At 40.9% G+C, this 144,179-nt stretch overlaps 5 protein-coding genes across 12 annotated transcripts in view; 4 read left to right on the top strand and 1 right to left on the bottom strand.

The window, feature by feature from the left end:
• Positions 1–8,021, top strand: part of LOC115379263 (treacle protein) — an 8,650-nt gene extending 629 nt beyond the window's left edge. Inside the window, exons 2-17 of one of the 2 annotated variants that reach the window (XM_030079993.1) lie at positions 325–368; positions 823–887; positions 991–1,139; positions 1,621–1,681; positions 1,792–1,996; positions 2,149–2,229; positions 2,339–2,431; positions 2,645–2,824; positions 3,000–3,823; positions 4,349–4,852; positions 5,071–5,746; positions 5,842–5,912; positions 6,093–6,236; positions 7,017–7,177; positions 7,340–7,430; positions 7,645–8,021. In XM_030079993.1, coding sequence (XP_029935853.1) covers positions 325–368; positions 823–887; positions 991–1,139; positions 1,621–1,681; positions 1,792–1,996; positions 2,149–2,229; positions 2,339–2,431; positions 2,645–2,824; positions 3,000–3,823; positions 4,349–4,852; positions 5,071–5,746; positions 5,842–5,912; positions 6,093–6,236; positions 7,017–7,177; positions 7,340–7,430; positions 7,645–7,727 — 3,432 coding nt within the window. In that variant the 3' untranslated portion in view covers positions 7,728–8,021. Of the gene's footprint in view, positions 1–324; positions 369–822; positions 888–990; positions 1,140–1,620; positions 1,682–1,791; positions 1,997–2,148; positions 2,230–2,338; positions 2,432–2,644; positions 2,825–2,999; positions 3,824–4,348; positions 4,853–5,070; positions 5,747–5,838; positions 5,913–6,092; positions 6,237–7,016; positions 7,178–7,339; positions 7,431–7,644 lie in introns of both variants that reach the window. The other variant, XM_030079992.1, reaches the window with a different exon arrangement.
• A 29,471-nt stretch (positions 8,022–37,492) lies between these two features.
• On the top strand, positions 37,493–82,658 carry vipr1b (vasoactive intestinal peptide receptor 1b). Its single transcript, XM_030079280.1, has 13 exons — positions 37,493–37,580; positions 43,885–43,975; positions 47,673–47,783; positions 65,842–65,942; positions 67,540–67,637; positions 71,045–71,177; positions 77,120–77,273; positions 77,434–77,494; positions 77,615–77,687; positions 79,333–79,424; positions 80,071–80,200; positions 80,832–80,873; positions 82,464–82,658. Exons 1-13 carry the CDS (start codon positions 37,527–37,529, stop codon positions 82,656–82,658), a joined length of 1,335 nt encoding a protein of 444 aa, XP_029935140.1. The 5' UTR covers positions 37,493–37,526.
• Positions 82,659–97,957: 15,299 nt separating this feature from the next.
• Positions 97,958–104,797, bottom strand: sec22c (SEC22 homolog C, vesicle trafficking protein). Its single transcript, XM_030078745.1, has 7 exons — positions 104,518–104,797; positions 104,076–104,287; positions 103,025–103,188; positions 102,633–102,812; positions 102,367–102,485; positions 101,784–101,849; positions 97,958–101,623 (listed from the first exon to the last, which is right to left on the bottom strand). The coding sequence occupies exons 2-7, from the start codon at positions 104,255–104,257 to the stop codon at positions 101,423–101,425; spliced, it is 912 nt and encodes a 303-aa protein (XP_029934605.1). The 5' UTR covers positions 104,258–104,287; positions 104,518–104,797; the 3' UTR covers positions 97,958–101,422.
• Positions 104,798–104,805: 8 nt separating this feature from the next.
• On the top strand, positions 104,806–122,149 carry nktr (natural killer cell triggering receptor). 7 transcript variants are annotated; one of them, XM_030078740.1, is made up of 17 exons: positions 104,806–104,931; positions 108,076–108,154; positions 108,861–108,935; positions 110,199–110,306; positions 110,837–110,881; positions 112,030–112,117; positions 113,083–113,112; positions 113,332–113,477; positions 114,447–114,672; positions 114,956–115,123; positions 115,306–115,393; positions 115,866–116,014; positions 116,127–118,973; positions 119,213–119,296; positions 120,153–120,212; positions 120,658–120,765; positions 121,170–122,149. In XM_030078740.1, the coding sequence occupies exons 2-17, from the start codon at positions 108,097–108,099 to the stop codon at positions 121,237–121,239; spliced, it is 4,350 nt and encodes a 1,449-aa protein (XP_029934600.1). In that variant the 5' UTR covers positions 104,806–104,931; positions 108,076–108,096; the 3' UTR covers positions 121,240–122,149. The 7 variants fall into 7 exon arrangements, with proteins under 7 accessions (XP_029934600.1, XP_029934599.1, XP_029934598.1 ...); XM_030078739.1 differs by having other exon boundaries at positions 116,124–118,973; XM_030078738.1 differs by having other exon boundaries at positions 116,103–118,973.
• A 2,373-nt stretch (positions 122,150–124,522) lies between these two features.
• zbtb47b (zinc finger and BTB domain containing 47b) lies at positions 124,523–142,183 on the top strand. Its single transcript, XM_030079510.1, has 6 exons — positions 124,523–124,654; positions 137,215–138,600; positions 139,295–139,442; positions 140,022–140,137; positions 141,474–141,618; positions 141,738–142,183. Exons 1-6 carry the CDS (start codon positions 124,652–124,654, stop codon positions 142,181–142,183), a joined length of 2,244 nt encoding a protein of 747 aa, XP_029935370.1. The 5' UTR covers positions 124,523–124,651.
• The last annotated feature ends 1,996 nt before the right edge of the window (positions 142,184–144,179 follow it).

Here is a 144,179-nt window from a genome sequence, read left to right as displayed (position 1 = left end):
ATCTCTGTCAGTGTGTCTGTACTGCAGCAGTATAATCCAGAACTTAATCCCGGAATCCGCGCGTCTTTTTAATAATATTGAACGGAATATATGTCACATGCATGTGACTTTTCAGGATCAGGATTTCAGATTTTGTACTATCTACTTAGGTTAACTACGATTTCCTTATTTTTTCACCTTTGGTCTTCTTGATCAGGGAGGATTGAGGGACCATGAAGCTAAGTATGTTGCCAGAAAAGACAGTTGTCAACTTTGCACAGTAGCTCTGGTAAATAGATGCTGTTCAAAACAACAGGACTAACTCCTGTTATTGCCTGTTCACAGAGGAGACCACAGAAGAGGCTCCACTACTTCCTAGACAAGGAAAGGTATGTTTAAGTTGTCAAATATTCCAAAATTATTTACTTATCAAATGCTTTTCCTGTGTTATGTTTTAATTCCAGTCATTTGTGAATGTGAACAATTTCCTAAAGCCAGAGAGCAGAGAATTTGGATGCAAACATGGCTGTCAGCAGGTGCAGAGTCTGAGCTTTCTGCTCTGGAGTCTGACACTGAGGATGTGCTGTGCTTGTTTTTATACATAAATGAACCTTGATCTGTTCTGATGACATGTATCCTTCTCCACAGTAAATTGCAGAGATGCTCTACCAGACATCTTTACCATTTCTCACGATTAAATGTTGTTGACTATCACAGTGGCTTAAATGGAGTGGTATTACCCTTTTTAACAAAAAATGTTTTCCATTTACTGAAGTTGCCTTTGAATCTCAAAATTTTTGTCTGGTAATAATAAAATTTGTCAATCATCATTTTGGTTTTCAGTTCATCTACACAATGGGCAGGAAAAGTGACTCTGCAAGACATTGACAGGCTGTTCGATGACTTGGGTAAATTTGTGATTAAGTTCTGTTGTAATAATTTACGCAATTTATTTTACATATTCTGTAATAATAACATTATCTGCTAACCAATACTTTGGAATTCATGCAGATTCAGCCTCGGATGGTGTTGATGAGCTTCTTCCTGTTTCTCCACTGCTTAAGACTTCCTCTAAGCCAGAGAAAGCAGAGATGGAGAGTGAAGCTTCACCAGTGCCATGGAAAGGCCATCATAATGAAAAACATCAAGTTTGTCAAATGGTAATGTACAATCTGTCGGGAGATTTTTGCCTCTTATAAGTAAATTGTCAAAAATGCGTTGATGCTTCTCTCTTGACATAAAAATCAAAGCAAACTTGCCATCAAGTGGTCAAAATGTTGGGAGCAGTTTGTGGTAGTGGCCGCACATGGAGTGAAAAGGTCTTCAATGGTTGATTTGTGTTGGCAGAGCAAGCCTATCTTTAGTGTTGTAGGGCTACTAAAACCAAAGATATTTAACGTTTAAAATGGATGATGCCTTTCCACTTCAGCTGGTATTGAGCCAGAAGTGTTACTGCCTTGTAAATTAAATTTGCTTGGCTTTATTGTTGTGATTCACGGCTGTTCAGTGCTGTTGTATCCTCACTTATTGACCAGTTAGCTCTGCTTCTTGCTTTTTACATCTGTGGATTTTTATGTAGATTCTGCAGTTGTACATCATTTGGTTGGCCTGCCATCCAGTAAGAGTTTCTTTACTCTTTAGATTCCTGAAGGAGATGTCCTGCAAACACCAGTGAAGTCAGTGGGTGAAAAACTTGACATGGGTAAGAAACTTGCACTTACATGGTGCTGAGAAGATGATTGGGCTCTTAATTGTTTTATGAGGGATTCATTTAAATATTTAAACAATAAATGCTCATGTTTCTTGTGGTAGATATGTTCAGCCCATTTAAAGGGCATGGACCAATGAAAACGTCTAGCCCCATTGAGTGGAATAAAGATGTGGAGGAGCCAGATGATGAAAAAGACAGAACCGTGTCCCCAATTCTCTTTGCCTGTGAGGATGATGTACAGGAAGAGCTGAAGATGATACCTCTCCCCATCCAGAAACCCCCTCAAAGTGGGCAAATCACAGAGAAGTAAGGAGTGTTATGTAGTAATGCCTTTCAGTTGCTGACTTTCTGTGGGTAATGCTGTTTTTATAAAGTGTACTGCAAAATGTACTGCAAGTCATAATGTTTTAACTAGTTAATTTACACCATGTGTCCCTTTTAATGTCCCTTCATTCTAGGAGTGGTGATGCTGATTTGGAGTCTCCTCCAAACAAGTTTGCTTTAAGTTCTGCTCACACTAAGAAGATGGAGTCGTCACGGTGAGGCTTGTTAAAACTTTATCAACACAATGGTTTCTTCATGCTCAAGAATGTATAATGTTTATGCCCCAGGTGTGTTAATTTGCTGTACACTGACTGTCTTCTGCAGCAAGGAAAGCAGCAAAGAGATTGACCCGGTTACAGATAAAACAGTCAAGAAATGTCCAGCACCAGCCTCTGAGGATCCCAAGACAACAACAATGTAAGAACTGATGTTTTTGTTTTTATCTTGTAAGACATTGTTTTGTCCTATTTAATCAGCCAGACAAGGCGGTCAGTCATTATGAAAATATGATATTGCGAACACCTTTTCAGTCTAAACATTTCATGCAGCAATACATTGATTCATTTTCTGTGCTGTTGTAGAGCTTTTAGTCAGTAACTTGGGTTGTTTTTGCATGTTCCTGATTACCAGGCAGGGCAGTGCAGACCCACCAGTGTCAGGAGTGAGGCAGGAGCCTCAACACTCCACTCATGAGAAGAAGTCAGAAAGTGTGTGCAGGCAGCTGCCGGTGGAGCTGTGCAGCCGTGTGGGAAAAGATGTGTCTACTTTTCTCCAGAGGGTTAGAGACGCTGGGCAGACCAAACCTGCATGGTGAGCTCATATGTCACTGCCACTTCTTTTTTTGATGCCTTTTTATCTTCTTGACAGAAAAATGGTAATAATCGAAATAGCTTTATATAATAGAGGCTTCTGTATTAACCCTTGTGCCCTCACCTGTTCACCCTCGTGGAAGAATGAATAATCCATTTATCATTTCTCTTTTAAGTCCCAAGAGGCCACTGTCTCAGAAAGTACCCGCTCCTCCTCCTGAGCCAGAGGATGACTTCTGCATCCTGGAAGATGACACACCTCTTTTGTTCTCCATCCCAAGTAAAACAGCCCACAGCAAGAGTGTGTCTAAGCAGAAGAAGCAGAGCAAAACTTCCAGCACTGATGAAGAAAAATCAGCTAACAAGGGGACAAAGGACAGCCAACCAGAGAAGGTGGAAAAACAGCAGGAATCAGTGCAGACAAAGAGCCAAGAGGAGAGTCAGGCAGATCATCAGAAAACAAAGAAGAAAAAAGGGAAAGGCAGTGATTCAGACATTACTTCAGTATCCACAGCACAAATGAATCCTGTTGGTATGAAGGCAACGGAGCCTGCAGATGAGAGTAGTGAAGATGCATTCAGCAGTCAAGAAGACTTTCCTGCCGGTGACCTGATGGAAGAAGCTAAACAGAATAAAAAGAAGCATAGCAGGATCCCATCTAAAGAAAGAAAAGCTGCTGACAAGGCAGACGACCAACTTAGAGTTGGTGCCACCAGTGATTCTGTGAAAGGAAAATCTACTCTCAAAAGAGAAAAACCTCTGAAGGTTTCGGAGGTGAGGACGTCAAAGCCCATAAAAGATGGTAAAGAAAATGCCAGAAAGACTAAAGTCAAGTCGTCACAGCAGACCAGAGAAAAGCCTCAGGCCAATAATTCAGTACAGGAGCCTGTCTCTGTAGAAGCTCTGATGAAGCGAAACCACGAGCAGAGCGACGAAGAGCACCAAGAATCTGTAGACCTGCATTCTCCACAGCAGGAGGACGAGCAACATTTCAGTCCAGGTAACGTCCTCCTGCCATTTAAATCTTATATATATATATATATATATATCTAAATATATATTATGGTTTGTTATGAAATAGCAACTGTTAAAAACTAATACGCTAGTTTTGTGGCCTATAGCAGCTAGTAAAGTGTCATTTGTTAATGATTGGTGGAATAAGCAATCATTTTGAAATTATAAACCAAATGTTACACAGCTTTAATGAACTGAATTGGAGAGGGAATTTATGCAATCATCAAATATTAAAGCTTTTCATACTCAGCTGAATTTTATGTTATTGTAGTGCTAACAGTTCTGAGCAAAATGAAGTGGTCATATCCACCAAAAAATCTCCTGGAAATATGAGATGCCACCCATCTTTTACTCCTTATTGTCACTGCAGATTTAGCCATGGAGGAAGACAATGATAAAAGTGCAACTGTCTCACAACAAACTTAGTAAAACCAGTGTTTTTTTGCTTATATTTCTATAAAATTAAATGCTCTTTCTTAAAAATGCTCTGTTTTTGGCTTTTGTGCCCTAGCTGAAGAAATCATGAAACCTGAAGTGCAAAGAGAAGTGGCATCAGCAGATCCAGCAAATGGAAAGGCCAAGCAGATCAAACCCTTGATAGATGGAGAAGAGAGCTCACCTGAAAACAGCCAGATGCTTGGCAAACGGAAAAGGAGGAAGCCTGGAGAGTGGTGGCTGAGCTGCCCTCAGATCGCAGAGGAAACAAAGGTTAATGATGTCCCACCTGTGCTCAAGAAGTCAAAACAGAAGCTCAGAGCAGAAGTATTTTCACCTATCAAGCCAAGGAAGGCTGAAGATTTAGGTGAGAGGATTCAGTCTGTGCTGTCACCCAGTCAGACTACAAAGCAGAAAGCTGAGAAAAAGAAGACCAAGCTGAATAAAAAGAAAACAAGGACAGTAGAAACTTCAACAGACCAAGAATCTAATGTGGCAGAAGAGCTTCAAGACCAGGAGCAGCAGGTTCTGGATCAGGACTCTTATGACTTCCCACAACGAGAGCACACCCACGCCGCAGGTAAGATAAGGGGTTTTTCCCACAGATGAGCTCACGGTTAATTCTTCATTAAAACAACATAGTTCTTTCCCAAGCATTTCAGTTGATGTTTTTAATGTGTAATCGTTTTATTTAGGTAGATAGTCTTGATGTGTTGTAAAAATTCACAGATGGATTTCTAAAAATTAGATTTATGAGATTTTGACATACTAACATGCTTCATATGTGATATTTTACAGGGGATAAGATTTTTCACAGAACATACCATCGTACCCCTGATGCAAAAGGGCCCAGAACACCAGCCCCTCCCCCTCCCAGAAGATCGCAAATTGAGTGTGTCGAAACGCCATTACTCGGGAAACAGAGGAGAAAACGCATCAGTAAGAGGTTGGAGGTTAATGAAATCTCTGAGAATGTGGAGAGACTCGCCTCACAACCCCAAAAACTGAATCCAAAAAATCCCAAAACTCAAAAGCTGAGAGGAAAGCAGTCTAAACAACTGAAATCCCCTGCACTTGGAATCCCCAAAAACGGCAACGTGGCGGTCTCTCCAAAGCCACTGGGTGGTGCTCCTGAACCCCTGCTGAAACAGAGACCGCTTTCGGCTCCAAAGTCTGTTAAACGATCTTTGGCCACATTTAAAGACATCTTCAGCTCACCAACGGGGAACCCTACTGTGACCAGCAGTAGAGGCACATGTCAGAGAAGGAGACAGGAGGAGCGGCCTGTTCAGAACAGCCATGTCATGGGACATCCTGCTGAGGACCCTGCGCAGGTTTCTGTCTCTGACTCTGTCAGACTCGACAAGACTGACAGTGTCGTGGTCACTATGGACGCCTCAGAGCCTAAAAAGAAACGTGACAGGCCTTTGAACCCCGAGATCCTAAGGGACAGCAAATGTTACACAGAGAGCATGTAAGGCACAGTCTAAATATTGACACTATTAATCTTTGCTTTTATTAAAATTAAAAATAGGCATGTTTTGATGATTTTCCTTGGTTTTTTAGCAGGTTAAAACACCTCAGCAGTGGGCCGTCCTCCATGATTGAGTTGGAACAGTATGAGGAAAATGAAGACTGCAGTATGTCCTATACATTTGTTCATATACATAACCATAAACTAAAAGTATCAAAGGATTGCTGAGAGTAAAGTTTGTTCAATTTGTAGACATGGTCTGTTTTCTGACCTCACTAAGCCAACCTAACACTTTTTCATGTGTAATTAAACTTTTCCTTCTGTCCTTACTATTCGTTTGTTGTAGCTCTGCCGTCATCCAAAGATGTCCATCTTCTCCTGTCTGAATCTGAGTTCTGCGCTCCTCCTCTCAGGCCGCTGGTCCTACAGGTTAAGGATAAGGCCAACCTCGCTGAGTGGCTCAGGAATCTGTGGCCAGTCACTGTCGGCAGTAAGAAAACATAAAATCTGATAAAATATCAATGAAAGCACACTATATATGGCCTCTTGAATAATGTGTTAATGCAGTTTATTGCCAAAGCTGTGAATTCATACAAACTTTTATTTAACTCAGGGAGGGCCAGTTGAGAGCAAGATCTCATTTTCAACAATATCCTGTTTAAAAATATATATAAATTAAGGTATTCAGTGTAGTGTAGGCTTCATAAACACACTGGGTTATGTTTACATTTGTAATTTCACACCAAAACATATTGTATGTCCTAATAAATATGCTGAATACACAAAGCCATAGTTTGAATATTTTGAAAGTTGCATTGTTTATAAATGTACTCTTAAAAATGCAAGGAAGCTGATTAAAATCTGGCAGTTGTTAAAGTAGTCATTAAGTCATTAAATGTAGTCATTAAATGTGTCTGGGTGATATGTACAAAATAAGCATGATGATAGGAAATTATTTTTATGTTTTAGTGATAACTGCTATCATATGCAAAATCCCATGTTCTATAATTAACACTGAATTGCATGGTAATATAAAGTGCAAAACAGACGTCTTCTGATCTGAGACATTTTAATTGTTTGCTTTTTGACATTCATTAAGACAACAGAATTGTTGATAACAGTATCACTTCATCATCTTTTTACTCTACTGAAAGATAAACAGTACTGAATTGTTTCCCAGCCCTGCCACAATGTGTTTTTTTTTTTTTTTTTTACTATACCTGGAATAAACTATGCTATACAAATAAAGTTTTGTTTGCTTGCTGTGCAGATGAAGGCGAGGTAACTCCAGACCACTTTAATTGGTACTTCTACCAAGGCAGAGCGATGGGCCTTCATGTAGATCTGCATTGTGGGTCCTTCTGTAACGGAAAGATGTTGCTGGGCTCCTACATGAAGAAACCACTTTGGGTGGATCACAGTGCAACAACTGTGAGTAAACTGTGCACACTCAGTGCTTCTCATATATGGCTCTGCTGTGCTCTCTCTTTATTGGGCATCCAAAACTCCAGTGATGAGCAATGAGGCAAAGGAAGAGAAGGATAAACTCACTAAATTGAGCTGCCTTTAACCAAGCTTCTTCTGTTTTTAAAGGTTTTTAACATCTTGACAAGCTGTGTGAGTGTGACCATCAATGGCCAGGTGTCCCATTTTAACCCAGGACAGTCCTTCATGGTGCCACATGGTGAGCATATGATTTATCAGTATTAAATTGTGTATTTCTAGTTTAGTTTGCAAATTGTATCTTAATCTGCCTCTTGTTAAATGTAATAGTGACCAGTGATGAGTGATGACAAGAGAAAAGGCTTTTCAGTAATGCATTAAAAATTATAATCTTGGTCTTTGTTATATTCAAATGTTTATTTTGTTGTTCCTTACTTTGTTGTTGTGTCACACAGAACATGCGTACAGCATCCAAAACCTCACTGAAGAGCCTGCAGTGCTGTACTTCAACCGGATGCTGGCAGGAAGTCTAGACTGAGTCTGTCAGCGGCAGATCCCAGCACCCCCCGTCTCTGCATTTTAAAAATGTCGGTTTAAAAAAGATATTTAATTTTTTTTTTCTATACTTGGAACAGAGAAAAGCATTTTTGGTGGCTGATCTATTAAAATATCAAGGATTTGTAAATAGAAAAAAAGTTTGACTGTAATTTTGTTTTTCAGTAAATGCCTGTCATTATTTATGATCATAAACTGCATTTATAATGACGGCCTAGATACAGCCAACAGCATTGCTAAGGAATTGTAAATAATAAAGGTTTGTGGTTTTTCACTATTTGAGTTCAGTTTGACCTTTTTCTATGACAGTGTGTAGGCGTTGGTTGTGTCCTCTGAGGGGCAGTGGACCACTGTACTGTAATGACCGCTTGTTTGAAACACATGCAGAGAGCACTCATCACACACAAACACACACACACACACAGGGCTGCAACATGACAGGAGCACCACAGCACACTGTAGCTTTGTGTAAACCTGGTTTTCATCATACATTCTCATCCACTTAAAAGGGTGCACACTTTAAAGAGTATGTATGTATGCAGTCAGCTTTCCTCACCTATTTTTGGTTATATAAACCCAACTGGTTGTATGTAAAGGGGAACAGGATAGGATGAGCCAGTGTTTACAATTTATGCATGTACTGCATAATCAATATATGAAACAACAATTGCTATATATACAAGATGTGTATAATTAATGTCGTTATTACATCTAAACAATTTATGCACCTATTTCCTCTGAGCACCCCCACCTAAATGCAAATACATAGTTTTATATGGTCTTGAAATGCATGAAATAACTCCCCTGCAAACAGTCTTGCCAGAAGATGTTTAAAATCGCACAATACATCACTCCTAGTATCGTGTGTTCTGGTCAGATTGGCACCACTACACATTGCATGTCATAAAAATGTAAGCATAATATTTCCCTCTGTGCATTATAGCTTGTCCATATGATTGGATTGGTCTCTCTTTTCATTTGGGGTAGCTGTGTGTAGACTCTAAACTCTACCACTTTGTTAGACCAGCAGCCATTCTATTTTATTTTCAATGTGTAATGTAGTTTAATGTACATTCAATCAGGGAGACTGCCTGTGTGCACTTATCATCCTCTCCCTCTACTTCAGTCACCTCTAAGAGGAGCTGCTCTCTCCCAGTGTCCTACAAACCTTCACGGTGCAAAGCTTCTCCCGCTCTGTGCAGTCAAACTCTCCTGACTTCACATATTCCTGTAGCAGAGTGCCCATATAAAGAACCAATACTAAAAATCCAAATGAGTTATGATATGTAGGTCAATTCCTCTGATTTGGATGAGTTTAAGGAAATCATGCTGGTAGTGTATTGGGCTTTAATCAGTATGAACCTCAGTAACACTTCACAACAGGGGTATAAATCATATGCTTATGCGATGGATGACTCATGATGCATCAATTAATGCAGGATGTATCGTTAATTGATATGTGACCAATATTGCTGGATTCCTCTTACATAAAAGTTTATTCCAGGACCATGCATTTGCTCAGCCTCTGATATAAATAAATGAAAGAATAAAAAAATTATCATCATATTCCATGAGAATAGACCCAATGACTTTTTTGACACATCTACCACATCATGATTAGAGGATGGGTGGTTTATTTTTTTTAATTAGGGCCCAAGCGCTGAAACAGCGCAAAGCCCTATTGTTATTGTAGTGTTTTTTTTCTTTTTCTTTTTCTTTGTATTTGTGTTGCTGGAAGCGGTGGAGTGTAGCATATGTATAGGGAAATATGCACGTGGCGTTCTCCACAGAGTCCTAGAGATCATGTACGTACTCTTCTAAAATCTATGATCCCAAGTTACTTTTCTGCATGGTTGCCAAAAGATGCATCTGATCTTGTTTTTATGTTCCAGATTTTACTTTTGTTTTATGCCTTTACATTTATTTTATGGGTTGGGTTATTTTATGGGTGTTTGACTAATTTTAAGCTTTGACCAATGCATTATGCGCTTATAAGTGAGTGTTTTTATTTATTTATTTATTTGTAGGGACACTGTATTGACTTACATTCATTCTCTACAGCCTTTCCCTAATCTTAGCTTACCCTAACCCTACCCTAACCCTAATTCTAACCTTAACCCTAAACTTGAGCAGTAAGCCAGAATTAGCACACACACACACACACACACACACACACATATCAGGGAAAGTGGCACTCCCACGCCCACAAAACACACATCTCTTTGTGGGCACTAACCATACCAAATGTTCCATCGTGAAACATTTACTGACCCACTTTATGGAGCCTGACTTTGGTGTCTGTAAGAGTGAATCTGGTCTTTTCCTTGCCACAACACAACTGAAGACTTTATAATGAACTGACACCAACACACTTCCTTAATAGGATCCCTGGGACTGTTATCACTTTTATATATTTTGACACCTCACACAGGAGTGTTTCTTTAGTTTGTAATTATTTGTGTAATAAATTAAATTCTTTATAGCTCCCTATGTGGGGATTCTCTTCACTATATAATGATGGTGTTACCATTATAATTGTCCATTTTATGTCTGCAGGATAAATCATGTCTGTCACTGATGGAAACATCCTGGAGGAGCCTCTGGTGCCAAGGCAGAGTAAACAAATCAAAATCCCAAACTTTGATATCAATAATGGAATAGAATAGATGTTTCAACAGAGTGACTTCAAAGCCTGATGCTCTGATGATTTATAGTTTTTGAATTTGTAGTTCTAGCTGTGCACAAGCTGTGCGACAGACGTGTCCTGTGCATGGTGCACTGGCAGTCTAACTTGCCTCTTGGCAGGATCTCTTCCAGAGAGGAGGATGCTCCAACCACCAGAGCATACACGAGAATGGCCTCCCAGGTCTTTAATTATAAACCAAGTCTATGACCAAATATGCTGCCTGTAACACAAACATCTGTGCATGAGGATAGTGAAATGACTGCATGTGCTACTTGCATATTTACTTTTCCTTGCTGTCTGCTCTTGTATGAAGAACTGAATAAAACAAGTTCCCAAAGGAGTTAGTATTTGACAGAAGGAAAATTGTCTTGACCTCAAAAGAGTCAATAGCTCATAAACCCGAGCATCCTTGAGCAAATATTCCCAAGTTGCTGACTTAACGGCAACTTAACCGTCATAAGTCAAAGTGACACAACGCCAGGCCGAGAGTAGTGAACTGTCTGAGCAAAACTTTCTACCATTTGGGGATGAGGTGGTGGATTCATGTCGGCCCTGCTGTGTGTTTGCTGTCATTGTTGCGACGCCACATGGAGAGTGAGTAATCTGTGTCCTTTGACTGGAGCTGGATTGTTAAAGGTTACACAGCATCTTGCTTTGGGAGGCCCTTTGGTTCACATAGACTGAGTTAACATTTAAAACCGTATTGATATTGTGGAGACAGGTCATTCTGGATATCACATGTGTGACGGCGGGGGAGGGTGGAGGGCAACCTGTTGTCACGAATGGATTTGCTTATCCATCGATTTCTCTGATACTTTTTGCTGCACATGCCGTATGCTCACTCCGTGTCTACCTGCTGGGTGAATCCTGTGCTGCCCCAAATGGAAGAGTTCAAAATGTATTCTTATTGATTCGTTTTTGGTTTCATCCATCAAAGCGAAGTAAGAGATATTATTTGATACCATCATAAAGCTTATAAAGGTAAATGGCGAGAGAAACGGGCGAGAGAAACGGGCAATGCATCTGGCATAAGTGTATTTGAAGCAGACATGACTTGCTATTTAACTGGCATCATCATCCTACATACCACTATGGCTTGCTGTTTTTATTTCTCATGTTGAGTTTTGATGAGGCCAACTGTGTTTTTGTTAACTGCAAACTCCAGAAATCTGCTGTGTATAATGCACTGAGGACAGTGCGCAGCCACTAGAGGTGAAAAATTAATAAGACAGAGGTAAATAAACAGCTGGGTAGATAAATAAATTGACTGAGAGAGGGAGGGAGTGACTGTCTTACCTCCCGCCAAACAAACTGCAGAGTGAATAGTGGATGGGCGCTGCTTTAAGCCTGCTGGAGAGATTTCAGTGACCTTTGTTGTTGACTTCGCTTCAGTAAATCATGTTTTTGGTGCAGTGTTTGTGCTTATGTTGTCTGATTAGATGTGCTTCTTTTTTTATCCAAAGGAGCTGTGACTGAAATGCTTATCAGTAAAGAATTATTGCTCTGTGAAAATGAACCTCCAGACACTTTGTTTACTCTTTGTTGGCAAAATGGAGTGGTGGGGATTTTGTCATTTAATTCAATGACAGCTTTTCCGAAGCAGTGTGAGGTGATACAAGCCCACTGAACTATAGCGTGGGACAGCTGTGTTTACATTTTCAAAGAACTGAGCGAGCCTGTAGTAGCTGTATTCAAACATGAGGAGGAAACAATGCTGACCTAAATCCTGGCTTCCAGTGAACCATATCAATAATTAGAGTATATTAATTAGAGCCTACAATAACATGTGCTGTAACTCAACTTTGCGTCGCCAGGAAATGATTTGCTCCACACAAAGGCCATACAAGTTTTCAGTGATTAGTCTCTGTTTCAGGTCTAGGAACAGACTGTCAGCATTGAGAATAATTTCCTGCTATTGTTGAAGTTGGCTGTAAACAATTTATTTGGGGCTACACTGGGGCAAACAGGCACAAGACCATAAAATAAATACCTTACGTGAAGGTGCTGTGCATGCTGTTGTGTGTTGCTCTTATGAATCATGCTCTGACAGTCAAGCAAATAACAGGAAAATAGCCTCTCTTGATAATCGCTTATAGTCAATATAAAAAAAGTGTTACCATTGAATCAAAAAATAACATTTTTCTTCAGCAGGTACAGTAAAAGAAAGGACTTTGGACTTGCTGACAATAGCGCAGGGACATATTGATAAATAACTCAACCTTGGTGCATGCTGGCACACGGTGCAAGGGTAAAAGGATTTCAAATCAACTTCCCCACATTGTGCGCTGGCAACGCAAACTGAAAATGGATCGACATTTTGGTGTCAAAACCTTCATCTGAACATAACACATGTGCAAACAGAGGAAACAATATATAGCCTGTTGGTCCAATTGTCGGCAAGAGAAAGTTCAAGTCATATCAGGACATGCATGATATACACAATCACGCGGTGTAGAAATAGAGAAAAAATATTTATATTATACTTTTCCAAAGGCAATTTAGGTAATCAACAACACAGGATGTTTGAGGGAGAGACTGTATGCCTGTGATATTCCTTTCAACGTATATTAACTTGTTCTGATGAAGGTTTTAACACTGAAACATTTTTCATGAGCACAAGCACAGTCTGCGGGAGCTCATCTAAAATTTTGTGCTAGGCTTCGTCTTCGTTGTCTCCCACTGACAACGGCACACTTTGAAGAATAAGGACTTGTCCTGTATACGGGGCCAACAGTAAACAGCACACATATATGCTGCTCTAACTATGCATACTGCAAAAAAAACAAACAAAAACAAAAACATCTCCATCATAACAATTCATTTACTCTCATATTCAGAGTTAAATTCTTGGTTTCCTTCAAACAAGTGAAAAAAATCTGACAGCGGAATGAGATTATCCTGAGATAATCCCACTTGACCGGGCAACCATATTATCTTGTATAGTTGTGTATTTATATATTATTTGATGATTTCACCAGCCATTCAAGCTGCTGTAGTGAGATGTGGGGTTTGTTTGTGTTTTCTTCTTTGGAGAGGGCTTGTCAGCTGTGATGGACATGTGTCTGCAGGGCAGTCACATACTGTTAAGGGCTGCCGGTGGCAAAGACAGTTGGGACACAGGGAGACATCCTGTGGCAGGCATAGTTAGGTAGCAGGAGTGCCTTTCTGCTCCCCAGCTTGGTGTGGGAGCGCCCTTTGTGTGCCCGGGTGCCTCCATTCAGGACCAGGCCAGTTGTCTCCCACAGACCCCTGCACCTCAGAAGCTGGGTGGACAGTTCACAAAGCTTAGCCCCCCTCGATTCCTCCAGTAAAAAAAAGGGTGCTGGCAGGTTCATACATCCTGATGTTCCGGTAGACTTACTCCAAGTTAAGGTAGATTTGGTTTGCAGCGAGTGAGTCGGCCTCTTTTTCCACGCACAAGCAACAGCTCCCGTTATAGAAGTTAGGAGGACTAGTTCAAAGCGTGCCTGTTTGGAGCGGGCTGTGTGCTCGGCCCCTGATATTGCTGCTTGCAGCTTTGCGGAGAACCAATGATCCAAACAAGTTTTCACTCAGCAATGGGTCTCAGCAATGCGCATACCAACTGTGAAGCTGATAGGATGAAGGGTTGCAGAGAAAATTGAAAGAAAGACAGACATACAGAGATCACCCCATTTATAATTAGATATTTACACTATCATTCACCCTGGTGCAGGCATTTCTCATTCCCAGGTCGTCAGATACCATCAGGGGGCGTAGAGGGGGAAGCCATGAGAATAGTAAAACATGTTTATGGTTTTACACACAGTGTTGCAGCATAGCCTAATGTGTCATAATATTCGTAACACACCCATTCATGATGATGCCAGTGAAAAGATAATGTGATGTAGCTACCCGTCCTGGAATAGTTGCAATGCAAAACAATGTGAACGTCTCAACAAACGACCTCTGCCCATATCAGTGCTTCGCTGCCAGCATGAGCCCCCATCGCGCCCCCATCCTCACATCGCAGAGTCCTGCTGGTTGTCATTCGGGCCGTCTAATCAGGGACTGCAGGTGACTGTAATTAACTACCTGGCAGGACAGAAAAAAAATCATCAGCTGCTGTGTCTCCAGGACTGAAGACCACCGTCCCACCATCTCCCTCATTAACTGCTCGCTCCTCAGATCGTCTGCTGCACTTGTTACATGGCAGCGAGACAAAAGGCCACAGATCTGATTCATGTTGGACCCAAGTCTCACTTGAAGATGAAATAACTTGAATTATACAAGATGAAACCCATGTTCACAATTCTAATAAGGCTTCTGAGAGCACATGCCCTTTTAATCTGCAATTCTGTTTTCCTTTAGATAACTCAGGTTTGGTAGCTTCAAGCAGGCACATGCCTTTGCATGAAATGAGCCGGGTAATAAGCCTGATATGAATTATTATTCCGAAAGGAAATGCATGAATGAACCAAAAATTACTGTGGCCCGTGCTTTGGTCTCCTTGTCATGAGGGAAGGGCTTTATTTAGTGAGACGTCATTTTTCATCATGTTATGTACACCTCGAGTGTCCTCACTGAATGGCTTGCTCAATCTCAGGTTTCTCTCTTATCAAGAATTCAATCTGTTCCCGTTTTGACACTTTGCCGTCAAACTCCAAATAGAAACTGACAGTGGCAGCTCCACACAGCGCCCTTTATAGCCGTCTTCAAATGCACCCAGCCGCCTGGGGGCCCCGGCTCTGAGGTGCAGCCACAGTGCCTTTCATATGGGACGCTGCATATCTTCGTTTAAAGTCAAAACTTTAGTAAAAAATGATGCTGATTGTTTTGCAAGGAGATATTTAATGTGTTTTTCTTCAAATGTTCAAGCCCCTATGAAACATAAATACATGGTATTATGTATGAAAATACAGGAACATTGATTAAATGATATATTTTCATTTTTGTGAAGCTATGTGGCTGCTTTTTTTTTTTTTTTTTACAATATATAATTGCAAGGTGAATTGTGGTGAATTGTGACATACAATACTTTTAATGAGATGCTCATTTCATTTGATAAAATTCCTCTCACTTTCACTCAATCAAATTTTTCAGCATATTGTCATATATTACCACAATATATTATTCAAATATTTAAGATATTTTTGCATAATGTATGTTTTTCCTTTTAATGTTAGGTTGTGCTGACTACAAGTTTGTTTTCTTAAGTGTTTGTGGCAAGTAAACAGCAAAAAAAAAAAAAAAAAAAAAAAAAAAATCAAAATGCTAAACAGTGAATATATAGGAAAATACATTTTGTTCCATAAGGGACAGCTGTTTTCTCACGCTGATGTCAACATGCTGAAGTGGATTATAAGTTTCTGATGGGTTGTGAGGCAGAGAGAGGGAAGAAAATGTGTAATAGCAAATCAGGAACTCAATCTGTTCCCATCTGGGAGGATCTATTTTTCTAACACTTTCTAATAATTTCAATCTGTCATAATTTCCCCCACTAGCCTACATACTTCCACTGCTTGACAGTCTGTTCAATGCAATGCAATAACGTTTGCCCTCTTGCACATCTAATCCAGTTTATTGATTTTGCTTTTGCTGTGCCAAAATATCATGGGAGAAAAATCATTTTTAAAACAATTATATATATTTGAGGAGCAATCCATTTCACTTGAGTTTGCAGGCATTTCCACTCAGATCCACGGAAGCTGCAACACAGAGCTTGAACTCCTCTCCTTCTGTGTCAGATAAATAAAAAACTGCAGATGATTTCCAACACTTGTCCGTCAGTAATGGCAGCAATTTACAATATTTATTTTCCAACTCCTCTTCTAACCTTGTTACCAGAATCTTTTTCTTTCTGGTTCCTGTTTCACCCTGGCTGATCACCAGAACATATTCCCTTCCTGTGTGAGCAGAGGCCACTGTTGCTTTGGGTTTGCCGGAGTAAAAATGCCAGGATCTGTTTTGTGACAGAATCTCAGTTTGGCCACTTTGCAGGAAGGTTTACCCGGGGGTAAAAAGAGAGTGAGGGAGAGAGAGAGAGAGAAAGAGAGAGAGCTAGGAGTTATTTCGTGACTCCTCCATCTGTCTTTTTCCTCAGTGGCTCTCAGCCGTGTGTCACTGAGAGTATTGCAGTCCAGTCAAACACGACACCAACTGGCCCAATGAAGCAGAAATACCTTAAAATAACATTAATCCTCTGAAACCTGAGGGAAACTCCCCTTATTTATTTCCAAATAAACGAACAAAAAAAATCTACCTATATCCATACATATCCATATATATGTGCCATACATATGGGGGTATATATACTAATATGAATGCTTTAACCCATCTATTCATCACTTTACATACGGTATTTGCACATTTCTTGATTGAGTCATTAATTGATTATTCATTTGTCAATTAAAAAAAGGGCCCCCTTACAGATTGGGTCTGTTGGGTTTTTAGTTTGATGACCGCTGTTGAAAGCTGCATCCTTCAAGATTCAAGATTCAGGCGTTTTATTTGTCGCATCCTGTAAAGAGCTTGTGTTGCTCCTTGTGCAACATGCAGTGAAATGCTTTTTTCACTGCATGTGTATTTTCACTGCGCTGCACTCCTTTCAGAGTTCTTTGCGATTATGGCTTTGCATGCATGTTGTTGTCGAAATATTGTATGATATCGCTGACATGAATGCTGTTTTTGCTTTTTACCCCTAACTCATCCCCTGCCAGTCTCAGTGACTTCCTTCAGTTTTTATCAGACGCTGCTGGGCCAATTTAGACCTCTTCCTCTGGCAGAAATGACATCCTTTGTCTGATTCAAAACACATGGTGACTTGAAATTTCTCATATTTGTGGCAGAGTTAGAACACTTTAGAGGAAATAATCATGTTAGCGATGTGTGGGATCTCCATATCTTGGAGCAGCATGGTCCTTTTCATGTCCTCCCCCTGCATCACACTGTGTGGCTTGAATCCATGTAGTCTTGAATAATACAGGCAGTGAGTTCACAGAAACAAACCTCACCAGGACAAGATACTGCAGTGGACAAGTTCTGCTTTAAATTCAGATTAACAATCGTTTTTTTGTGTTGGAAAGTACTACATTTTCAAAACTGAAGTCTGGTTAACATGAAAGAAATGCCTCTGGGGAATTTGACAATAATACCACCTTAATTCTCAGCAGTGGCACATGAAGGTCAATGGCTTTAAAAGGACAGATTTAGTGGCACAGAGATGTCAGCCGTGGGACTTCCTGCTTATTAGCCTCCATAGAGACTTCACTCGAGGACAAAAATGAAGAGAGAACATCTATGAATCAACACCTATTTTCAGGTGTCCCTGAAAAAAAAAAATCAATAAATAAGTAATTAAAATGTTTGACTACAAAGCAGTGCTTGGTTTGCACAGATGCCAGTTATCAATGGTTATTTGTTGTTATTTTGGGGGAAGAATTCAGCTCAAGCTTGTGCATGAACATCTTCAAAGCAAAATTGTTTACGTTCTTCTGAGTGATGGTGTAGTATATTTCTTATATTGCCTCCAGTTCAACTTTGATTTCAAAATAAAAGAAAAAGAAAAAGAAAATGTATTTGTTATGTGACTTTTACGCCACTTTAGTGTCTATCCTTGACCAGCTCACCTGTGCTGCTGGATGAGACGGTCGAAATCAGGTTTATTTCTGACCACAATCAAAGTTCCCAGCTGGCGCCCTGTGGCGGGATGTTCTTTCAGGAAGCTCTTTAGAGGCTGTTAAAGGGGACTGCCCACTCTGTCTGTCTCAATCACAAAGGAAACCAATTAGTGTAAAAGCTCCAGGGATCCTCTCTCTCTCACCTTGTGTGTGTGAGACACTTAGAGCGAAATATAATGGCGTTGAACAGCAGCCAATGGACTGAGAACTCCATCTGTGGTCCGAACGGGTATAACCTCACTCACAGCATCTGACTCAGCCCTCTCAGCTCGCTCAGCCATCCTATATATTACACCAAATAATACATAGAGCAGCTTGAGATAACCGTCTCAAGACCTGCGTGCTGTGAGCAACCGAGAAAACCGGATTTATTAATTATTTGTTTTCAAGAGAGACGATTTCTAAGAAGAGACAAGAAGAATTTAAGGGACAAAATCTTCCCTCTGATGCTTTTACACAGTTACATATCTTTAATCTGTGATGTTCAGTGCCTTTCAGAAGTGATTTTGGGGTGAAGTCTTACATTTACTCCTCTTACCCATTTCACAAATTTCCCTGCAACAATTTTCAACAACTCCCACAGACCAGAAAGCAAGGGGTTTTTCCAGGGAGTTTCCTCTAGTCAAGAATAAGTGAAAATCCTGCCCTCTTTCAAAATGTAACAAGTCTTTTGGCTGACTTGTATTCTGGTCAGTACCACTTAACAATAAGACTAGCCTTATAAGGGGTTTATTATTCATTTATAATTAGGTTATATTTAGGTTATAATATAGTTTTCATGCATAGATGCAGATACCAAGGATGGCTGACTGATGGGATGGGACAGGTTGAACTTTATTAATCCCCACAGGAGACACTTGTTTGCCACCACAGACAAAAAACAGAAGACAACAACACAGGCATAGACTTTATATACACAATACAATAAAAGGACAAGATAAAGCAAGCCAAGCAAACAGCAAGATCTGACATTTAACAGAATAGATGCAGTGCAGCAGGAACTTGATCTTACCAAATAGTGAACCGGCATCAGTGTACAAAAACAACGTTATAACGATTTATTAATGATTTACAACCTAATTAATAACCCTTTATAAAGGTAGTTTTAATGTTAAGTGGTACCTTCAGGTCTATAAAGGAATCTGTTGCCAGACAAACTCTCCAAAGACATGTTTCTCACTTTTTCAGTGTTGAACATCAGTTTAATAAATATGAAAACCTAAGGAGGTGATGCAGGAAGTTGCATACACATCAAACAGTTCCTTTGCATCCATGCATTTCCTTGATGGAGTGTGTTTGAGTTTTCCCAAGAAAGGATACATGTGCAGAGCAACTTTTACTAAGATTTGTTGGTCTTCCTCATCAGCATCCATGTTCCAGCATTATGCAGGCAAGAACCAAATACTAGGGTAAGTTTTATTTTCTGCTACTAAAAGTTATTTTGAACAAGTCATGCTGCATTGCCCACATTGTACAATGACTCATAAATATTCTGTATCTGTTGGATTCAAATCTTTATTGAAGCTACAACTTCAATTTCAAACATTTATACCTAATGAAACATCTGAACTCGAGATACCATTGTTTCATTGCTGTAGAATCAGGCAGAAAATATCTAGATGTCTTGTTATCCTTTTATACATATACATTTCCCTGTAATTCAAGCAGCACATATTTGGTGTTGTAAACTCTGGGATCTCCACTAGAATTTAAAACAAGGTAATATGGGTTTGAATCAAGCGCATTGCAGCTGTGATGAACCCATTTATGAGAATGGAGGGACTGAAGAGGCTTTAAGTGAAATGACTGGACCACATGTGATCGATGGCTCCTGCTAATGATGCTGACCACTGAGCCTGTGCTGTGTAAAAGGAAAATGACACGGTTAGCAGGAACTATAGGGCAGTTTTCTCCTCGCAGTGTAACAGCAGCAGTCTGTAGCCTCTGATACGGACCTTATTGTTAGTGTGCTCTGTCAGGTATAGCCTGAGGTAAATGTACACTTTTATTATTTAATTTGCTGTGTTATTGGAAATCATTGCTGCAGCTAAAGCTGCCGGCTGGTGTTTTACACATGTCGATGATCAATTGTAACTAGGTTGCTGCAATAACATCGTTTTTCTTTATGAATTCCCTCCTCAGATTTCCCTCTTGGTTGCGGGCCCACCAGAAGCTGGCAATCACCACAACTTAACCAATTCCATGGATCACTGGAGTGAAAATTGTTTTGCTGTGCACACCAACTCTGTTTACTGGCCACTCCACAAGTGTGGCTGCAGCAGAGCACATAACACTGCTGAGCCTCCTGCTCCTCATCCCATCCCATTTTATGTGGTGAATCAGAAAATAAACATAAAATAATAGCCCTTTTCTACTTAAGAATATGTCTTGAGTGAGTGTTTGAGGTGGCGGATTGACCTCATATTCCTCACATGGTTCTTCCTGCAAGGTTAGATGATCAGGATATCTTTGGGAAATACTGTGTTTATTTACAACAGATGTGATGAAGGTGTGGGGACTCTTTGTGATCCCACAGGAGGAGAGGAGGAGAGCTGCCCCTGTGACCCTTAAGGATTAGCAGCTTGACAATGGATGAGGATATAAGCTACCAAAAACCACTAAAGTAAATTTGAATGCTATATTTAAGATGGTGCATTTGAGTCAATATCATCAAATTTATCTAATATGGGTGGACGTGTTTCTGACTGAAATGGACAAAGTGTGAGATAGAAACAGGCAGCGGCTTTGCAAGATGTTATGAAATTAAGAGACTTTTTTGACAGTTAAATCAACACTTTTAGTTTAAGGCAGGATTAATTGATATGGCAACAGGAAAATAGTGGCTGAAAAGATAAAGTGGTCTTTACAAGATTATTACCAAGCCCTTATAGGAGATGAAATCATGATGGCAACGATGATGATGTGACAATGACCCTTGAAATGATGGCACGGTAATTATTTCCATGATTGATTTTTTTTTTCTTTCGGCTCCACAGAATATAAACAGTCCAGTACTTCAGAGAAATGATAGGAATTGGATATTTCACTGTGGGCACTTTCATCCAATCACTGTCTCTTTACAAACAAATGGAAATTATCATTACATGCTCACCAGCGTGGGGAACAATACAGCAACAACAACAACAACAACAACAACAACAATAATAATAATAATAATAATAATAATAAATCACTAATGATTTCGCAACAACAACAACAACAACAACAACAACTTAACAACTGGGGAGATTTATCAATGAAACTCCACAACACATGTTTCTATCATTTAGATTTCAAAGCCTGATTAAAAAAACTATATTCAGGAAAACAAAACCCTGTTTCATACATGACATATTACTGAGCAGGGCACTAAAATAACTGATTCACACTGCATTGTGGGAAACCACTAAAGAAACTTGCACAACTTGCAACTTTTTTATAATTTTTATATTTTATTTTTTTCTGTTGTTCTTTGTTAATGTTACAATTTTCAGCTGATTTGTTTTATCAGAGGTGTGACATGGAAATCATCTCAGCTGACTTCCAGCTTATCAGCGTGATTTAGCTCCTACTTGTGTGCTTCAAATTGACATATAAAGAAAAAAAAAAAAACAGGTTTCTAGTAGAGGTATTTTAGTAACATTGAGTTCAGCAAAGACCCTGAACTTCCTCCTAGTCATATCAATCAGCATTGCACTGTATGTTGTATCAAACCCTGTAAATATTCTCCATAAAAGTGGGATCATACATGTAACACAGAGAGAAAGGAGTCATTGCCACAGTCCAGGAGCAAAGGGAGTCACGGGTGTAGCTGCAGCAATCCTCCAGCCTTTGTTAAGCTAGCTAAGGGGGTTGGTCACTGATGATGATGATGGCTGAAGGATGGCAGGCATTCAGTTGTGGCACAGCAGCCATTCAACACCCACCCAGATGATAGCTTTATTGATTTGTCTTTGCTTCTTTTTACTGGGACAATAACATTCAATACGTAAATTGTGCTCAGTTCCTCAGTGGAGGGCACGGTGCTTGAAGCAGCGTGTTTATATTTCACATGCAAGAGAAAACTGCATATAAAAAGACAACTATGTATTACCTTAATCAGTGTGTATATGAAAGACAGGCACTGCAAGAAGTATACCATTATACTGAGCTAAAATATTTCAACAGCAAATGTTCAAAAATCAATACATTGTGTTTCTTTATGATTTCACATTCGTGTTAGATCATTTTTTGTTCAGAGCCTTTAGTGTCTGTTTCTGAAAAGATTGCATAGTTGCAGAGCTCGCCTGAGACGGGAGATGGGAGAGTATAATTGAGTGCATATCAGCTTTTGTGGCATCGCTGTGCTTATTTGATTCCTCATAAATATTTGCATCTGATAATCCCTTAAATGTTTTAATATGTGTTTTAAATGTAAGGCTGTGATCAATAATAGCACCTAAATATTTGAAATGTTGGACCATTATCTCCACTCTCCTTTCACTGTAATCTCAGGTGGAGGGGTGCCATTCTTCCTGATAGAAAAAAAAATATATATACTGACTTTTTGATGATATTCTAACACTGAGCTAATCCTCCATTTCTCCTTTACTTTGTTAAGTAAAGACACAGTGTGATGTTTCTCTTTGTGTACATACATCACTGTGCCATCTCTCTTTTGTTCATGGCTGTGTGTCTATCTACAAGTTCTTATCTGGCGAACGGCTGGTGCATGTCAGTGTGTATGTATGTATGTATTTGCATATGTATGTCTAAATGAATGAATCATTCTCCTTGGTGCATTTGCTTGTAGATACTGCTAAATCAAACCAGAATCATTTGATATTCAGATCCTGCTTAATACCTGTTGGCTTGGCAGGAGACTGAGAAAAGACACAGCAGCTGGGATTCATCTCAGGGTCTTCGTGTTGAGAATGGGTAGATTGTCTGATAGATGCACTGTTGTTGGTGTTGATGAACCTCAGTTTTGTACAGTTTCAACATCACAGGCTGTGCAAGTTGGTATTCTGTCCTACTGCCAGGTAGTCTGCCATGCAAGGGAGACTGACATTATAAATTAAATGAAGGATGAAGGGGGTAGAATTACGCTGTAAAAGATAGATTATTTATGGCAACAACATTCATTGCCCCGGTATTTCATTGTCATGGCATGATAAATTTGAAAAGTTACTCTATCTGTGGGCTGTGTACTCATCCGTTCAGACAGATAACAGCAGAAGACACTTCTCACAGTGACAGCATCTTTGTGGCTGCTGCTCTGTTGACATCTGACTTTGTGGAATCACAGATTAAAAAAAAACAAAACAAAACATCACAGAGTGCTTTGGAGCTTTTGTGAGGTAGTGAGGTTCATCATAGTCGAGTATTATCTGCACCTAATGATGGATCCACATCAGTAGAAATTCATCCTGATGACTGTCCCCCAGCCGGTTTTGGTTAGGGTTAGGTACACATAATGTCGCAGATCACAGGGTGGGGATCACTCCTCTTGATTACTGTGAATGTTGAGAATGGCATTTTGTCAGATCTGCTTCTTCTGTTTGTTTGATCAGGAAAACATTGTATTGTTGATTTATTGCACTCAGTTTAGAGAGGAAGAATTACTACCTGCAAAAAGTTTGTCTGTCACTTTACGCCTTTTGACTTGAGCTCCAAGTCATTTTTACATCAACAACAACAACAAAAAGGATATAAAATTGCAAAAATACATACATTTTCTAGTAAGGATGTATGGATAAGGTTCAAGACCGATCCACTGGTTATGAATTAAAAAACATCTTGGAATGAAGAGAAGTGTCAAGGAAGCCATCGCTGCACAATCACAGGTAAGCCAAAAATCTGGGATCAGTGACTGAATGCATCAAACTCAAGTTTCTAATGTTCTGCTCTTCATATTGAACCGTGCTGCTATTCTCAGCATCTGATGAACAATTCATGGTGCGCAAAGGCATAAAGTAGCTATATTAGGCATGGAGAGGGTATTGTAAAGGGTATTGTGGGGTAACTCCAGTTGGATTTACACACTGTATGTACACAATGAACAAGTTTCCTACAATCTTTTGGTTCTGAGTTATATTTGAGAAATTTTGATCCCAGACTGGGTTGTGACCTGTAAATGTCCATGGTTGAACTCATGTGCAATATGATGGACTACTCGGCTTCAACAGCGACAGACGAGAGTGACAGGGACTGAGCCGCTGATTGCTTGAAACATGAGTTCAGCAGCCTCTCAAATCAAGCTTTAGAGTTGGATATTACTAAGCTTCTCCATCCCACTGGACGCCTTTCGAATTTCAATGAGCATGTGGGAAACCGAAAGGTGTGCTGGATTAAAACCAAGCACGAGATCTTCCACAGCGGCATTGTGGCAGTTTTGTGTTGAGGAACAGAGTTGCACTGAGGAAAAGAGACAAACTAACAAAGCTAGCAGACTCTGTGTGTGTGGCCTCAGACAGAAGGATGTTTAAATCAATTCAAGCAGTAATCAGGATAATCCAGTTGGTGTGAAGATCAAAGAGCAGAAGGTTTGATCATTGGGGTAAGAAGCAAAATACAGAAGGACAGCCATAAACAAAATATCCACAGAAGTAGCGTAATGAGATTGTGAGTACTGCTAGTTGAAAGCCACTGTGTCCTTTACATGTGACAGTACACATTCACATTACTTCAGCAGCTACACTTCTTCTGTGGCCACCTGTGAATGCATTTATATGCTTGTGCTGTTTCATAGTGAGTCACAGCACTTTCATTTTTTTTTTGTTTACAAGCCTCATCTTTCACTCTGGACTGCGCGCAACTCTGCTGCATTTGAAAATCTCATAAAAAAAGATGCCCAGTGTCCCATTACTGACGTGGATAATTTTGTAACATTGATTTTCAGAGCTGGGGTTAGTGAGGCATACTGTTCTTAAGGCTGTGGTGGAACAATTTAGTGGTTTATTTATGCACTGCTCCACATGAACTCATTCAATACTGTCTCCCTAATTAAGCACTTACATACTGTTGATGCGGTCAGTCGCAGGACTTTGCAGACACTAAGTCAATACACGTGACTGAGATGGACATCGAGAACGGCTGACATCATGAATTTGTTCTGTAAACCAAATTAACCCTCCTATTCTGTTCATTTTGGGCTAACACTCATGGGGTTCCCGGTCACATGTGACCGGTAACATTGTATTTGATTATAAATCCACTATGATACATATTATCACCTAATGTTGTGTTAGATCTTTTTATCAACTTCTGCTCTTGTGAAAATGACAAGTTTTGAACTTCTATTTGCTATGTATGTGCTGTAGGCCTAATTTACCTGAGATCATACCATTCGTTTTTTAGGGAAAAAAACATTATATAGATATTATTTTGACTATAACAAATACTCAGATGAAACATATTGTAGTATTTATCACAGAGTACTTCATTTCAATGTTTTCCAAGGACACTGTTTTGAAACCATTTCAATTTTCTAAATAGTGGCAAAAAAATAGCATCTTTTGTGTTCCCGTCAGCATTGACCACTATGATTTAGCTAGTCATCCTCATGACATTTTCACATGGAAGGTGACCTGTAAAGCCTCTGCCTCCTGTAAAGCCTGTACTGGCTCCTCCCCTGCTGGTCACTGTTAGGTCAAAGATGTAATCCAGAGCCTCACAGTATTTATCCTATAGCGCCACCTGACAGGTGTTGGCAGTTCCCGTGGTAGGTTCCCGTGGGGGTTGCCATGGAAGCCAAAAAGGGGCAAAGTTGTGAGTATCTGTGTGTGTCTGTGTCCATGTGTGTGTGTGTGTCTGTGTGTGTGTGTCTGTGTGTGTGTGTGCCTGCGCAAAGACACCTACATGTTGGGGTGTGGGAAAGAAGTGTGAGAGATACTTTCCCCTGGGTGTTGCCATGGAAGCCAGAAAGGGGTATAAGGTGTGTGTGTGTGTGTGTGTGTGTGTGTGTGTGTGTGCCTGCTCAAAGACACCTACATGTTGGGGTGTGGGAAAGAAGTGTGAGAGATACTTTCCCCTGGGTGTTGCCATGGAAGCCAGAAAGGGGTATAAGGTGTGTGCGTGTGTGTGTGTGTGTGTGTGTGTGTGTGTGTGTGTGTTGCTGCTCAAAGACACCTACATGTTGGGGTGTGGGAAAGAAGTGTGAGAGATACTTTCCCCTGGGGGTTGCCATGGAAGCCAGAAAGGGGTATAAGGTGTGTGTGCATGTGTGTGTGTGTGTGTGTGTGTGTGTGTGTGTGTGTGTGTGTGTGTGCCTGCTCAAAGACACCTACATGTTGGGGTGTGGGAAAGAAGTGTGAGAGATACTTTCCCCTGGGTGTTGCCATGGAAGCCAGAAAGGGGTATAAGGTGTGTGTGCGTGTGTGTGTGTGCGTGTGTGTGTGTGTGTGTGTGTGTTCACACACATCTGTGTCTGCTCAAAGACACCTGCATGTTGGGGTGTGGGAAAGGAGTGTGGGAATGTGTTTAACTCTATTTTATACACTAATTGTAGTCTTACCCATTCATTTCTAATGACCGGTCATTTGTGACCGGGAACATGATGGGTGTTTCCAAGTTAAATAAAACATTCAAAAATTTATAAAAATTCTCCAAATTTATTTTATGTGTTCAGATGGCATGTGTGAACAAAGTCATGGAACCTCATGACAAACAGATGAAATTAACTGCATTTTTCGGAGAGAAAACTTGTCCTCTGGTCAGATTTGACCGCGAACACGACAGGAGGGTTAAGGAACTTTTGCTTTTTGGTGCAGAATAACAAAAGGGGTTGAATCCAAATTAGCACTCTAAGCTCACTTCTTCGATACAGCTGAATACCAAAGTATGATCAAAATAAAACAAACAGTTACTTAAAGATCAGCACACACTGAGGGGCCAAATCCAGCTAACACATAACCATGACCAAAACTTCCAGACTCCACAGCCATTTGACAAAATTACTTGCTTAACTCTCTTTATTTGAGCTTTGCTGCACTTTTATTTATCTTGTTCTGCCTGTCCATTGCCCAGTAGTTATTAACCTGCTTACTTGTGTTGTAATAAAGAAAAGACAGAAAAAAAAAATCCTTCAACTTTCCAAGGGTCAACTGAAGTTTAGACTTAACTGAGTCTGACTCAACTAGTTCCCATCATCAGACCGACTTACTAATGGATTATATGCTTATGCCAAGTTTTTTTAAAATTGAATCTAAAATAGGGATGTCAGACTCATATTAGGTAGTGGGCTGCATTCATTCCCCATGAGGTCGTCACATCACGTCAATATGACTCGACATATGCATTTTTTTAGCCTACTCTCTGAGTTATTATTTTAAATCAGTCGATTTGTAGCGTACAAATCAATGAGAAATTGAATGTTGGTGCATGAAAATAACACATAATGTAGAATTACATACAGCAGAGGCGAGAAATGCAACAAATGTATAGCATATAGGTTTGCCATTTACTTCTACATTCCATGTCAACCTTTTGCTTTTTTGAAAACATGTGTGCTAAACTACCATAATGCAGTCACCTGTGGGTGTTTGCTCAAAATCATTCGAGGCTACGATTCATTCATTCAACCATTTGTTTTCTATACCTATTCAAAGTCACAAGGACGCTGGAGGCTATCCCAGCATGCACTGGGTAGAGGGCATGCATGACATACACTGAATGTCTTGGACCCGTGGGGTGAAACCAGAGACAGGATTATTAATAATAAGAAAAATCCTCATGATAGTGTCTTGGTTATTTCCATCTCTCTCTCTGTATACTTGTTTGACCTATAAGTTATTGGGCTGTGAAGAGTTTTTTAATTAAACAGACACTTGCCTGGGAGCTGCATTGGTTCTCCCTATCAAAAGTACAGCAGACAACACTGCAGCTATGGGCACAGGCAGATCCGGAGTTCACATTCAGTTCAGAAAGTACAAATGTCTCTCTGCAAGTATATCTTTTTATGGAGCCTTTGGCCTGCACCAGCTGTGATTCCAACTGCTGTCGGTGGCTGGGGCTGAAACATGCCTGCAGTCAAAATTGTAAATGCGTTTTTTTTTTTTTTTTTTTTTTTTTCATTTCCTCAGATAGGCAGCTCTGACCTACTACTCCCAGCAGTGATGTAATTATACCTGACAATCCCATAAGCATATTGTGTCATCTCTGTGCAAAACAGCAAAGCACTTGGATGCTGAAAGTTGTGGAATATCATTTGATCCTATAACGTAGCTGCTCTTCTCCAGCTGCAAGTATCAGTGTAGACTGCTTATGTACAGTAAGTGGTAATTTTATGTGTTGCTTTGACAGTGAAGTGCTATGCTTCATATCCCATATACTTGCATAGACTCACCCACAGTATAAACCTTTTTCCATTACTGATTGAACACTATCCCTCCATGAGAAAGCCACTATTTATGGAGATGAGCCTCCTGACTGGGTGAAAGAAAGGAAGAAAGACTGTGGCAATTGATGATGCAACGGTTCCACTCCAAAAACTGGTCGAAACGCAAGCCAGTTCCTTGGTTTGCACCTTGGTTCAAATAATTTTTAATCGAATCAATGTGAGAACCAGCACTTTTTTGGTGGAAAGGGCATGCATGTGTCCCAGCCAAGCTTATTTCCCTTCACACCTGCCCCGAGTTAGACTTATCAGCCCTGATTGTTCTGATCCCTCCCAGAGTTTTCTCCTGTCTTGTGTTGCAGCCACTTCCCCAGGTGTGTCTTGTTTCCTTGTTAGTCTAAACTGTATTTAAGTCCTGTTTTCAGTTCTTTATTTGTCAGGCCATTGTGTTGGTTCTACCTGTATCTTTCTCTGTGACTCAGTTCCTAATGCTTTTATTTGCTGTTCCTGCATTTACCCTCCTTTCACTTAGAATAAATCCTCTAATCTGCAGTCCTGCTTGCATGTCTAATAAATTTGGGTCCTCCTGTTCTGCTACTCGGAACATTTTAGCGAGTCATTCAGCAAAAATCACATATCAGACAATTTATATCATCCAAAGAAGAAAGACCAAAGTGTACAAAACTTCAGAAGGGAGTCCCTGGCACACTGAAAGTCAAATATAAACTCAATAAATGTCTATTACTTATTGTACCAATGATTCCCAACTGTGCATGTAGCTCCTGAAGTGCAATTTTGATATGGAAATGTGCAATAGTCTGCTATATTGCTCTAACAGCTGGCAGTTATATGTATGCCACATAGGCTCAGAGAAGCCACAAAGCTGATGCATACATAATACGACAGTTTAAGTATGTGGTTCTGTTTTAAATATATTACTTTATTAGCTAACTGCTGTGTATGAAATATGGCGTAGCAGGTGTTTATGGTGATCAAACATTTTTATCAGCATTGATGTAATTCACTTGGGAAGGGGACCATTTCTGATTTCAGTGGCCTATCATTTCTGTGCAAAGCTGACACAGCATTCAATTTACAACCGTCACCTCGATGCAAAGTAGAGCGAGGCAGAGCCGCTTTCTGACTAGACTAAAATAGACCGACACTGATTGATTGAGACCGTCTCAAAACACCAATACCAGTGTCTCACAGCTGTGTCTGAGTCGGCAGTCCATCTTCAAGTGTTGTACGTGTCAGCCCAAAGGTTCAGTGTGTGGGCCGTCTCAGATTTATTGTTTAAGTTCAGAAAACCTTTTACTTTATATTTTATGTCTCCCCTTAAGCCATTTCTCATCCCCTCTCAGGTCTCCACTGTTGCTCTGCTGCTCTTGGACAACTTTGTTGACTCCTTGGAAAACAGCAAGTTTATTTCACTGGACTTGGCAAACTGTTACTGTGCTTCAAAGTGGACTAAAGTCTACTGACAATGTCAATGCCCAACTTTGTTGAATAGAGAAGGATTACAGGGTTTTGTCTTTCAGCAAGTGGCTGGGAGATGAAAATGACAAAAAACGGACACTGCAGTAATGTCACCATTTTATCTGTCACATACAGGACTTGATTACTGGTCTGTCATATGAAGCTCTGAGGACAGGGACTTTCGGCAAAATGACTCTTATTTGTTCGTCAAGATTTAGAAAAGTGCCAATTACAGTTTGATTCCCTTTGCAACTGTCCACATAACTTTGCAGGGCACCTTCAAAGTACAGTTTCTTTTGCTGACAAAAAGACACAATACTGTATCTGAATAACAAATTATCAAGATATTGAAAAAGATAGGCCATGTGGCGCACAGGAAATTTATAAAATCCATGAGCCTGGGTAACCGTGGGGGGTAATTTTCATTAATCTTGGAGGTATGATACAGTTTGGCTTTTGATTGCCGCATGGATGCATTATAACTATCAAGGGCAAATTTTGTCCCTTTGAAAAGCTATGACAACAGCTTCTCACTACACAAATCCAGTTATGCTCACAACTTGTAATGACTGGCCAAACGGGGACGCTACAAATAAAAGTCAAAACTCATGACTTAACTGCATTTCAGATATCTGTCCTCTGATTTCAAAAACTCAGACGGGAGATGTATTTTGGTTCTGGTGTTTAAAAATATGGCTCTCATTAACCTGATAGAGAACCTAAACTAACTTTCAAAAGCCTTAACTTGTGCACACGCACGCACGCACACACACACACACACACACACACACACACACACACACACAGAGTTGCAAGCATGTACAAGGACAACAATATTTGTAACTGTAAGAATAAATTCCTTATCGCTGGAGTGAAATCAAAAGCCTCTGAAATTGAAGTTTCAGGGCTTTTTTGCGCTTAATCCTTCTCCCCTGCGGTTCCATCTTTACCTCTTTTACTCCCTGCTTTGATAAATCAAAGACAGACCGTGTGACAAGCACTAACAAACATTAGTAACATCAACAGTTTACATTTTTACAGAATATAAAGTGGTAAAAAGAAAAAAAAAACCTTCAGAACTGGCAAGAAATCACAAGCTATGCCACTGAAATTGAAGTTTCAAAGGTCTTTTTCCCCACATGACCTCCGTGCCGGTCAATGTGAAACCCGAAGCACTTAGATTATGCTTGAAGGCACAGCCATTTTGCACTCTAAAAACTTAATCATTATCCTGAGTCTAAAGGTGAGGTCTCGCTGTGAAATAGCATTCTGCCGAACCAATTTCCCTCTGGGAGGTGCGAGTGAGGACCAGCACTCTGTCAGAGTCTGACACAGCTTTTCTCTGAAATAGGACTGTGACACTAATCCACATACCTGGAGGCACTGATGAATTTGCTGGAAGAGGATACTGTGACACTGACTTTGCTACCAACACTTTGCTCTCCCACAGGATTCGGTCACCATTTTCGTTTGGATCTCCGGTCCCGTATTGTTCCTCGGTCCACTCAGCTTGCAGAGACAATTATGATGAGACAATTTAACCTCCTGTGTTGATTGCATAGACATCGAATGGTTGGTTTCTGCCACAAATGCCTCCAGCGTCTCTCTCCAACGTCAACACTACCTGAGTATTGGAGACACAATTTTGCAGCTCCCTCTTGTTCTGCGTCAGCTTTCACAACAAGTAAATAAGCACACCTTGCTGTGGTTTCATGATTGCTGAGTGCAAAATTGTGTGCTCTTAAGAGTAAATGAAACGAGGCTAAACCACACATGCTCTTTGCTCTTAGGGGCAGATGCTTGAAAGCCCTGCAGTCGTTCCAACATCTTGGAATCAGCAGTTTCTGATTGCATTTGTGTGCATTTATTTATTTACCAGTCAAACATAAGACCAGTCTGTGAAGAAGAGAGGGGCTTTGACGATCTGCTGAACCAGCCTGGTGAGGGAGAGAAGAGGATGCAGAGAGGATGTGGTTGCAAGATATCAACAGAAGGGAAGAGAGGCTGCATCTCAGCTGCACTGCAAAAAATCTCCATCTTAGCAAGTCATTCAGTCTCATATTCTGTCTAGAAATCCTGTTTTCCTTAAATAAATGATAAAAAATCTGCCAGTTGGATGAGATAATCCCACTTGTTTCCAGTGTTTCACTTGTATCAGGAATTACAGTAAAATATGCATCAATATATGGAAGCAAGGCGGCATAAGAAATGTGATACTAGTGGGCAGATCAGCCCACTAGTATGAAGAAAATGACAATCAGCTCATCCCACTGGCAAAATTTTTCACTTGTTTAAGAAAAACAAGATTTTAACACTGAACAAGTCTAAACGGCTTGTTAAAGACGAAGATTTTTTGCAGTATGGTAGACTGACCTTCCATCTCACCACAGTGAAAATACAGTTTCCCGTCTACGAGATTGTTGCACCAGCACTGTACTATCGCTGATTTTCTATATCGGCGTGACCGGGCTGTGTATGCCATATGTTTGCACTTCGCACTCTTTCTTAAAGCCTGTGGCAGTTTGCAGCACATCACCATTTGCACAGCAGCCAACCCAAACTACAGAATATCATTTAAGACATGAAGGGGTGGGGTGGGGGGTGGGGGGTGGTTTTAGAGCAAACAGGGCTTATGCTAAGCTGCCAGACCATGCTGAACATTGAAGATTGAGGTTTGGCACTTGCACATAAACACATACAGCCATTACTGACTTTTTAGAAGGCCTCATGTACTAAATAATTTCTACCAGTCAGTTCGCCAACAACACCAGCTATGTGCGGGCACCCACCTCCATGTTATGAACTCAACAAAAGTAGTAAAAAAAAGATACAAAAGGATTCATTGTTTCATTTATTTTTGTGGTTCAAACATTCCTCTCCTTGAACAGCCATAAAAAAAAAAAAAAAAAAAAAAAAATCAGTGTTATATCTACAGCAGAGTATAGGCTTTTATTTATTTGTTTCCTGGAAAGGCTGGGATCCAGTTAGAACTGGTCATGGAGAAGAAACAGCCTGGTTCTAGTGGCCATTTGAGTTAACCCGAGGGCAAAACCATTCTCATCACTGTTCCTTTCTCTAATACTGCTGGTATAAGTTGCTTCATTTGTGTAACTGTGTAAATGCACCAGAAGCGCCTCTTTGGGTTACTCGCTGATTAGAGAGCTTCAGACAATACTGTATTGATTTTACAATTTGCTGTAAAAAAAAAAAAAAAAAAAAAAAAAAAATACAGAATATGTCCCTGACTAATGGATTGATAACACGAAGAAGCCTGAGGGCTGAGTGCGCCGCATGATTCTTCTTCCTCCTTTTCTCAGCCTCATAAGCCAGCCAGCAAAAACGCCTGTGGTTCAAATTAGCAAAACAAGAGAGAGTCCAAGAGGAATGGAGACGTGACTGACAGCGACAGTCATTGTATAATTTTTGCAATTTGTCACGACGTGGAGAAGCATCAAGCTCGATCCACATCAAGGATGGAGAACTTGAGAGGCAGAGCTTGGTGTTGCCTAGTGTGCATGCCGTTTGCTTCAAACTGCATTGATTTGAGTCTTGCCTCATGGTGCGCTACCACTCCCATCAGTCTGCTTTCATTTCATTCCACAGTGCTGCTGAACAACTAATATAAAAAAGCACACTGTGGATTGTCCGTTCATTTGTTTTTAATTTGCCCTCAATTCACTGCCAGACTCGTGAATCATGCACTTGATCTGAATTCACAATGTGATATTCATTATATTCAATTTTTCACGGATAACAAAGGGATGCTACTAATGTAAAAGATCTTTGTGTTGAATTTGAAAAAAAAAATGCAGGTGTAAATCCTCACTTCCAATTTCCTCTTGCTCCATCCACTCGGGCTCAACTCGGTAACATCCTGGCCAAATGTTTGAATTACAAGGCGACAATGCGATGAACAATACTAATCCTCTGACCTTTTCCTGCTCCCCAAGGTTAAGGTCTTCTGTGGATGCAGGAGAAAGATGCCACTTGGTCAACAAGGGTGGCAGCAGTGAGAGAGCTACTGAAAAAATACTGTGCAGGCATAACAGAGACTATGATGATGATCATCATAGTGCAACCCTAGTTTCACACTGTTAAATGTCCAGTGCTATTGTTTGAAATTTGCAAACATATGAAATGGGTGCAGAAAGGCATATACACACCATTGTCTGTATTATATAATTAAATATACATTCTGTTTACATTCTCAGTGAGTGGCACACCGTGCTGATCCATCTTCAAATCACAGCCACACGATAACATGACTGACTTGCTGAGAGACTGGAAGATGTTGAGTGGTGAAATGCGAAGATGAAGTAGGTGGATTAGTAATGACTGAAGAATACACTGATGATCATGACTGGAGCAGATGAACATCAAGATTAACATTAATGCAGAGGATTTTGTTAAACCAAATCAAAGGTTTATTTCTCCCTCTTTTTCCCTCCTCTCTTATTCCGCCTTTCTCGAAGAGTTGGAATGATAACATCTGTTACACTGGTTGTAAACAATTCTGCTGTTTAATTTTTTAGCATTTAGTGTTTCTCCAGTGTGCACACAGCCTCACACAATGTGTCTTCATATGCGTCTTCTCACCCTCAGCTTAATTCAGTGGAGAAACACCCCCGACCTTATCCAGATAGAAATCCTTTGTGAGGGTCCATTAGTTTCCCATGGTCTATTATACCATTCCTAAAGGTCACATCGTTTTAAAATGCATCTAGATAGGAGAAACTGTAGACTTCCTCTGATCTAATAACTTACAAAATCACCTCTTAAAGGCAAAGGCTGCTATTTGATATAAATCTGACAGGCCTGTAATGAGACTTCAAACAGGTTTTGTCAGTTTGTGTAATCACGTGGATGATATCTAGATTTCTAACAGCACGGGCTCTTAAGAATGAGCTTGCCAGAGCGAGATTTATATTAAGATCAAGATTATACAATAGCAAGAGTGTAGCATGGAGGAATTTGATCTTTTCCTTAAATCACATTTGATCCAGTTAGGACTGGCGCTTCTGAAAACTGAATTTCATGGTGGCTGAACAGACGAGCTGAAGAGCGAATCAAGATCAACTCTCTCTAGTAATAAGATCTGAATCCAATCCCTCATATGCTCAGTTTAAAAATGTAAACATGGCACTGATGGCCTAGGACCACCCATTCAGTATTTATAAACATCTATAACTTTGTGGTGATGACAGAAACCAGGAAAATGAAACTACAGTTGTGCCACTATTGACATCCAGATTGTAGCAAATAATACACACATGCAACCTCAAAGTCTGATTATAAACAATGAAAAAACAAACAAACAAACAAACAAAAAACAACCCAAACCAAGGAGACAGAGCTATTAGCAAACATAGGGACTTCTAATGTAATAACCTTTCCAAATATAATAAAATGTCTCTATAAATGGGTTGAAAATGTGATAAGTTGCTGCATAATATAATTAACTAACATCATTATGTTGAATATTATTTTCAGCTGAAGATATAATAATGACTAATAACATGGTATCATGTATCACTTAATCACTTAAATGTCGGATTATGTGACATCTCTTATGAAATACCTGACAGTTAATGTAATTATGGTTTGTTATGGCCGTTTATAATGTTTTAATATATTTCTGAGCTGCAAACATACTGTCTAATTTGCAGCGATACATTAATTTTGTGACGTTTTTTGTGGGTCTAGCACCTAAGCGTAGTAAATAAATATAATGAAGAAGGATTGCAAGTGAGACGATGTGCAGGAGTTTGTCTGCAACCTTTGACCCACTCGTCCCTGTCCTGAGCTCCCATCTCATGAAAGTGTGCCAAGTGTTCTTCTTAAAATATTGCTGACCCATTTATTGCAACAGTTCTCATTAAATTTCAACAATTTATTGCATTTTATTTATTATTCAGCATCATCAGTTGCAGGTTGCTGCTGCTGACCAAGCAGCCAGTTCTATGTAGCGGCCCACCACACAGACACAAAACATGATGGATCAAGGCATTATTAGCTTCGCCCCCTTACTTTTCAAACTGTCCTTATAGGAAGAGAAAAGACAATGAAAAGAAATAAGAAAAGAAACAGTGGAATAAGATGAACCCACATCTTATGCTCTTCTAAGATGGTTTGATAAAACTGTGAGAACCTCAATATCTATCAAAAACCTTATTTGCCTGTTATTTAATGGGTGTGTATAGAAAACGCAATGAGGAGCCTTGAGGGATGAACCTGGCCCGTCACAGAAAGTGAACTTGGAGGTGTGCTGTGCTCTCCAGGCAGCTGTATCTGGCAGCGGGCTGGCTGCTGTGCATGGGAGCGTGGGCGCAGAAGATGGACAAGATGAATGCTTGAAGTTCCAGCCAGCAGAGATAGACGGTGTGAACATAGAAAGTGTGTGACTGCAGGACTGTGACGCAGCGGACTGCTGATGGTGCTGCAAGGCCGTACATGTTCACTTTCATTATATCACCTCCTTTCACCAGCAAAAAAGTAATAATATCAGTAATAATAAAAAAAAAAGTTGTCCCTATCCTTGAACAGAGATGGTGGATCTCTTTGGTGATGTCTCGTTTTGTGTGAAAGCCTCAGAAACATGGGATTGGGATTTTTCGACTCATAGTTGAACACCGAGCTCTTTATTTCAGTCTTTCCTTCTCTGCTTGGGCACTTGGAGTAGCCAAATCCATTGATTCAATTCATTGATTCATTGAATACATTTTTGGTGTTTCAGTGATATTTGATAGTTATTTTTACCTTTCCAATCAGCTTTCTTCATGCATTAGTGATTGTGTAACAATACACTAGTATAGTTGGAGAAATGGACTTACTCTATGGCAAGTAAGAGACAAGAAAGTGGTATTTGCTGGTTTAGTTTCTCTATTAAAGTATGCACCCATACTCCAATTATCATGCCGCCTTAGAGGCAAGCAAAATTCTGATTGAATTTAACCGTATTGATCCTCGCAGACCTTCAGGACAACTGTTGGCAAGGACCACGGGGGAACCCAAGCAAAATACTGAACAGTTACATTTCATTATTATTTCATTGACCTGATGCTGAGAGGACAGAGTTTGCACAAAGGACTATTGTGACATCCACCCACAACTTCAAAGTAAATAATTTCTAACAATAAAAACCTCGGGATTCCCTGGGACAAACTTTCACCACACACAGCTGGCAGTTCTATTTAAGGGTCATTGACATAAAAAAGTACACAGACCCCCGGGCCACACAACAGCACGGAGCCATGGCTGCTGCTCCACTAACACACTCTGCTCCTGTATTAATGTGACGGCCTTTTACTTAGCAGATCCTTCTCCAGCCACATGAGCCAGAGCGCCAGCAGCCCCTCACAGACACAGACCGTGCAGTGTGAACAAACCGTCTCCCGGGACAAGCCATCCAGACTTGTGAATGGCTAATGGGCGGGTACATTTAAACAGATGCAGCTTGCGTGCCGGGGAGGCGCACACAGCCACTCCGCTCCGATGGAGCAGCAGCAGCCGCAGCGTTTGGCTTCACACATCTGAACGCGTGCGCGCACACACACACGCACACAAACACAAACACACACGCACACTCTCACTGCACACGCCTTCACATTTTGCAAACGAGTTTGGGAAGATCAAGGAGAGCTGAGGAAACAACTTAAACTAAAGAGGATGGATGCTTCAAACATGTTCTTTCTTCTGCTGTTCTACCGTTTTCTACCCAATGTGAGTACTTCTGTTTTTTTTCTTGCTTTCAACAAATTAGGACAAATACTTGAGCTTTAAGTTTCCGACTTGACAGTCAAACCAAATGTCCCTGCTGCAGTCATAACAAAGGCATAACCAAAGGATAGACCCTGTGTTTCATAATAAAATTCATCATTCAGCTCGTTGGTCGCGCTCATGGAGGTTTCTGACACCCAGTCTGTGGCTTCTGACAGCAAAATGACCGCACTTAGTTTGACTAGGCTGCATGTCAGAGAAAAGTTAATATATATATTTTCTATTTATTTCTGTCTTTTTGATCTCCTACATATGAACTGAGATATGAAGATCTGTCTGTCTATCTAATTATGTATTTATCCATCTATATGCACGTAAACCAATTCAAAGTCCTTGAAAGATTTTGACATAAATTCTGAATTTTGTCTCAAGTTGCTTTTACGTGGCAAAGTCAATCAAATAAAAAGATTACACATTTATTTCCCCTTATTCAGATACATGTTAGACTATCTGATTATTGAGTGGAAAGTGTCTGGATAAAAGATTGTCTTGTAATTAGATATTTACTAGTAAATTTGACTAAACTGATCATTTTATCCCAGGTCTTATAAGGCATATGTTGGCAAATGTGCCACAAACCCCAAATGCACATCCTGGGATAAAGAATTCTTCAAGACAGCTATTTTATATGAAGTTGTGCTCAAATTCAAACATACCACTCCTTTTTAAAAGAAAACACTGTTTTTTTGTGTCTACAGCTTATATGTGAAGCTGAACTTTCTCCAGCAACTTGAAATGTAAAGCTCGCCCTGTGAAGTTGCTCAGATGGAAAGCCTAAAATATTTCAAACAGCTCAGGTAGTTGAGTAGTTGTAACCAGAAGCGAGCTGGCTTATGATCAGAAGGTTGCTGATCCTGAAACCTCAGGAAAGCTCTCAGGGTAAAGGTTTCGAATGAGTAATGCTTCCCTCTAACTCTGCAGCTATTGTGGTAATGCCCTGGGGTGAGATATCCCCATTAACTGACTGTGGCTGCAGAGGGCAGCTCCCAGGTATGAACGTGTGTAATTGTGTCATGAATCAAGGAAATGCAGGAAGGCAACATGAACACTTAGGAAAGGTTTTTTTCTGATCAACACAGGAGAAGAAAAGGCTAAAAACAAAACTGTAAATATTCACATATCCTGGTGTGCCTCCCCTGTCTGTTCCATCTCTTTTTGGTGTGATCTCATAGATACTTTCTCACACTAAAAATAAACTTCCTGTGCAATAAAAGCACAAGAGACACACAGAGATCACTGAAATTTGCCGGTATTACCCTTTAAAGAAAGTGCAACACTGAAATTCTGGACCACAGGGAAAATAATCTTAATCTCTCTGCCTGCTTTTTAGAGCTCCATTTCCACTTTGCACATAATAAGCCATATAGCAGTGCTATGGTGCCTTGCTCAAGGGAATTTCAGTACTGTTAAGTGGGACCTGGGCAGTCTAGATGTGCACTGACTCTTCTTTTAGTAAGTCATAAATACACTCAACACACATCCTGCTGCTGCCACTGGGGACCTGAACCAACAACCTTCAGGGTGCTTCATGTTTGGGCCAACCTGCGCCTGAAGCTGAGATCATCCACCAGATTTAACATTGCTCATGAGAGGAAAATCAGTTAGTCTGTCCTAGTTTGCCTCAGGTTTTTATTCTTGTCATTAGGCTTGTTGACTCATGCACAGGACCAAACTTTCAGTTTCATCTGCACTTCCGTCGTATGTAGCAGAATGGTTTTCAGCTCTGTTTATAAATGTCAAAAGTGTTAGTCCAGCTCCTCTTATACCACAACTGCTGACAGCAATTTTGTATGCACAAGCTATCTCAAGCTGTCAGGTACCAATGTATTTTGTGTACTAACTAATAGAGTTGTATTTTGTTACAATTACATAAACATGTGTGTCAGCCTTTTGCAGGGCGTTGCTCTGCTCTCTGAGCAGTGCATGCTGAGATGAGCTACAGTCTGGTTGTTACCCTGACTGGGAATAAGCAAGTACATAAAATGAATGAATCACTGGGAAAAAAGCCAAGGCAAAGTACGCTCAAAGTTTTAAACAGGGAGCTGATTGCAGCAGCCCCGTGCAGGTTTCTGATTATAATAATATTTGCAGGTTAGGTGAATTCCAGTCATCTGACACTCAGCGTGGTTTCTCCTGCTGCCTGTCAGGCGAGCTCTTTGCGGCTGCTCCGGCAGAATGGACTGTGAACATCTTAGTGGCTGTGTGAAAATGTCTGCTCACTCCTGACAACTCTCACGTCTGGCCCACCATGAGGCTGCAACAGGTCAACCTGAGGCGTCCATTTGTTGACATATTTTAGTGGCTCTTACAGGCACTACAGTGGAAAACTTTTAAATGTTTGCCATTGTGCTCTCAGTACATTTGTATCCATCCCACAATCTCGGGCAGCCGCTTCACAATAACACAGTGTGCTTCTTGTCAGGATATGTAGTGTTGAGGAGTGTGAAGAAAATCCCATAAGTGGTTGAAAAGTGCACGGCTGTGGCTGGATGTGTGTTGTGTTTTTGTGTCATAATGCAGATGGGACAGGAGGAAGAGGAGGAGATGGGGAACTGCATCAAGTGTGGGCGATAATGACTTCTCCTCCCTGACTCGTTCTAAACATGAGAGCAATTTTTTGACAAATTATCATAGACACTTTCAATGCATAGAATGGTGCCATCCCTGACATTTTTTCAGCATGATCCAGACACATTTCCTGTGCTTTGATAAGATGGAAAGTGTCCTAGCTCTAAATCAACCCTGACTGTGACAGTCAAAAGTGATTTCTTATAGGAGGTACACATGATTTACAACTTGCTACCCACTGAAGTGTGGGATGGGAATAAACACACTGCTTTGTCTGGCCACACACAGACATCAGCTTGTCTTTTCATTTGCCTGTCAGCTCGCCCGGTGTTTTATTTGATCGTTATCTTGCACTGAAGCACGGCTAGACCAGCAGCCATTCAAATGACAACAATCGCTAAAAACTTGAAGCAACAGCCTGGTAGCCCTCATGATCAGATCCACACCAGCAAACGATCAAAGCTGGCAGGTATTTATATGTTGCATTAGCCTCAGAGACAGTGTGTGTGTGTGTGTGTGTGTGTGTGTGTGTGAGTCTACCCCAGGGGCCACTTATCATCTGCATAGTGTGAGACTGTCATTTTGATGCACTGCACAATATAACCGCCTCTGTGGCTGAGTCGAGGCCACAGTGCTGATATTAAAAGTATCTGTAATTGCCTCTCACTTAGTATTTGTTTTCAGAGTTTGTGCTGTGGTTGTACGCCGGTGTCCCTTCTTTCTCCTGTATCTGCAGGGATCAGGGCATGCACCCCCATTTCAGCCACCCCAAAAATCACACACTGTTACTCATCCTCTGAACTCTGGCAGTATGTTGTTATGACTGGTCTCCCTCTGTGTATCCTGGCTCTTTTCACAATATACAGCATAGCACATGAACTAATAAACTGCCTCCATGCAAAGAAGAGTGCTTGATCCCACCAGCCTACAGTCCAAGTTCATCCACTCATTCTGCTATCATGTCCCCCCGGACCTCCCCCACGAGGGACTTTTTTTTTTTAATGTTTATGCAGTCTTAGCGCTGTTCTGGAGACTTTTGTTAAGGTTTGTTGCCACGAGGTTGCTTTTCTCAGCAGAGATAAGACCTCAAACTCAAGTTTTAAGTTTGCATTTTGCTTCTTTAGACTAGAAAGTGGTGGAAAAGTACAAGTTTTCTTCCTCTGCTTTAATATTGTGGCCCATGTAGCTGTTCATTTATGTTGCATGATTTCGTTAGTAAAACTTTTTATTGCTTAGTGGAGCAGATAGAGCAGTTTTTACAGTCTACCCACCAGCCCCCCAACCCTCCATCCGTCCTCTGGGATCTTTGGAGTTAAATCCTCTTAAGTGCTCCATCCTTTCATTGCTCAGCAATCAATTTCATACTCATCAAATATAAAGTTTCCAAAGGATTGGAATGGCCTCCAAGAGTCTTCCACCTGTCCATCTTGCCCTGCACACACAAAGGCAGCAGATTAATCTCTTGCCTCCCAGCCTCTTGCCTTGCTATTACAGTAAGGTATGGGGGATTCTCTGCTGTAATGGGCTGCAAACTGTAGTTTCCTGTGAGCAGAGTTCTGGGGATTATGATAGTGTCAAGACGACCTCAACCACAGGGGGGGAAAGTGAGCGAGTTGGGCGATGACTCAGGCCCAGATAAGGAAGTGTGTTGGAGATGTGCAGGTAAACACAGGTCCAATTTAGGCTCTCAGGGCTGTATTGCGGTATGGCTTGTGTAAATTGCAGTTTTCTGCCACACGTTCCATAAACACTGTCCACCGTAAAGGTCATAAAGTCTCATAATGCACATAATTGCTCTTATTGCTCTTAACCCAGTGTTATGGTGATGTTCCCAAGAGAACATTAGCTACCTTGGCTGCTAAAACAAAGCTATAGTTGCAGGGCTACCTGTAATATTTGAGCAATTCTGTAGTACTTCTCGAAGTACTTTGAAAACAACTTAAAACATCTAGCTCTCAAAATAGAAGTTGCGGATACTGTAGGTTGTTTTTTATGTTTTTTTTCCCCACCCAAACCATTAAAGGTGCACAATGAAAAATTGCTGTGGGTCAATTGAAGTGAGGACCCTATAGATTTGACTGAAAAAAATGTGAAATAAGCACATGATTTGATGGCTTTGTCAGATGAATCCTCACTTCAGTCGCTGGCTATTTTGCATAGCATGCCTTTGACTGGAGTATGAGAATACATTCCTGTTGAAAATATTTTCCTTTATCTTTACATTTCTATTTAATGCTTCACTTTTGTGCTTTGCTCCAGGGTGCAGCGTGATAGCACAGACAGTACAGACTTGCAGGATGCTGAAAAGGACTGACAGACGGAATCTGCTCTTTGGAGAAATCCAGATTTGTGTTGGTCCTTTTGTGTGCTATTATGAGCCTCTCTAAATATGCGTCTATTTTACAAAATTAATAGTGTCTTTCCATTCACTGCCGCCTTCAAATAGATGGTTGTGCACATCGGCTTTTGAAATGCAGCCGGAACTGTAACATTTTTCTTCATCTCATCTAAATATCACAAAGCACAGTGGGAACGCCGGATTCCATGTGCCCGCTGCCTGTTAAAGCGAAGAGTACAGCTTACCTCTGAGCTTCATTCTGTCTCAGTACATTGAGTCATTACACTACAATGATCTTGCCTTACAAGCTGTTGAGCTGTGAAACACATTAAGAAGTGTTGCTGTTATCTTGGGAGGCATCCTTTTCCTCACTGCGATTTGTTATTTTCCTTGTCTGAGGTGTGCTACTGTAGTCTAGTAAGGAGCTGCTGTTTATCACACAGGGTCAGATCCACTGGGAGCAGCCCGGGCCGCATTTTAGATTAATGAGGATCACTTCGAATGGGGGCTGCAGGCGCATAAAAGAGCGCTATAGGGAAGGTATACTGAGCGTATCTGCAGGGACCTCTAATTGGACTACATTAGATGCACCATTGTAAATACATTATGTGTTTTGTGCTGCACGAGTCCCTGCACTCTCTTCTTGCCGTGCCCTTGGCTGGCTTATGTGTCTTCAGCATTTCAGCTTTGGAGGGTAAATCCATTTCTATTCCACACCATCTTCCCTGACAGTCCATGGATATGGTTTGCTACATGCAGGCTGGTCACATCTCTCTCTCTCTCTTGCTCTCTTTCACTCTCTCTATCTCGCTCGCTTGCTCCTTCGCTCTATCTCCACTGACCTTCTCAAGCTGCTCACTGCTCGTCTTACACATTTTCATTGACCCACCGGCTCCTTGCCAGCGGCTGTCAGCCTGAGTTTGTCAGCTATAGTTGACACAGATGAACAATTGCTCCAGATTACTCACTGACCCACTCCCCACTTCCTAACCCATTCGTATGATAGCATCTATATGCTATGCAAGGAAAAGATAGGGCACAGAGAAGTGTGTTGTCTGTATGTACTGTGTTATTAGTGGTGGATTCATATTGAAAATGAAAAGTGTAAAATGTCATGGTAGCAAAAACATGAAAGAGGATTGTGAAGGAAAATGTGGAGCAAAATGTTTACTGGAATGCCCACATTCATTAGCATATATCAGTGGCATGAAACCAAGGTGGGCAAACCAACTGCGTCAGCGCCACTGATGTGAGATGAATTCTTACTGCTCTTCACTGCAGTGAGATGACATTTTATGCCACTCCCAACAACCAGATTTGTTTTTGTGCCTTTTTCTGCAGGTGTTCTCCATGCAGATGTGTGACGTGGTGAATGAAATTGAACTGGAGAAAGAGCGCTGCGAGAACAGCACCTCTGGGAACGTCACTTCAGGTCATTCTCCAAACACATTTTCCTATGCAATTCTGTTTTGGGGTTTGGAGGGAGGAAACAGTGTGAGTAAATAAACAGACAGGTATACTGTGTGTGGGAGTCATAGTTAGATATAACATAGTCATAGGAAAAACAGAAGTACTGAACGTTTATCTTAGTAATATGGCAACATTGAGGCATTAAAGTACATAGTAATTTAAAATTGGGCTGTAAATAAAATTATTGTTATACATATAATTCTACTCCTTTGGTTGTAGTTTATAATAATAACATAGAAATCAAATCCTAAAACTGAAGGGATGCAAAATTTCACAGAAAACATGACAGCATGATTATAATTTAAGAAAACAGCTTGTCTCCATTCAAAACTCCCATTCATCTTAAAACAATAAATGTTCACTTTAAGAGGAATGTAACAGACATTAGGTGTAAAAATGATCATGCTTTCAAAGAACCTGAATGCACTGAACTTGATGAATCCGTGCACCACAAAAGAAATGACAAGCGGTAGTCAGGGTTGTTTTTTATTTTTTGTCCCTCCTTTGCAAATAATTGGAGTGTCGCAATTCAGAATATGATTTGCATAAGTGGCAAACTAAACTGGTCGTGGAAAGCATCGTGATTTGTCCTGGTGTAAAAAAAAAATGCCACACACGCTTGATGGCTTGTGGCCAGCCACATCCCTGCTGCACAGCTGGAAATGATTCATATCCAAAACAAAAATTACTTTGAACATGAGGTGCGAGAGGTGCCTCAAGCCATTTCTTTAACTAGTCAGCAAACAATCCGCACCATCCAACTTTAGCCTCAGCCTAAGTTTGAGTAAGCACCTCAGCGAGCGTCAATGAAATGAGTTAAAAGTCATAAAACACTTTTGCACTTTGAAGTAGCTCAAGGTACTTTTCTCTGTATCAATAAATTAAGCTGAACTAAATTTACTCTGTCTCAGATCCTCCGTGTGGGAAAGGGGCTGCCATTAGTCTTTTACGATGCAAAGCCAGCCAGAATACAAAGAAGGGTCAGATTTATTCAAAATGCAAGCATGCACCGTATGAAACATATATAAAACATGAAGATCTAACAAAAATTATAGCATAAATGGTGTGTAAAAATGTGTTAACGTTCAAACAAATGGATCTACAGAGGACTGTAAATGTGCAAAAAGTGTCTGGGCATGTGTAAGTGCATTGTGGAAAAACTATGCATGCATACAAATAGTTTATATTTACAGATGTAGATAACATGGACAAGGCATGCAGATTTGGATTTCGTGCATTCCTAGCTATCCACATCAGAATCTGTTTATGGATGGACGCAGCATACAGTCAGGAAAATTTTCCAATACTGCAGGTAATAGAAATCTTTATCGAAAGATGGAAAGTTTGCAAGCAAATAGTATATAGATTAGTCCAGAGCATACGAATGTGAAAGTATTGGATAGTTTGTATGGATGGTGCGGGCGAGCTGCTCCAGTACCCTCCTCGTTGGCTGAGGCTTTGACTGTTTAGACAGGAAAGCTTTGTACAGTCTGATGGCTGCTGGCACCCAGACGCAGCCAAAGCGCTCTGTGTCAGACCTGTGAGGGATGAGCCAGAGTCTGAAGACGCTCCTTTAGCGCATTGGCTGACTTTAGATGGAGTGAGACGTGTTGTGTAGGTGTTTTTCTTTTTTTTTTTTTCCAAGATTTTGTTTTGATTTATCAATACATATATGCCCAAAACAAAGAGGTGTTGTTTTATGTGCATGAATATCCAATTATACAGTATTTAGATGTTTTTCCCATAGAAATTGAATTTTCACTTCAATTCAATTCAGTTTCTATGGTTTTGTCCCCTGTTCTTGTGTTTCAAATGAAGGCCACATACTTTGCATATTACCGGCATGTTCCTTCTAGACAATATAGGTCAGCACCCTGCAGAGACCTGGGAACCCTCAGAGAAGCCTGAGAAAAGTTTGCACAAGCAGCAGAAAGGATTTCAAAGCACACAGAGCTGAGAGAGAGATTTCCCTGTAAAAACCGTGGGATCAAAAAGTTTAGGCACCGTTGAAAACTTCAGTCTCTGTCAGATCACCAGCTTCTTCAGAACATCCACTCTAAGCCTGTACATTAGGCGGGCAAGGGCCTCAGCAGACGTTTTCGCAACAATATGTATATAACACGGCCATCATGAACACACTGCGTGCTTGAATATACAAACTGTCAAGACATATCCTTCAGTTTTATAGCCAGGCTGTGTTTGTTTCTAGGAGGCTGTGGAACACCAGGGCAATCTGTATGTATGTCTCACAGCTGTAAGCTGTCAATGTACAATATCGGTTCACACAAACACACTTGTACTATGCTACATTACTAATCCATTTATTACAGCTATGACCTTTGCAAGCAGCGTACAGTATCTTCCTGTTGAGGAAGCAGATAGGAAACTGCAGAGATGAGGGGGATAGAAGAGATAAGGAGGACAGCAGCATCCACGAAGGCGGTTCATATGTTCACTCCATGCGCTGTGCAGTTTTCAGGCAGAACGAGGAGGATTTGTTGGTTGCAATTTGTAAACACAATGTTCAAAGTTGGTCCCCCCAGCAAGTTTTCGTTTTTCAAGGATGGCGATGGAATGAAATGACCATCCAAAGTATAAAAACTTCAGTCACCATCCTTGGAAAATTTGACCTGCCAGCACCTCCCTGTCCAACAGAAAACAAGCCAGCACCATGCCGCTCTTCATCCTCATCCTCTCCTTCAGCACTGGCCAGAAATCCAATCCTAGATTCACGCTCATGGTGGAACGAGCTTTGTCCACTTGGCCTTTCACCTGTATTCACCTCGCTATATTTTCTTTTTCTCAGCAGTGCATATCCACGATTTTTATAGCTTCCTATTGACTTTTTTTTTTTTTTTAGGAAAAACCTACTCATTCTACCTTCATGTAATGCATGTCTGTTTTTATTGAAATATGATATCTCAGTCAGTCTTTGTGTACATTATTAGTATAATTGTGAGTAAAAACAATGGGTTTATGCTTGGTTTGAGCTTTGGAGAGGACTCTTGGAGAGAACATTGATATGAATGATTTCTCATCATGTCCCACATGTGTTGAAGGGCATCGGTGTATACATTCCAGCTTCATATTTATGCATGTCCCATCTCATACTGTTGAGCTTGCCACTGTGCACGTTCATTTGCGAGCAGCATGATCAGTCATGTTCCAGCCTCTTGTACACCAGAGGACACACTGTTTGCATGTGTTCACGCCTACTCAGACACACTGGACGAATCCATTAATGTGGATGATTGAGGAACGAAAAAAAATTCTCACAAAATTCAAATTATTTCAGAGTCTTTTGTGGTTTTTAGCAATAGGGTTCATACACAAGCCAAATAACCCTGACTGAATATTGATTCTTATACATAAATGCATCAGACCTTTCTGTGCCTTTGCACAATGCACCCACATGTTATACGAAATGTATGTGTTACAATTTCAGTATTTAACAATTGCTATATATATTCTCAGCAAGTCAATTATCAATCATTAACGCTTGAAATTGAATGAAAATTTTGTCATTGCTAAGGGCAGCATTTAATGTGTCATAATAATCTGTGGTTGTATGTGTGTGTGTGTGCATGTGTGTATCTTTGTGTGTGTGTGTGTGCCTGTGTGACTGATGCTATGTTAATGGTAATGTTGTCTCCTGGCAGGTTGCCAAGGGATGTGGGATATTATCGCCTGCTGGCCCTCAGCCAAAGTTGGAGAGGTGGTTACAATCAGCTGCCCCAGTTACTTCAGCTATTTCAGTGACCAGCAGAAAGGTAAATAGCCTTTTTTTTCACTGACCTTAGAAACAAGCTGCATGACAAATCTCTGCAAAATGTATTTTTTCTGCTTATTTCATTGCAAATTGATTAGTTTCCGGATTATATCTAATAACATGGAAATATGCACTGTTATTTATGGCCAAATCTGGGTGAACTTACACCTCTATTTAAGTTACTGTTTAGTTGCTATAGATATTCAGTTTGGAAGCTGTTGAAAGTTGATAGCCCACAGGAACTAAAACAAACAAACAAACAAACAAACAAACAAACAAAGTCATCCGTCCATTACCTTAGGGCTGACTGGCAGAATTGTATTTATTTGTGTAATGTATGCAGGCAATATTGTGGTCAACCAAACACAAAGATTTCCCCGTAGCCAAGTGAATATTTCGATATTTTAAGATATATTTTGCATAATACAAAGCCTGTGGTGCACAAAAATGTGTGTCGTTTGTGTGCAAATGGACAGCGAGATTCATACAACTGGCAGTTTCACCATCTCCTAAGCACATAAGAAAATGGAATTAGAAAACACTGCAGAAAGCCCAAGGCAAACAGCTCTCACAGGATCTTATGTGCTAAACAAACAGTGTATCCTGATTCACTGAACTCATAAACAGAATCACTGCTGTTAACACAGATGTATTTAAGATGAAAAAACTTCTCCAAGTCCTGCAAACTTATGCACATCATGATCGTCAAAGAGCTGGGCTCTGGATAATCTTCATGTGCACTATTTAATGACTCAAGAGTGAAATATGCTGACACTGAGGAGTATTTGCGATACAGTATTACTCCTGCAGACCCAAACGAGCGAGCGATATAGAGCAGTGATCTGGGTTGTGAAATAGGGTCACTGTGCCGTGCAAACAAAAACTATGGCTTTTGAGGAGGGGGGTGAGGGGTGGGGGTGATGGGGGAGCCAAGTACACAGAATCTGGTGGAACAACACATGTTATGGTATCCAACAAAAAGTTTTTAGACTTCACTGTCTAACTGTGTAGTGTGGAATGGTTGGGACACTGGATTTAATTGAACTGAGCTGAGCTGAGCTGAATGGGATGGGGCTGCATCAAACTGGATTGAAATGAAGTAGGGGGGACAGAACAGAACTGAATTGAAAGGAATGGGATTGGATGGGACTGGCTTGAACTGAATGGAAATGGATCGAACTAAATGGCACTGAATCAAATCAAAGCGATATGAGGTGAGCACCCTGTAGACCGGGATACCCTCTTGACAGGTTCCCCCCTTGCAGGTGAACAGGTGTTTGTAGATCTGTGCGTCTCCAGACATGCACATCTGCATTGTTAGCTGTCCACTATTTATTAAATTTATGGGGGGTCACAGAAATGCCTCCAAAAATATGTACAAGTTGTGTGTAAACACAGAAAATATAGTGCCAGGCATGGCAGATGTAGAGGGCAGTCCAGGGCACAGGGTGAGAGACAGCAGTCCAAGGCTGTGTGTGGGCTGGAGACAGTAGCGGTGCCCGGGTCGCAGCACCTTCTGATCCGAGTGAGCAGACAACAACACAGGACGGGGCAGCGACCACTACAGACCGGTGTTGATGCCGTGTTGTCTGTTGCACTCGCTGAATGGCTCAGACAGTTTACTGCATCCTCTCTGGGAGAAAGTGTCTGTGCTGTCAGAAGAAATCTTATTTGTTGTTGATATGAGCCTTCGAGATCTTGCAGGACTGCACCACCTCCATGGCTTACTGTCTTTTTTTGGTTTCTTTTTTTTTTTTTTTTTTACTTTACCTGGTATGCACTCTCTATTTCTGGTCATGGTGTAATGCCTAAATCTGCTCTTTTTCCTTAGAGCTAGTACATTTCTTTGCCATCCCGACTGCTGGTGGAGTCTCAGATATGTCTAAAGTTGCCTCTTCAACTATAAAGAATCTTTGACAGCTCCCTTTAGAAATACTTCATAATTTACTTGCCTTTACTTCTATCCCGACCGATTTTGAATGTTTAGGTCAGGATCCTTTGATCATGCTCAACTTAACATTCCTGCAAGCTTGGCGTTCACTTGAGCTTATTTCAGTTTTTTTCTTGTTTGCACTCTGAGAATGTATACTTGCCTGTCAGATCATAAGACCATTGTGTTTGAGGTCTCTCTGCACTTTCCAACTTTTAAACTTGTGTCTCTTCTTTGCTCTCACTGCATTAACTCTTCCACTGCCAGGAAGTTCTCTGAGACTTTCAAAGCTGCTCCCAAAGCCTGCATTATTAAGGCTTCTCCTCCCCAAATCAGCTCAGAGGAACTTACTTATGCATTCAGATAACACAAGCTGCCGCGTTCTTGACTCTGTTGGCCCTCTTACATTTAACAAACCTAAGATTAAAGCTCAGCCTTGGTTAAATGTCTACTCTAGACGATGGAATGGAGAAAAGCAGGGCATAAATGGAGATGTAGGAAGCTCAGGGCTCTACACTTACTTTTCACTCTTAGTTATTTATGTGTTTTGAAGGGCACTTGGGCCTGCAAGTTGAAAAATTTAGGGCCACTGATTTTGAAATACTGTGATATTAATGGTTCACGGTGACTTTAAATATACATACTTACAACCACTCAATTAGGTACACAATTAGATAGATAAAATTATACTTGAGAATTTAATTTATGAATGGAAAACAAAGGTTAGGTAAAGAGAAAATTAGCCTCTTTGCCAAAGTTGCACACATTCATCACTCCATAAGACCTTGGAGGATACGTCACTTTACCTGTAGCCACAAATTCGACCCTTTGCTGTTATTTTCGCTGCAACTTCATTTGATTATTTGCAGACTTTCCGTGTTTCTACGGTGGCCATCCAGTTTTTGCTGTAAACATCCAAGAGTTGCGGTGTTTAGCTGTTTCATATCAATGTCCGTAATTCACACGGTGGCATGTAGTCACTTACTGAAGAGATGCGGTTGAAAACAACTGTGTGTGTGACATTTCATCAAACTGTGACATCCCATGGTAAAAATAGCTGAATATAAAATGCAACAGTCTGATGCCCTATTTTTCTTTTAAAATTTTGAGATATTTCTCTTAACCCACTTCTAGAACCTTATATAATCCCAACATCATGTTCACACTGCACTGATGTGCTCACTTCTAAGTATGATGATTTTTTTTTTTTTTTTTTTTTTTTTTTTTTTAACAGAAAATCAGCAACAAACAAAAAGCACTCTCCAAAACTTCCTCAAACTGTTCTGGTGGGTGTAAGGGCGCCTTAGTTATCGTTAAGAAGAACTCCCACACACGTACACTCTGGATCTTGACTTTGTCTGTGTAGTCAAAGTTTCAGTCCTCTGACCTTTCTCAAGACATTTAAAATACTCAGTGAAGCCACAGTCTTATATCACCTCTCCACATTCAGGTACTGACCCAGACCTTGGATTAATTACTCTCACCCCTGGAGAGTACGGCCAGAGGAGGTGTGGCACCCAGTATGCAGATCTAGAAAATGAATTGTTAAAATTAGTCAGTGAAGTTGAGGAGATTCAGCTGTGTTCACTGTGTGCTCCAGCTGCATACAGTCATTCAGAAGTGTGATATCTGGTTCCTTTTATTATACAGATGATACACAAATTGATCGTCCTATAAAACCAAATAAACTAAATAAAATAAACAACTCTATGGATCGTCTTGCACGTACCAACTGATGGATGGCACAAAAATGTCTCTGTAGCTGAATGAGAGCAAAGCTGAAGTTGTCCTCTATGGCCCTCTTGACTGCGCTGTGAGTTTGGGCCAGCTGTCCACCCATGTTAGTGCATGCATTATTCAAGAGCCTCAGTGTGACCCTTAAGTACACTTAAGTTTGACAAACAATTGGCTGCAGAAGTAAAATCCAGTTTTCACGTCCTTCCCTGTGTGCCAAGAGCTTTACGTGCCTCCATGTCCTTGTGCTTTGATTATTGTAGTTGTCAGTCTGCGGGTGTCGGCCGATTGTCTTTGTCCTGCCTGCAGCTTCCATATAGGTTATATTATTTGCTTTTACATAAAGCCTTGGTTGGCTCCCACTTAAACACTGGACATCTTAAGCATCTATACTGCCTGCATATATGTCATGAGGCTGTTTTCAGGGCTTTGCTGATGGTCTCTGTTTAGCCGCTTCAATTAAAATTGTCCATTCTAAACAGGAAATTCCTTGTCGTGCTCATGCAGATACGGCTGCGGTGTTGATTGTGGTGCAGACCAGCATCTCGACCAGTTGGAATAGTTTCTATGTTGTTTCGGGACACTTCCTCAGAGTCATAGATAATATCTGTCATTTTCTGTACCTTATTCCGCACCATTCCTCTTGGTCTGTTGAGTTCCATTTTCAAATCTGTGTTGATGGATTCCCATTCCTTCCTTTCAGTCCCCCTGGGCTTTTTCATTCTAGCTTTTTACCTGCTCATTTTTTCTCCTGCCCTCATGACCGAACAATTCAATGCTCATACCAGCCCTCTGAGTGACTGGCGTACTAAAATCCATCCACTGCTCTCTGTTGTGGACATTACCAATGGATACGTGATGATGGGGCTGTTACTCCGATGATGTATCAGCAGAGCTATTCAGCCAGGATCCTGAAGGTGTTACCTTCTCTACTGTGAAGTACACATCTATCCTGACTGATTAAATGAATGAGGGGCTCTAATTGTGAGTGGGCGGTGTGTTTGCTGTGGAAAGGGATTTTGGCAGGGAGTTACAGACAAAAAGATACATTTGCCAAAAAAAGAGGACAAGGCAATGCCTGAGCTGGCTTCTGCAAATGGTACACAATATTATGTTCGTTTCAAGTTCAGGGTAAAGTTTATTTAGAGCCCCAAATCACTCACAGTCTCGAGGGGCTTTTCAGGCCCCAAAGTTTACAACAGACAAAACAGGACAACACCCATGGACTTAATCTTTATAATGGGCAAGGAAAAAAACTCATTGTGGGACAGGGGAAAATGGTAGAAATCTTGAGAAGGACCACAGAGAGAGGAGACCCCTTCAAGGCTGGACAGGTATGAAATAGGTGCTGACCCAGTGTGCAAATTACCAAAGCGGTGCAGTCATATTACAGATGAAAACACAGCACACAAAATAGAGAAAACAAAAACAGCAGGGGACCTAGAACGAGGCAGAAGAGAGTGAAGAGGATGAGGGGGACGAGGAGGACAGGATGAGAGAATATGGTAAATAAAGGCATTACTGAAGCAAAGCTAATGGCTGTGGAAAGTGCAGGAGGAGCAGGGCCGTGCAGGGGGAGCAGGACCAGGCCAGCAGGGCATGGTCAGTCAGGCCGTTGACCTAAAACACAGACACCAGCCACTCACACAGACAGAGGAGAAAGGGTTTGCAACACAGGAAAATAAGAGAGGAAGGTGAAGAACAGAGAAACTGAGTTAGAAACCAGCAAAGGCTTTCTTTCCAGCACAAGATATAAGTAAATGATTCTGTGCTTTCACTTCTACATTGTTGTTTTTTTAATTAAATTTGGTCACTGCGATTTGCATTTACTTGTTATAGGCCTACCTCTTTTAATCTTCCTGCGCCCCCACTGGAATATAAATTAAATAAAACACACAAATAACATGCATTTCTTTATTTGTTCATTTTCTATTTCTTTCAAGTTCAGTACTTTGCATTGCCATCATTTGCTTTAATATTTATTACAGAGGATGAATGTGTAATCACACTCATCTAAAACATCTCTTGTATATTGACTTCTTGGTTTTCATTTGCATAAACAATGCCATCATGACTATCACTGTATGTTATGTACTGTATGTATTGACAACTTGACTGCAGAGGACTAATACTTGAATGACTGGGAAGGAAAAAAAAAACATTTAATACCATTGCTTTGTTTTCATTTCATATGCATGTTGGTTCATTTTCATGTTAAATATGTTGCAATTACTTGAAACTTTCCAAAGTATTAAACACGCCGACCTCACAGCCGTTCCACCTCACCACTTAAACAGCCAGTGAAATTATATATGCGGTCAATCTGTGCTGAGCCCCCTGCACGCTGTCACATGTCAACTCTTTTCCCTGCACAGCCGCTGGGAAAGGTGCACTCGTACAGACATTAGCACCTCAGAGAGTCAAAAGGCAAATTACAGGTTCACAGAGAAATATGGCACTTAAAAGATGGAGCATGTACTTCAAACCCAACATGTACTGATGACAGCATGAAATGGATTTGGTTAAAGTTGAAGGCAAAAAAAACGAGCAGTGCTCTGAGCAGATGTGTTAGGTAAGGCCATGCCATCACAGGTAATATTTTATTTTGGACCATGGATGTGCAACACTCCAACAACATTTTTTTTTTTTTTTTTCATTTCTAACTGAAATATTTTGCAGTATATGATTTCTCCATGCTCAACTTTGACTTGAGTGTCCCCATGCTGTACAGACTGCTTCAATTAATTATATAGATTATTGATTTACATAAGATATGCATCATTATGAGCTTACAGCATTGAATCAGATGCACCAATCTCCGGTCTATTTTAGCATAATCAGCTCTTTGGATTTCAACAAGAGCCAGGTCTCATTTTCATGTGAATCATGGCAGCGATTCACATGAAAACAATCATTGTGCTGCTGATTGAAGTAAACATCCTTATTTTTTTTGTTACCGGAGCAATTTATTTTCTATCACCCTTTCCCTTGAGAATGAATACTTCAATTAGTGCTCAGCGTCTCAGACATGGCTGTTTATTTCACTGTGACTGAATGTTCCAGTCAGGCAGAATCTAAATGTGACAGGCGGAGTAAATATGCACCCAAATTCAGACACTCAGAGGCAAATATGATGTTAAATACTTGATCGAATGTAAAGCAAAAGGCACGAGCAAACAATCCAGAATGGGGTCAGGCAAGGCGGACCAGTATAACTACTGGGTCAGACAAACAAACCAGGCAGAGATCAGGCTAGGCAGAGTTTAAGTAACTAACAGGCTGATAAGGAACCGAGAACACGAGATAGTTTTGGGAACACACTTTGGCAAAGATAAATGACAGATATATATACTACTGAAGATTAATGAAGTACAGCTGGTGCAAGGAAGAACAGGGCTGGGTTGACTGTAGACAGGAAACAGGTGTAGGAAACACTGGGAAACCTGGTGGACAGGACTGGGACGGTGCGACCTTGAAGACAAACAAACTCACCACCCCGAGAAAACAGAGACAGACCGGGGAGATGAGGTGAGAGATGACGATGGAGAGGACGATGATGAAGGTGACGAAGAACAACAGATTCTGTGACACCGTGCGTGAAATATTACACCTCCCCTCCTGCCAGTGGACGGTGGAAGAAACCACAACACTGTGTTTACTTAAATCTTTGGTGTAATTTTCTGTTCTGACCGCGGATGAGGAAATTTCTCGGAACTTTTCCCCCCCGTCATTATCCTTTAAAGCCTTTATCAATAGAAAACAAGTCTGGGCAATTACAGGAAATATTATTTTTCTCAAGGACCCTGCCAAACTATTCAAAACATCAATCATTGCAAACAAATCTTCATCACTGTTATCTGTCTGAGTAATCCTGCTTCAAGGGTCAGCCGCTCTTCTTGCAGTCTTTAATACTTACGCTTGCGTCGTTGCTTTGGCCACAGCCTTAACAGTTTTTTACTTGCTGACTGTGTTTTCCCGGAGAAAGAATTGGGCCATTTAATAACGTGGACAAGAGAGACTGAGGTTGGAAAAGATGGGGTTGAGATGGCACTGTGAATGGGCAGATCCTGTTCAGTAATGGCAACAAAAATACATTAAACCACCCACCATTCCCATAAAACTAGGTCTAAACATACTGCTATGCATTTCTCCGGAAAGCACTTAGCGGTGCATTTTGTATTTATGAAAGGTGCTTTAAAAATAACATTTGACTGACTGAATGAAAGCATATTGTGGCTTCTTTCTCTACATGTACAACAAGAATACATTTAATCTAATGCATTTTAGTCGCAGCAGTGGGTCGTGCACTGCAGAAAAATAAAGATATATTTTGCTGTGCACAGAATAGCTCAAATTTGTTTCCACGAGCACATCAGAGTGTTTGACCTGTAGTGAGAGAATTAATCTAGTAAGTAGCACTGTGTTTGTGCCAGCAAGATGGAATTGATCATATCACTCCAGTAGGTCTTGCTCAGCGTATTGCAAGTACTGTTATTTGATTTTTACCTTGAGGAAGAGTATCACACGTCCTGGCTAATTGGCTGGCACTGTCCAGCATTAGTTAAGCCAGTATGGTATGCACTGGCATAATAAACACGAAGTTGGTGCAGCTGCCCCAGGGTTCACAGCAGGCTAAGCCCCCTGATGGCACTCCGACTGGTTAGAATAGTTACTGGTGTGTGTGTGTGTGTGTGTGCGCTCCAGTCCTGAGGTGGTCATGTCACGTCCAGGTCATGGGTGTAGAGCATGGATGCAGTAAATTAGTGACAGCTGGATTATAGTTTTGTGAAGTGTTCCCTCATCCCACTGCCACATGAGATGCTTTTACATATTGTAATATGTCTTTTGGCACTCACATTTCCATTTCAGTCAGTGGCTTCAATCAGGAAGCTGAACACTTGGCACAGTAAGGAGGTTCCTTCATATATTCATTCGCAAGCACGGAGCCGACAGGACAGAATACAAACTTGGCTACAGGGTGACATGAGCAACAAAAGGACGGCAGCATTCAATTCATTGGTTTCAGAAGGCAAATGGAATATTTCACAAATGCAAGCGGGCGGTGTGTGCAAGTGGAGACGAGTCCAGCAAAAAAAAAAAAAAAAAAAAAAAAAAAAAAAAAATCATCTCTGTCATCTTACACCGCTGGCTGTACTGCACCATAAGCAGCGGCCATGTGCACCTGTGTTTCTGAACGGACCTTGTTTGCTTCGCTTTACTTTTCTAGCTGCTTTCTGCCATCATTATTGTTGCTGCATGGTGGCTGCCAGCCTCACCTTGAAAGCCACAACCCAGCTCACAGCTGGCTGTGCCAATTCAACACACACAAACACCCATGGCAGACGATATACACCCCAAAACATCCTGAACATCACTGAAAAATCCATTTCATACAAATGGGGCAGATTTAGACACAGAGACACAGGGTAACAAACAGACAGTGATAATGTATTATAAATCCTAGGTATTTATAGTTATTTTAATGTGAAAGCACTGCATGTTTCAGCTTTAAGTAGCAATAGTGAGTTTTTAATTTGAAGTGAGATATTAATTGGGGATTTGTCTTTATTTTGTTACTCGCCAAGGCGCTCACAGCTGGTTAGCGTCTTAATAGTCACTCAGCTGTATGGCAGCAGTTGATTCCTGTAATCTGACTGTGGGAGAACAAACATCACAGCTTGTTGTGTGCTCTGCCTCGGTCATTAAACTTCTATTGCCATTTAGCTTGTTGATTTAATGAGAGGTTTGAGGTCTCATGCTATGGAAACCAGACATTTGCTTATCCACAGAGATAAGGCTGTTCATATAATGTGCAACAGAGAACTAAATTATTTTATTCTGTCTTTTCTATCAGGGTTTCATGTGGAATGAAAGTCAGGGTCTACTTGAAAACTACCACGTCAGAGGCTTTGAAGATGAGGGTTTTGTATACAGAGTAATAATTTGAATTTCCTTGAATTTCAGCTATACTTCCTTCTATTCAATTCAAACTCAACTTCCACTTCCTGTTTGATTTGATTTAGATCAAATTCCAGTCCTGTGCTTATCCAGTTTACGTCGCCCTTTGTGACTTCACATGACGTCAGTCATTTCTGACATGTCATTTATACATAATTTGTCCTCGGTCCGAAATAGAAAATCAAATACAAGGTCTGACTTGGGACACTTGTGCTGTAGCTCGTATATGCAGCCTGAAGGTTTGCACTTCATCCCCAGCAGAATTCATATAAGCCAGAAATGAAAAGAGCAGTAAGTAATACCCCCCCGGCTCCATGCGTCCTGCCAAAGGTATGAGGCATGAGTTAGCTGAGGCCGTCCTTCAGCCCGGCAGTCAGTGTGACGCTGCCTCAGATACACCAGCATGCTGTACCACCCGGAAACACCTCCAGCCCGTCTCTTTTTTGCAGTTCACAGCATCATGGACAGATCGACCGGTAAGAGTGGCCACATAGTCGCCTTACCGCCTGCCTCCGCCCCCGAGGGATTAGGGCCAGACTGCCGCCCGGCGGCCTCCCTGCCCACCCAGAATACCACAGCCGCTACAGTTCAGGAGTCCTGTTCCACACCACTGACTCACTTAGCCAGCCACATGTCCACTGCCCACACACACACACACACACACACACACACACAGAGCAGCACAGGGGATGGGGGTGTGTATCAGCAGAGCATGCAACTTTGTCAAACATGTAGTGACGTATTTTTTTTTTTTATTGTTGCCAGACCGAATTGACTTATGCATTTAGTTACATTGTTTTTATTTAATTATTTTTTCTTGTTATGACTGTAACCACATTGAGTTTGACATGCTGGCAGTAAAATCATAAAAAAATTTAAAAATCTTCATGCTATATAAGTTTGTCTGAATATTGTGGTATTATAGATTTCATATTAAGGAACTGAAACACTATCAAGCTGATTTATTACACACTAAAATATTTAGGCAGTTGCTCAGTAAACTCAAGGCAGGTTCTACTGTTCTACCCAGTGAAAGTGGAAGCTGTGAAACACTGATGTCAGTGTGCAAATAATCAACCTGTTTCCACTTATTATTTCTGTGCCATGCTCCAACTCGAGTAGAGATCCTACTTTTGTTTTAGACCATTAAGCACGGGCACCACAGCAATTAATCTTTCATTTTGCGAGATGACTGGCTCCTCCTCTGAGAGCTGATACATTTTAGCCCCAAACGATTCAGTGCCAAAGCCTGAGCTGCCATCCATCAGTGTTGGAACAAAGAATAAAGATACAAATGATCAAACATTTGCGGGTACTTTGTTCCCTAAGTACATCTCTTTCTTTTTTTTTTTACGTCATTGTTGCAGATGCTGTGTATTAGTTTTTGTTACCTCTCCAAAGATAGTTTTGGAAAAATCATGTTTGGCAAACAGCTCCACAAAGTGTAGAGGTAGGAGGGTGTTGCCTGATCCTGTTCTGCTGTGGCAGCAAGCTCGCTGGCTTCAGTGGTCAAATAAAGTAACAGCGTTGAAATCAAACCACTGTGGAAAGCTCTTTCACTCTCTAAGTTGCGGAGAGTACAGGTGGGTGGTTTTGCAGTGGAGCACAGTGCTGGATTGATGGCTGGCTTAGTGCAAGTCTGGAGGCCAGCTCACACCCACCTGTGCTGTCAGAGTCACGCAGTGTGCTCCGTAATTGTGGCAGACGTCGTAGCAGTGACCTCTGAAGTGACTTTGTCAAAACTGATTTTGGAAGTTGTGGGATACTCATTTGGCATCAAGAGAATCCAGACAAACAGAGGAGTGGAGTTGTAGTCCTGAGCGGCTTTGACAGTAGACCTATTCCTTTGACTTAAAGGAGGGACTCCATCTCTCTGGCAAATTACCTAAATAAATGCAACAAATTGAATGAAAACATCTTTGCCTCCGCATTCACATTTGAAGGAGGAGTAAGCATCAGGTGCCGACTTAGAAAAGTGGACAAAACCCATCGACTATTAAGTAAAAGTCAGACTTGAGTCCCCCTGGAAACAGAGAAATCATTTGCTTGACAGTAAAATAAAGCAATTCTTGAGGTAAATTTGACTGGTAGCTGTTACAAAATGACACCAATCTGTCATTCTTGTTTACTCACTTAGTAATGAGCAAACTTTTTAGCTTCTTATTATCTAGCTGTAATGTAAGAGTAGGGACTGGACAAGAAAGGGTGGGACAGAGGAATGTAACCAGTCGCTTTTAAGTGCAGTTCTTGATGAAAAATACATTGATAATTATACCACAACACTAGTCTGCTGTGAAACATTGAAATAGAAAGGGTGAAAGATGTCAATCCCCATGTTCAAATTTCAGTTAACTTCCCTCATCTTTATTTATATAGCACTTAAAAAAAAAAAAAAAGTTAGAACATGCTAACATGCTTTACAAAAACATAAAAACAAGAGAGATTACCAGCTAAATAATACAGTGGTCCCTCGTTAATCGCGGGAGTTACGTTCTAAAAATAACCCGCAATAGGCGAAATCCACGAAGTAGTCAGCTTTATTTTTTAGAATTATTATAGATGTTTTAAGGCTGTAAAACCCCTCACTACACACTTTATACACTTTTCTCAGACAGGCATTAACATTTTCTCACTTTTCTCTCTTGTTTAAACACTTTCAGAGTTCAAACCTACATAGAAAAATAAGTCCAGTAAAAAAAAAAAAAAAAAAAAAAAAAAAACATGCAAAATTGCACAAAAAAAAAAAAAATCCGCTAAACTGCGAGGCCGCGAAAGGTGAACCGCGTTATAGCGAGGGATAACTGTACATGAAAGTAGAACTGATACAGTGATAATGTCGATCGAGGTATGAATTATGAAAACACAGTAAAAACAAGTAGAATAAAAAATGGAAGAATAACTGATACAAGAGAAAGTAACTCTGAACAAGTATATTTTTAAGAGAGAGCTAAAAGCCTGATTTCTGATCCGGCCGCTCTCTCCAGAGTCACGGGGCCCTGACTCCAAAGCCTCTGTCTCCTCTGCTTTTTAGCCTCGACCCATCAGAGCTCTGCGGCAGGATCTCGGCCTGCACTCAGACTCGTGAGGGTTTAGTAAGTCGGTGATTTAATCAGGAGACAGCTCCGAATGTGCTCGAAAAGTTCAACGGCCAAGGTTCAGTGGGAATGTCTCAGGTGACAGAGCAGCCTTGATGGGCGTGCTCATGGTTGCTCTCTTGCTTTTTTCCATTTTATTTCGTTATTTGTCTGTTTTTTTTTTTTTTCTCATTGCTTCTTTGGTTTCTCTCTGAGCCCCACTGGCAGACACACGGGCCATGCTGACAGGCTGACGTCTCCTGCTGTTGTGTCAGCTTTAAAATGACCTTGTGTCATTTTCAGGTCAAAGGAGGACACTGGTGAACTGAGTAATATAAGCTTGAGAAGCAGGTAGCAGTTGGATATACATGGGATGTCTGTCTATTTATCTATCCGTCTGTCTGTCCATCTGTTTGTCTGTCATGGCCTCAGCTGCTGTGCATTCCTCTCTCATAGTGACAGCTCTTTGTTTTCTCACCAAGGACAGCTTTTAGAGAAAAAAAATATGCTTTTTTTTAATGTAGAGACAAGCAGACCCAAACATGCTTAAGACGGAAGTTATAGAGGCTGCATCTAAAGTTCATCAAAGTTTTCCCATTCACATATGCCATTCTTCAGTTTTTAACCTTTATTCATCACATGTATTATGATTTAATGCTACTTCTGTTCCCTATCATTGCACACCAGATTGTTGAAAAGAGAGAACAGAACACACATTTGTAGAAAAACTTAACGATGAGTATTGACAAAATAGTTTTTATTTCCCCGGCACCTGTTTTGTGCAAATACCAGATGAGATTTAGACACTCAATCTGAAATCCTCCTTCAAGCTGCAGTATGCACGTCCACATGTCTCTTCTGTACTGCACCTCCTCTGAATCACAACAGCCTTTGGGGAAGTGTGTATGTGTGTGTGTCTGTGGGTAGCAATGGATATGCCTCACTCTATTTATCCACAGAGAATGACACAAAAACATAAAACTGGAACGTTTGTTGTCAAAGATTAGGGATATTCTCTTCTTCACTTCAGCTTCCTTTTCCAGTTATCCATACATCACACATCATCGGTGACTTTTGAATGAACAAACAAATCTAACACTGCCTCCACTGCAAATCCACAGTAAATCCATCTTCCCTTGTTTTCTTCCCTGCCTCTTCTTGGAGGAAACAACATACTAGTTTCATTTAACCGGAGCTTTGGTTCATTTAAAGGCAGACAAAAAAAGGCTGACCATGACCTCTTGTCGTCTTTCTCTGCACATTTCTTGACGGTGTGACTGACAGCGTTGGCTTTGTTCTGTAACACACAAGAAAAGGCTCTGACAGGTCACGTCAGAGCCTTCATATGTTGTCGGGATGAAACGTCCTCACTGAATGAGAAATGACAGATTACACTACTAGAAGTGGTAATAGGTGGCTCAGCGCTGACGACTGCTGCCGTTCTAGCATTCGAGTGAAAATATGGCCCTGTGGATCCAAAGTAACGTGAGCCTTTTCTGCGTGTGAGCGGTGCTTTAGAGAAGAATTATGTCAACAGTATGTGGGCAAAAACAAACAAACAAACAAAAACAATCAGCATCTGTCAATGACAAATCTGTGCAGAATGGTCTCAATTAGGATTTATCTCTCCATTACTGTTTATAACAGTCACCTTGCTTTTGCACAGAAAATTGAACAAGAGAAAAAGTGGAAGATGGGAGTGAGTTCTCCTTAAAGGCCATGCTGGACAACAAGATAAAGATGCTGCTGGACAACATGATAAACAACTCTGTTATTAAGTCAGATCTGTGAGGGAAAAAAACTTTTTTTCTCATAATTATGAGAAAAAAATTGCAATTTACAGTGAAAGAGAAAAAGTCACAGTTCTGAGAGTTGCATGTAGTAGGTTTTCTTTGATCGACAGACACTGTTTTCAGGGGGTGCAGAATAATACATGATGTGATTGCTATCTGATATTGCATCTTATTTCGCACTATGCTATGATAATGACCGCAAATATCTAATATTCACGAGAAGCCTCCAGCAACACGGAATAATTAGCCAACTCGCTGTTACACACACTCAGACATCATGCCTCCCAATTAGATTAAACATTAAGTTCAATTGATACCTTGACCTTTCAAACAAACCCTTTAGATCTGGAATCAAGTTTTTATCTATGTTTTATCTTCATCTCTGTGTAGCTGCGGTTAGAAAATGATTATTATCTAAACTGTGAAAAAAAACAAAAACAAAAAAAAAACAGCAGTTTGTATCTGGGAAGTATTTGTCCAGCAAATTTCATGGAAGCATTTTCATACGTTTTTCTGGCAAAAAACACAGTGTTCTTCACTGGAAATAATTTTTCGTTGGTTACTTTTGTATAAGAAGTCTCTGACTGCACAGGGATACACAGTTACAGCTATTTTAGAGGAGTTTACAGCACCGAGTCCTTTCTATAAACATAAATGCAGACACCCTCTAAGTGGAGCATTTGCTTGCAGGATTAAGCAGTTGCTGTGGTTGAGACAGTGATTGATGGGCAGCGGTAAGGTCTTACTTTGACACCTGCTGAAACATTTTGCCCCAGGTTTTGGTTTCCATGCGGGGATGATTTGTACTTTAACAACAGTATGATAAAATTTATGGACAAATGTGTTGTTTAATGCCTTCAATTAGCAGAAAACACTTACACAAAATAGGGCATGAGTTATAAATAAAATATCAATAAAAGCAAAACTGGATGAAAAAGATGAAGATTTTGAACTTTTATTTGCTCTTTTATGATTCCTCTGTTGTTCTATTCTATTCTATTTTTCTATTGTATCCCTCTAATTTATTCTATTGATCATGTTATTCCTCATCTGTTAATATTTATACCCATTTTTCTGTGATTTGATGAGCTGATCAGTTAAAATAGTTATAAACAATATGTTATTTTGAAATGAAATGATCCATTCTTTGATTATGATCCTTACTTGTGTTGTCACTGTTTACAAGTCAAATAATAATGGATTTATGCCTCAAGAGTCAATAAACTATCTCTAATTAGCCTTTCAGCAACCATGTTTTTACAATCAGCTGCTCACAATTTAAATTCAGGCTTTGTTGAGGGGGTTAGGACTGTCGTGAATTAGGACAGATGGTGTCAGTGTTATGGCCAAATGTTCAGTTGTGCCGTGGCCCTCACAATAACACACCGAGAAAAAAGTAAATGTCTATTTTTTAATGTAAAAAAGCATTTCATGTTTTTAAATCAGTGCCTGTTATACTAAATGCAGTATCCAGGCTGGACTAACAACACTGTCATGGTTGTCCTTTCATGAAATGGTCTTGATGAAGTTATTTTGTGAAGGCTGCTGTGCCCTCTGGTGCTTTTCTGCCCTTCCCCTCACATTACTCGCAATAATGCTGCATCACAGTAATAAATCTGTTAAAAACACTGGCAACCGACTACACACGCTACAAGTGCCTGATTTGATTCCTTCAGCCTGAAAGGGACCTCATGACTATTTCAGTCAGTGTTTTCTTAGACTTTCCATTCAGGATCCTCAAGAGGATTGAGCCCACGCTTTTTCACCATTTAAAAAAAAAAAAGGAAAAAAAAGGTCTGTGGCAACAGGAGAGGAAGGACGGAGCTTGCTGTGACTGCTGCTGCTGCTATTGCTGGCAGCAGTGTGTATGTGTGTGCGTGTGCATTACGTGTCTATACTATGCAGACGACTCACACATCCATGCAGAAGTGTTTGCATGTGACATAACAGAGGAATGAAGTGAGTGTGAGGAAGAGAGGAGAGACAGACGGCACTTAAACCATGTGCCCAGCGTGGTGCTGATGCAGCAGCAACAATATAACCACATGACCCCCCTCGGACTAAACAGCATCACAATAATAGACACCAACCTTTCACTGCACCACAGCTCATTGCCTTCCTGTGACAACATGATATTAATGCTGTCATTGGTTTGTGTTAATGTTTACATGCATGGAGTAATCTGGCTATTGGCCTTTCTTCCAGTGAAGGTCTCAATTGGGTTAACCAGTTTACATGACCCTTTGATACCCAATGATTGAGACAGATTGAGATTGATCTCTGTCATCAATAAAAGAGTAATCTCTTTCAATCAACATAATATTCCTGCACACAGATGCACTACTTGAGAGAAGATGGATATGCCAAACAGGTTACTTTTAATACATTGCAAAGAAATGATCACCGGTGTAATATGCTTAACTTTTCTTACAAATAACCTGATGTTACAAACAAATGCACCCTTCTAGCTGACATCAAAATATACCTATAATGCTAAGTGCAGTTTCACTCAGAGGGCAAAAAACAACAGTGAATGGAGTGAGATGTCTATTTGTCCCATTAGCCTGACAAATGTAAGAGCATCCCAGGTGTCTTGTTGAGGTGCTTCAGACCGAGCTGTGACCTTGTGACCTGTGACCTTTACTTAACCAGGTTAGTCCCACTGAGACTGAGATCTCTTTTGGAGGAGAGAGCTGGACAAGATGGGCATCAGGACATAAAGTAGCTCCAGACACAACATTAAACACAATCTAAGACACAAGCTACAGTGGCTTTGAAATCAGTGTAACCAGGTTCTGTAGCTAAAGTTCATTCTGTGGCATTTCTGGACCAGAAAACATGGAGGCCACCTTGTTTTAGACGCTGTTGTAAACACTGTGTCCTGAGTCCGCAGTCCACTAGTGCCAGGTTTTTAGGACGTAAAGACAGATAAATAACATGTCAGTCTACCTAGAATGGCCGTACAGATAAAAACACACCGGCAACTGAGCTGATATGTTGACAGAGCAAGGCCAGTTTACCTTGGGAGTACAGTGTACAGTGGTGAGTGAGGGCTCTTCAGTTTGTTATGAAACTCAGATACACAGGACAAGATACATGATATTCAGCATATGAAGGCAATGATGCATTCATGGCCAGCATAATCGAGAACAGGTGAAAATATAGCTTCAACTTGTCATCACCTGTCATCAAAACAAGACCCTCTGACTGCAATATGTTCACTTGCATTTAGTTGTGCAGGAGCGATAAGATAAGGATTGGAAAGTCAATAGCTTTAACAGCCCACTGAACGTCTGTAAGCACCGATAACATACAAGTCAATGGCAGCATTATTGGTGGTATCGTACATACTGCATCTATTGTGGAGCCTCAGGTCTTGCAGTGACTGGATAGTTGATGACAAGTTACTGCCCTTCAGCACAATCTGGTACGCAAGTTAATGACAGAAAGTCTGATAACAGCAACTTTGGATTGCTGGATTGATTATAAAGTAACTTGGTCCAAGTGAGGCGATAAGGAGGGAGATGCGCTGACTGAGTGGCTGTGACCTATCGATGTCTTCCTCTCCAGGTAACCTCTCCAAAACCTGCACAGCGGACGGCTGGACTGAGATGCATGCTGTTGACATTGCCGTCAACTGTGGGTACAATCTCAACAGCACCGGTGATGATGTGAGTAAACTAGTGGCGTCTATGACTTTTCGACACGCTTCCACAGATATTCAGTGATCCCAGTGTGAATGAAGTCAGCGACATGGCAGGAAGCCATCTGAAAAGTCAGTGGGCAGGAGGACTGGAACGAGAGTGTGTTTTCGTTCCCTGTGGGCGGCTGTCAGGCGAACAGGGGAAGTGGCAATGATGATTATTGGTGTCACGACTTTTCCCTGTCTTTGTTCCATGCCTTTACTCAGTCTTACCATGGTGACTTTCTTATAATTTGACCTCACTGACTCAGTTACTCACAGATGGCCACCGCTGAATGTATAAAGGTTTCTTGTACAGCGGCACTGCAGAAAACACCGTAACAAGCAATATTGCCTCATTTTATATCATATGTATCATGACAATAGATGATGAAAAAGATTAAATTGAAATTAAATTGTTATATCATTATTGACATGCTCAGAAATTGCAGAAACAAACATTTATATATGTTTGGTTTTTTTTTTTTTTTAATTTAATTTTTTTTGTTTTGCCCCTGCTCAGTTTTATCAACCTCATATGAAATATTCATGACCAGGACAAACACCAGAAATACTCTGACTACACAGAAACTGAATACAGCAGTATATCAACATCCATTTTTGTTTGTTGAAGCAGAACACATCTGATCTCCGTTGACAAGGCCAGGCCAGGCATCGTGAGTCATTACAAATTACTCATGTTGTCTTCAGGGTCAGGGGTGGGAATAAACATGTCGGCTGTTGGTTTTCGTCCCCTTTGCATTTAGTTTTAAAGCGTCGGAGGCTTTGCATACTGCAGGAGAGAGCTAATCTTGCAAATGTTGAAAAGGGTGCAGCTGGGTGAAGAGTTAATGTGCACTACAGGGTGGTAAAAGCTTTCTCAGTGGGCACTCTCATCTCTGAGTCACAGAGGCTGCTTCATTAGTATGCCACATGGGCAGCTCAGCGGGGACTGGGCTACACAGGGACTCTAAAAGGAATTTGATGTCCATCTTTCAGCATAGCTGATATCTCCGTATGTCATAGGACACAGTGCTATTAATTTCATCTTCATCAAGTAAAAAAACCTCCAGCGCTGCGGTGGTATCGCTATGAAACCTGCTCTGAAAAGCTTCTCAGAGCAAGTTTGTGCCTGATGCTTCGTCAAATAGAGCACGCTACTTTAGCATTCTGTAATTATCGAAGTCTGCAGCTGCCACACGTTCCTGTCGACTTTTAAAAGATAAGAAAAAAGTCGCACCACCGTGGTTCAAGAAATCTGTGCTTAAACACACAAAATGTCACTTGACACTTTGCTTTTCTTTGACTCGTGGATATTCACCTTTGCCTTCTCCAGCGCTGGAATCATAAATTAAGCTCAGTGTGATACGTAGATCCCATTATTTCCTGCTGCTGCTGATATCAATTGATTTACAGATGCTTCTCAGTTGCATGGATATTTTTTTTAGCTTTACAAAGAAAAAGTTCTGTCTTATGAAGTTTTTTTTGCCTCTCATCAGGGACATTTCTTACATCTGTCCATGCAGCTTGTCTGATTTACCCTTTATTTCTTTTCTTGCCATTGTTTTTAATATTTTTTTCTCTAGGGAAAGTTCTTCTGGCAAGTGAAGATTGGCTACACCATCGGCCACAGTGTCTCCCTTATCTCCCTTATCACAGCCATTGTGATCCTCTGCATCTTCAGGTATAAGACACCAGGCATACCGTACACCCATCTCAATGGTTCTAATGCTTCTCAGTAGGATTTTACTCTCCTCCTCCTCCTTCATCAAGCGCTATTTGTTGGCAAGGAAAAAAGGCAAGAATTAAACATTTTTACCTATGCCATTCGTCCTTTTCCAAATGTTGCACTGTTTCAGATTTTTAATGTATATTTAAATTGAGTCAGCAGCTGTTTTTTGACCTCACGTGGACAAAAACCACAGACCAAAGACCCACAGTGCATACATGAGTATGCCTTTAGTATTTCCTGGTTTGCCTTTTGGGTTTTCTGCCAGAAAACCTCTCCGGGTTAAGGTTAGAGAGCCCTGAAGGCAAGCTTCTCCCATGTGTGGTTGTACCGGCTGTGTGATCAAGCTAGGGCAGGCAGGGCGTACTGTGGATGCATCCAGGAAAACGTCCTACTAAACGTCCACGAGTGAGTGAGTGACCAGAATTTACCATACATTGCCCACGGCAGCCATATTGCACACACCATGGGAGAAACAGCTGTGCAGGGCCTCTGGGGAAAGATTCAGTTGGAGCAGTTTACCATAAAGTATGCTGATTCCTTGGATCCTGCTGAGAGACGTGACAGAGGCAGGCCAGCAATTTATACCATTCACGTGTCAGAGCGAAACATCAAAACAAGTAAACATTTCTCAGTGAAATTTAATCACCTCTGATCAATGCAACATGACACAGAGACAGAAAAAGAGGGCTTATATTAAACTGTGGCAGAGCAGCAAAGGGATCCCGCCACTTGCAGAATAAAATGAATTGTCACTCAAACCTCAAGGGTTTCATGTTGCTCCTCAGCATCTCAGTTCCTTGGGTTTTTGATGGCGTGTGTCTGCGAGGGCTTAGAGATTATACAGCCAAAGTGTGGAGGGATTAAAGAGACCGCGATGCATCTCCTGGATGACAGATCGGGGATTGACAATAAGCTTACTAAATCAATTAAAATCCAATATCAAGGACGACTAAGCTTTCGACAACTGAGTTTTCATCCAAGAGGACAATGAATGAGATAAAATATAAGTGCAAATGACTTGCATAATTGGCCTCTTACAAAAAGAGAAAGTTCTATTTCTGCCTGCCATTTGACTGTAATCTCACATACAGAAGGTGTAAGCATTTAAAGGGAGAGTGCACCCAAAATAAGAAATAAGACATCCCCAGTGCAATCAGTTCATCCATACCCCATATTTGTGCTCATTTGGGGTAAATATATACACTGTACCTGTATCCTGTGGTAGGACTTACATCAACTCAACTCAAACTTTATTTATAGAGCACATTTAAAACAACCATACATGTACGTTTTTGACAGTTTGAGCTCCTCAAATACAAATATCCACCCAGTCCCATTTCTCTGGAGCACCAGGAGACATGGATGATTGCAGCAAAAGACACAGGAATTTTATTTTTAAATATTAAAAAAAAAAGTATATGAGCTGTCCCTTTGACCCTCTGTAGCATTCAAAGGATTCTTTAAAACTTTTAGAGCAAAACAAAAATAGATGGATGATCCACAATATGTATTCCTCTAGAAACTGGGAAAATAACATTTTTACAGCCTCAATTTAAAAAATGGGTAACTAATTATTCACGAAAGGAACAAATTATTTGGTAACACTTTACAATAAGAGTACAACAATTAACGTTTGTTAATGCTGTAATAAACATTAAGTAACAGGTAATAAACATTAAGTAACAGTTAAGTAACCATTAACTAATGTGTCTAAGAATCATGTACTAATGCTGTTCATGCTAAGGTATTAATTTATATGTTATTTAAGGGTTATTGTAGATATTATTAACATTAGTAAATGCCATAATAATCTTTAACTAACAGTTAATTAACCATTACGGCATCAACTAACGTTAACTAATGTTAATTGTTGTACTCTATGTGTTACCAGTTATTTTCCGTTGTGTTTGTGTTCTGTTGGCAGAATAAAACAGAGCAACAGACTTTAATAAGATCTCTGAATGAAGAATGAATGAATAAAGAAAAAAGAAGTCACCTTACATGTATATAGATTATGGAAATTCAACATTTTAGTCATGAAAAGTCACGGAAAAGTCCAGGAATTTTTACACTTGACTGTGGGAACCATGCCACTAGAGCATGCATTATTAAGTTATTTACAGATGACAGATACTTTGTGTATTTCTCACAAAGACCTACACTAAGTGTGAAAGTGCATCCACCTGAGGGGTTTGTGGGATCCGGTGCCACCAGACACTCCAAGGTCAAGATAACGTTCGACAGGCCGCTCTCTAGGAAGCGTGAAAGTGTGAGATTCTGGTAACCAAGAGCGCTGGACCAGATGGAGTGCTAAGACAGGGCAGTGGAGGGGGCTGTGGTCGGGGGCTCACACCTATTACTGAAACAGATCACAGGTACCTGCTGATTAAGAGACAAGCAACCAGTGTGTGGAGGTTTCAGCAACGTGGCCCTTGAAGACAAGAGTTCATTCTTTACATGAACAGGAGCCGTGAAAAACTGTTAGAGTTAAAATAATAATAATAAATACTATGTATCAAAATGGTGAACAATCTCCTCTGAAATCCATCATCTCTACAACCAAATATTGATTTTAGCATGTTCGTGTTGCTGGAGTAGCAATGGAAATTAGATCTCATCTTTGCACTCAAAACAGAAAAACAAACAATTATCCTCCGGCATTTAATCACTTTCAAATTGTCGAGCATTTTCCACTCGCACACTGAGATTGAGCTCGCATGTTGCGTGCGAGAAAATTAAGTAATTAAATGAAATAGTCAGCATTTCCAGTGATTCAATATAAAGCATAGAGGCCCAAGGTTAAAACGGCTGTGAGAGAATGCGAAAATGTTTTGCTGGCCGTGAGATAAGGTAAGGTGAAACTTTAAATGATTTCTGGTGGGAACTGAGTGATTTGTGCGGCTGAATATTTCTCAGCTGTTGTAAAGGCGCTGCAGGCAGGTGACTTTGTGGGACCTTGTTGCAGCTTTCTGTCAGTTCCAAACAAAATCTTGGGCCTGTCATGCTTTATAAATGTTAAATCTTTACCAGTATGATAAAATGATTAGGAAGAATGACTAAACTTACTGATTTCAAGATGTTTTGCATTAAGAAATCTACTTGCCTTAATTACTAGGCAGTGTGAGAGAGCATCCATAGCAGTCTAAGCCTATCCACCCACAGCCACAAGAGGAACTAGACTGCCTAATTAAAGGAAATTCACTCGGTGATTTGTAGCCATTTTTTACCAATTAATTCCAAGGATGTTTGGTAATTAGCATGGAGGCCTCTTGATCAATTTCAAGTGCGCGCGTGTCTGGTGTCTGTCTGTGTTTGTGCCAAGCCGTATCCTTGCATCTCCCTCTCTCTGTGCGCCCCAGGAAGCTCCACTGCACCAGGAACTACATCCACATGCATCTGTTTGTGTCATTCATCCTGAAGGCCATCGCCGTGTTCATTAAGGACGTGGTCCTCTACGAGGTCGGAGAGGTCGACAACTGCTCCTCAGGATCCGTAAGTCATGTTAATTGTGGTGGATGGAGGGTAACGGCGGCTGAATAGCTCTGGGTGTCAAGGGAACAGGGATGTTTGATATCCTTTGATGTGAAAAGAAGCCAAACAGTGTGTGCAGCTCAGCAGGTCAACATGACACTTGTAGTGATCTGAGGCAGTGCCGTTTGCCTTATTGAGCCCCATTAAACCATCGAATGCTCCCGTTCATTGGTTCATCTCAGACGCCTCCATGGGAATGCAAAGCTATATTTCACAAGTGCTTCCTTTTAAGGGACAGTTTTGTTATTATTGCACCATACATAGCACAACCTCACAGTTTTAGTGACAGGACACTTATCACTGCGCGGCAGCTCAGTGTTAACCTTCAGTCTAACAGGATGCTCGTTTTCAGGCTCAAAAAACATCACAAATGTCTTTTTTGAAACCATTAAGCCCACAGCAGGTGAAAAACATCTTGAAATTATCCACACAAAAATAGTTGCAATGTGAAAATATTAGTCTGTGATAACACACTGCCCTGTGGACACCCACAGTGTTCGAACTGCCGTTTGCTGTGCTCACTTGAACTTGGAAATGAAAATATCCGTCTTGTAAATTTCCTGGGATGCAACACCACGGTGTTCACGGTGTCAGCTCAGGATAACTGAATGTTCACAAGAAGAAGAAACTCTGAATTTTCCTCCACGGGGAGCAACAAAGAAAAGAACATCCATTTTTCCCAAGCTGACACCGTGAAAGTCATATTGTTGAAATTTACACGATGGTGCATGTCCGTCACGTAAAATAGTCCTGATATGAGGCAAAGCCGCATCACGCTCTCGGAACACTGGATGCTATGGTTGAAGGCTGGCTTGTGTTTTTGCAGGCTCATTTAGTCAAAACCATCTCTTTCCTGTTTTTGTGCAGTAGCGTATATCCCACTCATCCATCAGCCTGGGTTTTTAAGATGAAGCTCCACCAAGCAATTTGTACTGATTTGCACGCATGAAAACTAGCAGAAAGATTCCGACAAGCCGTCTGGATGCATTTTGCTCCTCTCGACACACAAGAGGGGGAATCATTTTGTAAACCAAATCCCTGTCAGGTTCACTGCCAGGCAGACACCTGCTTTGATGAGATGCCTGAAACTTCTCTCCCATCTAAAAGAGGAGCCGCAAATCAGCAGCAAACAAAAAGCAAAGCAAATTTCTTTGTTCATGTGTAAACGTCCACCAGGAGGTTGAGTGTATTTGCTTCAACAAGTCAAATGACCAGATGCAATATTTTTTTTAATTATGCAGAATATTGTAAATGACATAGGTGAGTTTGTGGTTCAATATCATCTTAATAGTTTATCTCATTTTTGCCAGCAGGATCTGATACAATTAAAATATCACTTGGATTATGCAGTCAAGCACAGTTAAGCAGATTTAAACAAAACCATACGATTCAGCAGGGCCGGACTGGGAGATTATTTCAGGCCAGGAGGTAGTCATCCACCCAGGCCAACCGGGGGGGGGGGGGGGGGGGGGGGGGGGGGGGGGTTGGAAGCCTACACATACAGGCACTAGCCACTCCAACACTCACTCTGATGTCACATAGCCACTCCATATTTATGTCAACTGCCTGGTTTTCATATGTCTGCAACTTGTTACAGGTTGGTGATTAATAATAAAGAATAACTACCATTTTTTGTAATGTAATCCCAAGGAACATGCAAATGACTCATGTACCACCTATCACATGCCCTACTGTAGACATTGTTGTGTACCTTCTGCCAATGGTCGTGCACTGGCCTCTCTTTCTGCAGCACCAACAGGACTGCTATCAATACCACCACCACCTTTGAATAGCAAACATAGAATTATTGTGTTTTGCATTCACGATAAGAATAATGGAATGATTATATCCCATTTGTTGCACAAAAAATTAATCTCAAAGGCAGTAAAAAAAATATGGCTTGTAAATCAGTGATTTTAAAACCTCAATCCTTATTTAATTTCAAAACTTTTGAATTTCAAGTCCAGGTCCTACATTTCTACACTGTACGTGTAAAATCTAATCCTCAGTGTTAATTCAACTCTAACTGAGAGTGTACATGGCCTAAAGAACCTCCTACTGAGAAGAACCAGTGTGTTTTAGAAAACTCACTTGCTGAAGCATCACTTTTTTTTGACGGTGCGACAGCGAGGGAGGGGCTGAATAACAAGGGCAACTTGAGGCACTTGGCAGCGTCTTCCTCGAGTGCCTTTTATTTTTTTCTCTCTCTCCCTTTCTGCCCCACCTTTCCTCTTTTTTTCCCCCGGATTTGGATTGGGGTCCATGGAAAAATTTATTTATCAACTGCAATGTAATCACTAAACCTTTCCTTCCGCCTCCTCCGCTCTCCTCCACAGTCCAACACACTCGCGCGAGTCGCCACACCCGCTCCTATGTTTACAGCGTGCTCGGACTGTTGGGGCGGGTGTTAATCAAAACAAACCAATCACGTCTTGATCTTGTCACAGGCTGCTGGCCTCTGATTGGCCTGGCCTGGCCTGTCCCTCTGTAAGGGACAGGCCAACCGGAGAGCGGACCGGCATGACAGCTGATTGGCCTGGCCGGCGACCTGTCCAAAAAAAAAAAAAAAAAAAAAAAGACAGGCAGGCCAGCAGGCCAGTGACAGGCCGGCGCTTCGGGAATTCTCCCGGTTCTCCCGATGTACAGTCCGGGCCTGCGATTCAGTGCATGTGGCTTATGCTGGAAATTTTGTAAAACAATCAAAAAAACAAAAAAAGAGAAAGAAAAGTACAGGAAAAAATTCCATGTTCACGGGTTATTTAGCGTCATAATTTTCTTGAGTCAAGCGTCATTTTCTTGATACTAGTGGGCTGATCTGCCTTATTCTGCCTTGTTCCAACATATTTATACAATAAAAAATTAATGAAACAAGGGAATCTACTTTGGAAACAAATGCGATAGATTATTATTATTTTACTTGTTTTTAAAAATACATTGAATTTGAGACTAAAAGAATTTTTTCACCGTGTAGCGCATGGTCTGAAACTCACTTTTGGCGGTTTATCTTACCAAAATCACACATCTCTGCTCAAACCAAATTCAAATGCTTGTTCAATAAGTGCCGCAGTAGTTCATATCAATCAGAATAAGCAAGTTAGTGAAGTATTACTGTATTAAAGTATTAATGAAGAGCTGTTTGCCCTCCCCTTGGTGGGCTCAGACTCTGGGGAAGTCTTTTGCTGATGATTAATGACGCTCAATTATCCAACAGAGGAGTATTGCCCTTCTACGGGGGTCCAGAGGTTACATTTCTGTTAATATTTCATGTGAAACTTCCCGACTAATTCATCATTCTCAGCAACTGATGTTGAAGCAAGAGGGATGACATTTTCAGCATTACATCATTGCTTGTTTTGCCTTATTTTGGAGGTGGGAGTGTCTGTTTCTGGTCTGGTGGCCATGGCTTGAGCTGAGTGTCTGTGTGTGTGGGGAAAAAAAAAGGTTTTCAGTCCCTCCCACCTGGTTCTGCTGCTGTCTCATCTTTCACGTCAATCCACTCCACTTTGTTTCATCATCATCCGCTCTCTCAGATCAATCATCTGCTCTCTCTAACCCTGCCGCCTCGCTCCGCAGTCTGTAATGTGCATCAGTCCATTCCCAATCACACGGTGTCCCCTCACCCTTTTCCAAATTCATTCGGTGTCTCACATCGACAAACATCTACCAGAGTGCTCCAAGCATTCACTCTGCCGTGGGGTTTTCATTAAATGGCTCGAATCTATTGAGGTTTTTAGGCTCTGTAATGGCCTCCTAGCATGTTCTTGCATGTTCTTCACCTCAGAACAGCTTGTAACTCGTGGGGCGTGTATCAGCCTCTGACCTGCACTGTGAATGCGCCTCCATGAATTGAGCAAGGGGCAAAACAGCTGCACCGCACGCATCAGCTCAAAGCACCCGCACCATCAGGGATACGAGCCGCTTACGTGCCTGGGAGCCACGAGGTCAACGGCGTCCTCTCTGCATAGCTTTCAGCTGAGTTTTGAACAAATTCAGCCACCCTGATGGAAGCGCTGTGCTGTGTTGTCAGCCAGCCAGAGTGAATGTGATCATGTTGTCCTGCACGGCTGTTTCGGTTCTCAGTGCGTTTGTGCTCTGTTCTCGCCCTTTGCTTACTGAAACATCCACAGCTCTCGTTCAACATCATAAGCATCGTATCAGCGCTCTGTCCTGACAAAGGCACCTGCAGCTCGAGTGAGATGGAGCGTGCAGGTTGCCATCTGCAAGTGCATCTTGTGTCTCAGTCGTGAAACCTGAGATTCTGCCCATATAAATTACCAACTTCTCACATAATGGGTAATTATTTTCTCGTCTATGGTGTCAGTGAAGAAACAGTGCAAGAATACAAATGTCCAAGGGATGGTAAAATCACTTTAAAAACATGTGGTTTTCTTATTTAAATCATTCCTGAGTGCTGTCATCATCACCCGCCAGGATTATGTTTTTATGTGTTTTTAATGTTTTTAATGCCTTTTGATTGGCCTTGCCTCTGACTCACTTGAGGTCACTGTAGAAGAGAGAGCAAGAGCCAAACTCAAAACAGCTCAGAGGGTCTTCTGTTACAGCAGCGGTCAGATTTTTAAATGAATACTTTTACATGTGGTCTCGATCCACCGGACCTTTCAGCAGTTAATCATGTAAACCAAATTCCCAACTCCCAAACTCAAATTGCTTTTTATGGTGTTGCTTTTGTTGTGTGCTGTGAATGCATTGCCTGTATAGTTTTGTCATCTGTGCGCACTGATTTGGTGGCAAATGAGTTTCCCCTTTGGTGATTAATAAAGCTATCATATGTAAAATCTAATCCAATCATTTGAGAGTTCATAAAAGTCAGTAACTGTAATAAATAAGTTTTTCGGAGATGTGTGCTTCTACAGTAACACACTCCAGCAGGCCTGGGTTGGCTGTAGTTCCTCTTGTAGGGCAACAACCTTCATCTCTTATATAACATTAGATTAGTAAAAAAAAAATAAAATAAAAAATCCTCTGTGAAATGTCAGAATTATTTCCAGGATCAGGACAACATTGGCGTGCTGTGCTAACAAGCTGACAGTTAGTTAGCTGGTGGAGTAATCAATGAAATCTTATAGTTTATAAAATGCTTTTAATCCCCAGTTACCAATCATTTGACTCAGGAAAAATCAACCGAGAGGCATTTGTGGACTTCAGATTCTTACAGCTTCATGATGTTTTAATGAAAAAAGTTACATATTTTAGTTCCTCATGCCTTTAAAGACATTTCAAAGACATTAAAGAAATATTAAAATATTAAAATTCCTTGGAGCAATACTCTTATAAGCAATAAAACTGCGAATATTAGACTGTAAAATGACTACTTTTTTTGTACTTCAAAACAAGCCCCTTATCATCCGGTACTGTTAGCCTTTCATCAGCTCTGACTCAGAGGGCTCAGAGCAGGACGCTGTTTGATTAAACTGCACTCAAAAGCACAGGGGCAAGTCAGCCACGTCATGACGGAGCTGCCCCCAGTTTGCCATATGAGACATCGTAGTTTATGGCGCTTCTTGTCCTCTTTGTGAAAATGTCTCTTGTCAGTGTTGAAATATAATCTGCATGCAATACATGATTGATTTTTTTTTTTTTTTTTTTTTTAAGATGGATTTGTTTACGATACATTTTAAAGCAGATTTACCTAGAGTATAAAAACCCATTGCAAAAAAAAAAAAAAAAAATCATGCTTATTGTGTGCCTGTTTGATCACAGCCAGCCTTTGCCTCAAGGAAAAGAAAATCGTGCAGTTTTCTATTTGCTATGTAATGCTGTCCTCCTGTGAGCGAAGAAATTACAATGCAATTTCTCCACTGCAAGCTTGTCCCTGTCCAATATGTATCCACTTGTGTATCTCAGGACATCAATGTGCTTTTGTGTCCTGTGTGTTTTGACAGATTGGCTGCAAGGCAGTGATTGTTTTCTTCCAGTACTGTATAATGGCCAGCTTCTTCTGGCTCCTGGTGGAGGGCCTCTATCTTCATGCACTTTTGGCTGTCTCTTTCTTCTCTGAGAGGAAGTACTTCTGGGCTTATATCCTGATCGGTTGGGGTGAGGATGCCTTTTTGTTTGTGCCTTTTTTTTTCATAGCTTTGTTGCCCTGGGGTTGGCCATCACCCCTGCCAATTTAGGAGTAACAGCAGGTTGTGGCTGTCTCAAGTTGGCACGAATAAAGTATCAACTTTTGCACTTTCATGTTGTTTGTCCTCAGGAGGTCCAACAATTTTCATAACAGCTTGGAGCACTGCCAAGGCCTACTATAATGATGTGGGGTAAGAAAAACACGGGGAGAGTGCCAGACTAGAGGCCCGCATAGAGCTGACGTCACTGACATGCTCTGTCGTTGCGCTGCATTGATTTGACGCTTACATTAACACTGTTTTATGCCTCAGGTGCTGGGATATAATTGAGAACACCGATGTGTTCTGGTGGATCATCAAAACGCCCATACTAGCATCGATCCTGGTAAGTTTGCATGGTATTTTGCCCTTTTCAGCATTTAAATTTTATTCAATCAATATTTGTACACATGGAGTTCATAAGTCTGGTTTCTCTAAAAAGTAGGCGTCATTAATATGATGCAGCCTGCTCGCTTTTTTGAACATAATTGTCACCATTTGTCAATCATCCTCAGTCCTCCTCAAACATTACATGTCTTATGTGTCAACAGAGTTTGTGTGAGGCTTTGTGGTCCATCTTGCTGTAAGTCAATATAACAATATAGCAGGTCAAAACGACCTCCAGGTTCTCATCTGAGTGTTACAAGTTGATGGGAATGGTTGATAATCATAATAATCACTGCCAGTTTGTCATCCTTGATTGGCAGGTTATCATCTCAACTTTTATGTGGCTGTTTTTTTTTTTTTTTTTTTCATCCATTTTGGCAGAAGATTGTCATTTACAGGAGCAGACAGGAACATCCTCTTCGCAAATGTAACAGCAGACGTTTTCACAGAAGTAGTTTCTTTTTGTTGCAGAAGGCGGCTGTGAATCTGATCTATGTGGTGTGTGGGTGTGTGTGTGTGTGTGTGTGTGTGTGTGCACTTCTTTATTTAGTAAAGAACAAGGCTCATAGTGTCCAGATGCTCTCGGCCTTCTCCAGAAAAAGGGCAGACATTTGACCTGCCCTGTGTGTTAAAAATTAGTTTTTTTCTCTCCAGGGCGTGGATCAAACACCAGATATCAATAAAAGCAAAGGTGTGAAGAACACTTTCACAATAGCTCACACACGGCTTCGACCTCTTATGTACAGTGCAAGTGAGAGAAAAACAGAGTGATTTGGCTTATGTGTGTGGGGATGAGTGTGAAGTTTGAGGAAAGTGAGAAAAAGCAAATTTGTGGGTGTGTGAGCCAGGAATGAAGACATTTAGAGAGGCGTGAAAAAGAGTAAAGAGGGTAAAGATGAGTTCAACAAGCATGAGAGAGGCATGAGAGAGGCCACAGTCTGTTACTTTCAACTAAAGGCATTTGCTCTCATCTTGGCCAGTATTTTTATGCACTTTTAACAGCCTGATATTCAGTCGCTGCGTTTGCATCAGATGTTAAAACAACAGGATTGTGTGCAAGAAACAGGCAGGGTATTATTTTTTCGATAATAATCTCCTTCATTATTGATGTCTCTGTGTCATGACAACGTTATTTCAGGGCTCTGCCTAGTTTTCATTATTTGGCAGCCGTAGTTGCCAAAGAGGCTTTCATCATATTATTTCATGTTTTCCCTGCCACTGAGGATCAGGATCACCTGGCTTGTCGACAAATCTCTCAGTGGCAGCTAAGTGGTGTTCATTAGTGGGTTGGGATCTCTGTGTGTCGCTGGCACAGAGGTGCAACACTGCACAATTTAGAGATGTTGATTTTTTTCCCCCATATGATTTGCTGGAGCATGATATAATTCATCATCACACTTCTGTTATAAGATACATTTCTTAAAATGAGAACAAGCTGTTTTCTATCTTATAACATCAAATATGTTTAAAATGTAAGATCAGCCATTTGATGAATATTGCACTAAATGTTAATATTGTTAATATTAAAAACATAGTTTCTCTTGTAAAACACCCCCATGTTCTCTTCATATTGCTAATATTCCTCTCTCGTAAACCCTCTGCAGATGAACTTTATTCTATTCATCTGCATCATCCGAATACTTCGTCAGAAGATCAACTGCCCAGACATCGGAAGAAATGAGTCCAACCAGTACTCGTGAGTACAATCTGAGTTCTTTTTCATGTTGTACCTTCTCATTATTTATAACCCAGATGAGATGAAAAATTAATAATCCCCATGAGAACATTGGGGAAAAGGCTACCCTGTTTTCACTGTTTCTGACCACAGCTAAATGAGGTCTACACTCATCTGAGGTTGAACTACATTTACCAGGATGAGTGCAGGTCACTTCAGCTGAGGTCTGACACCTAAGAGTGAGCAAAAGATATCTGCCCTAGAAATATAATTAGGATTTTGAATTCTGCTGTTCCTGTGGCTCCATGTAAGTGCACAGAAACTGTTATGCTCTAAGCAAGGCGAGAATGAGCAATCCTTTTAGACTACGGATGAGGAAATCACCATAAGATATGATGCTCAGCATCATCTCCCCTCAGCAGACTTTGTTTTGCGCTGTGATTTAGTGCTCTGTGAGGGTAAGTGATTTTCTTGTGATGGAGAGCACCTCATGAGCCTGCCGTAATGCTTTAGTGTGAACTGTTTTCCCACTGATACTTCATCTCTGGCCCTCAGCCGTAAAATGAAAGTGGAGTTGCATTTCCGTATTGGTGTATTTAGGGAGTGATTGAATGTAGGTTTCAGTGCAGGGTGAAGCCTTGAAACTATGCTTGTTTTCTCATTCCAGGCGATTGGCAAAATCGACGCTGCTTTTGATTCCTCTGTTTGGAATCAATTTCATCGTATTTGCGTTCATCCCGGAGCAAGTGAAGACAGAGCTGCGGCTAGTTTTTGACTTGATCCTGGGGTCATTTCAGGTATCACATGTTCAACTATACTTGAGAAAGTCATTAGAAAAACTTTTACAAGTATCATAGAACTCCTATCTGTTCATCTGCAGTTGATTCATTATGCAATATAGTTGCATAGCGTATTTATAGCGTATTTTCTTGATTGATTGTTAAATTGGGGTTCATTCAAGGTCCAAACTGATAATTTAGCGCCGCCTGTCAGTGGTGACCTGAGAGTGTTTCTATTTAAGAGGAAAGTGTGGCAATGCTCCAGGCGCTTTTGCTGGCTGATTCACCCGCAGTGATACAGTTTTAAGCCCTTGGTGTTATTTCAGTCCATCACATAATGAAGAATGCCGGAGAAAGCTGCCAGACGGCACAGCTGCTTTAAAAAGGCAGCTTGGAAACCAGAAAAATCTTTCCATCACATTCTCTCCTACCATTCTTTTCATTCTTCTTGCATACATCATGCACCACTGACCTTTATGTTGTCAGTTTATGGTCTCTGAAGGAATGCCACACACATTAATGCTCATATTAGTGCAGCGTTCCTTTAAATACACAAGCTAAACACAGAGATTTAACTGAGCAAATTGGATATTTGGCCATGACACAAACTGCTATTACTCTCTTATCTCTGTATTTTTTTTCCTCTCAGGGCTTTGTGGTGGCAGTTCTGTACTGCTTCCTCAACGGAGAGGTAGGTACCACCTTGCAATGATGTAAACATTGTTTGTGTAATCACACATTTAAAACCTCCAGATTTCCATCTGCACAGAAGGCGCAGCGCCCTGGCGATGCTTAGAAAATTCTGTTTGTAGTTTGTCCATGGCTCCCTTGCTGCAACATTTACATACATGCAGAAGTACACACACACACACACACACACACACACACACACACACAGTCCTAAAAGTTAGAGGTAGGTGGGAACAGTGAGTATGAGTCACCGATGCTGGCCGGTAAAGCCTTCTCTTCCCTTGGACGTCGTCTCAGCATATTTTCTCCTCTGCCTGCAGGGTGGGAGGGCGGTAAAAAGCACAGCCTCCTTGGCAAGGAGCTATTCAGCGATGTCTGCAAAAGGCTCTCTGTGGGGAGCTTAGTTATGTTCCCGGTCCTGAGCCAGATTATTAAATCAAAGAGGTGGGCCGCATGGCGAGGCGAGGCGAGGCTCCATGCAAGCTGAATTTTAATCAGTTGATACGCCTTTCAGTACATTGATTGATTAGTGTTCAGGTGCAGTGTCTTAAATGAACGGTTTACAAAAGACTATAACATCTGCAGTTAGGTTGAAAGTTCATTAATTTTCGGTTCAGTTCAGTTCAGTTCCATACAGCTTTATTGACCCCACATGCAGCAATTCAGAGGATGCAGTTAAAGGTAGGAACAGTCATTAAGAAACATCAAGTAGTGTACACATATCATGTATCAAAGCTCTACAGAATAGGACAGGCTACCAGATTAACAGGTAGTCACTTTAATATTTGTGCTATGAAAGTGTGTGGGAATGTGGGAATAAGGCTAAGGAAAGTTTTTCTCCCTCAGCTGAACACAGTTTTTAATTATTGTATCCTCAGACATGGTGCACAATCCACTTTCAACTTTCATATTAAAACAGAATGCAATGTAACAACTTTTATCAATTTCATCTCTGATGTATTTAAAGTGATAAACCAAAAGTCTTGTTTTATGTCTGTTCTAATTTTAATTTTGGCAACATTTTTCTTGTAAGTGGTACAAAGAAGGTGTTATCTGCTCTAAACTATATCAATACTCCAATGGTATGAAAATGCCACACACTTCCTGTCTCCCAAGTGGGCATGGTTTGCTGTTCCCTGACACAGAACAGATCTCCAGCAAACTCATTTTTCTCCTGATTTGATCACCTGAAAAATACCAATTTAGTAAAATCATGTTTGAAAAATCTGTGGCTTGTGAAAAAATGCATCCAGTATTTACTTAATTGAGTATGGGACATAAGAATCAGACATAATCTCTGTGTATTCCACTGGAAGAAAGAGATTCATTATGTCCTCCGAAATTGGGGGGGTCAACATAATACAAATACAGGAGATAATGACTCAGAGCTGCACCAACTTGCTTCTAAATTGACTTTGTGTAAGCTGCCATGTTGTTCTGGTAGTTACTCTGTAAATTAAAACACATCACAGGAAAGAGGCGTCCAGTTGTAGCTGTTTAAAGCAACTAATCTCAAAGCTTTTATGAGCTGAGTATTGGTAAAATATCAGATATCACTGCTTTAACTTCTCCTTGTTATAATGCGTCCCAGGTCCAGGGAGAGATCAAGAGGAAGTGGCGGCGGTGGCACCTGCAGCGATACATGGGCTCCGACACCAAATACCAGCACCCGTCCATGGGCAGCAACGGCAACAACTTCAGCACCCAGATCTCCATGCTGACACGGTGCAGCCCTAAAACCCGCCGAGCCTCAACCTCCTGCCACGAGGACTTGTCTATTATATGACTCTGATATACACACCTTCGCTGCATAGTGACATAAACACACATGCTATACTAAACACATGCAGTCATGCAAACCATAAGGCATTAATATACACAGTTCATGTAAGCTCTCAAATACAAACCGATGTGCTGTCACACATCAGCACACACACTCTTGATGGACATGTTGCTGGACTGTGACGTTGGGCTGATCAGAGGACTAGAAAATATCACATGTTGGCAGGAGCTGTGGCTTTTCATCTCCATGTTTTCATGAGCAACCTGCAGCTCTTCAGAGTTAAAGATATCAGTGCATCGCTTCACCAGCACATCTTTTGCACATTTGAGTAGATGATCAAACCCAGGACCTTCATTTTTCTCCCATCATGGCTTTTTGTCATAAATCATGGCACATGTACAGACAGGGCTGTGCAAGTCATGTTTTAATGAATTATTTGATCAATTGCGGGACACTAGCCACTGCAAGACATCACAGAGCTGGGTGGGGGATCCATTTGTGAACTGCGTCACCAGCAGAGCAATTTCATTTAATCATAAATTGATTTGCTACAGTATCACTTAGCGGATTCCTGCTGCGTGAACACCCAAGCGAACACGACTGGTGCCAAGACCTTACCATGAGAAGAAAAGGAACTGTGATTTTGTAGCAGGACATCACATGATCTATTTTCTTACAATGTGAGTAGCAACATCATAGGTGGAAATACCAGAAATGTGTCATGGGAATTTGTCTCAGCGCTGATTGTGACTTAAAATATGATTAAATCATATTTTAGATAACCAAAAAGAATATAACTGTGCGTCATCATGTTTTGCCTCAAACAATCAAAGTGTGGGCAAACAGAAAAAAGAAAGAATGGATGACATTCTCCTGCAGGACACTTTATTTCTAGAAATGCTATATGATGAGCCTTCAGACCGGGCAGTCAGTTTGATGCTGACTGAAAATGATTTGGGTTTGGAGTACAAATGCCCTTCTCTGCACTATCAGACTCATCGAAGGCCACTGCCCTCGCCTTCTCTTTTATCAAGTTTTGTTTTCTTTTTCTTTCATTTCATGCACTCTGACCATTACGTGATCATAACTGAAGAATGCTTGTTTTCAGTCTTTTGAAGGCATTAGTCTGCTGGTTGTCAGGCTTTGGTGAAAGAATGGGGAGGAAATGCCTTTAAACAAAACAAAACAAAACAAAAAAAAAAAAAAAAAAAAAAAATCTTTGAATATTGTGTTATTCAGTGGATCTTTGTGGCACACTGATCACACTGGGGATACCACATCAATAGTGTGTAATTATAATTGTTTCTTGAAGCAACTGCAACAAATGGAATTTACTGCATCAACAATCATCCTCTTGTGCAAGCCAGCGAGTTAACTAAGCTGTCTGCGGCTCTGAATTTTAAACAGAAGACTTTCCAGCAGTCATTAGCCGCATAATGAGAGGAGTAATACATGCTGAGACATGAGAAGCAGCTTTCATGATAGTGCTCTAGTGCAGTGGCGTCTGTTTTCCCCGTGGAGGAGCTGGCTGTTGAACCTGCAGCGTTAGGACAGACTGTTGGAGCTACAATATGTAAAGCAAAGCAAAGTGACGTTGGCGAGTGGCCCTGTCACAGTGATACCACCTTTGTGCTTTCCAGCTCACACGGTGAGACTGGAGAGTCACTCGCATGTTTTTTTTTTCTGAGAAAGATGATACAGAAAAGTTCAGCTTTACTTGAAACAGCCATCATGTTAATCCACTGCTGGTTGGAGAGTTGGACCTCAACCAGCACTCAGCAAAGGTTAAAGAGTAACTCCATAGTAATGCTTCTGCACTTACAGAGATGCTAAAGGGCAGAGGTTGATACTAAAGGACTTTCACATTGGATGTTCTGCTGTTAACAAAAGCTTAACGCCTCAATTCACCATCCCTCACTGTCTGGTGCCTGTATTTTGTTGCCAGTAGAGTATAATGTAATGACTATATTATAATTGTGAATCTGCCAAAGTACCTCTCATGCAGTGTCATAATGATGAATGTGTATAGTTTTGTACATAGACAGTTTACCTAACCAACCTGAGGACAAAATGTTTTCAAATTCAGTCAGTGTTGCTCCAGATTATTTATAATATTCCAGTGGGTGTTGCCTGGCATGGTTATTGTGTATCAGTGGAAAAATATTGAAATGCCAAAAAGGATACTGAGTCAACAATCATTATAAATGTTCACTAAACTGTTCAGTATTAAAGTGTGTGTAATTTTGATGACTTTATTTACAATATTCCACTTATGATCAAACTGGATATTGTGTTGTGTATATTTGAGATTTGAGTTTAGTTGTTATATTTAATATTACTGCAAAGTGTGTAGCGCTAGTGCAACGCATCGCATTCTGAAACTACAAATGTACAAGTGTTTATTGACTTAAGTTCACATTTGTGTGCACACAAATCCAATTTTTGGTGTTCTGTTCTGTTCTGTTCTTCATTTGTTGTAGTGTGTATGTAAATACTGTATCAGGTCAGGAAACTGCATTTGCTATAAAGACTTTACAGTGTTCCACTCAAAGCATATGAAAATAAATTATTTAAAAACAATATTCTGGTGATTTAAGATCGAATTACAACCATGCAGTGGAAAAGATAAATATAGTATGGAAATCAAGTCTGTGTCTCATAGTTCATACCTTCCCTGGAGGAGGAAGTCTTGATTTCACCATAAGATGAAAAGATGAAGAGAAGGTGAAAACTAAAGTTAAAGTTTCTACACTATATGAAAGCATATAGTGTCCTCCATGACTAATATATGTATGGCTGCCTAATTGGAGTTCCTCTTCATTCATGCTCTTTGCTTCTTGGCGAGGGCATGGCCTGAAGTTGAAATTCATTTGGCTCCCAGAGCTGCTCATTTAGATTCAGACTTGAGCTCTTGTTGTAGCTCCTGTTGTCGACAAAGTTTTTTTTGGCACAACTCAACCAGGTCCATGCGTGTCCCTTTTCCTTTGAAACTTTACATGTACCTCTCAATGGCTCTTCTCATCATCCCATCAGACTCAGACTGCGTGCAATAAATCATTCAGGAAGGGGTTCTCTATCCGAGTTTAGCTTGAGAAAGTTGTCTTTGCTGATTTACTTTAATAAGTAAACTTGATGTCTGTACTTTTATTATGCTGTCTTCGCAGTTTCCGACCATTTTCAAAGAGATGCTTTACATAGTGGAATCGAGCGAGCCAACCCAAGACTTTTTAATTAACAAATAATACGATAATAAAGACACATACTCTAAGGCTTGAAGAAACTCTTTCCAACTACACAAAAAAGTAATATAACCCAATAAATGAACCCATACCAACTTTCTCTTGCCACTGCAAATCACAATGCACTTTCTAGACAAGAGCAAAAATAACTTGTCTGTGACTTCTCCTGCAAACCCTGCAAAGACTGATATTTCAGGGCTTTTGATATTTGCTGTGACAAATTCAATATAGCCAAATTACTAAGAAAGATCATTTACATAAAACCACTCAGAAACTGAACATTTAAATTATTATAAGCAATCCATTTCCCAATTTCCCCCCAGTGGCAGAAACACTTTAGTTACAATATTTAACAGGTGTGGCTGACCAGTTGGGTTTGCTTTGGTATAATGAAACTCTCGCTGTTTGAGTTAATCCTAATGTTGTCCCTCAGGTTTATTGATTCGTTCACTGCCTGCGAGGACTGTGGAGTGCTTGCTGTGCTCAGCACCATGAAGAAAAAGGAATTCAGCCAAAGCAAGACATGCTGTGCCGTAAAACAGATTAGCAAACACGCCCAGCTCTGCCTGGCCTCACAGATCAGCTGCCCCAGGGTCTAATGTTTCATTAACTCTGTCCATGGGGTGGAAATGAGGATGCATATTATATGATTAGGCATTCACATGAATTGTGACGATTGTAAATAGGGGGAATTTCAGGGACATTGGTCACAGCACGAATTTTCCTGGATGTTCATATCTTACAAAGATCAACCCGAAGCCTCACATGTTGAAATAAAGTCATCACATTGTATTGTATTCAAATACAGCCTGTGTGGTCGAATGCGTCGCACCTCCATTAGCATTGCATCATGTTAGGTCTCACTATACACTGGAGGTGTGTACAATAGTTTGAAAAATAATGTTCCCACACTCTTTTCACCACACTACCTTTCAGATTTCATAAAAAAGACAACGCAAAGAGAGAGTGAGTAGATAAAGTTTTTCAGATTCCTGGTGGAACATAAAACGTGAGACAGGTGTCTTGCCTTAAAGTATACTTAAATATTCATGCCACTGGTTAAACATTCATGTGACAAATAAGGGAAAGTTTGGAAAGGCAGCGATTGAACAAACTGGAGCGCTCTGCTGAAGCTGCCACTAGTCTGTTTTGACAGCCCACAGCACCCCACACTGGCTCTGTGATCCACACTCCTGATTTAAAAACGAGGCTGTCTGCCAGATTTGATCTGATATCTGGCCTGGAACCATACTGATGAAGATCAGACATTCTCCCCCTTTTCAGATGCTGAACTGTAGGAATAAGTCATCATGTGTCACTGATTCCACAACCTCTGTGATCACACTGTCGCCTCCCTGAAGGGAATGTAGTTAACGCTACGTCCCCTGATTGTAATTCCCAACAGAGACGGCTTGAATGAATGAATATTGATGAATGCTTGAGTATATGTCCCACATAAAAGCCTATGGGAAGGACAGCTTACCTGGTACTGATATCTTCATTTGCATATAATGCAGGGTGTAAAAAAGAAGTTCATTGCCTTGAACCTCACAAACACGGTCATTTCATGGATTAGTATGCCAGCCACAACTCACAAAGGGCAGATAGAATGAAAAAAATGTTTTGGACTTTTTTTTTTTTTTTTTTTTTTCACAAAAACTGACCCACAGATATTCCACTGTGTCTATATACACACATATACAGATATTTCAGGTTTCAGCAGGTACACTGGGAAGAGCACAGGCCTGGAAAGCAAGCACAGTCTCTTCCTTCATTATTGGATACAGTAACTACCCCTTTCTTTTTGCATGTTGTCTATCACCTGCTAACTATACAGCTTATTTACCCTGCATGTTACTGTTCTTGTTGCATTTAACCAGTGTGGATTTGAATGCACCAATAATGACATAAAATGGACCCTTTGGTTACAAACCTGACATAGACTACTTATCTTTCAACTTCCTACTACTCTGCTCTCCTACCTACTCTTCCATGAGTGGAGAGAACCACTCAAAAGTAGTGCAATCTGTCAGTCAGAGGCAATAAACATGATACTGTCAGCACACCGGACAGCTGACTTGCCCAACAGTTGCTCATGTTCTTGTCTGTCTTGCTGACCCTTTGCAAAATTGGCCATGTGCAATTTTCAAATGGAGCAGAAATCAGAGGTCGAAACAGGGGCACCAGCATGCCATAATGAATCACACCCACTGTTCCAACAACTTCAAATAGCTACCAAAAGATTTTGTTCTTCTCCATATGAAATATCCATGAGGAATTCTTTATATTTTCTGTATCTTAGTGTCATGGGGCCAAAAAACTAATTCCAGATAAAATTGCAGAATCAGCATCCATCCTGGCTACAGCTACAGGTTAGGACACCTCAGCAGCCTCTCCAAAATGTGCTGGTGCCAAAATGTTTAGTAGCTCTATTAGTAATGGCAGAAGGGCAAAGATGGGCAGGGGATTTTCAGCCTGGGGGGGGGGTTGGTGTGAGGATAGGAATCCAGATTCTGCTGTGCTCTGTGGCAACAGACACAAAATAGTTAATAACGGTTTATTGGTAACAGTCTGAAAAGTAGTGACACTTGTTTTTTAAAAAATAACAGTGTCTATAGCCACTAAAGGTCATCTCTGGTCTTTCAAATAGTGAATTTCTAAAACTGCACAGTGGAGTGAGGTTAGTGTGAAGAAGCTACTGCCTCAAGACCTGACAGGTGTTGATAACCAGCAGTTAAGCCAAACAAAGCTTGAGGCTTGACTCCTCTGCAAGTTTGAAAGAGTTCATCCTGACAAGAGGCCTGAATCTCCCCAGGAGGGCTGTGTTTTTGGCTGAGAGAGATAAAGAAGCAGACTTGGGGAAACTGTTTTTGATATCTTGTGTGTCAAACTAACAGGCCTGTCTATCGTTTTAAAGACTTGAGAGCTGTCACACAGGAAGGACCAAAGGACAGTCTGACAAAGAGAGTCGTCTGACAGACAAATGGATGAGAAGCTCTTGGCTCTCTCGTGTTGGCACATGGGACTACCTGTATCCTGTGAGTATTTCTTTGGGTTTTTATACCCCTTTTTGTCCAGAGGTCACAAATTTCAACAGGTGAAAATAAAGGCTATTGAATTCAATTTCCCAGGCCTTTAAAATATTATTAAATAGAAAAAAAAAAAAAACAAACAAAAAAAAAAACACATAACTTTTAGCATTTTCGGGTACCATCTCCTAAATTATGTCAACAACCTACAGATCATAGAAAATCCAGAATCTCTGGTCATATTTACCACCTTATATCGTTCATGTACATTCATATCATAATTGCTATGCATCCCACTACACTTAAAGGTAGCACTGCAATGCAATAGCTCAATTGTATGCTGTGTAAGTGGCAAAATTATGGCTTTGTTCAGCCTAGTTATGGGCAAGTGATATCCGTGGAGTCTGCAATCTCATTCCATAAAAAAAAAATCAATCAATTATTTAAAGGACATTTAAAAAGATATATAGGACATTCAGCAATGTGTTTGCCCTGCCAAGGTCGTCTTCGCATCGCCTCTCTAATGGGGGCATCCTACATGCTTCCTGCCTAAAGACCCCTGTTTCCATTATGGCTTCGGTCTGTTGTGCTGAACTTCAATTCACAAAAACCCTTTGAACCCTTGGGGCACAATGAATTGAAACTACTATCTCCAAAGACAGCCCTGCTCCTAGCTCTGGTCTCTGCTATGTGGGTTAGTGAATTACAAGCTCTTTTGATGCATCATGCCCACATGCAGTTCACCCCATGGCTCTCCAAGTTGTGCCTGCCTAAATTTTTTGCGCCTTTGTGTGCATTTGTGCCCAAGATGATTACCTCGTCCTAACGCCGTGCTACATTAGAGATGTTGGCATTTAACCTTATACATATCTGAAGGTATTTTGTGAAGGAGTAAATACTGAACTGTCCTTCTTCAGTCTGGATATTTTGCACTTTATTGACAGGATAAGGTGTTGACAATGACTTTGGCTTGTAGGAGCAAGGGGCTAAGGCCCTCTCAAATGAAATGAAACACATGATCTGAAAATCAGATTATATGTTCTGGATGTGAAGCATGTGAAGATTATGTCCCTCTAAATAGCTTGTTGTTTGTTTCCCAGTCTGTTTCTCCTTCATGTAATTCTCTTGTCTGGAAAACATATCTTTATCAGTTGTCTTCCACATTTGGATGTGAAGACATCGTTTTCATTTCATGGTGTTTCCAGCAACCAGGCTCTGGGTCTGGCTCTCATGAGCATGTATGGAAATCCATTTTCTAAACTTAAATTGAGCTGAATCCAGCTGATCATTTATTGCCACTTTTGTTTTGTCATATTGCTGTTTGTTGGATGAAACTGATTGTTTCCCAGTAGGCCTCTTGGGTTTAATTTTATGGTAGACAGCGTGCTTTGTGAACTGTTGAGAAGGCTTTTTCTAGCTATCAGTGTCACTTTTGACACTGGTCTTTTTTGTTGTAGTTCTGTTTTCTATAAAGGAAAAACATCCTCCCACATCCAGGCCACGGATCCTCTCTACACCACAACTGCAGTTCTTTGCCCTGCGCTCTGCAGCTATTCATCACTCACTGCTTCCATCCCTGTGAGAAACTGGCTGGTAGTTCACTCCCTCAGCAGCCAGCAAGGGTCTCAGCAGCGTCAGGCCTGCTGGGTCTTTTACACAGTAGTTGCCACAGTAATAAATGCATGCTACACCTTGCAAACCACTCTTAAAAGTTCCTCTCTACCTGCACCTGACAATTCCTATTTGCCATTCCCTGTTTCTGAAAAACAACACTTTGTAGCTCTGTGTTGTTGCACGTTTTATGACAAAGCTGTTCTCCCACTCAAATTACATATGCACTGGCTCTTGACAGATTACCCTGCATATGTCTGTGCATATGCAATGGTATATGCAGGGTAATCTGTCAAAGGCAAAGACTATTATACAGCCATGTTGATGATACGTGTTAAACCTTGGTGTAAACAAATTTAGGAAATTGTTCTACACATTTATACAATGGCAGGATGCTTAATCTCACTTTTGACATAAAAACATAATTTATTGCCAGTGTTTCTTGTCAGTTGGAGGAAAATATGACTCATGTAGTATTCAATGCATGCCACCAGTCAGAGTTAAGTGATTGCATTGTATTTGGGTCTGGTGTGGTTTGACTGGGTGAGTTTTTTTTTCCGCTGATATGCATTGTACACAGGCTAATGGGTCACTGTGTGATTTTTGGACCTAACACAAAGCGGTTTTGTGTTGTGGGGACCAAGCTAACTGCTCTTTGAACATCTCAGCTTTTTAGTCTAAGGCTATGCTTTGTATTTTAGCCTATAGAGCACCTAAACCAAATGCAGTTTTTTTTTTTTTTTACAAGAGTTCTCAGAGGTTCTATCTTTAATCATGCTGCTGTATGACAGGATTCTGCTTTAAGGTTATTGTAATATTCATGTATGTTACCCCCTCAGTACCATAGCAGTAGAATTCCAGAATTTATTTGAATCATTTGGGTTTATTCAGTCCATCTGTGGTTCTAGCTATGCCAGTGGCTACACATTAGACTTGGTACTGTCAGCTGGCTCTCTTCCTGTAGATCTGGCTGCAGTGGCCACTTTAAAGCTATACTGTCTGCCTCTGCTTCCAAATTATGCCCCGCATTTAGATCTCAGTTCCTTGACACTGAGTCTGTGGTCAAATTTTGTGACACCTTTACCACCACTACTAACTACAGCACCTATCTTACATCTCTTCACATCACTGAAGAGCTAGTTGTTAATTTTAACAATACCTGTGTAGCTAGCTCTGACTCTTGCTCCTCTGAGAGACAAGAAATATATACCTGCCCTCATCCTGCCCTGGTTTAATGAACACACTCGGGCTGTGAAGCACACCTGCAGGAAGGCCAAACGATCATTGAAAGCAAATAAGCTACAAGTTAACTTAGAAATTTGGAGAAAATACTTTCATACATACATGTATATATCAGACAGTAGTTAAGGAAGCAAGTTCATCCTAAATCTCTGATCTCTTCTTTCAGAACTGCCATAACCCCATAGTTTTATTCAGCACAATTCAACATGTCATCAGCTCCCCTGCCAGCCATGAGATTGAATATTCCCCTGAAAAAAAGTGATGAATTTCTAAAGCACTTCATCAATAAAATTTGTCTTATTAGGCTTCAGATTACACCGCAGGGTGGCAACCCTTCAATGGTCCAATCACTGGTTTGGCAGAACTCTATTCATCTCACCCACTTTGAACCCATATCCATCTTTAAAAGAGATAATTACACACTTGAAACCCAAATCATGTCCTCTAGATATCAAACCCACTAAGTTTCTATTATAGATCTTTGACTTCCTTGGCCTACACATCTTACATAATATCATAAATAGCTCACTGGTCACTGATTGTGTTACTTCTTATTTCAAACATGCCATAAACCAGTTGCTTTAAAAGAAACCTGATCCTGAACCCCTGGACCTTAAAATTAGCATTCCTCTCCAAAGTCTTAGAAAAAGTAGCATCATCTTAGTTAATTCTGATAATAAATAGCACTGATATCTTTGAGAAATTTAAGTCTGGTTTTAAATTGCATCATTCATAGAGACTGCCCTTTCAAGGGTTTCCAATGACCTCCTGGTTGTCTGATGCTAGTGACTGCTCTGTTTTGATACTCCTGGACCTTAGCACTGTATTTGACATGGTTGACCATAGCCACTTGCTCAGTCGACTCAACAAATGGTTCAGCATCTCTGACTCTGCTCCTTGTTGGTTCAAACCACAGAACACTCTCAGTCACTATTAGTGATGCTTCATCTTCCATGTGTTCATCTTACCTGTGGTGTGCCACAAGGCTCCGTGTTAGGTCCATTACTATTTTCATTAATAAAATAAATAAAAACAAATTCCTATGAATATATTATATTACCATCCAATATCCATAACACTTGTTTATGATTTACTTTACAAATAAAATTTATGCATTAGGAGAAAATGACAGAAGAAACCTAATGCTGCTGTCCTGATCATATTCAAATTTAAACTGCTACAGGGCTGCAACTAAATCATAATGTAATAGTTACAATATCAAACATGTCATAAACACACTATGCCAATTCTGTATATAGCAGATGTATTATCAGTGTTTTCACAAGTGTGTCATAATTAAGAACTAATATAAATGGTAATCAGGTTTCATTTAGATTCTTTATTGACACATTGTCTTTATTACACTGAACTTCAATGACAAAACCGAATTATTTCATGCAGAAGATAATATGCTAATGTTGAAATGACTCATGAAACTAGCCCTGACTTTGCTTTCTTTTGAGTGCCCCTGTAATTCTCCAGTACAGGAACTTTACAGATAGTTCTCAAAGGTAGAGTTAGCACTGGACTGAAATAGCCTGAAACTGAGTCTGCTATCAGTTCAATTCAAATACAGATTAGTTTGTTTTCCGTGATGAACTTCATTTGCTCCTCACGGCAAATAAAGTAATTTGAATTTGAATTGAACTGATAGCAAATTCCATTTCAGGCTATCTCTATGTTCTTTGAATTTATGCGAGGACTTCAATGAAAGAGAAACAAGGCACAAATTCAATTATGGAAGAGTTACTAGAGACAATATGTTGAGATTGGACTGTAAACACACTACAGTTATAGAGGTCATATGGATTTATAAGTTAGCAGCATCACTTTTTGTTGCTCATTCCTTTAAATATTAAGCAATTTTTTCACTCTCAGAAAGCAAAATGCCACATTCTATAAAATTGTAAAAATATGATCAATTTTATTAAAAAGAAAGAAAGAAAATAATTAGTTGAATTGCAGTTATTTTGTCCATTATATTATTTTGACAAATTGTACAGTAATTGAACCAGCATAGACTGACAGTAATACGACCAACTAGTCATTTGTCTCAAGTATCATCTCTTTGTTTCAAAAGATAAAATGCAAGTTTGGCCTTGAAAGACTAAAAAAAAAAAAAAAAAAACAGAAACAGAAACAGAAAAATCAATGACATCCTTCATTCCAAATCCCACTAATTTCGTACATCTATTGATTTGTCTTGGGATTGTGATGCCATGCATTGGTTCAGCCAAGCCAGAGAGCGGGGAACATCAAAGGCCTTAAGCTTATCAGTTGTTGAACATCCCAATAAGCTTAAGGGGCATAAACAGTAGCTTGGAGATCTGGGGCTAGTGTGTAGCTCAACACATCAAAACCAGAACATCATCTAAATGCCATTCATTATGCCAGAGTTTGATAGCAGGCAAGAGGTATATACAGAGTTCAAGGATGCCAAACTTTACCACATTCTCATTGGTGGACTTGCTGTGCAGCTGATCTTCACTCATACCCCACACAACTTTATCTTTCATTCCAGTGGAGATCCCAAAGTTCCCAGAGATACCAAATAAGTGCTGCTGAATTACAAGGAAATGTATATAAAATGATCCAGATAATTTCTGTTTGATGTAATGGTGGTTCAGTGAAGCATTACAACTGGCAGATACAGAGTGTGTTTGTAAATCATGTTGCCTGTTGTTGATGATGCACTGAATTAAGGGTTAGGTCGGTGGATGGAAAACTCAATATACAATATACTAACATCATAATTGTTTCTTTACCTGACTATCGATTTGATATATCTCGGTATGTATATATGTTTACATATACTTAAACAGTCTATCAGCTGGCTGCCCATATAAATGAACCTTATTTCCTCTGGTTCAAATATTTGGTCACATTCCTCTAAAGGCAGAGAGGAGAAAAATTAATCCCCGTGAAAATACTCCACTTTTTGATAGTGGACACCTCTTGAGAGACACTGCCTCAGTCATTGCTTTAGGAAAGAGATGAATGATGCATTTGAAAGTAATGGAAAATGCTAAAGTGCGGGCGTCTGGCAAGTGGCATGGGCTCTGAACCCAAGGCAGAGATTAAATAGATAAGAGTGGGCTGACAATGCCAGAGTGACTCACCTAGATTAAGTCAGCTCAGGGTAGTTTCACACAGTCCTAGAGAGCATTATTGAAGACTTCCTGCCATTACGCTAAAATATCACCCAGAGAAATGCTTTGACATTGTGAATATGATTGTTGAATATGTATGTTGGTGGGTTGGTGTTGTGCAGTCGCAGTCATATTCAGGTCAAATATGTAAGACTGTGACTCCTTATGTCAAAGGTTGTTATCATACAGTAGTCTATACTGTCAGACCTACAGCTTCTCTTTCTCACTCTGATGAGTGAAATGGCAAAAGGTCAGCATCACTGTCGGATGTTTACACTGGCCTTGACTGATGTGCGTGCAGTGAGAGAGTGTAAGAGTATACGACTACCTGTCAGTAAGTGTCCTTCAGCAACAACAAGTATCGCAGAGACAGGATTGAAAAAGCCCAGTTTGTATGCGGCATCACGTTTACAGTGAAATATGATGTTTGATGGGCTGCTAAGTGCCTTGAGATCACTTTTACAGTATGATAATTTCACACATCTACAGGATAGAGAGCTGCGGTAGGGTTTCATAAAAAAAACTTAAATGGTACCCACTGCTGAATTAAATCACCCGGGGAAAAGCAGTGGATGTGTATTCTTTTAAACTCCAAGCTGTGAGGAGTACATTTATCAATATAGCAATGCTCCTGGTCTATTAGCATGCACCAGCAGAGGAGGCTCTCTGAGGAAGTGAGGGAGAGAATTGCTAGATATAAACATTTCAGCAGGACCACCCATGCTCTTAAGCCTATTTGCTACGGGAGGAAGGGCAGCTTCTCAGCTGCAGGAGCTGCTGCCAATTAGAATAAAAGAGGTTAATCCTTTCAAATGAGGGATGCATCTGAGGCAGATCATTTAATTTATTTTCATTGTTCCTGAATAGATGGCTCTGTGGATTAGTAATATGGCCAAGAGCTCTAATGGCACCTTGCAATGAGAAAGATGCCGCAATTGTTTCTGGGTTGCAACCCACAATTTCTCCTCTGAAAGTCTAATAGACATGAAAATGCTGACAGACACTCTGCATGGTTTACACCTAATGGCACAACTCTGACAACATCTGGGAACTAGTGGCTATGAAATGAAAGTGACAAGAGAGACTGTGGGTCTGTGAGTTTCCAGCCTTCAGTCTGTCTAGAAATAAGACAAAAAGATCTTACACTTAAGTAAGAAAAGGGCTGCTATTTTATCTTAACAATAAACTAATGAAAAGATTTCACATGTATCAGTATTGCCATGGCTTAACAGCTTTGATATTCTCAGTACTTACTATTACACATAATTTATCGTGCAGGTAGCAAATACAAAACTACGGCCAGGAAGAGAGAGATTTATAAATGAAACCCATCTATTTACAATCTAGAAACATTTACTGAATTCATATTCCAAATCACTCAGTGGTATTTTTTATTAAATGAATAAATAAATATGCAATAAATTGCTGTTATTTGGGTTTCTGGCATGCTGTCACAATGCTTCAGAGATACTGAGTAATGTTATCTAAAATCCACAGTACAGCTGGTCTTACTGACACAGTTTGGATGATGACTTCTGTGTGCCTGGAACTGGAAGCTATAATGAATGATACTGATGTTGGTAATTGGTCACAGACAGCCAAAGCAAATCTCAAGATGACTCTGATCTTCTGATGTAAAGAGACTTAAAATAGGACTTTTTCATCACTGGTGGGAGACTCTCCTACAACTCAGTCACCTGATTCTTGGATGACAAAAAAGGCTTAAGTAAAACATTTTAAACCATTATTATTATTTTTTCCATTTACTAGTACAATTATAGAGTTATAGAATAAAGATTTACTGAAAAAGCTGGGGAGAAAAACATAGGCATTGTTAATCTATTGCACCACAGATGGGGAATAATAAGCTTCTCTGATCTTATCTTGTATCAAAGCCCAAGTAGGTTTTCTGGGATGAAAGTCCTTTTCCTGAAAGAAAGCCAAATGAAGTCATCTTGTCATTTTGAAATATTAGCCAGAATCCTTCATGCTTAGTTGGGTGATGTTTTGGCAGGTTGTAAACAAAGCTCACACCCAGTCTCCCAAGGCTTCAATCTTGCTGTTTTGTAGAAGACATTGACCAGGGAAAAAGAAAATCATTAGAAAACCTTCCCTCACAGCAAAACACAGGTTAAAGAGACCTAAAATACACACTCTCTCTCTCTCTCTCTCTCACACACACACACACACACACACACACACACACACACACACAGAGTCAGTGCATTTATTCCAACACTGTCACCCGGTCAACTCACACATCCATCTTCCTGTCAATGCAATAAAATCATATAAGTGATGAGATCAAGTCAAGGAAAACCATTTAACCCTGCTTTATGCAAATGCAATATTAAAGTTGCTGTTACTTCAAATCACAGTCAGCAGTGCTTGAGGGAAAAAAATAGTTTTTGTGAGTTAATAAAATGTGTCACTTGACAAAAACAAGTTTCTGTTCTGTGTATTTCATCCCCCATTTGTCGTTCTCTTTCCAGTCAGATTTGATTCATTCACACAAGCTCAGAATAAAGACCACATTACAAACTCAATGTCTGCAATGTTGTTCGGTACCCTTCACTGTCTTTCATCGATCTACAAGATTGTTTGGCCTACAGCTCAATATTAATTTGTCTGTAAGTCATCTGTAAGTTTACCATAAATATTTTTCATACGATAATTATATGATAATGATAATGCAATATCTGTTAATGTCACTAACCTGTATGGACTGACAGAAGTAGTGCAAGGGGCCCCTCTGGTGTCAGAATGCAAAAATACACTATTGAATTTCCACTCGATGTAACCAAAAGTCTTGTTTTGCAGCAATGTTGGACAAAGGTAATTTTTAATATTTGTTTCCTGGCTGTAATGTCGATACTAGAATTAAATCTAATGTTATCTGAACACCTAATAATGATACACTTTCTAAAGATAGAATCTTAACTCACTTTTTAGGGACAATTGAGCCAAATTTCACTGCTCAAGGAGTGCAGAAGAAAGTCATTTTGTGCACACACAAATCAATTCACAACAAATGAAAAAAAGACACTGTTTTTTTAATGAAATGTCAGTTTCACAACTGCAGAAAAAAAACCCACCAACAAAACATAAAGCCCTGCAATCATCTGTGTATTTGGCAGTTACAATCAATGACATTGTTATGCTATTTGCCATCATTATGAACGAGCTGGAGCCAAGAAAACCACTGTATCGACCTCATGTGACAGAATTTAATTACAAACAAATTAGATCCTTCATTTGACTGGGCTTTGTATTCAAGAGGAAGATCAAACAGCCCAAGAAACACACAACAGAGAAGCCGACTTCAGGTTGCCTTTCTGAACCTGAATGACTTGCAGAGTGTTTGAACTGTACTCAATTCAAGCTTTTGTAAATACGTGAAAAATAATTAAGACATGGCTGCCACGTTCCTATTAAACAGTGCACTTCTGCTGTGTAGTTCATACAATGTATTCATAATCAACACACAATCATCCTTCATTTCCATTTAGTATTGCAGTCTGCAGGTACAATCTAATCAAATTCATCAGGAGTCTGTTAACGTCGCCTGCACATTTAGTTATAGATCTGGAACATCTATGGCAACAATGCGTTACAATTCATTTGGTCAACATGATTATATGCACTTCTTGTAGTCTATAGTGGCAATGGTGAGTTGGTCAAACCCCTTTGTATCAAAAACATTAACAGCATCACTGAAGTCCTAATATAGACAAAAGCTCATGCAGCACAACAAATAACAAAATGTAAAGTGACCCCGCTCAAGACAAAGCTCCTTTATGGTGATGACCACTCACTCCTGTGGTGGAATGTGGCGTGTAAGGTTTGCTCGATGACAACGAGGGTTTTGTTAAGTTGTCTAGAGGTGCACCACATTTTTTGATTATTTATTGGTTGCATACATAAACATTCAGTGCTCTTTTTAATCATTTGCAAGATCACATAATTGTCTGTAAGCATTAACATGGTGACAAAAAACAGGGAGGGACTTGACAAACTCTGTATCGCCACTGCACTTGTCCACTGATATTTGACTGAAAAGGGAAACACAATAACCCGCACCCACTGTAAACTACGAGCAGAAAACGGCACTTCTAAACTACTGATACAGTATAGTGAAGGACACGCCTAATACTGGGCTGCATATGGATTGTCTGACAAAAATGCAATGCCCTCCCGTCCTTTAAAAATTTCCCTTTACTTCATAGATAAAATTAGGGAATAGTTACACCGAAAGGATAGACTTCACACAGGTCCACTGCAGCCACAGTGCTGTCTCTGTGACATGAAGCTCCACTACTAACTAGGATTTAAGTCCTTCGGTTACTGGGCTTCGAGTGCATTATTTGGACTACATGAAAGGTTAAGGGCTGAAAAGGAGGCAGCTAACTATGGAAAATATTTCTAAAAAATTAGCAACAAAAAATAAATTAAGGATTTATATATACCAAAGCTATTTAGTAGCAGCACTATTATACTTAAGTTCTATATTGTAATTATACCCATCTGAGAACTATAGCTAGGGAGCGCTATCTTAAAAAAAGACAAGAGTGCATGGGGGAAAAAAAAAAAATCAACCATCTAAACAATACAGTTAATCAATCAATCAGTTCTAACAAGGGTATAAAAATCACTTTAGCTGAATCTGATATGTAACACATTGAATAACAATTGCCACACCCTTAATAATACAACCATAAATAAATGAAAAGTAGTGCAGAGCCGTCATCATTTGTTCAATAAATTTAGTATTTCAGACACTTTAAATTCAGTGCGTCCATACTCGCAGCATACTCTTTAAAGTCACAATGAAATTAAAAATGACTTTTTCGGCCTGTTAGCTCATTATCCATGTCAGAATATTCGGCTACTCAACAATAAATGTCAGAGGAATTTACTTTTTTAAAAATCCCATTACTTCAAAATTGTGGAAAACAGCGTACCTTCAGTGCTGACTTAATGCTCAGCCAGTAGGCATCAGCAAAAATTTCAACAAGTAAAAACATTAAATTTTTTAACAGTTATGTCCCTCCCGTCAAATAACTGATCTCCCAAGGGTTTACACCTTTGAAAGATGTGTCTGTGTGTCAAGCCCCGCTCCCAACAACCTGCTCCAGTAGGAAATACATCAAATTGAGAAAGCAACAGGCTGTTAAAATGCCATTTCATTGTAACTCTAAGAAAGTGCAGCATGAGTAGAAACAGTTGAGACAGACTAATTACAATACGCAGGTCTGCTTTCATTGTACAAAAAGAGCTTATAATTGGAGCTGCTCTGATTCTGCTATTTTTTTTTTTTTTTTAAACAGTGTTGAAAATATGATACGGAGACAATATCAAACATTATGCCTTCCATGTCATGAACATGAGACTAATCCTTGTCCTTCTCTCTGTATAGAATGAATTTTCTATGAGGTCATTAAATCGCAGAGCCCTTTGATTTGAGCATTAGCAAAAAGTAGTAGAGCACTTGCTGGTATATCTATCTATAAGACGGTACAATTTAACAAATTAAGGAGATCCACTATATTTGCATTGTCACACAGTAAGGCATGAAACACCTCACCACTTTACAGTTCCATCTTTGCATTAGGTTTGAATCGTCTAGCCTAATTAGCAAGTAATTTAACAAACGGTAGGCTGTAACAATAGCTGCGTGGTCGGCTTTGGTTGACTGTTTCATTTGATCCAGCTGCTTTGAGCGATGCTGCATAAAAAACGTTTAAGAATCACACTTCTCTCAGGAAGAGATGATCTGCCTGATTATTTGCTAATCAGGACTGTATACCTGCTTTCAAGGGTATAATTAGGTATAATGTTACAATTGTGATAGCTCACCTAGCAATGTAAACTCTGATCCTCTGATTATGCAAAGATAATCAATGGCCTGTGATAGAAAAAAATAATACTGAGCTAAATGTGAGGAGCAATACATCTTAAATATTAAATATTAAGAATAATCAACTTTTCTATTTGAAAAGCTCTGGTGAGAAAAAAAAATCAGCTGTTTAAAAAAATGTTTTTGGATTGGACGGTGAACCTTTTAATTTTCCCCAGAAATCAACCTGCAGAAATCAATCAAGAATGACATAGCTTAAATAATACCCTGACTGACCAGTTCCCTTTACCATAATCCTAAACCTCTTTATCAATATTTATTTGTAGCACTATTTTATTCATCCAATATTTTTGAGGGCTCTGAGGCAACCAGAGCTGCAGTTTGTCCTGCCCTCTTTGTGGAAACAATGTACAAATAGTGCAACTACTTACTGTATATCATAAAATATTAACTCAGAATTGTTTAAGTCCTATATGATGACACAAAATTCATGAATGTGTCTTTAAAAAATTCCCCGGGCATCTTCATCTTGTGAGCCAGGTCAACCGCCTCCCTGTCATCCTTACCTGCACCAAAAACTGGAGGGTCAAGCTGACGAAGAGCTGGAAGTGGTGCAACAAACTCAACTGTCCTCTGTCCGTCAGACCCCACAGTCAATAGTTCTGTGCTGGAGTTTGCGAGTGAGGATGAGGACCGTAGAGAAGGAGGCAACGGACATGTGGAAGAGCAGCTGCCACATGTTTCTCATGCCAAACAGATAGAAGTTGCATAGGATAATAACACTCAGCAGAGTGAGGGACTTCTGTTTCTTCCAAGATGAATGGAACAGGTACAGGTGACACTGTTGGCACACAGAGAGGATTCGAATCACTGATGGTCAGTGGGACACAGGTTGCTTTAGTTAATTCAGTTTACACAAAAAAATGTGGCCAAGCTGGAAAAAAGGATTTACATAAGCAATTATTTGTTGGCCATGTGACCAGCATTTAAATGTGCTGTACCTGAAACACACAGCAAACAAATGCCAGGAGAAACGCCACGACATTCCATATTCCTTCATAGTCATCCTGTGCAAAATGGAAGGAATAATATATTAAAAAAAGTTAGATTAAAGCCAACTTATAATACAATTTACAAAAGTTATTTGCATCACAAGAATGCACTCATGGAAAGCTTTTTAGCCAATTAAGTGCTGTGATGTCTGAAAGCCTTTCAAGAGTGACCATATTTGCAGTTACATCAACAGAAACTTCATCACTACATGTTTTCTGTAAGATACCCAACACTATTTGCACATCAAAATATTAAAACGGCTGCAGCCTTTTTTAGCCAGCTTCGCAATTCATTGCTAGCTTGTACGTGGCTATTTCTAATTAAAATTCTTCATTTCCAAACCACAAAAGAACTTTGCAACAAACAGCATTATTTTCTCATGAGAAGAGCAACCCTATTCCAGCATTTACAGTATGGAACAACATTTTAAATATAGACTGGAGTCATAAGCCACCAGAATGCGAGATTATTTAAAAAAAAAAAAAAAAAAAAAAAAAAAAGAGTGTTTCAACTACTGGCACTAGCCCATACCTGAAATGTATACTCTATGAGGTGGACGCCCCGGATAAGGTTCAAAGATGCACACATGATGTTAAGGACCAGGGAGAGGATGCCTGGAGCAGTCACTGGTTCGAGCCTCACATTCTGACCTAATACAGAGCAACATGGTTGTATGAGCTGTCTACTCTAAAATAATGAAACACAATAGCACATTTCATAATAAGTGTTTCCATCTTCCAGTTCCTTTTGAGCTTGAAAAAGTCGACCAAGACATAAAATGCATTAGTCTATCTTACCAGATCCAGCAGCTTGCTCCATATGCCCATTAGCTGTCCCGTTGCTCAGCTCCACCTCGTCTAACGTAATGACTTGTGGGGGGTGGAGCTTGAGATCCTCCTGCACCTCTGCCAGTGTGACCTGCAGGGCCGGACCACCACTCTGGTTGTAGTGCTGCTTCAGCTTCTGAATGGTGCTATCTGTCGTTTGGCAGCAAGCACAACATAAGAGAATTAGAGATATGAAATCAACTGGATAAATCCTCTCTAAGTCCAATTCAGGGAAGACCAACACAAGATAAAAGCTTTGTGTTTCTGTCAATGCGTCCTGTTTTTAGCAACAAAACCTGAAGCAATACCAAAATATCAACAGCAAATCCAGATGGTGTAACGCTGGTGCTCTCCTTACTCACCAAATTCCAAAAATGGATACGGCCTGGCTGCCAAGGCAACCACAGTGCTATTGAAGCATGCTGTGAACTCCCAACGCAGATCTTCCAGGAAGCAGAAGGCTGTAGCAACAGGGAGGCTGCAGTGGCACACAGTCATGTAGGATACGCCCTCTGAAGAAACGAAGCTGAACAGGTGAGAGGAGGCAAGGTGTTTAGTAAACAAACAGCCTGGCACAGCTTGACCAGCATGCTCCTCAGATCAACTGGACAGCACTGTGTCCATCGTTTGTACAATCAAATCTGTCACCACGCACACTGAGCCACATAAGATTTACTTAAAATGAGCTAAAGAGCTGTCAATGTAATTCCTCAGTTTTTGTTGCACAAATTCATCTGGGTTCCTTATTCGGCTGTGCAGGGCAGGTGATAGGGTTGGAGGAAATTTTGATGGGTGAAAAACTGGTTTGGCCATTTTCAAAGGGGTCCCTTGACCTCTGACCTCAAGATATCTGAATGAAACTGCATTCTATGGGCTCCCATGGGTCTCCCTTTGCAGACACACCCACCTCATGCTAATCCTCTGCAATTTGAGGCAAACGCTCTTCAGTTTGTTTTGGGTTTTTTTGCATTCAGTACAAATGAGTCATTTTGGCTTATTCTAAAATGGTGTATTTCTGCACACTGGAGCCTAAACAGTGTTGGAGTTGCATAAATTGGGACTCACTGGAAAGCTGAGACTCTTGTGGATTCAATGAGCCCAACTTTCTTCACGTGTGATGATGCTAGCTCCCATATTAGCCATTTTTTTTGTATTGAGACCATTTTTTAGAACTTGACATCACTGCACAAAATGACCTAGAGGATAATCAGAGCCTCGAGAAACTTTACAACCACAAACTAGAGAATGATTCAAAAAACAAAACTCATAATAAGTTGTAATATTGAATCACAATACTTAAGAATCACGATCCACATACATTATTGTGACAGTATCAAACTGGGAGATAAGCATATCCAAAGCATAACTAGCAGGTGAAACAACCAACTCCTGCTTTGTTTCCTGTCTCCTTACTATATGTTGAGGTCGTGGCCCTTGACAGTGCCTCTGTCAGGGAGCAGACCCAGGGCCTTGCTGATCTTCCTGAGCTGCTGCTTCCTCTCCTGGAGCTCTCGGTTGTGTTCAAAGTCAGTGGAGGCTGACAGGGGGAGTCCATCCCTGACCCGAACCACGAAGGCGAAGAGGATCAGCGACATTATCCACAGGGCCCATGGAGAACACAATGCCTACATGGGATAAAAAAAAGAAAGATTACGATTCTCAGTATTGGATATTAGGACACCACTTCATGTGGTCAACCCCACAGATATGTGACGTTTCTGTTGTTGTGACTGATTTGTGATTTTTCCCTTCTCAAAACAAACGCCACCTGCAAATCTGCACCCACTGCAAAGACGAAAGTAGTGTAAATGCCATTATACGCTTTTACAACTCCACAAGCAGGACTACTCCTTACCTCATTATCCTTTGATTCATGCTGCAACTGGTTGCAGTAGCTAGCTTAGCTGCCTAGCTACAGCTTCATGTGAAAGGAATAGAGTGCAACTGCAGCTAGCTAGCACCAACCTCAGCTGTGCGCAATAAATGTAACTACATCGCCTCTAATGCGAGTGATAAACAGTGAAACAAAATAGCCTCCTGTTGTATATACAAGTGAAATTATAGTCAGACTAGCTAACAAGCCATCTCCCTTCTTCCTGATAGTGCAAACCACAACAACTCTGCCACGGCAAGTCGAGAGGGACAAAACAAAGTGCTGGACGTCGTCTCGCAGCGCACCATCATCAGTGCACAACCTTAACCTCTTTGAACTTCGCTGTTTATCGACCGTCAGTGACTAGCTAACCACCGGGCTAGCTACTGTATACAGGTTGGTAATCATAAGTCATATCATCTACAGGTTTTTGCATGAACTAAATATTGCTTTGAGTCGTTAAATCGTGATCGTCATTATTGCGGCAGAGAGAGACATTAAGCTAGCTGAGTTAGCTACTAGCGCTACCATTTTGGAAGCGATACTTTCATAGGTAGCTGTCCAACAAATATGTAATATTGTTTATTCTTTGAGCCTGGTGTCCGGTTTTACAAAGTTTATTCGAGGCTAAACTCAGTCGTGAGGGCACGCTTCATGTTCATAGCCGGTTATCAGTCGTTAATTGTGAATTGTGGTGAAATGTTGAAATGTCGAGCCTGTGATGGACAGCAGTTCCTGTTCAGTGGAAGTGTGGTCTGCATTAAGCATGTACACAACACATACCTTCAGACTGGTGGAAATTATGTGGTTTATGGCAGTGTAAGTTTTATACAGCTCTAGGTTGTCTTCAGGTTGGGGGTAATGACTGTGAATGTGTGTAATGAGCGGGGCTGGCGCATCCACAACTTCACTGATTGGAAATTAGATATAAATACACTGATTTTTGGTTTGAGTTGTGCCAGCTGATGTGACGGGCTGCCCATTTAACTACAGTCATCTCTTAGGAAGGCAAGCAATTAGTGACAAAATACAATAGCTTTCAGAGAATATCCTGCAGTTAGATTAATTTGGCGTAGAGCTGTATAAATTAACATTTGAAACTGCACCCACCTCGCCTCTAAACCCCCATGCAGCAATAAATCTAATTAGTGACCCGGAGCACTTAAATTAACCATATAAAATTGTATATATTTGCAGCGATGTAATATATTGCAGTAACGAATTCCACTTTGATGGGGTTAGATATTTCAATTAGGTTCGTTTTTAATCGGAATCACAAGGAATTTGCTTTTTAAAAAATATTTTTAACCCTTTAAATGCTTTTTTACAAAATAAATAAACCACAGTCCCCTTTTCCCAAGCAAAAATCTATTTTCAATATGCAAAGGATGAAGAGAATTTTTAAGTAGCCTAGTTATAACTTACCGCATAACTTTACCAGAGATATGAATATTGAAAAATGTATTCTGTTGTGCAGATAACAGAAAAAAATCCCATTGTGTTCATGTGTTCAGAGCCATAAATCTGCCCTATAGACTATATATTATATATTGGATTGCACTTTGATTGCAGACATGTCAGTCAGGTTCATACCTAATCAGAACCACAACATATTCATCTGTTTGTGTTTTTTTCCTTTGTAACCTCTTGTATGTAAAAGTACACCATTTGTATAGAGAGTGAGGAAATAGATGAATATGAATAGCCACGCCTTAGCCACACCTTTAGGGGCGTGGCATGTGTGTGTAGGTGGGAAGGCTCTATTTTCTTGAAGGGTATTCAACTATGAATATGTGTTGATTTGCTTTTTATCATATTTGAAAGTGGAAAGATGCTGACCAAGTTGCAGGAAATAGGGCTAAAAACAAAAAAAGTTATCACAGAATAAATTTGGTTTTGGGTCAGAAAAGACCCCACCACCCCAAAGCAAAACAAGCGGTGCAAAACTAGAAACAGCATTTGTAAATATTATTTGACCCAGCTCTGGTAATGTGTAGCTTGACTTAATTACTCAGCAGAGAGATACAGACAGTATCACTGTTGCCCAAGGGACTTGCAGTATAGCTGCTTAATTAAGTTCATTATATGTTCTCAAGTGTGATATAGAAAAGGGTGTTGGACTACATTAAAAGCTGGGATTTCACTTAACCTCGTTTAATACCGTGGCTTTCCAACAGATTAGGTGTCTTGCCACTAAGTCACATTCCAGACCACAACAATTTACTTGTGCTGACCTGCCAGCAGCGTTTCTTGAGCAATGGTTGTATTGTTCTTGTTCTTGTTCATTGTTCCCATAAGCCCTATTTGATACTAAAACAGAGCCAAAGAAGGTGATGTGTATCGCACCAGTATGGGCTGTATCATAGCAAGCGTATACCGAGAGCTGTTACTTCACATAAGTCAGACGAACATAATGGTTGTAGAAATTCCTGTAGCTTTCTCTCTGACAGCGCTCCCGAACCTGCTCAGTGGGTTGTAACGAGTTGTAATCCAGTCAAGTAATGCTCCCAGGGGCCTCTCGTTTCACTGTATGCAAAAATAATCACCCCACCCTATGTGAGCATCGTAAATGTTACATGTAATCATAGAGCAACATTTGCTGAACACTATGTACCTAATGCATAATGATACTCGTGGTGAAATTGGGCTGGTGCAAGAGTATTGGATACACGAAGGAAATAGACCGTAAATAACAGTACATAGCAAAGAGGAGTGATGTAAACTTACTTAACCAAGAATTTCAACACAACATGTTAAGGAGAGTGTCTACAAAATGTGTCGATCATAGCATTACATGTGTAAGAACTTGGGGACAAGAAACAAATGATTAAGAGTATGTACAAATATGGTATGAAGATATAATAATAAAGGGAGATTTATGACGATGCACAAGTGTCCATGTTTGTATGTTTGTTATAAAAGATTGTTTATCTTACCACAACATTCAAAGTGCGTATGGGATAGGTTACATATGTACTGAACATGCCAGCTTGGACGTGTGCCTTGCTGGCTGCCCTTGATCAAAATCTCTAGATGGAGGTAAAATATGAACTGAAAATGTGACAACATGGAAACCAGTTCATTTGGCACAGTTTCTTAGTTTCTGAAAACTTTTAGATTGTCATGGTGCGCAGGGTCTGTCCTTTCCCAGTTTCATCATGTTGTTATGCTAGCCCAGTCGCCATGGCATGTGACATTTCAGCGCCCAGGCTCTGACATGGTGATATCCAGGAGGACAGTGGAATGACAGGCGCAAAAAGTGTAGCATGGAGGCTGTGCTATGCTGTGCCTGGATTTGCATAGCTGGTGCATTTCCCTTTAGACTTCACTGTCTCCCTCCTCCTTCGCCCTCTCTCCTCCCTCTCTGTCTCAGCCTCGCTATCCAACACATACTTGCTAAAGTGCTCTTCCTTGTACTAGGGTTAGATTGAAAGGGGGGAAAAAAGGGAAATTGCACAAGGTGCCTGCTGCGTCTCATAGAGAAGACCGCCTGATTATTTTTTACCACTCAGGTTTTTCTGTACCCTTTGTGCATTTTAGGTCACCCAGACTTTGATCACAATGGGGGTGAAAGACCGCCCTCAGTGTTACTTTGATGTAGAGCTCAACCGGGAACCAGGTAAGAGAATTTCAAATCAGTGGAGGGGTGAAAGGATTGTTCAGTCATGCATACAGTTTTGTTTTTAAGACTAATTTCTAGTTGATCTCTTAGAACTGGCATCTTGAGTAATGATGTTCAAACAGTCGATATGTAGTTTGCTATTGAAGCCTTGAAGCATTTTATATTCATTGGATTGCATCTGAATTAAAGTAGTACATGGGCCAGGTAGCCTGATTTGTTTGTGTGAAAATACATCTTATTTGTATTGAAGTCTGCCCAAGAGAGGTCACAGGAATGTTTCTAACAGAAACTTTGTACTGCTGTTATCGCTGTTGAATATAATGTCGGGCAGGGCTAGTCTGGTGGCCTCCAGCTGAAAAATACAATTGGCCTGTGTTTGGGTAAAGTGGAATGAAATCTGCCCGCTCATCTCAGTCTTAAGAATTGTTTATGATTTACCACTGGCCCTGGAAAAGTTCCTGTAATGTCTGGGTTTCACCACAGGCTTCTTCTAATTAGATGTTAGAAGACAATAACCAGCATGTCGCGAAATAATAGCAAGACTGCTGGTTGAAACGCTGTTAATTGTAACTGTGGCTTGTTTATTTGATATTGAACACCTCTTTCTCTCAAGCTGCTAGCAGGAGTAATTCTTCTTTGGGTAACTTTGTTTTTGTGTGTGTGTGTGTGTGTGTGTGTGTGTGTGTGTGTGTTTGTTTTCCAGTTGGGCGCATAGTCTTTCAGCTTTTTTCAGACATTTGTCCTAAGACAAGCAAAAACTTTCTTTGTTTGTGCACTGGTAAGTAATGTTCAGTCCAATACATGTTTTACTGAAATTTCATCACACTTTTCCAACATGGTTTCTAACATAATTTCTGTGTCACAAAAGTAAAAAAAGACAAAACAAAAACCAAAAAAACAAATATGCCTGTTTCAGTGGTTCCATGTCATTCCATTCTCTCAATATGCATTTTGCATTAAATGAACAATACCATGAACATAAGCTGTATGACAATGAGGTGAAGTGAAGTGAAATAATAGCAACAGCAGCACCATCCACATTCCACTCATTGAAAAAGAGTTCACATAACTCCATGAGTAAAGGGGCCTAAATCTGTTGGTCTGGCCGGTGTAAATCAACTGATGACAGATGAAGTCACTGGATGGTCCGAGGGCCCTGGTCCCTCTCCCTAGATAGCTCATTCCACTGACCAGAACGGAGTGTACTGTGTTGGTGATGGTCTGCCTGGAGATGGTCATAAATCTGTGAGCAGACAGCAGATCAATCCTCCATCTCATTTTTCACCCCACCTGGCCGATGGGAATGTGATGCTGACAAGGGCAGACGGGGGAGCTGGCCGGTTAGTTTGCCCACTTCCCCTCCCCCACCCTCCCTCTATTTTCTTTTACTTTTTTTTTTTTTTTGGTCAAATATACCACACAATGACCCGCACCATTCAACTGTGCAATTTGCTCTGGCTCTCTAAAAGGTGTCTTATGTGTCCTTTCAGGAGCTGCTCAGCTCGAGTCGAAGGAAACCAAACCCTCGTAACACTGCAAGAGTCAGTGAAGTGAAATACTGGCAGATTAGCAACCCAAGATGCCCAGTTGCACAGTCAGCCCTCTGTCCTTTAAAAAGCACCCTAACACAGATCTCATGAAAACTCCCCACTTCACCTCTTTCTTTTTTACTGGGGGGGAAGCGAAACAGTAGGGGGTAAAAGCTTTAGTCTAATATTGTGTCCCCAGTCACTTGCACTGGAGGCTAAAACCTCTTATGTCTTAATGAATGTCAGACCGCTCTGGAGAATTAACGAAGGGATGCCTGAATTAAGTCATCTAGTTTATCTGAACCCATCCACCCCACCTGTGGTTTCACTGCCTTCTGTAGGAAAAAAAAGTGGTATGTCAACGTGGCAGCGTTCAAGAACACCGTTTCTAAACTCCTTCGTCTGTCTTTATCAGGCTTGTGGTATACACAAATGCACTTTCTACAGTAGCAAGCCAATTTTGTGGATCATATGTTTTGTTTCGGGCTTGGTTAATCCACATCTGTTTGCAGGTGAAAAGGGAACTGGAAAAACCACAGGGAAAAAGCTGTGCTTCAAAGGCTCCACGTTTCACAGAGTTGTAAAGAACTTTATGATCCAGGGAGGCGACTTCACTGAAGGTTAATCTGCTTATTAAAATAATGTCCAGCTTATTGCCTGTCATTTACTTTTAAAGTGTGTGTTTGACAACAAAAGTGTAATCATTTTGAAAGAATTGCCTTTATTCCCTAGCCAGTGGATTCACGCTGTTTTCTCACTATTCTGCCTTTTTCACACCGCCAGTGCATTTTTACATGAAAGCCAAGGGGAATAATTACTTTGGGTAAAAGCGCTGTGTCTAGTGCTTAGTTTCTTAAGAAGTTTTTTAAGAATTCACTTTGCTTGGTTTTCCAGCACGTGACAGTTAACAACACCAAGACCTGAAAAGGAAAAAGTCAGTCGTAGCTGTTAATGTAATCATAAAGAGTCAACATTGGAGGACATTGGTATGTTGTGAGAGTTTATGGCAAGTGTTTAAGGGATGCAACCAAGGAGTCAGCATTTATTTCTGCAAGGGGAAAAAAGCAGAATGATGTCTCTCTCAGTCTTTCATAAATATAACAAAGTTGGTGTTTTTTATTTGATTGTTTCATCATTTTAATCTCTGCAGGAAATGGAAGAGGAGGAGAGTCCATATATGGTGGCTACTTTGAAGGTAATGATGACATTAAGTTATCTGATGAACACTATAGGTTGTTGATGTTTCATATATTTATGTGTATATAAATACCTCTGAATCTGCAACTTAGCTACTTATGCATGAGCATAGACTTGCATGTGCCTATTGTGGTAAGCATGATTTTCCTGTGAATTTATCTATGTTGACTCCCTTGACGTTCACTTTCCATTATCTACTTTTGCCTTTTATTTAGTCAAAGCAGTGGGCTTTTTCAAATCAGCATGGAGGGTAGGCATTCTCTTGATTGAAAGCTCCAATCTTCCTGCCTAAAATTTTCAACATATTCTTTTATTTATAGAGTGGTCTTTTGCAAAATGAGAAGGTAAGAGATGTACACAGCTCAGTAACACCTTGTCAACATTGTCCCCACCACCTTCCTCAGCCAGTAAAAAAACAGTCCAAATGTTTGCAAGGGTGCTGATGGATGTCAGCATTGTACAGGATCCCTTAGCTTTTTCCATTGATACAACTTCCCTATTGGCTAGACCTCCCAAAGAGCTGGGCTGGTCATGTTACTGTAAACGTTGCCTATATGATATATATAGCTATGCTCACATTGACTGCTATGACATAGCCACATTCCGAGTAGTGGTTTCTCTGCGCAATACAAAAACACCATTAAGTGTCATTGTAGAAATAAACTGGTTAAACTGATAACTAGATTTAAAAAAAAAAAAATGCAATATTATTTCCACAGGGAACAGAATCAACGCAAATACCTTTTCCTCTTTTTTTAAATTGCCAAATATTTAGGCAGTAGGAGTCATCTTGTTTGCCTTTCCATATCTGAATGCTGTCAATATCAGCAAGTAGCTGCATATAGATATGTATGTCTGTTATGTTGAGACTGAAATCACTTCAGTTTGATTTACATGTTATCAGTGGCTGCTCAAATGCACATGGTTTGTTTTCTGCCGTAGTGGAACAATTAAACAATTTAGAAGTGAATGTTAGCCCAAAGATCATCATAGGTTTACAGCGTGGTTAACTGGGGTGAGTTAATTATGAGGTTTGGTGAATTATAATGCTTATCTTTTTGCTTACCCACCCCTGAAAATGTCCTGATTCGCTGATCAGTGAACACAGTGTGAGACTTTGCCTCCCTCTCTCTCTGCTCCCAACAGATGAGAACTTCACTCTCAAACACGATAGAGCCTTCCTGTTGTCGATGGCCAACCGTGGGAAGGACACCAACGGTTCACAGTTTTTCATGTGAGTAACATTCAGTAAACCAAATTGTGCTGCACTGCCTCTAACTGTACCATTTTACTGCACAGGTCACGTGCATTATTGATTTACTTTTATGCATGAGTCAGCCCTTTTAAAATTTCATTTTAGGTCTTGCTTTCTGTCCTTTTTCTCTCTGTTTTGATTCCTTAGAGTTGAATTTGTCATTCAGTGTGAGCGTCAACAACCCCCTCTCTGTGTGCAGTTAGAATTCAAAGTGCAGAGAAACATGGATTCATTCTTTTTTACCTACAAATGTGTTACATTTTTTCTCTTGCCGTTTTTGTGTAAAATTTGCAGAAACTCTAGCATCCTGCTCTTCCAAGGTAATGTGTCTCCAAGGCTGTGTTTCTCTCTCTCCTGACTGTATTTATCATTCAGTAGTTTGTAATGGCAAATATTTTGCAGAGTAGGTTGCCCATTTTGGATATATTTAAATTACTTTCACCAGTGGCTAGAATTGACACATGTAGACTTTCTTTATCACTGTTGTCACGGGTTTTCACCCATCATAACTTAGCGGTGTCATCCATGAATAAAAACTCAGGTCAAACATCAAGGAGAAAAGGTTGCTAGACCAGCCTTCTCTGAATAATCCAATCATGACTGTGTAATTGGCAAGTGTCCATTTCTAGGTGTTGTTACAGTGTATGATTTACAAACAAAGATTTGCCATTCGCTGTCTATTTAATTACACTTCCACAAACACATTCCAAGTGTTATTAAATTTGTAATTGTTTATGAATGAACAATGGGTCTATAAATTATTCACTTCTTGAGAAAAATCACATTTACATACACTAAATCCAAAAATGGTAGAACTCACTCATGGTATAAATTCCTTGTTTATTCTCATTCTCTTCCTCCCTTTTTCTCCTTTTTCATGACCCCATGACTTCCCTTGTTTGCCCCACCTTGGCTTGATTGATATCTGGCTATTCCACAAACAGCACAACTAAGATGGCACCTCACCTAGATGGGTAAGTTTGACCAGGCATGTAAATTAAGTTAATGCACTGGCAAATATACAGGGCAAGCCAGTTGATATTTATAGTGAACACTTAACCCTAAATTCAGTCTCCACTTCCTGATTTATTTTTTCTGCCACCTCTCACTTTAAGATATTGCCCTATGATCACAGACAAGTCCCTTGATAGTTGTGAGACAACCAGGCAGCAATCTTCTTGATCTCTCTGCAGAGTCCATGTCGTCTTTGGTCTAGTCATCTCCGGCTTCGAGGTGATAAAGAAAATTGAGGGGCTGAAGACTGATTCAGCCAGCAGACCCTACGCAGATGTGAGAGTGGTTGACTGTGGACAGCTCATCACCAAGTCTGCTAATGATGGTAGGTTCTCTCTTCATTGACTGAACTTCTTTTTCTTCAGTCCTCGCTGGTACAATTTTAATCTACTATTGCTTGAAAATATCTCCAATCTACAATTTACTATATTTGTATAGTTTGTTAGTAATTTTTTTTCTGTGTATTTGATTATTAATGTTGTCTTTTTATGTAATTAATGAATTAATAGACATTATTTGTATGGTTTGGGACAGTACAATCAATATTTGTGATTGCTCACAATTCTACTCTAAAATTAGAAATCAGAGAAGACTCATGATAGTTGTATGAGTTGTAAAGAATGGAGTTTAAAATGAGTGTTCCCTTTTAAATTTAGCCAAAACTTTAGCTTGTAGTCTAGACCAAAGTGAAATGCTCTGAGAGTTTTAAAACTTTTCATACCTAGCAGAAAGGACTCGCTGTCCACAAACGAATGGCTATGGAACAATGGTTTTCACTTTCAGAAACCCTATAAATAAGCTTAGGCCTTTTTTTAATTTTCTCCTTTGTTTTTGTCCCCACTGGGGAGAAACTTGTGTTGCCTATCAATGTAACTGGGTCATTGTTTGTGCTCATGCTGTAAGAAGTTGGCATTTCAGTGCCAGCTTTTCCCCCCAGTTGCATTAGAACAGGGCATGTAACCTGATCTTGTATTTCATGAGGATCAGCAATGGGATCTATGTGGAGTTGAGTTGGCAGCTGCCCATCTGACTCTCACAGGCCTGCTGCCATAACCTCTATCATATCAATAGGAGGCAACTGTTGTGGCAGCATAATGCCACCCTGAAAATCTCTCATGGCATTTGAACTTGCTTTCAACTTTCAGGCTGTGTGTGGATAAACATAGATATTTTTTCAGAATAATTCTAGTAACATTTGCTGTAGATGGCAGATGGGCAAAAATGTGTTATGTGGTCTTAGAAATGAGCATTAATTGTTTGTGAAATGACACGCTGTCATATTTTTTTACTTCAGTGCTTGAAGGCAAAAGGAAAAGAACTTCCCATTCTGCAGACTCATCCCTCGATTCCCATGAGACGTCCTCTCAGTACTCCTCTTCTCTGCAATCTGAAAGTGAATCTGAAGAGAAGCGCAAACATCGGAAGCACAAAAGACATACTAAGAGTAAACGGTCAAAAAAGAAAAGGAAAGGAGAGTCAAAGAGAGAGAAGCACACTGATAATCTACCCTCCAACCAAAGGTAATTTCATTGTTGTTTATAGTCTCACATTTCCATCTTGTGTAATTATTCAAATGCACCTCAAAATGTATACTGTCATAGTTGCCAAAATTAGTAATTTAATCAGTGACAAATACAGATTCTTATAGATCAGGTTTTGATCTTATGTGATAAATATCAAAGTATAAATAAAAGCATAATGCAGGTATGAACCTGTGTCTGCTTGAAGATTGGTCAAATAGGTTGGTTGTTTGAAAAACAAAATCATGTTTTGCATTGTGTTTTGTTGTTTCTGCTCTCACAGTCCTGTTGAGGGAGAGATTGTGGTGAGAGAGGATGACATGGAAGGAGAGAAGGAGCAGGGTGGGAAGAGAGAGAAACCTGTAGTCCGGCCAGAGGAGATCCCACCTGTGCCAGAGAACCGCTTCCTGCTGAGACGGGACATGCCATCTCAGGAAAATAAAACAGAGATGTTAGTTCTTTTGCTCTGCTGTCATAATTGGCCACATGTTGAGAACTTAGATGTACAGCACTACAATCAGTTTTTTAAAGTTGGTCTTCATTTACATACTGAGTGTAATTTCTCTCTGATTGTTTTGGCTTACATGTTGAATCCCACATAATTAAAATGAAAATTGCTCTTGATCATTTCAGAAACGAGCAAGAAGAATCAACTCTTTCATGTGACCTGAAACCAGCAGTCACAAAGTCTGGACGGAAAATCAAAGGCAGAGGAACAATGGTATGCTCACCTCTCTCAACTAATGTCAGAAGATTTGTGATAAAATGTCTGTTAATTAGATTTGATGTTTGATTATTGTATTTTGCCTGCTTTAACTCTTTTACCACAGTGATTCCAGTGGAAAAGTTTCCACATGTTAACAGTACAGTTTATATTGTATTCTGTTAGTTAGAAAGTTTGTATGAAACCTGCAGAAGTGAAAAAATAGAGTTGGCCTATGCTTTAAATTTCTCATGGACCACAAATGCAAACTGAAATTTGTCTCTTTTCTCCTTCCTCATTTCTGTCTGTTTATGTTCTTTATAACCTTTTGCCACTTATCTGCACTGTGAAATTATTTTTAATCATCACATAATCAAACCTGTGTCACTTTAGGCAAAGAAGGTAATCTGTAATCACAGCTTTAGCGAGCTGTGTGAGAGTGTTCAAGTATATAGATAATTGCTCCCATTTTAATTTATTTTTTCTGCAGAGATACCACACTCCCACAAGGTCTAAATCCCGCTCTGCATCTATGGAAGAGCGTGGTAGCAGTGAAACCCCTCCACACTGGAAAGAAGAGATGAAGAGAACCAAGGTTTATCAACCTCCCAGCGTAGAAAGATGGAGCAAAGGAGACAAGTATGTCTTCAAACTTATGACCTTACATAGTGAATGGATTTATATTATCAGAAGTGTTTTTTGCTTGATGTATTTTTTGACTTAACAGATTGAATGACCATTCTTCAAGCAGATGGGATGACAGAAGTGACTCTGCATGGTCCCAATCAGCAGAGCGCTCTTCAGACCACAGCTCAGAGAGGTCCAGCCCACACCGCCAAGTTAAGAAACAGAAGAAAAAAGTTAAACACAAGAAAAAGAGTAAAAAACGAAAACATGGGAAAAAGAAGAGCTCCAAGAGCAAGCCTCAGGAGCCACACCTGTCAGAGGGTGAAAGGTCAGTGTCTTCAGGAAGAAGATCTAAATTCAGAAGATCTTACTCTCCATCTCATTCCTCCTCTAGTCAGCAACGCTCAGCCACTAGCAGGAGACAGCGCTCATCCTCCAGAGACTCGCGGTCCTACACTAGATCCTATACATCCAGTCATTCCAGATCTAGAGGACGGTCCAGGTCCAGGTCAGGGTCCAGGTCAAGGTCAAGGTCCAGGTCCAGGTCCAGGTCTTACTCAAGATCCAGGAGCCTGTCCAGGTCTAGAAGTCGATCCCTGTCTAGATCCAGATCTCAGTCTTTTTCCCAGTCTCGGTCTACATCCAGGTCCAGAACAAGATCCAGGTATAGATCCAGGTCTTTGTCACGGTCCAAAAAGAGAAATCTACCCAGGTCCCCGAGAAAGAGAAAAGCGAGCAAGCCAAAGTCAGATGCCCTTGTCCATGTGCCAGAAAAGGTTGCCGAGAGCAAAGTCACACCTGTCCCCAGACTCCCCAATGTCCCAGCCCCCGAAAGTGTCCCTGTGATACCACTGAGCGACAGTCCTCCACCCTCACGCTGGAAGCCTGATCAAAAGCCCTGGAAGCCCTCCTACATCCATATTCAGGAAATCAAAGCAAAGGCAGCTCCCAGTGCCCTTTCCGCTACTGGACAAGCAGGTGATAGTGTTACAGAGAAAGAGCAGACCTTAGCTATGCCAAAGGGCATCCCAGAGGACTCCCAAAGTGGATATAGTCGTACTGACATGAGTCACAGACCTGCACAATGCTCAAAGAATAGGTCCTCCAAAAGCAAGTCCTTTAGCCGTTCACGCAGTCGCTCAAGGAGTAAAAGTTTTAGATCTAGGTCACGATCCCCTCGTCAGTATAACAGCAGGTCATCCTCCTATAGCAGGTCGGACTCTGAAGATTCCCACAAGAAAAGTAGCGCCAAAAACGACTCATTAGATCAGGAATGGAAACAGTATTACAGTTCACTAAGGAGGATAAAAAATTTAGAAAAGTACATTTCACTCTCCAACAGTCAAGATGGAGTCTCAGGGTCAGAGGACAAGACAGGCAGTGAGGCCAGTCCTAATCTCAATGGCTCTAGAAGAAGTACCTCTCTGGGGAAGGTGAAAGAGAAAGCCAGCGCTCAGGATCAGCTGAAAAAGCATTACAGTTCAAAACCAGTGGATGACCTCAATAGCAGGTCTGAATGGGATAGTGATGGTGATAAAATGAGCCAAAGCAACAGTGCTAACATGTCAAAAAAACAGAAAACAGCAGTCCAGAATGAAATTCTCAACAAGAGATTATCTGCCCTCACTGGATGGGATTCTGAAAGCGACTCTGAAAAGGTGCCAGCCAGGATATTGGCCATCTCTGAAAAAGAGGAAGGGGAAGCCAGTTCAGAATCTGAACATGAGACTATCAGAAAAACATCAGAGGCGGTAATTGCTGTGGCACACTGGAGTGCTGCTGCTCCTGACCAGTCAGAGAAAAGTCCTGCAAAGTCCACAGAGCCAGAGAAGCAGAGTAAAGAGATTAAGAGCAAAAAGAAGGCCAAACGGAAGCATAAACACAAGAGGAGAGGTGAGACCAAAATTAGCTCCCATCGCTCAAAGGACAAGGGAAAGAGATCTAAGAGAAAACATCAAAAGTTGAAAGAGACTTTTCATTGGCAGCCACCTTTGGAGTTTGGTGAGGAGGAAGATGAAGATGAATCCCAAAAAGAGAAAAGGATGGAACAGAGACATAGCCCTGCAGTAGTTGTCAAAGAAAAGCCTGGCAGATCCCCTGCTGACCATATGGATGAGATGGACCACAATTTCACTTCTCCCAATAAGAATGGCTCAATACAAGCAGAGTCTCACAGACGAGAGGACAGGGGACAAGTGAGCAATCAGCAGAGGACGAAAGAATTGATTAACTCAAAACAAACCGAATCTCAAGATCAGTCATCTAACAAAAACGGTGTTGACAGTACTAACTTAACCAGTGTCCACGATCAAACGGAGTCATTTGATGATATGGATATATGTACTCCAGAGCATGACACTGAGACCATTGTTGAACCTCCAGTTGCTCAGGATACACTCAACAAACCATCAGAATTCACCTTAAAAACTACCTCTATCCCCTCAAATATGGCAAGTAAGAACAGTGACATTTTCCCTCAGCCTCACAGCAAAGAACAATCTGCATCTACTTTTGTCTCTGCGACAACAGCTGGTGGACCGCAAGATGAAGTGGTTGCTGAGAAATCCACTAGTCGTACTGTGATAGACCTAAAATGGAAGCCTCTGAAAGGAATGTCAGCTCTACAGAACACCAATCTGCCACCTATCACCACAAAGAACACCACATTTCAAGAGAGCCAGACCCCCAAGACCCAGGGAGTCAGAATGGAGATAAAAAGTAAAAGCCGAGTCCGACCAGGATCTCTGTTTGATGAGGTTCGAAAGACTGCACGGCTCAACCAGAGGCCAAGGAACCAGGAGAGCTCCAGTGAGGAAAAGTCTCCATCTGTGGGAGGCACCAGGGGTGCGTCACGTGTCCAGTCACCCAGGAAGTCTCGATCTGTGTCCAGCCACCGGTCCCACTCCAGAGGACGGTCTCACTCTTACAGCAGGTCCAGAAGTAGATCTCGCAGCTCCAGCTACTCTTCCAGGTTAGAGAAACACCATTTTGATTGAAAGAAGCTAACATAATATAACTGAAACTTGGTAAATGTTGGATATATGTGAAGAGTGGTGTTTTTGATATGGTCAAGTGTGTAGTGAAGCTAAAAAAAAGTTGATGTAGAACATGACATGGAGCTTTTTAGTCTAGAAGCTGATGTGATCTGTGATCCAAACCGCTGCTAGAGCTTAACGAAACACAGTCTGTAACATAATTTTTCTGTGTTAGGAGCCGTAGCAGAAGTCGGAGGAGACATGGCAGAGGACGGACACGCTCACGCAGCAGCACATATAGAAGCTACAGGAGTCACAGGTACACCCTGAAGTACTGAGCTGATAAATTATTTTAATGCTGAATTGATCCCAGTTGGAAAATCTTTTCAGCTGATTGGAGGGTTAACCATGCAAGGAGGCAAACCAGTGCCATCTTCATTAGTAGGAGTAACTCATATTGTTTAGACAGCATTTATTTCAAACTATCGGTGTTGAGAAACACACAGTTTTTTTTTCCACAACTGCCACCACCTTGTTTTACATTGAATCCTAAGGAAAGCGACCAGTGTGTGGTTTCTCAGTGGCTGCTCCATATGAAGTGCCAGACCTGGCTCTTTTAGAAGTTAAGAACATGACATTTTTCAGAGGTGTTATGACATTCGCTGCTTTTTTCAGCCCACAGGTGTTTACTGCCATAAGCAGCCCTTTACTTTTCAGCATCTGCCTTTAAAAGCCAGCACTAACCCTAGCACCCTCTATCTTGCCATGTGTAGAAATGTTTACAGAAAAAAAATACATAATTTAGGTGACCAGCAAATTCAGCTGAACCCAGCACACAGTGTCTTAATACTGTGGATACAATATACACATCACCCCAGAAAATGTATTTATTTTTTAACATATTAGCACAAAAACATTCGTGGCTCGACAGTGCTTATTCTCCTTCAAAAACATGCCATGTGTGTTCACGCCTTAATGGGGCAAGAATACCAGTGGTCTCATAATGTGATGCAAAGACTGAAAAATGATATATAGTGATATAAAACTGTAGAGGATGGCTGCAAATAAGCAAAACCTCAGATTTTGCTGGATTTGACCTATTAATGTATGATTGCTGCCAGATGATGACCTAGAAATGTCTGGTTGACTAATTGTCATGATTTTGTTGCCATCAGTCGGACGTACAGCAGAAGCCATTCCAGAAGTCGCTCATATGATCACCGCAGGAGATCCAGGTCTGTGAGCCTACTTAAATTTAATTTCTCAAAAATACTTAAATTGTTCATGTAAATGGGCACTTGACATCCTTCATCGAATATAAACACAATCATGAAAATATTCAGACTAAAAGAATGTGAATGTAAATGGTAAAGATTCATATTCAGTAACTTACATCAAGGAGAAAAGGCAGGTAGGCTTTTGGTTATGACTGATGTGTCCACTTAATAAAGTATTTTAGGATGCATCAAAACAGAAATATTAATCAGTCTTCGCAGGCAGATAGATGCATCCAAAATATTCTGGTAATCAGAGAATAAGTGACTGGTCTTAACCATCCAGCATGGCAGGATTTCCTGCATGGCAGGATTTCCTCTACAGCACAAATTTCAAATCAAACACCACTCTGATAATATTCCCAGTGTAATACTGCTGTTGTGGTCTGGCTGTATGGTAATGCAGGTCAGACTCCTCTGACAGTTACTACAGTCGCAGTCGTAGCCGGAGTGCGAGTAGAAGACGAGGGCGCAGACGAAGTGACAGCTACAGGAGCTCATACCGCCGGTCTCGGTAAGACATACAAATCCCTGGTGAACTCAACCAAACATCAGCAAGGTGGCAAGTCGTGGCTCATCCTTTTCTTTTCACTCCTCTTACTCTGACCCAAAGTTAGATTTCAGTTTTGCACCAAAAGCCACATCATTCAGTCTTTACATGAAATTGAATTTAGATACATTTCAGTCCATATTATCAGGACGCTTCTCCAACCAATAGTGGTACCTGTTAAAAACTACCAGTGGTGGTATTACATTGAACATTAAATAAATGATGTATTGTTACAGTTATTACATGTACTCATAAACCTCAGCTTCTGCCAGTTCTCTTTATTTGCATGTAATGTAACATTGCTCTAGAGGTGAGAATCTTCTTCATGTCCTAAAAGTTAAATGTCAGATCCCTTTTCTCTTCTTAAGATCCTACCGCTCGTCCAGTCGCAGTTCTTCCAGGCGCAGAAGTCACAGCCGAAGCAGCAGATACAGCTGAGCTGCACCTCATGCAGAGTTGTCGGGTTCACTTCTACTGTGAGAGGGACAAGAGCCACAAAGTCTGGACATGTTGCACGCAGGAACAGCTGCCTCTGTGATCAGCCAACAAGGAGCAACCATCACAGCTGAGCAATAACGTCTAAAAGGAACGGTTGCATTTTATCTTTTATACTGTTGTAACATGTTCTGCCTGTGTGGTGATACCGGCGCATGTAGGCTAATGACATACGACTGGCAAATGAGGAAAAGACGATTTCAGAATGCACTTCAGAGTTAAAAACAAGATGAACCAAGAAAGCTGGTTGAAATCACTTCACAGGCCTACATGAAGAGTCGGGATCTGCCAGAGCTCAGAACAACTGGGTTGACATCTGTTAAACCGGCCGAGAGAAGCCGAGAGGCCTAGCAACAATTTTGTATGCGGATTTGTACTTCTTATAGAGGATTACGGAAATAAGCTGTAAATATATTTTTTTTTATGTTGATGTATATTTGTATATTTCGAACAGTTTTTTGTGATTTTATTTCCATTTTCATACACTGAAAATAACTGAATGTATAGTAGTTTTGAGTGTCTAATCCTCTGCTCTGACTTCTGATGTGTTTGAGGATTTGATCATCACGTTGGCTATGTGTGTGCAGTTCTTACTCATCAGTTTCCATTGTTGTCACCTTAAGGGACGAGGATTATGCCTTAAACTGCTCTGACGGTGAGCAAGACGGGAAAGTTAATGAAACTGATCATTGAGTTACACAGCACCGTTTTAAGCTACAGTTTGTTTCTGTTATGTTGCTTTCTTATATGAATGTAATACTGTATAAATGGACGAAGAGGATGTTTAATTTAGTTACTGAAACAGTTACATGCTTTTTGAATGTTTAAACTGAATAAATACAATTATATCTTAGGTCTGCATTCGGTGTTTCCTTACAACTCAGCTGATACTAAATGCACTAAAGTTAATGAGAAGTCTGCCAATGTCCACAGATGTACTTGGGGAATCTGAACCTTGCTGATGGCGCCATCTGCCTTCATATTCAGAAATGCACGCTTGGTGCTTCATGTGCATTATTACATAGGCTACAGAGCATCCACGGCAAGCTGCAGGGTAATGTTCTCCTGGTGGATTTTAGTGTATATAATACATATTGTAATCATGATGAAGAACAAACACTAAAAAGCTGCACTGGTCAAACAGTGAATGCACGTGTCTAATTAAAGTAGCTGCTATTCATTTTCCTTATTAGATGTAATGCAATTAGAGGAATCAGATTAATGCATGACTCTAATTCCACTCCCAAAGCTGTGCACTTCATCAGAATAAGAAAAGAGAGAGACAACTGCATTAAATTATTAATCATGCTCAGAACTAATTGAAAATGTGGTTCCCCCCCTGCCAATATTTGCATACACTTAAAAGCTGTGCTGGTACTTGAGTCCACATCTCTCCCAGGAATTTTTTTGCTGGCTGCTCATGCATTCCGAGAAATCAGAAACTGCCCTTCAGATACGGATCCTGTTGAAGTGCTGCTGTCTATCCCATTTAGCTCTCCAAGTACAAGAAGGAACACAGTGAGTTAATGGATAAATACAGCACATTTTATGGACTGCCTTCCATGCAAATGATTGCACATGAAAAGTATTGAGTCTCAATATTCCATTGTGGCCACCTAACAAAAGTAGAAAATTAGCAGCACATGCAATTTTGTAGGCTACATCATAAGCTGTGGATGTGCTGCACACACACCTGCAAGTAAATGCTGACATAGGGCTGTTACACACACACACAGTACACAAAATGAACTGTGCAGCTTATAGACCTACAAAAAAGTCAAACACTTCAAAAATGCATATATGAAGTTTGAGCAAGATTTATGCATTTCCTTAACAGCATTCTTTTGGTATGGAGGTGTGATTATCAACATGTAATTTCACAAAGCAAAATGTTGCAGGTGCAAATCTTAACTCCACTTTTCACTGATGCATTTGCTCAACCTTAAGTAAATAAAATAAGCTTTCACAAAATATGCCCAAATTATCCTATATTTTATATATTAACAAGTGTGATAGTTGGCACAAGTGGGTGTCAGGATGGTTGCAGAGTGCTGTAGCACCGTGAGGATGGATCATTTATGAGTCCACTGGCTGCCTGATGGGGGAAATACACCCTGCTCCCACTTGAGAAAATGGATGATTTCTGCTCTCCGGCTTCCCCGCTGTCCTGGACGCTTTACCACCACATGCTATGAAATGCAGAATTATTTTTGCAAACAACAGTAGATGTTTACTCTACTGTTTGCACCTTCACATAACCTAAATTGAAATATCCTCTCCGGTTACAGCACAGCAGCCTTGCTTACAATAACCCCCCTGTATTTATGGTTATAGCAATATTTCACCTCACCAAATGTCCACACAGTTCGGGGTTCAGTGCTTTTTTGAGAGACTGTTTTCACACAAATGGTGCGGCTCGGCTCACACCCGGACATGAAGTGATAAATGGGACCTGCTCCGGGTTTTGATCAATTTTTTCCCACCTTGTTATGAGTGTATTGACTGCTGCTCCGTTTAGCCTTTCGTTGTCAGGGAGAGGGACTCAAATAAATGTGAGCGGCGGCACCGCTTCCCACAGCTGGCTTTGGGGACTTCCTTGAGGGGGGCCCAATGGCCAATAAAATGAAGAGTGGTTTAATTTCCCTTTAATTTCATTAGAGGACGGGGCTGTGAGAGCATAGGAATGTATGTTGTGATCTTTCATGGCCGGATAAAGAAATTCCACCCTAGAATAAAATAAAAACACTCTTCTCCAACAACAAGAAAAGCCTCTCAAACTTGGATTCTCTATGCAAAATACTATCAAATCCGTGGCAATTGTATAAAATATTTCTAGGAACCCAAGATCTATGGCATTTATCTCCAGCAGCTAGATATACACTTTTTAATTAATATTGACTTCTGCACCATGGAGATATGATTGAACTCCCTGACCAGAGCATCTCTCCACGTGACGTCATTGCCTTGCAGGAGCGCACAGTAAGAGGAAGCGCACCTAGATTTGCGCTGCGTGCTCGTATGCCCTTCCCAGTCATTTACATACCAAAAATTCAAGTACATACAAAGAAATTTGGTTGTCTCGCAACTCCGCGTTATATAGTACCGTGTCCCTTTAAAAACGTCTGACAAAAAAGCCCATATGATCCCAGAGCTCCAATCACCAATTCCTTCTGCAAAAGCAGCCTCTGCATTTTTGTCTGTCTGAATGCTACAGTAGCACGGGGGGAAAAAGATTGGGGATAAGGAAAAAACTGAAGAAATGTGAAAATTCAACGATCATTTTCATGGCGAAGAGAAAACAGATGCGAAAGGAGTTATACCGGGACTCCTTTGAGCCTCGAAACGCTGGATCAAAATGGTAGGCTACAGAAGAGCGCTGCATTTTTGTTTATTTTTTTTGTCCCTTCTTGATCTCTTGCAAATTTGAGCTACTTAGCAGGCCGATCAAACTTGCCACAGTTCTGCCCCGCGATGTTATTGTGCCATTCGCTGTCATCGATGTCTGCTTTGCATTGTGCTCTGCGTGGTGAAGTTTGTAACTTGCTTACATGGCACAAGTTGGAAATTGAAGCTGCTTAAAGAATGCAATGGCTACAATAGCTACATTGTTGCAGAGAAAGAGTTAAATTCTTTCATATCAGGGTGCTTCTGCATGGATCAGGTCGTGACTGGTGCATATGTAGACGGGATGAGCGAGTGGATAGTGAAACTTAACCGGCTCCCTTTGCACATGCCAGACTGCAAGTGCTGGATAAGTTTGTTATGCTTTGACATTCATCCATAAATAAGAGAATCTCCTCACTGTAGTTTTGGCCGAGGAGTGTGTGGTGCTGAGCTCTTGTACTGTCTGGTTCTGGCTCATTAACTTCACTTGCATGACCACAAGTGACATGGGACGAATTGTCTGCAGATGAGAGTGGTACCTGAGAAATAAGCATCATCTTTCTGGCATCACTTACACTGTCAAGTACAAATAAATGCAAAAAGTGCTCTTTTTTTTCTGCTGCATAAAGTTAGTTCATTCTCTGTGTGATTGCTTTTTAGAGACTTGATACCTCACCAATATCACTGCGTAACCATGACTAACCTGGCTGGAACACTGCATTGTCGATCTGACTTGTGTTTTCTCCCTATGTTGCACAGCACAGGAGTCCAACTGTTTTTTTACTCTGCCTTACAGTAGAAGATTGGCTAAAGATACACCAGAGGAGACTGCACAGCAGAGATAGAGAGAGCCGGAGAGGGATAGAGGCAGATAGTGAGGCAGACAGTCAGCGTTGTCTCCAGGGTCATTTTAGGATGCCTCATTAGGAAAGCATGTGGAGCTTGATGCAGTGGTGGAGTAATCCCAGCGCGCGTTCACATCTGGAGGCTTGGGTTAATATCTGGGTCAGGTCAGCGGGGTTAGCCCTGGTGCTCGCTGGGTGGCTTCTGGTGGGAGCAAAGAGGGAGAGATGTTTGTTGTTGCCGTGCTTCTCTTTCCTATTCAATTTGCTTTTTTTTTTTTTGCACGCATGAGGGTAAGCTGTGATAAACAAAGTGCAAAGTGTACTTGGCTCATTCTAGAGGCAAATGAAATGTGCCAGTAAACGTGATCAGAGATAGTGTATTTTGACTGTGTTGGTAAACAGCGACATGCCCCAGATAATTTCTGCAATTACTTTGTTGACATCAAAAGAGGATTAGGCCGAGCTAATTTTGTGTAAATCAATAGCATCACCCTTTATTTTATGAACCCTTACATGAACAAAAGCATTTTATTTGTTGCTCTTGTTTTGGTGGATTTGTCCAAACGTAAAAGCTGTTTATGCAGTCATAATGGTGATATAAACTAAATATTAAGCTCCAAATGATGTTTTGAGCCTTCTGTTAGTTTCATAGCAGCCCGTTCTTGGCCAGGGTTTGAGTAGCTCCCTCTCTTTGGCCCTGTATCCTCACAGGGTGCTGCGAGTTTTACGTAACTGCCTATTCAGGGCATTCCTGCCCACCCTTGACTTTGATGCTTCACTGTCTCTCGGTGCTGAGCAAGGAACTGTCTTTAGTCCTTGTGACAAGTGCAGCTATTCCACAGCCGAGCAACAAACTCCAGCAGACATCTCCGGCCCCCAGTAGGAGGCCACTCTCCTTGGAAACTAAGACCATAGGTGCTGCTAATTTATTCCCCTGAGATTAAGAACATTAGACAAGGCTTTGCAGACAGCAAGGTCAAACTCGCTGGGCTTATGTAAGGATCCTTTTTTTTTCTTGTTGGTTGAAATGGAGGAAGTTTATTTGAAGTAGCTTGCTAGTTAGGGACATGTTTCAAGTCTCTCCTGGAAAGTTGTTTTTGTTCCTCACAATTTAGCCTCAGTACAGGGTTGACATTAGTGTATTTCATGTGGGGAGAAGAGATATTGTAATTTAACCCCTTTTGCACTTTCTTTAAATGACTTTGAACTGCCACTTTTTTATCAAACAGTTTTCTGTAATAACACAGCCGGACAGATATTAAGAGATCATGGGCCCTCGTGAAGTATTTTTGAAGACTGAGTTTGGGCAAGACAGACTTGGGTGGATGGATTTTAAAGCGGATATTCATGAATTTTCACTCTATTTCCAGATTACAGCTACACAGGAAAGTGGGGACCCTTAATTTGACGAGCACCACAATGGCAATTTTTACTTTCAATCATGCATACATTGTTCAGTGCTTTGATTATATACAGGAATCATCATTATTCTCCATCTATTTCCTAGCCACTTAATGAGGCCAGAGTTGCCGTGGCAACAGCTATTATTGTAAATAAGTGTATTACAGCAGTGAAGGAAAATAAGAACATGAGGACCATTACAAATATACCAATTCACAGTGTGAGGATGCTTATTACTTCATTAGTCCTAATGCATTAAACAGTACTCCCTGACCTCCATCACAGTATCAAGCTCCCTGTTGACGCCATTCACCTCAAACTAATCAATTACCATTTTAGTTTTTGAGCTCGTATTCACCAATTCTCAGCTGTCCATTGATTGGCTGGAACAGTGCGGCTATAGAAAGCTGATGCTCCTCCTCCAGCAGTTCCTCTCTGTCCTCTCTGACCTTCTCATCAAACATATCAACTCACTCCACACAGAGTATTACCACACCAGAGAGATTCCTGCGATAAGGAGCTCTTTAGAGCCTTGTATTAGCCTCTTCTCTCTTTGTGTCATGCTATGAAAGGGATAATGAAGATATCACAGTTTCATCCTGTGTAATACCCCCTGGGTATGTCTTTGTCTGCACCTCCCCTCGCCTAGACATCAGAATGTTCTTTTGTCTCTAACATAGAGTCTCTTCACATCTTTCGCTTTTGATGAGACGGATGTACTTTGGTTGTTTTGTGTTTGTAGGGCAGTTTAGATTTTGTCATTTTTATATCTGAAAAAATGATTGATGCCTTTTAATAATGTCGTTTTGCAGTGCACGGAGGGAATTGTTTCTATTTGCGCAGCCAACTTGGTGGTTGTACTGTATGCTGCATTGTGCCACAGGTATTTGGCTCAGCATCCCTGTGTTTACCGGTATCTGAATGCATGCACAGTAGGCGCGTGTGTGTTTGTGAGTTTGTTTGTCCATGTTGTGCACATGCGTGTACCGCACCGGCTCGGGAACAGTGTGTTATGACTCCGACAGAGCGGTGTTGTGTGAAGCGATGTAACGTGTGTGTGAGGAGGAGATGCCAGCACCACAGGCCCCTCTCTTGGCCAGGCTTCCTGACTCAGCGCTTCCTCTCCCAGCTCATTGGCCCAGACACAAACTTCCTGGCAGAGCTTCAGTGCGGACGCTCTAACCTCATCACTGGCCTGCCAGGCAGCACCTTTGATTGTCCAACCTCTTGTCAGAGTCATCTCAGGTCCAGTCAGCACTTGATGTCTTCTTTCAACATCACTTCAGACTGTCCAACGCCGGTTTGTCCCCAGCACAGCCCAACTGATCAAACATAGTTCAGTTTGTTCAAAGGACAGCACGGTAAAAAGACTTTGCAAATCATGCGGCTGAGGCAATCACGCTCACACTGTCAAATTTTAATGTACTGTACGTCGCTGCGATGGTGCTCATGCTGTGTTCTCATCCTTATTTTTGTTTGTGCATCCCAATTTCATGCTCGGGTAAACGCATATCAATTGTAGATAGGCTTGTCACCTGTGGTTGCATTAACATATAGATGGAAATGTGTTTTAAATCTCATGGTGAAGGCTGGTGTAACTCCACCAGGGCAAGGCTAGGGCAAGTCCAAACCTCTGGCTCAGCACAGGGAAGAGCCTCGTCTTTACAGTATGGAGGGGAGATTGGATGGATAGGATTAGGGCGGCATTAATGTTGATAGTATTGTCTTTATTAATTGTAGCCGGCAGTGAATGCCTTGGTTAAGAAAGTTTGATGTTTTAATAAGCTGAGGGGAATAAAATAATTACCTACGTGTGAGAAAAAGGAAACTGAATAGCCGGCAGCACGTTTTAAAGTAATTTCCAATTAGCCTATTGCTGTATCTGAAATCTGATCACTGTAAATTTTATCTCCAATCTCATTCAGTTTCGGCGGGCTTAGGGAGGTCAGCTTGTTGGGCATATGAGCCGAGTGATACAGAGTTCATTTTATTTTTTTCACTTTCTCATTACACAATTCATCAGACCTCTGCATAATTCTTACTGTTATATATATATATATATATATATGTAAGAATAAGTAACTATATGCACGTACAGGGCAGCCAGTCTTGCAGCCAAGAGTAAACCATTATTCTTTTGGCATAGTCATTTAAAGTGGATGTTCTTTTGTTGTACATAATTACTTATTTTCTTCTCTTTAATGTGTTTTGAATATCCGTCCTTGTCTTTTTAATCTCCTCTCTCCTTTATTGTAAATATCTGTTCTATAAAAGGTCCATCTAGGGACAAACATTGTGAAGTAGCCAAGTGCTATAAATGTTTTGACTATTTTGTAAACATTTTCTTTGTTTATATGTCTGTCCCTATCAAATAGACACAAAATAAAAATATGATTTTTGTTGCTACAAATAAATAAACCACAGGATTAAATGTAGCTCCTTTTGCCACATTTGGTTACCTTTATGCTTGCGAGCAAAGCATTTAGGTGATCATTTTTGCATATTGTCCAAATTTAGTTTAAAACTTTGCAAAGTATTTTGTAAATCTCTCCCAGTCCAGCTTGTTGATGACTTCTGATTAATTTTAGCCGTTTCCCAGTGGAGCGTCAGTCTATATCACATGCACCGCTTATTGGATTACATTGTTTATTGGATTATATAATGTCGTAGCCTAATACAACCACATCTAACTACCAGCTTCAAAACCTTTATTATCTGACAAAGCAGTGCCATTCTAGTGAGTACCAAACTCCAGTTTAATGTGCCCGTGCAGTGTGTGTGTGTGTGTGTGTGTGTGTGTGTGTGTGTGTGTGTGTGTGACCTCGGCGGAGAGCATGCTGTGGCTCTCCAGTTAGTCATTGAACATTGATTTTTATGAGCATTTTTTATCATAGTCCCCTGATGATGACTGCAGGGCTTGTAAAAAGCGGCCAAATCTTTACTCTAGTGAGACCTTGTCGCTTGTGCTATTACTGATCCGACTGATCTGTGCATGTTTGATAATGTGTGCCTGTTGTCACACTGTAGGTCCCCTCTTTGCATCTGTGTTTGCATGTGTGTTTTGTATGCACCACTACTGCAATCACTGAGTGTCTGTCTCTATTGTCTGTGTCTTGATGTCGAGATTAATAATTTAAATGTGCACTTGCCTGTATATGCATCTAGGCTGAATGATATTGTAAAAAAAATGATAAAAATTGATATTGCATGATTCCTGATTTTAGTGGGAATGACCTTTTTTGCATCATAATTTTCACTTACACTTAAAAAGAAAAAAACAAACAAACAAGTAAAATAATGATAATGTGACTGTTTCTGGGTTCTGAACCAAACAAACCTTTCTTACATCTGGAGAATATCATTTGTAGGCCAGGGCATCTCTCAAGCAACACAATACTTCATTTATAATGCCACTTTGTTGTCTTCTGGCATCTTGTTACACATTTGATCTTTATCTAAAATTGCAGCTCCTGTGATTTGGCTCTCGCACTCGGCCATGTTGCGATTTCGATCATACGTCGATTACCTGTTCATGTGCCCGGGTGTTCATGGTTGCAGGCATGTCTGAATGCATGCGTGTGGGTGGCCGTGCTTGTGCATCTGCTACTGTATGTGCTTCTTCTACCTCAAGGTCAGTGCCGGGTCTCTGTGCTGATTGGATTTGGAGGAGGCAGCGCAGACTGCAGACAGAGGAGAAATCTTCCACTAGACACAAATACTGAAGGAAAGGAGGGAACTTGGCAGGCTGCTTTCTTTGCATGCCAGTCCAGCCCGGCATATAGCCTTGGCCAGATAACAGCCGAGGATTAAACAGAAACAGTGCCATGATTTGAGAATCAGAATCAGAATTCACTTCTTTCACTCGGCGTCTGTGGGGCTAACCTGTGTGTCGCTTTGGCGTGAACAGCAGAGGTTTAGTGAGCACAGAGGAGAGGACACGGCGCCTGTCATTACCTTGATGACTTTTTAATGGCTGCCTCATTGGACTCCCCTAGACATGACATGCCCTTGTCTTGCTGCCCTCTTTTTTTTCTGTTCGCTTGTGTTTATTTACAATATAAAAGTACTCTTTGTGTTTAAGATGAAACGGCGTGAAGGTCGACTTGCTTTTGTAATTGGCTCTTCTCTACGCAGAGCATTTTGTATTTTGGCCTGTCATACCGCCGTCTCTGCTGCAGCGATGATGACTCAGGGATATATGTGTATGTGTGTGTGTGTGTGCATGCGTGTGGACGAGTGCAGGGGTGGGCACTCTGCGACGCTGCTGTTCTACCACCTCGGTGCCAGTGAGTGAGATGAGGGCTGACACGGTGCCCACTCTCCTTCCTCGGGGTGTCAGTCACACCGTGCCCCGCGCTGGGCCCCTCAGCAGGAGGCCTCACACTGAAGGGGGCTGCTGAGTGCGCTCTTTGCTCAGTGGGTGGAAGTGGCCTCGGCTGTTATGGCATAGCCCGGGCATGTCACAAGCCCCCCACACCCCCCTCCCCTCCACGCGCGCTGTGTGCCAAGAGGGCCAGGGAGTGAGCTCATGGGATTGCTGTCATCATGTCTATGGTTGGTTGGGTGATCTCTCTTTGTTCTCTGTTTGTCATTTCCAAGTGGAGAGACATCACCGTGCATATGGACACTTTGACATTTGGCTGGTAGCAAGATGCACTTGTTTGTAAATTTGTTTAATGAGAGTTGGTGCCCTGAATTGTTTTTTTAAAAGGGAAATCAAGCCAGAATGTGTGGATTTGTAATAAGTAGACCTGTGAAATAGGATAATATAGATTGGATGTAGCACCAGGCAGTAGATAATCTTTCAGTAGAATCCTATTATGATGAAACAAGATGGTGATGAACAATTCTGCTTATTGAATAAATGATGATAATAATAATGTTAATAGTTGTTTAGGGTGATAAGAATTAAATATAAAAAATACATAATATGTAAATACAAAGATAATATAAAATATCACAAAATGAGATTTTAAAAAAAAAGTTATTTTAAAAGCACACAATGCAAAATTGCCAAGAATTGGTTTAAGTGAGGACCATTTAGACTCAACTGAAAAGACTGAGACATTATGTGATGGTTGAGTCCTCATGGTTCTCATGTCAGCCCAACTTACATATTAATTTCGGTCTGTTGAGTCGGAAGGTTTTCACTTGAATTCTCCTTGAATTTTTGCACTGTGCACCTTTAACATGTGATTTTGCATATTTTAGCAAATGCTGTTGTACATCCAAAAAAGAAAAGCAGGATTGTCCCAATAACAGTTTCCTTTAGTTAGATGTAGGTTGGGAGAGGTGAGAGTTAATAGGAGAGGACGTTGGGTTTAGTCCCGACAGGACCTGTGGAGGAGAGAGATGGACAGAGAGAGAGAGCTTTAAACCGGTGTAGTGTTTTCCCCCTGGTCCTCCCTCCTGCCTCAACACAACCTGCCCTCCTGTGCTGTACCGATGTGTCCATGACTGTCTGTGCTCTGACATTGGCCCCTGCTAATGGCTCAGTCTGTTCACTGGTCAGCACCCAAACAAGAAAGCCAACATACAGCACATGCTCTTTAGTTTACAACTCATAGTTCTGTTGCTTTACCAGGCACCGCCACTGTTACGCCACACATGCATGTGTGCAGGCTACGGATTAACAGTCAGTCAAAATATTACTGAAATCGCAATATGTCCCAGTATCAGCATCAATATTGCAATATTTTAATCAAGGTTAAATGTGTGAGAAAATATCACTTTGAATTTAGAATTGTGTTGCTACAGAGATGGCCTTGCCTGCAAATGTTTTTCTCCAGACGTTTGTTTGGTACAGACCCCGGCAAAAGGCACTTCATAATCATCATTTTAATCTCTTTTTTCGGTGAAAATGAAAATATGTTGCAACTCCTTTGTGCATATATGGTACAACAGTAGCAGATGAATTACAGTTGTGGAAAATAGCTAATCTTGCAAGTGATAAAATCTGGCAGTCAGGGTGTACACCATGAAAATTTAAGACCATGTTGAAGTATTTTTATGCCGAGGTCTGCATGATACAAAAGTAGCCTGTGAAAACACACATTGCAGTATGTAGCATGTCCTCTTACACAAGCAAAAGTAAAGAAAGATGTGACTATACAAGATTCCAGTATTTTATTGCTCCTTTACAGGAGGTCTCAGTGCTGTTTTTACAGCAAAGTGTCCAGCACACTGCAGTGAACAGACAAGGGGACTTTTAAAATGGCAGCTCTGGAGAGGTCGTGTCACATGCTCAGTGTGTGTCTGAGCTGCACAGTGAAGGAAATGCAGACTTTATAGAGTAGTAAATCTACATGGATCTGTCCAGTGCAAGGGTGTGGGAGAGAAAGGGCATTTTCACCAGTGAAAGTCAAATTAGAAGAGGGGGTTCATTCCTGTGTCTGCTAAACGCTCAGTGTCTGCTCTGCCTGGCTCGCAGCCAGGAGTCGGGCCCCTGCCAAGTGCATACCACCACCAGGCTGGCAGGGCCGAACTGTGTGAGGATTCAACAATTACTTATAGGACCTGCTGTTGTTAGTGGCCGCTTTGATTTACATCTTGACCATGAGCTTGACTCTGTCCACTCCCTCGATGTAGCTCCATTTAAATAACTAGTGCTGTATGATAATAATAATAATAATACAATAAGTGAATCCTCCCATAAAATCACATTACATTACGTCACATTAGATTAAAATAGGCCCGCTAATACAGTAGTTATGGCCTTTCATTTTACAACTTTTACTTAAGTTCAGGTTTATTTAGGGCTGAACCACTGTTTACTGTCTCAAAAGGCTTTACAGAGACAAATTTACAACAATCAAAGCAGGACTTGAGTCCTAACAGTGGGTTAAAAAAACATCTCCTCAAGAAAAAAAAAAAAAAAAAAAAGCAGATTAAAGAGGAAAAAGGGGAAGAAATCGAGAATGGCCACAGAGAGAGGGGGCCCCTTCCTGGCCGGTCAGGAGTGCAATAGGGGCCAACAAAGTAGGCAAATTATCAAAATAAATTAGCCAATTAGACCAAATTGAAATGATAGCACCCCCATAAAGCCAATCAGTGCAATGTTTGCAAACAGTCAAACACAGCCCCCAAAATGCCTCATCCACCACATTTTGTCCAAGACACAATAATTCTATCTGAGCTGCTGCATTTTAGGTTAAAAGTGTTGAATGTTAATAACAATTGGCTTCCATTGGGCCAAACCCTGTAATTTTTGCATGCTGTATCACCGTGACAAGATGCATTATCCCTCTGTGTTTTGTCAAAATCAGATAATCAGATTAGGGATGAAGGAGATACGACATTTCAAAGTAACAACAACAAAAAAAAGACAAATAAATATAGTATCCTCATCAGACTAATAAGCCTGTTTATTCAAATACTGGAATACAGTGTTGAAGACCTTTTTAGAGGTCAAGAGCCAAGATTTTCATTTATGGAAGACAAATTAAATTAATAACTTTTATTGATATTATTTATGTAGCACTTACATAAAAGCAGAATTCACCCTTTCCTTTAAAAAAATGTATGACATGTATACTAAAGCAAAAAGAGGAAACGTGTTTGACATAAGAAGTGCTGGAAGCAGGATAATAAACTAAATCAAAACATAAGACCTCATTTTATCAAAACACATTAACACTGAGCTGAGTCCCCGTGCAGACTACAGAGAGCGGGTCCTCTGAGGTCGCCGAAAACGCAACAGAGTGTCCCCTCACATGTTGTGTTTGGTGACTGATGGAGCGATCTGTGTGTGAGGGCTGCGTGCAGCTTTGATTGAAGCCTGTTTAAATGACACCTCTTGTTGGGTGTGTCAGTAATCCCCCCGCAGCGTGTTTATCATGGGTCAGGCCAGATATGAATAATGTATTGGGAGACATCTGATTGAGAGGGTGGTTAAAGGTGGCGCTCCCTCTAATGACAGCAAACAAGCTCTCACCCTGACATTTCGAAAGAAAGCGCGAGGCGGGGTGAGAAAGGGTGAGAGAGATAATGACAGACGGGGGTCGAGAGAGTTGGTCGGGCTCTTTCCATCCAAAGTACTCGCTCAATTTGTTTGGCTTCAGCGCGTGGTGAAATGTGACAAGATTCCCTCCTCTTTATTTGTATTGCATATTTTGACAGACATGGCAACCACATCGTTACTGGAGCCGTCTGCTGTGGGATGAAATAGTTGCGAGGCATCCGTCTGAATGAAAATAATGCAATCATTCACTGGCAGAGATCCATTTGTCATTCAGCGGTGCACAGGTGAATTTTTAGTTAGATCTGCATTTGAATGTGTTCGCTTGTTTATTATATAGGAAGACAAACGGTGCACAGGGTATGGTCAAATTAATAGCCACAGCAGCATTAAGGCTCATTAAGGCTCATTTCCTAGATTGCAGGGTCAATATGTGTTATTAGTAATACAAGAATCTTAATCTAACTGATCATCTGGGCCCTCTGACGTAAAGATAGTGGAGGAAAATTGCTTTGTTTAGACAGAATTCCCTATAATTGCTCATTTGGGATCCCATGTTAGTTGCATATGATATCATTATCATGCTTTTCAAATGTTTAGGATCAGATTTTTTAATTCCCAAGTAAGGGAACAGACACTGCCATCCTGCGAGACACGGTTGTACCATCAGGACAGACGAAGCATCAGGGGATGGACGTGATCAGTCACTTGTTTTGTCAGCAGTGAGAGCTCCTGATGAGGACTATAGTACAGCCAAAGCTAGTCCAAGAAGCACAACCTACCCTGAAGCCTTTCAGTTTAACATTAGTGTTTCCTTTGTTTTGTCCACAAGCTGCACAAGGTGATGTGTATTGATTTTATAAGCCTGCATATTGCTCATTCATTCGTTTACATCCTGTAGAATTGAGTCTCTGACAGCACCGTCCTATTTGAATCATCAGTGAAGAAGCTGATCACTATCGCCAAAGAAGCGTAACTTCCAGTCGGCAACTTATATTGGATCTAATTGAGGCTGCAGTGTTTTGCCCTTGGGCGATGTCTGTAGCCTTGCACAGAAAGATAACCCAATCTACACTCCTCTCTGGCTCAGAGTACAAATCAGAAGCTCAAAACTATGAATAAATCTAACATTCAATAATTGAATTCTTCAAACAGGCCACATTTTCAAGGTTAGGCCCAAATGCAAATTCATTTTCCAGCCTGAACAGTGCAAGGGCATTTTCATTGATCTTTAAGACAAAACATGTTAGACAGCAGGCAAAGCTGAAAAAACGATAATTTGTCATTTAAAGGACAATTATAAACCTCTTCCTGGTATGAATGATACTTTTTCAGACTCTGCAGTCTATTGCATATCATAATGATCATTATCTAAAACCAAATTAATTTAATCTCATCCATTTTCTTTTTTTTTCCCTCTGTTGTATGAGCCATTTGTGGTCCAGCAAAAAACAACAGTGGACTCAGAAACGCAAAAATGCTAAATGTAATTATTCCTTATCGCCACATCATCATCATCAACAACATGCAACTGATGTTAGCCAGAAAAGGCTTGTATCAGTACTCTTCCTCTTTTGCCCTCAAGGAGGGGCCTAGAATGATAAATTCTATTAATTGTTTGGAGAGTTAGTTAGTATTTATTCGGCATGGTTTCCCTAATTATTTCTCCGGACGTGTTTTGTCTTGTGCATAATTCGCTGTTCCTCGGGGACAGTGTAGTGAGTGGGTGTGCTGAGAGAGCCAGCTAATGGGGGGGGAGATGGCACTGAATACCAATGCACAGACCAGCCAGACCTTGTGGAGAGACACTGTGTTTGTGTGTGTGTGTTTTTGTGTGTCTGTGCTTTTTGTGCGCATGGATGCACACAAGACATACTCATGCGCAAACAACGTGTGCATGTATACAGTATGTACATTTGTGTGTGCGTGCGTGCGTGTGTGCGTGCCCATGTGCTGCTCGCTGCTCTGTCCCCACTCTCATCCTATTTGGATCGAAACCCTGCCCTTCCTGTGCTAAAATAAACCCACCTTGGGAAGTTGAGGACCTTGCACAGAGCGCTGAGTGTTATACCTTTGATTTTTTCAGCCGCTCTTATTGTGCAGTTTAGCTTTGTGCTGTACTCCTAACAGACTGAAAATTATAAACAACACAACATGATAATTACTGTAGAGTGTATTTATTGTAGCATTATTTATGTCTCTTCTATGAATATCACAGTCATTATTTTTCTTGACAGTGCATTGTGATTGAAATCAGTAGCTATTGAAATGCTGCATGGTAATCAACTCTTCTCTCTCCCTCCCTCTGTCGCCTTTTCTCTCCGTCCTCAGCTCATAGTGGAGAAGACCACAGACTTCCCCTCTACTGAGTTCTCTCTGGTGGAGGATGTGGCTCTGCACTTCACCTGTTTGATGGACAGGCTGAACGAGCAGCGCCTCTTCCAGCCTGACCTGTGTGACGTTGACATCGTTCTGGTGCGTCAGCACAGCACCTTCCCGGCCCACAAGGGCGTGCTGGCGGCCTACAGCCCTTTCTTCCACTCCCTGTTTGCCCAAAGCAAACAGCTGCGACGGGTGGACCTGTCCCTGGATGCCCTGACCTCGCAGGGCCTGCAGCAAATCCTCAACTTTATTTACACCTCCAAACTGCTGGTGAGCAGCCGCACTGTTCGTGACGTGCTCAACGCTGCCACCCTGCTGCAGATGAGCGACATCGCAGCCTCCTGTCGAGAGCTCATCAGCAGCCACTCGCTGAGAACCACCTCCTCAGAAATGGCCAATCAGGAAGGGCTTAGCAGTGGCGACCCAGCTGCTGTGGCAGTGCCCCCTGTCCAGCTGTACCGGGAGATCAAACAGGAGGCAGAGCTGGGGAGGGTGTACACGCGGGAGGGCAGCAGCCCCTTCTCTGTGAGGGTAGAGGAGGGTCCAGGGAAGACAGCTGCCCAGCCCAAACAGTACTACCAGAAGGAGGAGGGGGCGGGGGGCGGGGCTGGGGCGGGTGTGGCAGCCATGTGCAAAGTAGAGGGCAATGGGGAGGAGTCAAAGAAGTCAGAAGGTCACACTTCCTTCAACAGAGATCAGATCATTGTTGAGGTCAACCTCAACAACCAGACCCTCAATGTGTCAAAGGGATCAGAGGGCAAATCCACAGCTGCCGCAGAAACAGCCACCATGTTTGGCCGTTGCCATGACAATGAGAGAGATTCAGAGGATGAGGATGAAAATGAGGAGGAAAACGATGATGCGGTTGGGGAAGAGGATGATGATGATCTGAAGGCGGAGGACATGCTGGGCCAGAGCAGCGAAGAGGAAGACGAAGAGGAAGACGAGGAAGAGGAGGAAAACAACCTAAACATTCCAGGCTTGGAGCAGCCAGCCATGATAGATCGACCTCGCCGAGGCACCAGAGCCCTGACCATGGCCGGCACCACCGCCTCCATGCGGCAGACGCTGGCCGAGGCCACGCTGGCTAACCAGCGGCGGGGCCGGAAGAGGACGCTGGACCCGGAGAGCCTGGGCCAGAAGGTGAGGCTGGAGGAGAAGCAGCACTTCCCCTGTAAGAAATGCCCGCGGGTCTTCAACAACCGCTGGTACTTGGAAAAGCACATGAACGTCACTCACAACCGCATGCAGATCTGCAATAACTGTGGCAAACGCTTCCTGCTGGAGAGTGAGCTGCTGCTGCACCATCAAACCGACTGTGAGAAGAGCATTCAGGTAAGATGAAGATGAAGATGATGATGATATTTTATGGATATGGATGCATCATGTTTCCAAAGTCAATGAGTAATCGTTTTAAATAAACATGATCCCTATATTGACCAAAATAAACAGGATTTGGATTTTTGCAGTAACCAAGCAGGCCTACCATGTATCCATAAGGAGTGGGCCAGTATTCAATAATATTTAATATCGTGTCACAGGACCATAGCTGGACTACAGCAGAATAATTTTGCGAGACAGCTCTTTTGTGTTAAGCCCAGTTCTTTGATGGCTTTATTCTGAAAGGTGTTGCTTGTCTCAATTTAATATTTGTATCAGTGGGTTTAAATTTAAATGTCTGGTAATAATAGGATATTTGAAGTTTTGCACTACAGTGCTTTAGGATTTAGTGCTGATTTTTTTTTTCAAACTCATTGTTTCATTCAACTTATGTTTAATTAAAAAAGATTTGTTAAGTTTGTACTACAATCCAACCATTTTGTGTGCATTGGTAGTTTTGATTACACACAACAATTTTGATTTGTATGCAGTTTGTGTACATAAAACATATTATTTAGGAGAAGTTAGAAGAATTTAAAATAAAATAAAATAAAATAAAATAACATAATACTATCTTAGTCCGTGCACTCACTTTTTATTTTATTTTATTTTATTTTGTTTATTAAATTTTTTTATTGTTGTTTTCCAGTGTGTAACATGCGGCAAGGCCTTCAAGAAGCTGTGGTCGCTACACGAGCATAACAAGATCGTCCACGGCTACGCTGAGAAAAAGTTCTCGTGCGAGATCTGTGAGAAGAAGTTCTACACCATGGCTCATGTCAGGAAGCACATGGTCGGTGAGTGGCAGTGAAGGATCCTGGGAGCTCTGCTGGTCGGGTCGTTCTGTTTCCATCGGTTTAAGTTGTTTGTGTCGCTCTAGGCTTCCTTTTCTGCATCCCTCTGATTGTTGTGTGGGATTTTTTTTTTTTTTTCCCTTGGGCGTTGCTTTCCTCTTCCCTTTTTTTGGGGCGATAAGCATCTTATGTTTTTTTTCCGAGACAGGCTTACCTCATTCCCAGTGTTTACCCATATTTCAACAATAAAAACTACAGCAGTCAGTGTTTAGTATTCCTGGAAACAACAGAGGAAGTAGCTTATCCTAGAAGTACTTCCTAATAGATCAGACAAATCCATTGTCCTCAGCATATTAATTAGCCAATGAGAGGACAAGTAGGATCTCAGTGCTGTTATCTTGCCAGTGTTATTCTGTTTTACATTAACCTCTATTTTAAGGAAAGAATTGACTTATTTGTCCTGCTGCTGTTTGATTAAAAGCTGCCCTCTGTGGAACACCATTAGCTAATGTTTTGCATTGTGTGTGTGTGTGTGTGTGTGTGCATGTGTCTGTGTGTGTGTGTGTGTGTGTGTGTGTGTAGCCCATACGAAGGACATGCCATTCACCTGTGAGACGTGCGGGAAGTCGTTCAAGCGCAGCATGTCCCTGAAGGTTCACTCTCTGCAGCACTCTGGGGAGAAGCCCTTCAAGTGTGAGGTTTGAGCTCCCTTCATAAGCTTCTCTAATCACCTGAAGAGCTTTATTGCAGAGTGACACGTTCACCATTTTGAAAACTTGACACCCACTCTGACAGGATTATTAGTGACATGAAAGTAAAGCACATTATGGCTTTTTTTTTTACGGCCTCTGGTTGTAAAATAGCCATGTTAAGGAGGATAGAGCGCAGAGGTGAAGCAATTATTCACTTTGAATCAGGGAGGCCGAGCCAGCTGTGTAAGATCCGGCTGTCCCAATTCAAACATACAGGACAGGATGAAAGATGGCGGGTCATTAGCAAACAGTGCTGGCCGTCTTCTTACCCGGGGAACCCCATTAGACAGTTAAAACTGTGAATCATGATTTCTCCATTAGCGTTTCTTTCTCTCGTGTTTGCCTTTCTCCCTCCGTGTCACCCTCCTCTGTGATTAGCCCCCCCCCTCGTTGAGCGTGGCTGCAGCTTTTACTGTGTTCGACTTGATGTGGGAATAATCGTTATAATGACTTGACGGCTCAAAGCAAAGACTTGGCTGTGTTTGTGTGCTGAGGCTCACTCGGAGCCATCAGATCCCAAGGTTGAAATTTTCTTTACACTGTGGCTGCTCATGATGCTGTGATTAGTCTCATTTGTTTTTTCACACCTAACACGTATTTAGTGAGTGATACATTTGTGTTTATGTGTTTACAAGGAACAGTGCGTCACAGTGTTAGCCACAAAAACAGAAAAAAAAAGCAGTCCTGTCCTGCCATTGTGTTCTGGTTCTTCTGTCGTTGCAATCTGTCACAAGCTGTTTTGCAGAAACACTCAGTTCCACGTTGGCTCAATTTGGATGCTTTGTCTTACAATGAATGAGGCCTGTGCCTTTTCCCTTTATTTATACAGTGGTAGGAATGAAGGATTTTCATATCTGCACTGCTATATTGCAGTTGTTGTTTATTTATGATTCAAGCATGGAGAAATATTAACAAACCTACATAATGTGTCAAAATGTGCAACTGGTCACAAATTTCTCTTATTTTCTGTAGGTGATTTGCCTTTATATCATGCTAATGCCTTTAAACTGCACCATCATATTACTGTTTCACAGCTTATAGTATGGAGCAAAGTCAAAATAAAGAAATCATAAATAAACTTTGCCTTGCTCCTCATGGCACCGAGTCAGTTGGGTCATTTGGTGACATATTGGACAGTACCTTATCAGATCAATTAAAAAAGTGAATGTAATTGTATTGAACTGTTGAGAGGGGATGTCAGAGATGAGATTTTCCTGGATTGATTCACGACCGCGTGTCAAATAACTGTTATAATTCTTTTATTTCTTGTTTGCCATTTCAGAACTGCAGTGAGCGTTTCCAGTATAAGTACCAGCTGCGCTCCCACATGAGCATCCACATCGGACACAAGCAGTTCATGTGCCAGTGGTGCGGAAAGGACTTCAATATGAAACAGTACTTTGACGAGCACATGAAGACACACACGGGTAGGTCACATTCCACAGGAATTTTGATGACCCGCGAGGGTGTGTTGACGCGGAATCACAGCAAAGTCTGTTTAATGTTTTTGTCGATGTGGACTGAGGTGAGGTTTTGATCTCTGCAGGAGAGAAACCGTACATCTGCGAGATCTGTGGGAAAAGCTTCACGAGCCGGCCCAACATGAAGCGCCACCGACGCACCCACACGGGGGAGAAGCCCTACCCCTGCGAGGTGTGTGGCCAGCGCTTTCGCTTCTCCAACATGCTCAAGGCCCACAAGGAGAAATGCTTCCGCGTCAGCAACCCCATGGTGCCCGACGGCGCCGACCCCCTCGGCCTCGACCAGCCCCTGGCCTCGCCTGCTGTGGACTCGACCGGGCAGGTCCAGCTGGGGGCGGCGCTCCCTGCCACATCTGTGACCACGCCCGCTGCTGCCTCCAGCCCCCACCCCCTCCACGGCACCCAGCTGTCCCTCCCCCTGCTACACTCGATGGGGGGGCTGCCTCCCGCCCCACATTTACCCCCACCGCCTCCCCTATTCTCTGCCGGTAGGATGAACTCCAACAACTAACGGACTCTGTAGCATCGAAAGCACTTTGTTACTTTTGTTTTATTTTTGTGTTTGTTTTTTTTTTTTTTTTTCTTTTCCTTTAAGCTTAAAAAATTTTAAGAAGACTCCTGTAAAGGGAAAGTGATGCACCTCAGTGACATTTGCACGGAGGGAACAACTGCCATGTGAAACCGTGGCTGCTGCAGTGTGCTGGCCATCGGTTTCCACTGTTTAGTCTTGTGAGAGTGAAGGCTAAATGGAGGCTTCTTGTGGCATACAAACACACACACCTACCACAATAAGAAATAGTTATTTTTTACTCTGTTCAACAATAGATAACCTCAGAGTCCACTAGGACGTGTCATTGCCATGCTTCTCCTCATGAATTTCACAAGTCTGTTCTGGTTTCATTTTGGGATTTTTCCGATGCCACACACACACACATCTACAGAGCCTTGCTCCATGCACAATGCATTGATTGTAGCATCTCTTACTGAATGGGAGCTAATGAACGTTTCCTCTAAATCTGCAGTCATACAGGGGTCATCAGTCAAATGAGAGCTGCTTTTGAGAACCACGTTATGAAGAGAAACATGATTTATTTTTGATCATTCTCTGCCAAGATGTAGCGAGTGGTTCTGACCTGACGCAGCAATAACCAAATGCTGATTTGTCTTTGAACATATACCTGTATATGGCATTGCCAGTAACCAAATCCTGTTAGCTCACCTGCTATAGTTAGGTAACGTTATACAGCATTTATAATCAATCCTGCACCTTATCTTTAACCCTAGTGATATTTAAAATGTACTCTTTATTGTCTTCATTTTTAAGAAAAAAAAATTGTGACAGTGTGTAATTCGTGGCACGTTATGTCGTTCGTAAGGATGTAAGAGAGGTTGTGACATGTAAGAGTCGACTGTGCAATTGCAGTGTGGTGTTTGTGATGGTGTGCGTGTGTGAGAAGGGAAGCGGAGGAGGAGAGTGAAGGTGCTGTGGGAGGGAGGAATCCTCAGATCTGCGCTCAGCCAACCACCGCTTGAGGTTCCCCAAGTCAGGAGGAGAAATTATTTGTTGACTCTCATCTGTTGCTTACATTAAGCAATCATAGCAGGCTACCCTCTCCTGTAGATCTGGCTTTGAGATGGTATGGCACTTTTCTGTGACTTGTTAGTAAAAACCTAATATACTCATACCTATATTTGTAGGTTTAAATCTTTGAAATTGTGGGATACTTGTCGATCTTGCGTAGTGTTACATAAATCCAGCTTCTCTCCCGACTAAACCATTGAACCTGATCTGTGTAATTAGTTTGCAGAATACCAAGAGCATAGGGATAGGATTATTCACTTCAACCTGCCTTCGTAGCCGAATTAATTGTGTGCATTTCATCATAATGTGACCCATAATGTTAAACGATAAGCACTGCTTTATATGTCTATGTCTAATTCTCTCGAAGAGCACTGGACAGCGATTATTATTGGCACACCAGAGCTCCTCGCTGATGGAGCTCATCACTAATACTTGGCTGTTAACTAGTGGATTTTTTTGTCTTTTTTAATGACTGTGATCTAACCAAGCTAAACAAAAAAGTTAGGGACATCCTCTATGTAATATGCCCTTCGAAAAATGTGTGGCTCTACATGCACTTTTGACAAATGTTTGTCACATTGACATTTAAATCTACTTCGGGGGGCGGAAGTGATGGAATTGTGATTATATCCTCGTCTGAAAACTCTTCTTGAATCAGATCAATCAATTTTCTTATCCAAAAAGAGGCTCTGTGCACTAATGATGCACTCCCGCTCACTTTATCTATAGGTAACCTAATTATAGTGTAGCATTAACTTGTAAATATCGTAAGATGTGTTCCTCGTTATTAATTCCCCATGTTTACATTTGGAGAGTCAATTGAATGTGCCCCCACATGTGTCTTGGCTGGTACTACAGAAAGTTTGAAGTTGTAGATAAGCTTTTGTAAATGTAATAAGCTGTTTCATGTTTTTTTTTTTTTTTT

This window comes from Myripristis murdjan, chromosome 20, assembly GCF_902150065.1.
Source record: "Myripristis murdjan chromosome 20, fMyrMur1.1, whole genome shotgun sequence".
NCBI lineage: Eukaryota > Metazoa > Chordata > Actinopteri > Holocentriformes > Holocentridae > Myripristis > Myripristis murdjan.
The sequence above is the reverse complement of the archived record's forward strand: the minus strand, read 5'-3'. Positions and strand labels throughout refer to the sequence as shown.

Coding starts and splice junctions, on each gene's coding strand:
- vipr1b (XM_030079280.1), top strand. CDS start 37,527: ATGGATGCTTCAAACATGTTCTTTCTTCTGCTGTTCTACCGTTTTCTA. Junction 37,581..43,884: donor TCTACCGTTTTCTACCCAAT/GTGAGTACTTCT, acceptor CTTTTTCTGCAG/GTGTTCTCCATGCAGATGTG. Junction 77,274..77,433: donor TTATATCCTGATCGGTTGGG/GTGAGGATGCCT, acceptor GTTTGTCCTCAG/GAGGTCCAACAATTTTCATA.
- sec22c (XM_030078745.1), bottom strand. CDS start 104,257: ATGTCGCTGATCCTCTTCGCCTTCGTGGTTCGGGTCAGGGATGGACTC. Junction 103,189..104,075: donor GGCCACGACCTCAACATATA/GTAAGGAGACAG, acceptor TCACCTGTTCAG/CTTCGTTTCTTCAGAGGGCG. Junction 102,486..102,632: donor GGAGCAAGCTGCTGGATCTG/GTAAGATAGACT, acceptor GCTCTGTATTAG/GTCAGAATGTGAGGCTCGAA.
- nktr (XM_030078738.1), top strand. CDS start 108,097: ATGGGGGTGAAAGACCGCCCTCAGTGTTACTTTGATGTAGAGCTCAAC. Junction 114,673..114,955: donor AATCTACCCTCCAACCAAAG/GTAATTTCATTG, acceptor CTGCTCTCACAG/TCCTGTTGAGGGAGAGATTG. Junction 119,297..120,152: donor AGAAGCTACAGGAGTCACAG/GTACACCCTGAA, acceptor TGTTGCCATCAG/TCGGACGTACAGCAGAAGCC.
- zbtb47b (XM_030079510.1), top strand. Junction 138,601..139,294: donor ACTGTGAGAAGAGCATTCAG/GTAAGATGAAGA, acceptor GTTGTTTTCCAG/TGTGTAACATGCGGCAAGGC. Junction 141,619..141,737: donor GCACATGAAGACACACACGG/GTAGGTCACATT, acceptor TGATCTCTGCAG/GAGAGAAACCGTACATCTGC.